The following is a 103,024-nucleotide window of genomic DNA, read 5'->3' as shown; positions in this document are numbered from 1 at the left end:
AAATAGTTTTTTTAGATTCATTGAAAAAGTGATGTATTTAGTCTATATGTGATGTATTTAGTCTATATTTTAGGCTGAATACATTCATTTTCCAATGAATTTAAAAAAAATTAGGCAAAATTACACTACAGGTCCTTTATTTTATTTTTTTGTAATACTTTGGTCCTTTATTTTTTTTTTTGTAACATTTTGGTCCTTTATCTTTTATTTGTAACACTTTGATCTTTTATCTTTTTTATTTGTAACACTTTAGTCCTTTTTTTGTAACACTTTGGTCCTTATCTTATTTATTTATAAAAAATAAAGGACCTAAATGTTACAAATAAAAAATAATAAAGGACCATAGTGTTACAAAAAAAAGATAAAGGACTAAAGTGTTACAAAAAAAAGATAAAGGACCAAAGTGTTACAAAAAAATAAGATAACACCAATAAAAAATATACTAATAAAAAATTAAAACCAAGTTCGTGAAAGAAAAAAAAAGCTTCAATTTGCTTCACACCAATTTAATTAGATGCACACTAAAGACAACTAATCCACTCTGCCAAAAAAAAAAAAAGAGAGGGAGACAACTAATCCAAAAGATTTTTAACAATGTATTGCCAGAGAGCATTGATATTTTTTTTTTCGGAAATGATGCAGAACCAATGATCTCCGTATTATCAATGGTAAATATCCATATAGTAGATATTGATTATTGATAATGTGGATGATCTCCATATTATTTCTTCAAATAATTTTTTCTTCAATAGAGAGTTTTTTTTTTTACTTCCACCACTAATTAAATTTAGTTCGGGGTTCAGTTCTGGAATCAATTGGGAGAGAATCTATTTTTGTTGGTAGCATTTCTCGAGTGTTTGCTTAAAGTTAATGAGATACTTTAAAAAATCTATAAATCTATTGAATCATTTCAAATTCTACAAATTCTTATAATATAAATTCAATCAAATCTATAAAATCGTGATTATAAAAGTATTTTAAAAGAAATCTTTTACGTCATTGCATTTTCACATAATATTTTAAAACCCGTGAGACTTTATTATGTAAGAATCGTCTTTAAAAATTGGGGAAACAATCATTTTAGTTCCTCATTGTACAATTCATTGTCATTCTAGTCGCTGATTGAAGAAAAAAATATAAAATAGTCTTCGGCTCTGCAATTCATAAGTCATTTTAGTTTTTGCCGTTTAAATTGGCCGTTAACTTTTTAAAAAAACTGATGTAGCATTTTTTTGAAGACACGTGGCGCGCTGAGTATGGAGTGATGACATGTCTAGGGACCATAATGACATTTTTTTTCTTTTCCATTTCTCCATCTTCTTCCTCTCATTCTTCATCTTTTTCCATTTTACCAAATCTTTCATTCTATCTCTTCCTCCACTCTTTCCATCTCTTTCAAAATGGCGACGAGTTGCACATTGAGCGCTCCTTAAAAATTCCAATCAAACACACTCCTCGAGTATTGAATCATCTTTAATATATTTTTTTGAAAAAATTTAAATAGCAAATGGCCAATGGAGATCGGGTCTTGCATCCAACATGAGATTGACAAGTTTAAATTATGGCTGAGAAATGTCCATTTTAATGTTCAATGTTAATTCAAGTAATGTAAGATCATCTTGGATGGAGGTATGAAGGAAACTTATGGTAAAAGAAATAGACACGTGGATGTACCCCAAAATAAAATCTCTTTCTAAAGTCTCTAATTTCATCCTGATAAAAGTTGCATAGGGTATATGAATTGATGGTGATACCCAGTTTGTTAAGTGCCACTTGTAGAAAAAGAAAAATCAAAATAATTGACACTCCTAGTTGGGTATGGATCGATCAAACAAGAACGAATAAGCCACATATGACCCCCTTTGAGTTTATGATTTGTTTCTTTTTTACATAATCCCTTTCATATATGTATCGTGTAATAAATGCTTTGTAAAATCATTAACAAACTCTCTCTTATGAAGGGATGGATAAAATTATAAAATTTAATACTAATTATGAAGAAATTTAATATTACAATTATTTTTTTTAATTCCGTGATTTACCTAAAAAGGTCTTATATATACTTATACTTAGGAAAATAGGTATTACAATATTACAACATGGACTCGGACATGGGTCATGAGGCACTGATCAAACTAGTTATAGTATACTATACTGTTGAAATACAAATGAATGGGACGCATGACATCTTACATCTGGGGTCCAAATTAATCATCATAAATAATTGAAAATCCAAGCCACATATTAAGTTGAATGCGTGAAAATTGAATGCACTCAATCCAAATCCGTCATGAGGCACTAATCAAACTAGTTATAGTATACTATACAGTTGAAATACAAATGATGAAATGAATGGGCTCCAAATTAATCATCATGAATACAAATTATAAGGCAACCTTACTGTTTAGTCAAGCTGCACATGATCGATCGGATAGGTGAATATTATTGATCAGGACTCACCGAATAGCCATTAGGCTATTTGGATGTTGACATAAAATAACAAACAATTCTTTGTAAGTATCTCTATGTTTTTATCTCTTTATAGACATAAGCAGCTAGCTTTGTGGAATGTGATCGGTTTTATGAAATTAATTGAGTTATTCCTTCTCCTCTTATATACTTTATCTATATCATCACTAATGTCAGGCGATCAAAAAACAACGTTTTGCGCGTAACACTACCAAAGAATGAAGGTAATTGCTATTTTCATATCGTATAAATGTCTTGCTTTTCCACTTTACACACACACACATAGTCGATCTTCTAAATTGGTTCTTTAATTTTCTGCAGTTACTTGAATGGATGCATAGAAAACTTCGGCAGAACAGCACTGAACCGTTCAAAGACCTGGTCACTGGTAAGTTAATTTTCTATATAAGCTGCATAAAGTATTATACGTGCATTATGCATACATCTTTATATTCCTCCAAAAGTACACGATGAACTAATGCGCAGATTTTATGTCTATTACATGCATGATTTGATCTGTGATATCACTACACAGCTTCAAGTCTTGTCCAATGCATATATCACCGCCCATAAGTATAGCTCATTGTAAACTAGCTAGCTTGAACCAAATTGATAGAAATGGACAAATCTAAAATTCATAACATATATAACTGTTGCTCCAAATGGTGCAAAGGGAAATATGGTCCATAAAATATCTTTTGCTTACTCTATAATGATCAGTGATCACAAGTCTTGGCTAGTGTGACTTGACTTGAGTGCTATTGCGTACCGAATTCCACTTGAATCCACTTTTGGCCTTGGCCAACAATCATAGACATTACCTTTGTTAGTTATAATATATATGTAGTGTTTCAGGGCAGGCAGCAGTTGATGAGGAACACGTGTACCATTATTATCTGAAACCAAGTTTTGGGAGCTGCAAACATGTGAAACAAACTCACAAAGCGCAGTTTAAGCTTAGAAAATCTTTCGAAGCTGTTGGGAGTGGTAGATCAGTAGTAGACGAGGAAGAGGAGCAGGAGGCATGGGGTGGTATTTTCCCTGGCTTCCTAGCAATTGGAACTCTTGGTTTGGAATCGGATCCATCTTCAACACCAACATTTTCTATTTCTGTTGAAAATATAATAACTGAAAAGGAAGACGAAGTGAATGAGACTGAGCTGAAGTTGATCAATGATGAGTTAGAGAAAGTTCTTGTGCTAACCAACAACAATGATGATTCATCTGGAAGAAACAGCCATGTAAGCACCGGGGGGAGAAGTAGTCATGGAAGTAGCAGCATAGAATCAAACACCATTTGTCCACTTCAGGGATATCTCTTTGGATGCGCAGTTGAATTATCAGAAACAACCACAGCTACCGTGTCAGTGTCAAAGAATAAGGAGCAGCAGCAGCATAGCCACAGAACAACACTCGCTGAGCTGTTTCAGAGAAGCAAACTAGCAGATCAGGACAATCTTGTTGGAGCAAAGGATGATACTGACAAAGAAAAGGAGGAGGCCAATAAATCTGCCATGCATCTCATGAGAAAAAAGCTCAAGAAAAAAAGGATGCTTCACGCTTCCTCCCAAACCTTAGTTGATTCCGCTTCAGCAGACCGAAAACTGCATAATAAGGTGCTACAAACATTTTTTTTTTATAGTATACATATAGATCTGTAAGTCTGTAACTCAAGATTCATACTCAATTTGGCAACAGAAAAACTATTCGTATTGGATAGTATTCAAGTATATACTTATTGCCTTAAACTTTATAAGAGTGGTTCTTAATTTTCCTGAACCCATTTACCTTTTTGTTTCCAATTAGTCCCCCTGATGAGTTAATTATATGCTATTTATTTAAGGTCCTATACTAATTAATTGGTGGGTTGTAGATTCTCCAAATGTTTCACAGGAAAGTTCACCCTGAAAATCCAACAGCTGCAGAGAAGTATGAGAAGAAGAAGAAGAAAAGAATGAATGGGGGAGGGCAGAAGAAAAGTGAGAAAGTTGGAGAGGAAGAAATAATGATACAGCCAAAAAGAGCTGTGGCAAAGGAGAGGCAGCTCCAATTTAGCCTCGACAGCGGCGGTGAAGATTCATCTGAGAATAAGGAGCAGTGGATCAAAACAGATGCAGATTGTAAGCAAGCATATCTCACTCATTAATTAGCCCCTACTGCATTGTCATGAAAACTGAACTGCATGGCTTAGATTTTGGAACTTGTTTTAAATTGCAGATTTAGTGTTGGAGCTCTAAAAGGCATGCAAAGGATGAAATTGAGCCGATGTCGATCTCTCTCTCTGCTAGTACCAAACTAATGTCAAAGTAACATATATATATATATATAATATGCAATGCAATACATAATGGTTTTGTTTTTGTGTGTTTAGTTTGGCACCCCATCCAAATCAGAGAGGGTCTCTTTACATTAAATTATATATAAGGTTGTTGTTTATGTTTAAGATCGTTGACACAAGCAAGCTAGGATGAATTACTAGTTTACTACTAAAATCATATTTGTGAGATTCGTATGCTATATATGTTTGTGATAGTCACAAAATTAAATTTCAGTCCTATAATATGCATAGTACGTAATAGAATCAAGTCTCAAAGTATGAATTTTAATGAATCGAATAAAATTCGATACAAATGAGAAACTATGTGAAACTGAAAATAGAATAAGAGTTTTTTGAGATAAGAGATATTTTTTTCGGCACACATTATATTTTTCCAACACCTACACTTTCATAAACACAACACAATAAACACTTTTCATAAGAGTTTTTTGAGAGAAGAGATATTTGTTCATTCATTGATTGTGTTTCAAATGAGACTCATTGCTTTTAAATACAAATCTCAGGGCTAAAAGAGTAAATGACATAAAGTAAACTATTATTTAAAATAAAATAATAATCTAATGATTAATTCATGTATCAATTTTTTATTTTAGAAATATTTTGTTTTATTTTAGGCTCAAAAACATCTTTAGTACTTAACTTATTTTAAGACTTACCAAAAAAAAAACTTAACTTATTTTAAATTGGTTAATTTAGTAAAGGAGGGATCCGTTGACTCCAGGAGTAAGTCTCCATTGACTTACTCCGCTTAATAACTCGATATCGGTATTATATTTCCTCAATCCAACTGTTGAATTTAAAGATCTCATTGAGTAGATCAACTCGACAATTTTTTGTTTCTTGTGAGTGTGCCTAACAAATATTATTTGGGTTTATTCCCATAGAAGAATTACTCGTAAACCATAGCCAAATGCCAGACCGAAGCAATATCAGGAAGTATATTTGAGTATAATTTATTTTGATTCAAGATAGTTGATGAAGATTTAAAGGAAGAAGATGAAGATGATGAATATGTTCATCTTATTCAGAATTTTTCTTTAATTTTAAATAAAAATACATTTTAAAAAATAAAATAGAATTATCTTATATTTTTCAATAAAAAATGAGAAAATGGGTTTATATGTCCGCATTATAAAAGATAAATGGTATAAATGGAAAAAAATAGATAAAAGATTAAAATGTTACAAATAAATAAGGTAAAAGACTTAATTTTTTTGAGAGGAAATAATTAGTATCTATTATTTATATGTTTAAGAGTTTTTTCTCAAGGAAACAAATCTACGTGTCACTTTCTTATGAACTTTAATTTTTATTAATCCAATGTGGCATCCTCTCATTCATCATTCTCTTAGGTGGCGTCCTCTCATTTCTTTTACCGGTCAAAATCTCACGTGACAATCTCTCAATTCATTTTGCTGATATGTCATTCTTCTATGTTTTTTCCTTTAGTCATTAGTGCTCAATTATAAATATAGAAATTGTTCAATCAGGTTTTATGAACAAATGTCTATATATTAATATTTTGATACAATTGAAATTTTACATATGGAAACTTTTGATTATTGACCAACTCATTTTTGGAATATATATTGATTAAATTAAATCAATGCTGAAATGTATGGAAATTTAAAAAATTAAGGACCAAAAATCTACTATAGTTTCTATATATACGGGTCAACATGTAAGTGTGAGAGTCATTTAGTGTCTCAGCGCCCCTTCTCTATTTTCTCTTCTCACCTTCACTACTTTTTTTTTTTGACAGAATCACTACTTTTTTTTCTATCTATTGCTATTGTTGGTTTTTTTTTTTAAATAAAAAATCTATTGCTATTGTTGGTTATTTCTTATTTATTTGTTCAATATAATTTTTGAAATAAACAAATAAAAATTATATAAATTTGGACATTTTTTAAAATTTGCACATTAACAAATGAGATATGCTTAAAAAAATTATATAAATTTTTTTTGTGTCAAGCAAATGACAAACAATTCTACTGTTCATTACTTTTAAATAAATAATATTAAAATTAAAATCGGCCCATTTTGCTTCTCAAATGTGAAATTTTTTCACACGGGGACATGAGATAAAATACTCGTGAAGAAAACAAATGTCTAAAGGAGAGAGATGACGATTAAGAACAAGTATATTAACTGTTAGATTAGTTTTTGCATAATGACTTTTTTTTTATGAAAATAAAAGAATAAATATATGAACATGTGAGTTTGGAACGGGGAGTGGAGTATCACTCTCCATTATGTCATTTCTCTTTAAAATATCCAAAATTTGGATCTTTTATCATATTTAAATAAACTATTACATTAAATATAAAATTAATTTTACAAATAATTAAAAAAATCACAATATTAAAATTTTAATAATCCATATTTTTCATGTGCGAAAAAAAATGATCTATATTTTTCATAGAACATTAACCCGGGCGATAGCACGGGTAAGTTATACTAGTATATTATATATCCAAAATAATTACATATGAATGGAAGGTAAACGGACAACAAGCTGCGCAACATGCTAATTCATTTTGATTGACAAAACCAATTATTTTGAAAATTACATCCATAGACCTAGGAGCCACAACATTGTTATGTATGACCCTTTTAACTATTTTCAAAAGATCAACAACATCTGATGTTAGGAAACAAAAAATGCCAAACACGAATGTTATAAAAGCATGTTGATTGTCAGAACACGCTTTCTCATGTTACAAAAGACTAAAGTGTTACAAATAAATGAGATAAAAGACACTTGTGCATTAAAAAAGTGATTTTTATCATAATAAAAGCCAAATGCATACGTAGGTTCTTTAAATTTTGCGTTTGTATCATATAGGTCTTTTAAGTATTTTTTTTGTTTCAAATAAGTTTTTAAAATGTATCAACTAAGTCCTTCCAGTTATTCTTCGTTAAAATGTGGGGCTGAGATCACACTGGGACACTCGAGATGTCTCCACCGGAGACAATCCACGCTTTCTCGATCACTATTATTATAAAGAATCAACTGTAATTATTTCTATCAAAATTAGTGTCAATCACCACCAAACCAAACCAAATGAGGATTTTCAAGATATCCTTAATTTGTACCACTAATTAAACAACAATTTGATGTCTACCGACATGAATGTAAGGAACTTAGCATCACCGGTGCTTGAAGACGATTAACAAGAAAATTGTTATAAACTATTTCTAAAGAATAACAAGAATATAGAAGGAGAAGAGAATGGGAGAAGAGAAAGGAATAAACCATTGTTATTATTCTATTCACAAGTGTGCTTTACATTGTAACAAAGGGGTCTTATTTATAGGACACAATTAGGGGACAAGAAAACCTACACAATAATGGACATTCATTACATATTATTCATAACACTCCCCCTTGAATGTCCATGAAGGATATTCTTTCTCTAAAAAAAACCTAGTGAAGGAAAAAGAGTACATTATCATTTGTGTGTGAACTGCCTCATTAAAAACCTTACCAGGAAAACCCAATGGGATAAAACCATGGTGAAGGGAAAAAGAGTGCAGTGCATATTTGTGTCTCCCCCTCATAAAGACAATTATATAGAGATGAAAAACCAAATAATCTTCAGTACTAGTTGATCAAAAGTTTTACTTAAAGTTGACTTGTAGAAAGATCTGTCATATCTTCTTTATTATGTTCTTCTCCAAATTAGCAGTGTGTCCGATATTATCTTCATATTGAATTGTTGCATGAACCACCCTTTTGTAATAAAAACAACAAGTTTCTTGTATGTGTTGAATTACAGACCTCGACAAAAATGCCTTCTCAACTTGCTTGATGTAGTACTAAAAACTTCACATGATTGAATGATATTGGTGTTTTTTTAAGGTATAAATATTATGCTTGACTTTGTTCCAATATCTGTGTTAGTTGAATAAAATACCACGACATGTATAACTATATATAGTAAAATATATCAGTGTCCTTAATTGAATTAAGATATGATACTTCAGGACCAATTCAAATTGTTCATCATTTTTCTTAATGCATTACACTATCTTTGCTCAGATCAAATGACATCGCAACCATTTTAGTACACAACAGATTTGTCCATGTCAAACTGTTTTAATACTTTTGCTATATAATTTTATTATAAATTTGCGATTCCAAATAAACTTTGCGCATCCAACATATTTCTTTAATCTACAAATTTCAGAAGCTCTTCAGGAGTTCTGATAATATTTATAGCAAATGATATTTCTCAACAAATATATTAACATTTGATATATGGTACTTCAGGACCAATTAGTAGTTCACTATTGATGAACTTTCAACAATTTCATATAGAATCATGTTTTATATAAGGTTCATGATTCACGAAGCATTCTTCAATTACTTATTTTGTAAGAAAAATAACAATATCTTATAAGCTCTTCAGGAGTCTTAATGATATTTTTATCATCAATATAAGCCTCAGATATAAAAAATTCATCGTCAAATATAACTAAATCCTTCCGGGATCATCATTATCAAGTGAGCCAGTCAAATACGTTAAAACACATATTTCACATGAATTGAGTATTTCATATGCTACTCAACTTAATTAATTTTTGAATTCACTTCAAGTGAATATACTTCTTGAAAATCAATGATAGACATTTATCAATATACTTGAATAAGAACTCAAACTCTAAATATTTTATTGGGTAAATAGTGTTATACCCCCTGCAAAATAGACGAGTTTTGCGTTACCCCCCCTGCAAAATATTTTTTTGAGATTACCCCCCTGCAATGTCAAGATTCTTTGCGTTACCCCCCTGGCTTAACAAGTGGGCATATGACATGGAAGAATCTTGACGTGGCATGACACGTGGAAATTAATTTATTTTTTATTTATTTTTAATTGCCAACTCATTAATTAATGTGGGTTTTTAATTAAAAAAATGAAAAAAAAAACTTAAAAGCTGTTATATATTTATGAACTTACTTAAAAGAAAGTTTTGTTTTTTTTTTTTGACTAAAAGTTGTTATTATATATAAAAAAAATCTTTTATATATATATATATATATATATATATATATATATATATATATATATATATATATATATATATATATATATATATATATATATAACTAAAAATAGAGTAAACAAAAAAAAAATGAAGATGAAAAAAAACTAATAATAATAATAGTAACCAAAAAACTAATAATAATAACAGTAATATATAATAACAGTAATAATAATAATAATATATAATAATAATATATAATAATAATAATAATAGTAACCAAAAAACTAATAATAATAATAATAATAATAGAGTAATCAAAAAAAAAAAAAAACTGCAGTCACATATTTTAACTAATATAACCAAAAAAAAAAATTGCAATCACATATTTTAACTAATAATAATATTAGTTATTATTATTATTATTATTAGTTTTTTGGTTACTATTATTATTATTAGTTTTTTTTCATCTTCGTTTTGTTTTTTTGGTTACTCTATTATTAGTTATTATATATATATATATAGAGCTGGGTATGCGGGTTAGCCCGCCCCGTTTAACCCGCCCCGCATAAACCCGCATATTAAACGGGGCGAACAAGCCCGTCGGCAAATATAAACGAGTTATAATATTAAGTCCAAGTCCGGTCCGCATAAACCCGCGGGTTAAACGGTTAACCCGCGGACTATTACAAAAAAAAATAAAAAATCACTTTTTTTCAAAAAATAAACTAAATTAGTAAAATATTGATATAATGAAAGCTTAAAAAAATATATTATTAATAATTTTATGTTATAACATATAAATTGTAACTAACAAATAAAAACAAATAAAGTTTGTGATATCATTGAGTTTATCTATCTTCTCTTTGTAAGTAATGCAACTAAAATCAAATTCAACTGATTCTTATCGTCATTTTTGTACCGTCCATTTTAGTGAGAAAAACTTTCTACATGTACCCAAAAAAGCATAAAAAGATTAACAGATTCAACTTAACTAAATCACATCAAGGTAACCAAATTATTCAAAACATAATAGCGGAAAATACCCCCAAGAAAAATAACTACTCATTTGGACATGTATCTTTTAAATACTAGCAAATGTATATATAAGACAAAGTAAAAGATAGTGAAAAAGAACAAAAGATTATAAGTAGAAGAACATCCCTGAATCCTCATGTTTTGTGTTGTTGTCTACTTGATTAAAATTGGAGTGTGTTGTTGCTTTTTATAATTAGGATTTAGACTAAGTTTTTTTTTTTTTTGTGGTTAAAAAAGTTGAATTTGGACATGGACCAAGTTACAAGTTATTTATATCCGATAAATTTTGTAATTAATTATATATAAAAAAGGAAGGCGGGCCACGGGCTAACCCGCGAACCCGCGGATTTAACCCGCATAACCCGCGGTTTTAACGGTCCAACCCACACGGGCAAAAATATAAACGGGCCAAAAAAAATTGGTCTTAAGTCCGTTCGGGCTGCGGGTTAAACGGGTCGGCCCGCGGACCTTGGTCCGTATACCCGGCTCTATATATATATATATAAGAATTTTTTTTATATATATAATAACAACTTTTAGTAAAAAAAAAAAAAACAAAACTTTCTTTTAAGTAAGTTTATAAAAATATAACAACTTTTAAGTTTTTTTTTCATTTTTTTAATTAAAACCCCACATTAATTAATGAGTTGGCAATTAAAAATAAATAAAAAATAAATTAATTTCCACGTGTCATGCCACGTCAAGATTCTTCCATGTCATATGCCCACTTGTTAAGCCAGGGGGGTAACGCAAAGAATCTTGACATTGCAGGGGGTAATCTCAAAAAAATATTTTGCAGGGGGGTAACGCAAAACTCGCCTATTTTGCAGGGGGGTATAACACTATTTACCCTATTTTATTTCCATTATTTTTCTCTTGAAAACTTATTCATATCGAATTATTTTCATCTGCAGATGAAATAGACTACGGGTCCAAAAACATTTTGCTTTGCAAAGCTAGTTTAATTTTTTATCAATTGCGTCTATCTATTTAGTCAATCATTTCATTGTCTATAATCCTTAATAGACTTTGATTTATGATCCTCATTATTTCTTATCATATATAGCGCTATATTATATAAATAACATCGTCAACATTGATTTTCTTTCGGTTTCATCGTATTCCTTTCATGACATAATTTATTGAGATCTCTTTATTTTCATAAATTTCAGGTACCTGATAAGTTCTTCTGGAACTGCAAAATCAATTATGTCGAATGTTCTTTTGGAATTTTCATATCCTCACTTGGGTCATCTTTGTTTTTAGCTCCTTATCTTATTTGAGGAATTTATCCTTGAAACCGATTTGCTTACCATGCTTCAAGCGTGGTTAAGAATCATTTGCAATATTAAATTGTCCAACAAGGACATTCATTTTTATTGGAGCATTAGCAGCTATTGATTGAATTCATAAACTTTGCAAATGAGTTATCTTTTTGAACTTCTGGTTCATATTGATTTCTAAAAGGATCAAAATAACAATTAATAATTTATTTCAAACATTTCAATTGAACTTCTAGTTCATATTTTTAGCTGCTTATTATCTCCCCCTAATATTGGGAAAACTAATTCACCAATTGATAACCAGCCTACAGGGCTGTAAAAATATCTCCAATTATTGGCTCAATTTGGAGATTCATATAAAAATTATTTTCCCAATATTCTTTTACTACCCATTTAAATGCATTATATTGGAGCAATTGAGACGTACCCAACACATCCAAAAATGTTTATATGAGAAATTAGGTTTATAAACCAAAATTCAAATAAATTAGGGGAGAGCTTATGTATATAATAATTTGTTGGCATGATGTTATTCAATATCTCAACATACATGTTTGAGTGTTCCCAACTATAACTTAGAAGTTACGATCTCATAAGTATCGGTCGTGTAATTAACTTTAGACGTCTAAAGAATGGATCGTCAATTCCATTTATTATATTGAGCAATCCTTCGAGATGCTTTAGTGTTAAATTCTTCAGGAATTCAACAAGATTAGGTATGATTAAACTGTAAAAATATAAATAAATAAAAAAATGTAATCATGAATTATAGTAATAACAACAAAATAAATAAGATAAGAGTAAATAAGTTGCTAAAACTCTAATAAAAATTATAAATTGTTAGAACTCTACAAAAATTGATGAGATTATCCTTCGGGGATGTATGTATATTGAATTCTTCAGGAATTCATATGAAGTTCTTCATGAACTATATAACATTGTTATAATCTAAAAATAATCATTTATGCAATCCTTCGGGATGCATATAACATTGAATTCATCAAGATTTCATGGAGGACAAAATTTGAATTTTTAAGTTCTTTGAGAACTATATAATAGATCTAATTGTACGATCCTTCATAGATGTATCCGTAACGAATTCTTCAAGAATTCGTCGAGAATAAAAATTGATTCTTAAATTGTTCAAGAACTGTATAACAGATCAAATCAGTTATTTATGCAATCCTTCAGGGATTGATGTTTTTGAATTCTTCTAAAAGATTAACATGATATTGATTTTACTTATATCTATGAATCTTCGGGATTCATATTTTAAAAGATATTTTACGGTACTTTTATAAGCGTATGCTTATGAATCTTCAGGATTCATATTTTAAAATTTGATCATACTATGAATCTTCAGGATTCATATTTTAAAATTTCATCACACTATGAATCTTCAGGATTCATATCAACACGATACTTCTGGATCGTAGTGTTTACGTGGAAATTTGGTAAACAACCGCTAGTTTAAGTATTTAAACTCGCGAGACCAACTAGTAAATCTCAGGACAATTTTGTGTTATATTTATTTAAGAGAAATGTTGAATGTTCGTTTTTAACAAGGAAACAAACACTTAGAGATTGAAATGTTTTCAATTAATACAAGAGAAACTAGTTCGAATCGCCTCGAAGTAGCAGTTTCTCAGGCAAGTATTTCGAATTAAACTAAAGAAAATTGCTGGAAAGTAAATTGCATTGAATGAAAAGCAATTACAAATAAAGATGGTTCACAAAACATACATTTCTCCTCTGAATTCCTTTCGTTCGATCGCTGAGTACTTAGAATTTTAGAGAGAGTGTTTGTATAAAATTTTGTGACCCTTGTTCTGAATGAAAAACTACTATAAATACTACAATAAAGTGGTAACTGCTTCTTGATCATCTGGACGCTCTTCGATCTGCCACGTCGACCCACGTTCTCCACCTTCATCTTTCATTCCTTCAGTGCGCGCCAATGCCTCTTGGGCCGTTGTTGTTTCTTTTTTGGGCCTGGCCCAACTATCCTTCGATTCGATTTTGTACTCTCGACAGCCTCCTGACAAAACCAAAACTGAATATGCCTTCCAAAGCTCTCGAAACGCTTCTTTGCTTCGATATAGTTAGACCTCGACACCACCTTTGAAAGTTTTATTTTGACAATATAACCTTCAAAATAACTGTTGGACCCACCAATTATATTTAATTGATAAATACCAAATTTATGTCCAACACGTAGGTTTGTGAATCAATATAAAAAAAAACGAGAAGAAAAAAAATCTGAAAAAATAGAATAAAAAAAAGCATAGATAAAATAAAATTGTCACTTCCCATTGTTGCTATACCTTTCTTGAAAGGGAGAGACTATCGTGCTGATAACGTGTTATAAACTATTTCTAAAGAATAACAAGAATATAGAAGGAGAAGAGAATGAGAGAAGAGAAAGGAATAAACCATTGTTATTATTTTATTCACAAGTGTGCTTTACATTGTAACAAAGAGGTCTTATTTATAGGACACAATTAGGGGACAAGAAAACCTACACAATAATGGACATTCATTACCTATTATTCATAACAAAAATAAAAAAAATGATTTAGTATTAGATTGAAAGCATGCGGTGAGCCGTTGAAATGCAATCCACGTGTGTGGAAAGAAGACAAAACTGCTATATTTACTCTTTCCCTCGCCGGAGATCCATCAATCACTGAATTGAGTTGAGTAGTGGCGATGATGAGTAGTTATTCTCTGCACTGCCATTTGCTGCACTGTGGTGCTACTCACACCAACATCCATCGGAATAAGCACCGATTAGGATTCCTCCTTCCATCATCATCATCGTCTGCCTCCATCCATCGCCCTCTTCTTCTTCTTCACACTGCTCTTCCGCGAGTATCTGCTGTCTCCTCCACCCAAACCCAACCTACGTACGTACCTCTTCTACTCTCTTGCTTCTCTTTCATCTTTTACTTTTTCTTCCACACTAGTACTAGTAGTATACTCATTTTACTAGATTCATTACACTACTAGTAATCAATCAATCATTGTTTTTCCCTTAATTAATTTCCTATACTTACTGTCTGTAATACTAGTAGTAGTAGTATGATAATTGTATCACTCTATTCATAAATCTTGATTCAATCATGCCTATGTCAGGGAAGGTGGAAAAACGGATGACAATACCAACAACAAAGACACTGTTCATCTGCATCTTCGATTGGATCATCAAGTTCAGTTCGGTGACCATGTTGTCCTTCTAGGATCAACCAAAGAGCTTGGCTCCTGGAAGACCAACGTTCCTTTGAATTGGACACAAAATGGATGGGTACGCGACTTTCATTTCAAAGGGGGCGATCACCTTCAATTCAAATTCATCATTGTCAACCAGGATGGCACTTTACTCTGGGAAGCTGGAGACAACAGAGTCTTGAACTTGCCCGCCACTGGTACTTTTCAGACCGTTGCCACATGGAACACAACACACCAGATTTTGGAACTACTTCCTTTCAATGAACAACAACATTCTTATGACCATGACAGCAACAATTTGGGAGATAATAATCATGACAAGGAGGCTGTTACTCCTCCTCCTCCATCCGAAGCAGGGTCCAGTCCTTTTGTAGGAGAGTGGCAAGGCAAATCTATTTCTTTCATGCGATCCAACGAGCATCAGAGCCATGAAGCACAAAGGACTTGGGACACCTCAGGTCTTCAAGGCTTGCCTCTCAAGTTGGTTCAAGGGGATCAAAGCGCAAGGAATTGGTGGAGAAAGGTACCATTATGTTACCTATAATGTTGGAAAATCTATGTCAATAATGTAAATAGGTTATCTATTATTATCTAGTGATTACATTACAAATTAATATAGGCCATAACAAAATCTTATGTGTCATTGAAACAAATAAATTTCATCACATGCTTCTGTTTCCTCTAAATCTTAACATGATAACCAACATAGTGTGGGACAAGTGGTAGATACTTGGGCCCCTTAACCATTTGGTCCTGGGTTCGATCCCCGGCCGGTGCGTATGGAGAATCATTTGTTGGGAGAGGTCAACCCCTTAAATGGATCTCAGTTACCTCGAGGGGATTAGTCTCTGCAGTTGCGTGCGGAGGATACCTTTGGTTTACCAAAAAAAAATAATCTTAACATGATAATTTTTCTTGATGAGTGATGACCCTAATTTTTGCATATCTAGTGGCCCCACTGCACACCTACCTTATAACGAACCATTTATTAGTTTTTCTTGATTAGATCATCCCATGTTGAGAGGTGCTCTTATGCACTCCCTACACATTGGTTATGCATCTCACCAGGGGCGTCTTCGAGTTTTAGGAGACTCTGTGCAAAATATAAAAGTGACCCCTTAATTAAAATTAAAAAAATTATCGATTTAAAATGCATATAATATAAAAAAAAACATTCTTGTAAACATATAAATTATCAATATTAAATCTTACATTAAATTAAATGGAACAAGAAATACAAAATAATTATCTTTGAATATAACGTCAAAAAGGAACATCATAATTTAAGATTAAATTTTATGCAAAGATTAAAATGGACTAGAACTATATTTACGAGTATAGATAACTAATATATTACTCATGATATTTATGAACATTAACAATATATAACTATTATTTTAGGGCCTAAAAATTAATCTATTAATATACATCTGATATTTTATAGGTATAAATAATATATAAGTAATATTATAGGACCTCAAAATTTTGAGGCCCTATGCCGTCGCACACCTCGCACATGCATGCGAGCCTCCTCTGCATCTCACAGGTCCTAGTCTAGGTTGCAATTATTTTGTCTTACTCAACACTCAAGCCTGTTCCTTGGTTGTTTCCCCTACATCCCGATTTTGTTCCAATTCCACCCACCTTAGTAAATGTTCCTCCAACAAATGTTCAACTATGGATTTTCTTTATGAATGTCATTCAGTAGCCTCCTCCTTGCGCCTTTGGAAGTGCCACCTCTCCAATTGCTAATGAGGGCACTATGAACTTGCCATGAGATCCAATTCCATTACCAGCTCCAACATTGCTAGTTGAGTCTAATCTTGCCATTGCTCTTATAAAAGGTATACATTCAACTTGTGTCTTTCATCTTTGCATTATGATGGTTGTCCACCATCCTTGTAATTTGTAAAAATGTCTTGTCCTCAATCTACAAATGACACATTTTCCCATCATGGGTGGAGACTAGCTTTGATTAGTAGCATGCATGCCTTTTGAGCAGCGGCAGGCAAGAGCTAGTTCTTTTTCCTCGTCGAAGTTTGTTGTTGGTCGACAACTGATTTTTACAGTTAAAGTTGGCCTTGATGGCAAGATTGACTGCCTCAAGGCTTGTCTAGTGGCTAAAAGTTGTATTGAGATTTTTGGCCAGGATACCTTCTCAGTAAAGATGGTTTTTGTTCAATTGTTTCTATCTATAATTGTTGTTAGCCATTTACTCCTTCACCAGTTTGATATAAAAAATGCTTTCTTCCACGGCGATTCTACAAATGTTCACTAGCATGGTTTTTCGTCTTCACAAATTGAAGAAAGTGATGAAAATTTTCATGTTTTATTACTACAGGCTCAGACTGTTTATATAGGAAAAGAAGTTACAATAGTAATAACGACAATTAAAAATAAATAAAATAAAATTATAGAGAATCAAATCTGATTTCTCCTAATTCTTCTACACAAATCCTTGCATATATAATCCATCTCTAGGGCTTGGTTCAGTCAATTAAACAGTGTAGCTCAATGATTTGGTATGATACTGAGTGAAGTTGATCATTCTATCTTTTGCAGCCATTTTTTCTGGAGATGATTTATTTGCTTGTGTATGTTGATGACATTGTAATCACTAGCAATGACATATCAGGAAATTAAGCAACCTGAATAATTTTCTGATTTATTCAACTGATATAGAAATTCTTATAATATAATTTTGCTGATATAGATTTTATAATTCATTCCTTCATACACAATATGTAAAGCTGTCTAATACTAAGTTTTGAACATAGATTTCTAAGGTTATTTCCCGCAGTTTTAAATTTGAATGTCAGCTGCAGCACTGCTGTAAAATGCCTGTTTTTTTGCGGCGACTTTCTTTTTAAATAAAAAACTTGACTTTATCTTGATTTTTCAACTTGAAGCTTGAGATTGTACGTGATATAGTTGAAAGTGTTCATGGGGAAGATCAATTGGAGGCTCTCATATACACTTCTATATATCTGAAGGTCTTTTTCTGGCTTTTCTTTGTTATTTATATTTATTCATCTATGCTCTTCTTATATCATCATGTGAGCCGTTCTTAGATAATCTTATGCAGTGGATAAACACAGGGCAAATACCATGTTTTGAAGATGGAGGTCACCACCGTCCCAATAGGCACGCTGAGATTTCAAGGCTTATATTCCGCGAGTTAGAGCGACATACAAGTCGAAAGGATATATCTCCACAGGTGATTTATTTTTATTTTCAATACCGATGTTGAAGGACAACCTTTTTGGTTCTCTATCCTGGTCCTGATTGAATAATATATATTAGTGAATTAATCATATTTCATACAACTACGTAAGTGTATCTCTGTCATAGATTCAATTGTATTGTAGCCTTATACATGTCTTGTGTCTGTATATACATATGCTACTGCAGAACTGAATTGAGTTATGGCTTTAACAAATTTCGTTCCCTACTTTTTTTTCCTCTTCTACCCATGAATTTTGATAAGGGGATAGCTTGATAGTTAGGCAGAGGACATTATTTTTGTTCACTATTTTTCTTTTATTTTAATGGTTATTTTACTGAACTTTATTTTAATTTTATGTTATTTTAATAAAAGCCTTGTCGTGGATATAGAAGTTCTAGGAAATCATTGATATGTCCAAGTCAGCATGCTAACTCAGCAGATTTGGTAGCCCAGATTCCATGAAGGACTAAAAGCTGAAGTATTTGAAATGATAAGGGTAGAATTTAATTTTTTTTTTTTTGCAAGGACTAAAACTGACATAGAAGTTCTAGGAAATCATTAATATGTCCAAGTCAGCATGCTAACTCAGCAGATTTGGTAGCCCATATTCCATGAAGGACTAAAAGTTGAAGTATTTGAAATGACAAGGGTAGAATTTATTTATTGTTTTGCAAGGACTAAAACTGGATTCGCCCCATATTACAGGGACCGAAAACACTACTGACCCTTAATGTAATATTTGTTTGGCTGCTAACAATTGAAAACATAATTGACTGGTTCACTAGTGTTTTAAAAGAGCACTGTTTAAGGAATAAAAAACCGAATCTTCTATTTGGACAGTATAGTATTTAATGTTGCTAGTGCATTGGATGCTGCACTTTTCAATAAAATTCTTAGAATTTGGGTTGGGCCTAACTCAAGCTTACAAAACCGGCTTGTAATGCGATGGCGGCCCAAGCTTTATAAACACTACACAGACCATATCTCTAGGCAATGTGGGAGTCTGCAATGAAGGCAACCCAAATTGTGCAATTAGGCGGCTAGGGCCTAGGTGTGGACCACAATGAAGGTGGAATTTCCAACAAAAATATTTCCATTTCTTGATTTGTTAACCACTACCCTTAAGTTAGCAGGACTTTGTTTGTTTTCATTTGCTACCTTTTATCCTTAATGTCTCATAAGATTTATGGTTTACTTCCTTCATTTACCATATTTTCATTTATATACAGGAAGTTCTAGTTATTCGTAAGATACATCCATGTTTGCCATCTTTCAAGGCAGAATTCACTGCATCTGTTCCTCTGACTCGAATTAGAGATATTGCTCATCGAAATGACATCCCACACGACCTCAAGGTCATTTTCCCAAAAATACATGAATTATGGAATCTTATTACACTTCATTGTTATTGATAGGTCAACTGATTTTTTTTATATATATATATATATATATAAATTTTCAGACACAAATTAAACATACAATACAAAACAAGCTTCACCGAAATGCTGGTCCCGAAGACTTGGTTGCTACAGAAGCTATGCTTGCTAAAATCACAAAGAACCCTGGAGAATATAGTGAAGCATTTGTGGAGCAGTTCAAGATATTTCATCGAGAACTCAAAGACTTCTTTAATGCTGGCAGGTTTGACATGAATATCACAAAGCTGACTCATAGTTTGTAATCATATGTAAATGCAGATATGCTTTTATGTCGTCTTCCAATTACTCTTTCTTGTTATGATATATGTTATTTTAATTTAATCTTATTTATTGGAAACCCACTTGGGGTTGGTCGAGTGGTGTTGGCTTGGGTCCTTGGAGTATGCTCCTCTCAAGGTCTCAAGTTCGATTCCCACTGGTGCCAATTTCGGTGGGCTAAGTCCATACAGAGCAAAAAAACTCTGGCTTTAAATGGGGCCCCCGCAAGTAGGCGGTGGGATTGGTCCCCTTGGATTAGTCGGTCCTAAGGCCGGATACCAAGTTTTCAAAAAAAATCTTATTTATTGGGATATTGGGTTACAAGACTCCTAATCGTAGATAAATAAGGGATTGTCTTGCATGCAACCTTATTGTGTCAAGGGAGGCTCTTTCCAGGTCTAGAATGTGTATGATCTAACCTCCACAATCTTATTGTTGCACCGAGGCTTTCCAGAGTTTGCGAAGCCTCTAATAGTTAGGGAAATAAAGTAGCCAGCCTTAATCTGTTATGTTATGTAACACTATTGTAGTTCACTTTTGAGTGAAAAAGTATACTAAATATCAAGGAGATATTCAAATGATTTTGACATAGAACTAATTAGCTGCTGGAGTATAATAGTTTTAAAGATTTCACTTATCAATTTGTTGTATTGCAGTCTTGCCGAACAGCTAGAATCAATTTATGAATCTATGGATGAATATGGCATGTCAGCACTTAATTCATTTTTTGAGTGCAAAAAGGTGCATTTTCTTTATCTGATTCTCTTGTTCTTTTATATTGATTGATTTAGGATCCTAACTTACTATCTTCTATCATGCATTATTCTCTCAAGCAGGTTGTTTTCTCTTCCTTTTCTTTGTCTAAGTACTCTTCATTGGCCTGAAAATAACTTCTGAATAGTTTATGCTCATCATATTCAGCATGAAATTGAATTATTATGGTTATCCGTTATTATGCTATTGCATGATAAGGACTAACTCCTAGTTGGTTAAGTAATATTGATCCTTTTTATTTGACTTTGGTACCAAAAGCCGTTCTTATAGTGGCATCTACTGATAAGGGAAAACATTTTGTCCTTCTCCAGAATATGGATGCTGCAGCAGAATCAACAGCTTCAAAAGAAGATGGAACTAAACTTTTATTTAAAACCATGGAGTCTCTGAATGCTTTGCGAGATATTATTGTAAAGGGTCTTGAAAGTGGCCTCAGGAATGATGCTCCAGATTCTGCAATAGCCATGCGCCAAAAGGTGAGGCCAATTTTATTCAGCTATTTAGCAAAAGCTTGAGTACGGATAGTAATTTAAAGAATGTTGGAACATCATTTGATTCTTGTTTCTTTGGAGGAACAGTGGCGCCTCTGTGAGATTGGGCTTGAGGATTACTCATTTGTTCTTTTGAGCAGGTTCTTGGCTTACTTTTTCCTAATTCACACTTTGAACAATCATCAGATATTTGGATGTTGAAAAACTTTTGTAAAATATATGAAGGGCATATAAGTTTGCAATAGGCATGGAGCTCTTGCTAGCTACTTAGATGATAGGTACATGTAGAAATATTAGAGGGATAATTGTATGTTTATTCTAATTAAAAAGGGGCTCCTTTTATAGGAGAGAGTACACGTAATATTCTAAAATTAAGAAGAGATAGAATAAAACAAAATCAATAGATATTAATGATAATACATACTAAAATATTTCAATGGTACAACTAGAATATAATGCATGTTTGCTGTAATTGTACGAAGACAATTGTTTATTAGATGTTGAATTTATTTGAAGAATTATCAATTATATCAATTATCTAATACATTAGAAGGGCATACTATATGATACAATTTGTCAATTTTAAATCGTTAATGATAGGGATGTATTCAAGACAGGCTGCTTAGATGTTACATAGAAAAATGTAGTTGGATTGAATCACGTGGAACTTGATTGATGGAGACATAAAACTTCTCCAGCTTCATGCCACTTGTAATGTAATATCAATCCTTTTCTCTTGGTAGGAATTAACTTGTGAACTCATATGAATAGATTTCTCAACGTGCTTGAAGTTATGGGAGGTGCTGGTTGGCTAGCTGCAAATTTGCAATCAAAAAACGTAAACTCTTGGAATGATCCACTTGGAGCCCTTATTATTGGAGTCCACCAGCTAAAATTATCTAACTGGAAACCAGAAGAATGTGCTGCTATTGAAAATGAGCTTATTGCCTGGAGTACAAGAGGCCTTTCAGAAAGTGAAGGTAACTTTAGAAGGTCGTTGCTTGAATTGTTCTGTCTGTTGTAATGTTGTGTAGACAGTCTTGACTAATTTACTTTTATTTTTAAATGTACTCCCTTTTTTCTCCCAGGAAATGAAGATGGCAAGAAGATTTGGACATTGAGACTGAAAGCTACGCTTGATAGATCAAAGAGACTAACAGAGGAATATACTGAAGAACTTCTTAAGATATTCCCTCAAAAAGTGGAGGTTAAATAGTAATTTATTATTCAGTTAAAACCTGCTATTTATTGTGGAGAGCAAAAATTTATTAGGGAACACAAAAACAAAATAAAAATTCTGGACAAGACAAATTCATTTCAAATTTAGGGAATCTTGATGGTATTGAAAATTTTACAATTGACTTTTTAATCAGAAATAAGCCAGAATATTGTGACAAGACAAATTCATTTCAAATTTAGGGAATCTTGATGGCAGTGCTTCTTTTATTTCAAACCTGAAGATCTTGTGATACTAATACTGTGGGGTTTCTTTAACTAGGTTCCTGAGCCTTCATGTTATGCATATTTCTTGATCTTGAAATAAATGTTGTTACTTTAAATGTTGCAGATGCTAGGAAAAGCTTTAGGAATCCCTGAAAACAGTGTCAAAACATATACAGAAGCGGAGATTCGTGCTGGGTATGATAATGCATTATCATTAAATTTTAATACGAAGAGATTTACAGGAATTATAATATGTAGTAATTTCAACAGTATGGGATTTCTTGTCACATTTATTCCTACACTGAATTTCCTTACCATAAACATAACTTAAATGTTTTCTAACTTCTCTACTGTAATTTTTTAGTGTAATTTTTCAGGTTTCAAAACTATGTACTCTTCTTTTAAAAGCTGTGAGAAGTACGCTTGGTTCCCAAGGTTGGGATGTTATAGTTCCAGGAGCTGTTTTAGGAACATTGGTTCAGGTATTGAGCTGTGTTTAGAGAAATCATGTACAATGTTATTACGATATTTACCCTGCGTGCATGGTGTGTGTGTGTGAGAGCACTTTATATATAAAAAAACCCTTTTCACTATTAAATTTAATGAAGTCAATAACCCCCTTCGGAGGTGTCTTAGAATCATTCTCGTACTAAAATTACCAAGACTGCTGCAAGATGGAGCATAAACGATAATCACGCCTAATTTTTTACAAATATCAATATGTACTGCAACTACAACATTCTTATTTTTACCTTTCCACAATACCAAATTTCCTTTTAAAAAAAACTGTTTTTTTTTTGGATCATCTATCAAGCAGAGATCCTTGTCTGCATCAGAAAAACCTATTTTAAAATGATTATGATCACTATATAGAATTCCGCAACCTGGTGTTCTTAAAAATATTTGAGAATGTAATGCTTCATCAGTAATCAACACCATAGGCATACAGATAGTAGCCTTTAGCAAGCAGCAGTTCAGTTTTCAACTTCAATAATCAATCTATCAATATGTATTTTGAATGCAAAGACTCACTTGTAGTCCATATCAAGTTGTTTGGATAATGGAACCAAATGCCAGGTTTCATTTATCTCCAGACCCACCATCTCCATCTGCACACCCTCTCACCACCCATCATGGGCAAGGGCCTTGAAACTTTATACTTGGCAATCAAGATAAAGTTCATGGATGCAGTAACTACCAATTAATAGGAAGAAGATTAGAAGTGTATGACACAAAATAGCAAAACGCACCTGAGAACAAGTCACAATTTATTATTATCAATTATCAAACAATAGTCACAACTGCCATTCAAAAAAATAAAAATAAAAATAATCACAACTTAATAGGAAGGAGACCAGTGATGTAAGACACAAAATGACAAAACAGAAATTAGAACAAGTTGCAATTTTTCTTTTATCAATAATAATCAAATAGAAGCCCTCAAGTTTGGGAAAAAGGGACACTAGTCCTCTATAACAAACAAAAATGAAAAATAAAGTTATAACCAAATAGCTAAGATACTAGCTAGGGAGGGATTATCCCCATCCAAATGACAAAAAAGAATCTTCCTCACTTCATTATGACTAAACATGAATTTGAACTTTTTGACCTAGGTTGAAAGAATTGTTCCTGGGTTGTTACCATCACCGGTGGAAGGTCCTATTATCCTCATTGTTAACAAAGCTGATGGTGATGAAGAGGTATATTTATATTTCGTTGAGTGTATACAAAAGAAGTCTTAAATATATTAATATTAATAAGTTTGATCGCGCTGACAGGTAACAGCTGCTGGGAGGAACATAGTGGGAGCTATACTTAAGCAAGAGTTGCCTCACTTATCTCATCTAGGTGTTAGGGCCCGGCAGGCAAGTCTTATTTCTAAATATGCAATTCCAATTAATGATTTTGAAGTTTGAACTTATAAATTGTTATTGACATTCATACAGCTATTGCTTATTACAGGAAAAGGTTGTTTTTGTCACTTGTGAAGATGATGAAACAATTTCTGATATTCAAAAACTTATTGGGTCATGTGTGAGGTTATTTCCAAGACAATTTTCTCATCCACAATTGTTTATATTCCTTTCTTCAAACTATTTTGATTATATTGTAAACAGATCTTATGTTTTCCATTTTCTCCTATCCTGCTTTCTAACTTTTCAGGTTGGAAGCATCCGCTGCTGGTGTTAATCTGACATTGTCCTCTTCAGTTGACCTTGATGGAAAGCTTTCTGTTGAGAGTGTTTTTGATGATAATATCTCTGGAGTTGAGGTTCCTGCTTTCTCCGATGCTAGAATCTCCAAATATAGTCAGGTAGATAATGACAAAATTATTCATTTCAATATTTTGGTTATGTTTTGACATATTTTTGAATCTACAAATAAAATTCTAGTTTGTTGAAAGTGGTGAGATTTAGAATTAAACAATTGGACTGCCATTTTAAATTCTAATGATGTTGATTTCTGGGTGGTACTAGAGATAAGATGTTCTATACTGTGATGAGAAGAAAACAAATGAGGGTAGAGATAAATTAAGGGAGATGTAAATATGATTTTGTCATCTATATAGACATGTAGAATAATGAGTTTACCTTCCTGTGAATGTTTTAGGAAGACTGTATGATTTCCTTGATTTTGTCTAAATCCCAACTACATCGTAGCGATAGGTAAACCTCCAAACCAAGCAGAGAGACTGATTCTACTCATATAGGTTTTTCAACATGCCAGACTTTATTCCTTCCATTAGTAAAGTCATATCCAGGAGGAGACTTTATTCCTCCTCCAAGTCTCCATGTAAGAATGTAGTTCCGATTTAAAGTGATCTGCAGCTGAGAGACAGAGAGAACCCTAACAGTATTTATTTTAGCCACTAGAGAAAATCATTCCTCATAATTAATCCCATATGTCTACGGTATCATTTAGCAACAATCTTACCTTGTACTGATCTAGTGTGCCATCAGTCTGATTCCTTACCATTTATATCCATCTGTATTCAACTACCTTATTAACATTTGGTTTTCTATTCTCTACCATGTCTTGTTCTTCTCTGATGCATTCATTTCTTCGTTCATGGCTCAATTCCAGTTCCCTTCCTTGAAGGATTCTTATACTGACGTTAGCATTCTGATAGCATCAATTGAATAGTTTAGAATGATCAACTTGTATTTCACAATGAGTTTGTGCAGATTTATATACAAGAGAATAACTCAAGAAAGGAAAAACATAAAATTAAGGAAATTATATCAAAACTAATAAATAGGGAATATTCAACGCTAATAAATAGGGAATATTCAACACTCTTTCCTGAAGCTGGAGCATATATATATCATATGCATCCAGCTGATTACATATACAATCAATCCGAGGTTCCCATAGAGGTTTGTTGATGATATTATCTAATTGATTATTTGAGCTCAACAAAGAATATTCAAGGTCTTAAGAGTTATGAATACTGACTTCTGGTACAAATGCAGTTGTACAAATAGTAGGAATAAAAGGAATTAACAGAAGTTTCTATAATACATTAGCAGTCTTTTGAGACGACAGAAAATTCTCATCCTTTACCTAGAAATTTGAGCTTTTTAAGTTGTCCTCAACTTTACAGTCTTAGATTTGCACAGTCTCTGAATCCCTCCTATATAGTCTCATACCTATATTTTGTCAGGATACCACTCATTTCTATGTGAATTTAGTTCATTCATGCTCGAAATCTGCCGGAAGTCAACTCCCCGATGTTACGTCGATCGATGTTTTTCTCGTTCATACTGGGAAAAAGCCGGCTCTAATACCACATGTGCTGAATGGGCTGCTTTTTGAACTAATGATTGTCCTTACAGACCAATAAGGGTCTTCTCGACATGTTTTGTCCTCATTCACATGCTTTAGGAAAACTTTTCAGAAGGTTATTTAGCAAATAATTGCTCCAAGTCAGGCATGCTTAAATTTAGAGTTCTTAACTTGTGTTGCTGAAAAGAAAATGCATCTTGTTAGTAGAGGTAGAATTAATTTATTTGTTTAAGCTTTCTTCTTGAACTGTACAATCTGATACTGCACCATCTCAAAATCCCTCGACTAAACAATCTCACACCGAGCCTTGTTCATGCCTCATCATTTGCCCCAGTAATCATTCCCAGTACTCGTTACTTCCCAGGTTTCAACATTAGGAGTGTTGTTAGGTTAGTGCTTTTATTGGTCTGGGCTTGCACAAATAGTACTGCACTAGTAATTGACCTAATTATTAATTATTAATATATATATATATATATATATATAGATACAGATGATAAGCTTTGTATTATAACATGTCATTCAATCTAATCTCATAATATACAGAGTAATGATTTTTGTATTCAGATTATTTATTCAATTACTATTATTTTAGTTCTTCATACTAAGGGATTCAACTTAACTCTTTTTGTATCAAGGGTGCTTCTTCTGCTGGAGTTATCTTGCTTCCTGATGCTGAGACACAGACTTCCGGTGCAAAGGCTGCTGCATGTGGTCACTTGTCATCATTGTCTTCAGTTTCTGATAAAGGTAATAAAAGCAATATTTGCTTAATACCTATGTCATAATATCAATCTTACAGACTTAGTGAGTGTCCTCAACTCAATCTAATGATACACCGTGTATTACTATTATTTCAAACATTCTTTCAGTTATTTTGGTTAACAACACTCATAAGGAAAGAGATTCCAGCTGAAGAATTCTTTTTAAAAATTATCCATATCAAGACTTTATTTTCAGAGAATTATACTGAAATAATGTCTGATATCTTTTTATTCATTATTGGCTGTATGCTCCCTTTTCTTCAACTGAAACAATGTTTTCAACATCTTATGTTTTTGTCACAAGGAGGATGTCCTGTGATTTGAACACTTCATTCTCTTTTCCTCTTGAAGAAATATCAATGTTGTCTGTCATGTCATTGTTGGAAACATAAATGCGTATGCATATGGATATGCGGTTCTGCATAAAGATATTCTTTGGGGTTCTATTATAGGAAGTCATATCTTTTTGCATTTTCAAGAGGTTGATTGCATAACTCAAACCTGTGGCCTCTTGTCATATGGTAGCAACTCCAACCATTGTGCCAAGCTATGTTTCTTCCCTTTCACTGGACCTCTTGTCATACTATTTTATGTTGAGATCTTTCAATTAAGCCGGAAGACGCCCAAAAATAAATAATAATAATAATAATAATAATAATAATAATAATAATAATAATAATAATAATAAGCTGGAAGACAGCCATGCAATGTTGATTGTCGGTGATCGATCAGAGTCAAAGATGTGATTGAATGAAAATATGTATTCTTGCGAACTACATTTCTAAAATCTAATTTTTTGAATGGCAGTTTACAGCGACCAGGGAGTGCCTGCTTCGTTTCAAGTTCCTTCTGGGGCAGTTTTACCATTTGGATCCATGGAATTGGAGGTAGAGAAGAGCAACTCCACCGAAATATTCAGGTCTTTACTGGATAAGATAGAAACAGCAAAACTGGAGGGTGGTGAACTTGACGGTCTATGCCATCAACTCCAGGAATTGATTTCTTCCCTGAAGCTATCAAAAGACATCATTGAAAGCATAGGAAGATTGTTTCCAAGCAATACACGTTTGATTGTTCGATCCAGTGCCAATGTAGAGGACTTGGCTGGAATGTCAGCAGCTGGACTTTACGAATCAATACCCAATGTGAGTCCTGCCAATCCATCAGTCTTTGCAGATGCCATTGGCCAAGTATGGGCTTCACTGTACACGAGGAGGGCAGTGTTGAGCCGCCGAGCTGCTGGCGTGCCTCAGAAGGAAGCTTCAATGGCAGTTCTGATCCAAGAAATGCTTTCACCAGATTTATCATTTGTACTACATACTATGAGCCCAACAGACCAGGATAACAATTCTGTGGAGGCTGAGATTGCTTCTGGCCTTGGTGAAACTCTGGCTTCTGGAACCCGGGGTACACCATGGCGTATATCATGTGGAAAATTTGACGGGCTTGTGCAAACACTGGCTTTTGCAAACTTCAGCGAGGAATTGCTTGTACGTGGTGCAGGACCTGCAGATGGGGAGGTTATCCATTTGACTGTGGATTACAGCAAGAAACCATTGACAGTTGACCCAGTTTTCCGTCGACAACTTGGTCAACGCCTTTGTGCAGTTGGATTTTTCCTTGAGAGAAAGTTTGGATCCCCACAGGATGTGGAAGGATGTCTTGTTGGAAAAGACATCTATATTGTTCAGACAAGGCCCCAACCCCAGTAGAAATATGAATGTATGAACTTAGTTGCAGGAAATTTCTAAGAGTGGACACCGTTGGATATGGGTAGAGGAAACACTATGACACCAGTATTACTGAATGTATGTGGTGGAAATGGAGCGAAGACATATCAAGAAATCAAGTTGGACACAATTTTGAATATGCCTTGTGGCTTCTCTTTCAGTCGAGATAAGCTGCCAGTCACGTACTGTACTGTATACACTTAAACCTTGCTGTTTAAAAATAAACCCTTTAAGAACAATCACAAAAACGTAATGCTAGTGTTAAGATATAACATATGTGAATTGTTCCTGCAATAAAGGGAAGGAAGTTATTGGTGTTTGAAAAGACTTGAAACATAACCACAAATTGAGACCTCACAGCGGTCGCTGTGGATTGTGTTTTTATTTATTTTTCAACTCTGTTATATTTGCCTGTCTTTTTATTTTTATTACTGTTGTTTTTCGATTTTAAAAATCGGTTTTGAAAAATGTCACTAATAAAACGTTGGTTTTTTAAGAATATTTCGAAAGACAGCAATTAACTTTGTAATTGAATTTCATCTTAAAAAACTGTATAAATTAAGACTTGTGTTTTTGTATTTTGTTTTTCATTTACAATGTTGCCAATGAAGATCGAACCTAAAACCTCATAGATATTACCTAAATCATTCACCATTAGATCAAATCTAATAGTTTTACGTTTTTGTTTTTTAGTTGTGCATAAGTGTTTGATAAAAATGAGTGATAAAAGTAAAAAATAAAATAAATAAAGGACTTAGAAACATACGTGGAGTATAAATCAAAGACTTAAGAAATGATACATTAGTTGAAGAAATGGTACGTTGATAGAACTAGAAGCAATATAGTCCCATTGTCTAACATGCACAAAAGTGAGGTGTGACGAATATAAATTTTATAAAATTCACTATTTGATCGAAAGTTTATATCATATAGATTATTCATATTTTTTTTAAAGAAATTAAAAATAATTTGATATTTTATTGAGATCCGTAAAGATTAACAATTTGTGGGTTTTATTAAATACTTTTAATTTTGACGAGTCTTAATAACATATCAAATGATTTTCAACTTTTTTTTAAAAAATTATGATGATCTATATAATATAAACTTTCAATCCAACAATGAATTTTGTAAAATTCATATTCTTTATAATATCCATACATAATTTTTTATTTATTTATATTTTAGTTCTTTAAGTTAACAACAATGCCTTAAAAAAAAAGAAAAAAGCAAACAGATAAGCCGCTTAATTACTGAAGTGCTTACTGTTAGGGGTGATCGTATCCGAACCAATCCAAAAGTAAAACCGCAAATCGAACCAAACCAAACCGAAAACCGCAAAAACCGCATTTGGTTTGGATGTATTTGGATGGCTTTCTTACTGAACCGCAAACCGCAAAACCGTAAACCGCAAAAACCGCAAAAACCGCGGATAACCGCAAAAACCGCATTAAGTTACTATTATATATTTATATTCCAATATCGTAAAAGAAAATATAATTATATTCCAATATACATGCCCAATTACCAAGTCAGTCGACCAAATTAATCGAACTTCAAGTTGTTTTTATTTTTTGTACTGAAATTTTATTTTGGTGTTGTAATGTTATTTTAAATAAACAAATTTTATCGGTACCGTGATGTTATTTTGAAAATTCAATTTTTTTATATATTTAAAATTGTAAGTTACTATAATGTTATTTTGGATAAATAATTTTTGTTGGTACTACAATGTTATTTTGGAACTTCAATTTTTTATTTTTTTTTATGCTTAAAATTGTTCGTTATGTTTTAAACCGCACCAACCGAACCGATCCAAACCGCATTGGTTTGGTTTGGTTTGGATGACTTTTTAAAAATCAACCGAACCAAACCGAACCGCATGCATTTTTATCTCACGGTTAGAATGACTTTTATGCTCAAAACCGAACCAAACCGCACCGCGATCACCCCTACTTACTGTAGTGAAGTATTTCTCTCTCCTAATAGCTAAGTAGTAATGGGTAATGAGTGATACTAGTACTAGTAGTAATGAATGTTTAATGAGAGATTACTAAGTAGACATTTTAGAAAGAAAGGGTAAAGTGAAGAAGATGGAGCAGAGAGGAACAGAAAGTCCGGTTTCTATCCGGCAGTGGAGTAGTGAATCTGGGAATGTGATGTCACGCAATGGACATGCTCGATCTTCTTCACTCACCGGAATTTCAACAATTAAAAGGACTCAGAATGTTGCTGCCAAAGCCGCTGCTCAACGACTCGCCCAAGTCATGGCTTCTCAGGCTGCTGCCGACAACGACGAGGATGACGACGAGGAGGAGGACGATCTAGGATTTCGCTACAGTGCTCCTCCTCCTCCTCTTCCTCTCACTCTCTCCAGTAGGAAGTCCTCCAACAATATTAGATCTCCTCCATCTCATGCGGTGGGCGATTCTTTCACTTCACATTTATCACTAACCAACTTACTTAGTATTAACTAACTTACTTTTTTTTCCTGCTCTGCTGCTTCTGCTAATAACTTAATTAGTTAGCTCGAAACCTTGTAGTAGAAGAAGAACCAATGTATGTTCGTCCAGTAGCAGTAGTACCTAATAATAGTGATAGACCACCGCTGAGCCAGAGGACTCCACCTCCTGTTCTGCCAATAGACCCTCCCATTCATAATCATAATCATAATAGTAAGCCCAAAGTTAAAAGGTGAACTCTCTCTCTCTGTCATACCCACTCATTCATAATATCATTATGCTTTGTGCGTATCTACTTCTTGTTGGTGGCGTGCTGGTTTTTTTTTATGCATATTCACTGCCATCCCTTAGAATTAATTAAGAATACACTCACTCACTCACTCACGCCCCATTCATTTATCGTCTTCCTTTTTTCTTCTTTATTTATGTAACAAGTTGGATGGAAAACTTACAGATTTCCGTTTCATACCGGACTCCTTCAACCAAAAGATTTAGTAGACAACCGTGAGGCTTCTAGTCTTCGTGATGAGGTTAATTAATTACTTTGTTCTGCCAAATATTGTTTTCACGTTTCTATATATATATTTATTATATTTTTTTATTATTTCTCCGGTTCTCCCTTCTAAATCAACCAAAAACAAATCCCCGCTGTCTGCAGGTCGATATGCTTAGGGAAGAGAATGAAAGTATTTTTGACAAGGTAATGCCATCTTATGTTAATGTTCTCTCTCACGTTTGTGAATGAACTAACATAAGTTATAAGTACTCAACTGTTTCTGTTTCTAAAAATGTACAGCTTAGACTTGAGGAAGAGAGATGCAAGGAAGCAGAGGCCAGAGTTAGGGAGCTTGAGAAGCAGGTGCTGCTTTCGTTTCTTTATCATTAGCTGTGGGAATTGATTAGACAGACCAACACTTACTATGGACAAGTTTACGCCAGGCCCAAACCAGACCAATTTTTTTTTTTTATGTAGACAAAGCTAAAGCTTTATTTATAAGGATATTTAGCTAAATATGTCAGGTTTCAGATACCAAAAAAACCTTTTTGTTCTAAAAGGTTTTAAATAGGATGCCATATAAAGTCAATTTTTCTAAAAGATCATGTTAAATCTCAAAATAGAACTTAGCATTATTGACCTTTTAGCTCATTAGTCTATTTAAAGATAAGTCAGATTACTTATTTAAAGATGTTAGGCCTTTAAAGTTTAAATAGTCTAACAGACCATACCGAACTTCCAAAAACAGACTAGGCTTAGACTTTGACTTTTTTGAACATGCCAGACGTATTTTTGGAAAACTTAGCTTGGCCCATCCTATTCCTACCCCTATTGATCGGTATACAATATTGCAGTTTTTAGCGTTGACTTATGGTCTTCTGAATGATTGTCTGCTTGTTATTGTTTGACACAATAACAGTCTTTAATTCAACTTCTTGCTGCATTGTTTGTGATTTTGCTTTTAATTTGAGAGGCTAAATATCTTTTGAGCCTTGTAGTTTTATTTTACTTGGATAGAATAGGTTGTATTTAGGCTCTGTTCAGCTATTCAAATATACAATGGTATGCTACGAGAATGTGGCTTCTGGCTCAATGGTCACCGGCTTATGCCATTTGGCAACGAGTTTGGGTCTTGTCCCACTGTCCCTTAATTAACTAGAAAACAAAGAATCATGTTTGAATAGTTTCTCTCTCTATTCAATAAATCTTTTCTTTCTACTGATTTACTTCTAAAACTTCAATACTTGAGTTAGATATTTGTGTTTGTATATTGTGCACTGGTGAACTTTCTGTCAAGTCTGCATATGCCATTTTTAATCTTTGCTTTTTTATCTGAGTTTGTAGGTTGCTTCCCTTGGAGAAGGAGTATCTTTGGAAGCTAAACTCTTGAGCAGGTGAGTAAATTAAAGCTAAATTTTCAAATGGGTGTTCCTTGACTTGTAGAATTTATGAACCCAATCTTATTACATTACAGAAAGGATGCAGCATTGCGTCAAAGAGAGGTAAATGGAAATAACTTTGCAGGATATCGTACAAGCTATGGTGTAGTTAATATACACTATTCAGTAAATGGAGATGGAGCTATTTTTCAGCAAAATAGAAGCATATGCTACTATTTCTTATTTAGTCACTTATTATGACAGTTTTATATTTCATAGGCCGCACTTAAAAGTTCCAGAGATTCAAAGGATGGAGTTGATAAGGAAGTCACATCTTTACAGGCTGAAGTTGAGGTGATTATTTCAATTTTTTTAAAAAATATTCTCAATGAAGGCTACCATTTATGTTTTAACAATTTCCTCTCAAATAGAATGCAAAAGCAGAGACTGAAGCCACAGTGAGACAGCTGAATGGAGCTGAATCTGAAGTGAAAGCTCTTCGATCAATGACACAGAGAATGATATTAACTCAGAAAGAAATGGTAGGTATTTCTGGAGTCCAATGGTATTTGTAAGTTATTTGGAATTCTCATTATATAAATTATCTTCTTTTCAGGAGGAAGTTGTTCTTAAGAGGTGTTGGCTAGCTCGTTATTGGGGTTTAGCCACAAAATATGGTAAGCTACTGTACTTTTTTCTTCTTCTTTTGGTGGTGGGATTATGGCATCTCTTCCTGACAATGACAAACCAGTCATTTTGATATCAATTGGTTCCACATGTTAATGCCTTTTAATAGACCCCGAGTAATTCTTTGGCATAGCAAAGTATATGGTGCCAAAAATAAAAAATGCAGGGGATATTTTTTGGACTGTAGAAAGATATTTTATTGAACCTGGAGCATCTTAATTTATGTTAGAATGTAAGAAAGTATTTTATAATATAAAAATGTTCTATTTGAGTATCTTGGTTTGTTTCTAGGATCATGTTATAATCTTAGAGTGTCTTACATTATCTCTCTATGTTTGGATGCCAAAGAGATAGGGAAGAGAGAAACAGTGAAGAGAGAAATAAGAGAGAAGAGAGTTAGAAGAGAAATTGGATAAAAAATTTATATGGTTTGGATGAATAGAAAAGTGAGAAGAGAATGTACCAAAAAAAAAAAAAAAGAGAAAAGTGAGAAGAGAGAAATTAATAAAAATGAGAAAATAACAAATTTACCCTTTTCTACAAAAAAATAAATTAGTTGAATGAGGGTATTGTTGTAAAATTGTTTATTTCACTTCTTGTCACACAAATCTCTCCTAATATGGAGAGATTTATTTTTGGCAGTTACTAACCCTTATATTTCTCTCTTTCCTTATTTCTCTCCTCATCCAAACCATAGAAATAGTTAATTTCTTTGCTATCTCTCTCTTTCTTGTTTCTCTCTTTTATAAATCTACCTAAACAAACATAGTGTTAGGATTGGTTTTTATATTACCTATTATAATAAGAATTAAGAACTTGAATATCATTGGTAGTAAATTGACAAAGGCTTGTTACTAAATTAATACAAAAGACTAAGCACTAATCATTAGTTTATAGGGCTACATAGACAAAATCCCAAATAAATAGAGAAATCAGAAAACAAATAATAATAATAATAATAATAATAATAATAATAATAATAATAATAATAATAATAATAATTAATCATAATAATAATAATAAGTAATCATAAAGGATAATGTAAGATACCACAAGATTATAAATTGATCCTAGAGATAAGATAAGAAGCTGGATAAGGATAGGATAAGTGACATGATAAACACAGATGATAAGAAAGAGGAAAACATTATTTTATCATATTCTGTCATGTGTTTGGTGCACAAATGATAAAAAAGAGGATATCATTATTTTATCATATCCTGTGTTTGGTGCACACCTGATATTGACATGATAAGATACATGTTATATTTAAATGACAAAATTATTCTTGTGACCAAATACATTTTTTTATAAAAACAAATAATTTTATATTTTTGATTAACAATAAATAAAATAAGTAATGACAAAATTATCCTTGTGAAATGATTTCACATCATTGTAAAAAAATACATTGATAAAATTAAAATTGTTATACATGAAATTCTGGTATAGCAGAACCAGATGTTGGTAGAATGTCGAGACATCTGGTCTGACATGAATAACACGGCAAGGCATATAACATTAAAAAAACGGATACTGAGGAATAATGTTCGATCAGATGTTCCAACATTTAATTTAAAGAGAATGTCGTACTTAATGTTGGAACATCTTACGCAACATAATAAAATCAACAAGTAAATAAACTGCACAGGAAATTGTTAACCCAGTTCAGCCAACCTGCCTACTCTGGGGGATACCAATCCAGGAAGGAAATCCACTAATAGCTCTAGTCACTAAGACCTCCAGCAAACCCTTTGAATTTACGTCTTACACTAAGACCTCCAACAAACCCTCGGTTTACGTCTTACACTAAGACCTCCAGCAAATCCTAGGTTTACGCCTTATGACCTCGACACTACTCATGTAACTTCTGCCTAGGAACTCCTAGACATGAGATCCCATCTCACTTCCACACAACCAACACAACCTGTGTTGTTCATATAATGTTGAATAAAATGTGGTGACAATCACCGTGACAAACTTTACTCTTGCTTAAAAGCTTCGAGTAAATCACACACAGTTAACTCCGTACTTCAAAGCTTAGGAGTAACCTTACACAATAACAAACTCAGTTCTTAACTCGTGTTATAGAATCCACAAGTAAGAATCACAATTAAAAAATACAAACACTATCTCCTTGCTTAAAAGCTTCAGAGATATTACAATACTCAACTCATTACCTAAAGGTTTCTGAGTGAGGACATAGTGACCATCTCACAACCCGAGTGGTTCACTTACACCAACTCTCCTAGAGAGTGGCTCAAAAACACGAAACCCTAAAGACTATATCTTTGATGAACAATGGTTTTGGTTCGATAAAATCTTGGTCTTGAGTCTTCTTTATATAGACAGAGCTAGCACGCTCCTGATCTTCCAAGATAAGCTTCAGAACACAGCTGGTCTTTGAGTCACGTCCAGCTAAGCAAATCAGACCTTAATAAAACTTTCCTAAAATAGTTTATCCTCTTTAGGAAATAAACAATGTGTTGAATCATTCTATTAAGTCTTGATAAGAACATATCTGCACTAATAACGTCTTGATCAGATCAAATCTTGATATACACGTTTGTAGAGTGGATTTCCATATATAGCAGATACGTGTAATAAATGCGCGAGATTTGGGCAATCTGACTGTCATACCCAAACATGTTACAACATTTGGTCCAACATCTTTTGTACCTAACATGTTGAAACATTTGGTCCAACATCTTGCTTGTATATTTGTTTTAGCAAAATGACGCAAACACACAAATATCCAACAATACATATAAGTAGCACTAAAATAAATAAACATAAAGAAATATATTGTCAATTTAAATTGTATCTAATTAAAATTGTCATACACATAAGTAGCTACAAAAAATGACAAAGCGACAATATATTGTTGACCAAAAAAAAAAGCAACAATATATTGTCAAATATTTTTATCAAACCGTACTTAAATTACTCTATCAAAGACTTAAGAAATGCAAGATGAGTAGCATCGCGACAACCCATAAACATGTGCAAACGATGTGGCATAGATAATTTGCAGCTTCACACAATCTTTCTGAGCTTTTATCAATTATAGTCCCGAAACTCTTTCCTAACTCAAATATACTCTGAGCAATTATACTTGCTCCTTTGTTTCTTTTCCTAAATTGAATTTCCATGTGGTCAAGCTTTCTCTTAGATTGATTAATAGACGGCGACTGAGTCATTCCTATTTCATTCTCCTCGTCATTACATTGCTCTTCATCTTCTTTATCTATCTCCTTAACATTATCAGCAGGGGGAACAACACTTTTGGCACAATCTTTTCCAAAAGCAAGAGCAAGTTTGTCAAAGAGTGCAATTAGAGCATACCAATAATCTTTTGCATTTGGATGACTCTGCACAAGAATAATAAATATAATATGTTCGAGTAATCATAAGAAGCAAACACAAAAATAGTAAAATAATAAACACTACATACTCCTTCCACACTTCATCACTGTCCACCATAATCATCTTTTTCTCTACATCCCAACCAAATCCACTTTGATTTAACATATCATAAATTATTCCATAAATTGTCCTTAGCCTCTTAATAGCAGATTCAATATGTGGCTTTACCTTAATTCCACATCCAGGAATTTTTTCTTCCAATTTTGTCTCAGCCGTTCTTAAAGTGTGTGCTTTGAATTGTCCATTCTCACATCTTTGACCTTTGTTCACAGCTTCAATGAGTATATCAAAACAGGCTTCAGCTTCCATGTCAGACTATGGTCTATGATCTTTATTTCGCTTGTTGCTTTGTTGCATGTTGATATCAGATTCCATATATAAGCCGATGTGGCACTCGCAACACACCCCTTGGACCAGACATTTGGTGTGTGACCCAACTGATCCGATAGCGGATGGTGCAACAAATCTTTGGTAGGCTTTTGACCATCTTAAAATTTGGGTTGGACTTCAGTCCAAATTCAACATTACAAAACCAACTTGTAAGGTGAGGGATGGTTTCCACTCTTGAACATACTTTTAGGCCATATCTCATCCGATGCCGGACTCTCAACAAAGCTCGCTCATTAAAATTTCTCTATATTTAATGAGCTAGCATTTAAACTAAAGTGGTCAAACTCAATTCAAATTGTTGAATTTGCATGTTTAAATCATTCCATAGTCCACACTCAACTCTATTTATAATAGCCTATAGAATAAATATAATCAATCCTAATTGACATGATTTGCTAATTCAAACCTTTATTTAAAGAAATTAGCTCATAATGAGCTTAACGCAAAAGCATAAAATGAAGGATAAGTTTAGTTCTGTTACAAACTCAATACATGTTTAAATGAGCAGAAAAATGGCACAACACACTACAAAGAGAGTGCTCATGAGCTTTGTAAGGTGAGGAACGCTCCTCTTAGTATTTGAGTTGAGCCTAAACTATAAACCCACATGTTCAAATCATATCTCATCTAATATGAGATTCTTAACAATTTAAAATGACCAAAATGAGGTAAGGGACCACGTCTTCCATCAATAATACCACAGGGAACTTAACAAAATACTTCTTTCTGCCACGTCAGCATGGAAGGAAACCTTGATCGTTCTTTAGCTCACGCAAAGATGTTGCAGCATTACTACCTGCACCGTGCACACTAATAGAGGTACAATTCCAAAGCATGGCACTTTACTGTGCCAAACACAGATATTTACAGATACAGACTTAATCAACACTAATTCAAATAAAACACTTCCTTCTATACTTATTATAAAGTTAGACTTAATAAATTCAAGCTTAAAAGGATTAGATAACTCTTATTTCCGAGTTATCATCACTAATATTGTAAAACTGATGAGTGTGTGAGTACATACTGGGATTGCTTGCATATTGGGTTTTAGCTGTCAATAAACTAAGCTACAATAAATGGTAATGTATCTTCCTTTTTGCTCTTTCGGTGGTGGGGCTAAATGCATGCATCTATTGGCAGCACTGGAATACATTGTAAAAGCTTTTAAGTATCAACTTTCCTTAAAATCAAATGTATTATTATATGTATTTAAATTATATTTTGGTTGTATATCTAGTTTGAATTTGGCGGAGTTGCACAACTGAATAATTTCACAGTTCACTTCCTTCCTGATATATTTTATTTTGTGTTAATATTATTTTCCATTGTTTACAGGTATTTGTGCAGATGTTGCAGTTTCAAAGTATGAGCTTTGGTCATCCTTAGCCCCTCTTCCATTTGAGATTGTTGTTTCTGCAGGACAAAAAGCCAAGGAGGAATGCTTGGAAAAAGGCATGAAATAAAGATTTGGACTCTACAGTTCATATTAGTTTGCCTACATAGTAGAACAAATCTATGCTGTTATATTTTTTCCTATGATGATTTTCGTTATAATATTACACGAGCCTGTGAATTTTCAATGCATAATTGTTATTATTTTTAAGCAGGTGATGATGCAACAGAGAAGAGGAGCAATCTTGTTCCAGACTTGAATGATCTTACCGGAGAAGGAAACATTGAGAGTATGCTGTCGGTTGAAATGGGAATGAAGGAGCTTGCTTCTTTAAAGGTGTTCTGCAAATGCATTGGTGATCTTGGTTTTCCTCATGTTCATATATAGCGGAAAATTTTGCCTCCAGTTTTGTGTGATCTTGTTTAGATTTCATTGTATTTGCTATATAATTTTTCAGCATAGCAAGGTCGCTATACATAAGCAACACTAATCTCTGTGTGTGTGTGTGTGTTGATTGTTTTCAAAGGTTGAGGATGCTATTGTGCAAGCATTAGCCCAACAACGACGTCCAAATTCTGCTCGACAGCTAGTTTCAGGTATGCATCCCTGCTATGTCACTACTCTTTTTATCTTCATTGTTCGTGAGTATATTAAACACAAATCATGCACTTCAGGCGGAGAGAGATGCATATGCTGAAAATTGCGCCAATTAATATCTCAAACCATTATATATGTATATTGTTGTAAATAATGTGTTTTTTATAATTATCAGTAGTAATTTGTGTATTGGCCCATTAGTCAGTCCCATTATATTAGAGTAGCCTATATAAACAGATTAGTACTTGTACATTATTCATAAATTGAAATATATATTCAGTTTTTGCATGGTATCAAAGCTTATCTAAGATTTGTCGGGCCACCTATAATTAGGTTACCATTATTGGGCCACTCGTGTCACGCCCCAGATCTTCAGTTCCGTGTGAGGAGTGTGTGTTAAGACTTAAGAATGCCACATTGGATGGGATGAGACCTGAACATGAGTTTATAATTAGAGGCAGTCCTCACCATACAAGTCGATTTAGGGATTGAAGTTGGTCAATCCAAGACTGGTTACTCAGTGAAAATATGCTCTAGATATACTCGAGGAAACCGGCTTGTTTGATTGCCGACCTAGTGAGACTCCTATGGATCCCAAAGCTACTGGGGCGGGGGCAGCCACTGAAGACCTTAGTAGATATCGACGTCTGGTTGGCAAACTTAATTACCTCTTGGTGACTAGACTGGGCATTACTTTTACTCTCAGTGTGGTTTGCCAATTTCTAAATACTCCATGTGATGACCATTGGAACACTATGGAATGCCTACATTGGACATTGTGTTGGTTGTGGTGGATGGATTACAAAACTTCTTACTGCAACTACAAGCAACATGTTCAAATTGTTTGCAAGAGAAGCATTGAACAGGTCACATGTCGCATATCACAACCTTCACCTCTACTCTGAGCAGCTTATGCAACTGTTCAAATTGACAACATCATGAGACATGGTTCCTTGAGTAAGGAGACATAGTTCCTCCCTGAGAACTTCACCAACACATGTATCCAAAGAAGGAACAAGATTCCTATTTTGTAAAGCACATCTAACAACCTCAAATTTTGGGAGAAGCTTCATGAGAAATTGATCCCGCCTACTGGTGTTGTAGACCTCTTGGACAGCTGCAAGAGAAGTTTTGGGGACATTAACATGTATAATAGTAGAGTGTTCTATCCACAAATTTTAAAAACCAGAATAATATTCTTGAACGGACAAATTACCTTATTTGTAATTGTCTATCTCTAGCTCCGACTAAAAACGTTTGGCCGCATTGTCCTGGTTGTAGATACGCTTCAAATAGTTCCACATTTCTTGAGCAGTGGAAAAAGATCACAAATTATTGATCATTTGAGGATCAATAGTACCGAAAGGTGAGAGTCCAAGTTATAATTTGAGCCTCTTTGGTTTCCCACACATATAAAGCACCTTTCTCTCTCGGAGTCTCAAAAACATCGTCCAAGTGACTCCATGCACTTTTTCCCTTTAACATCCTGAACTGAAATTCCCAAGCAGGATCATTTTTACCGGTAAACCGGATACAAATTTTTTCTATCTTTGGAATGGTCATGATGGCCCAATAAATAGTTGTTGGATATTGCGCCTTCATTGCGGTCCACCCCCATCTGCCTAATTGCGGCATTTGGGTTGCCTTCATTGCAGCCTCCAACACCTTCATTGTGTTGGGTGTGAAGGGGTGGATTTAGTCCCACATTGCTAAGAGATATGGCCTGTGTAACGTTTATATAGTTTGGGCAACCCTCACCTTACAAGCCGGTTTTGTGAGGATGAGTTAGGCCCAATATAAAATTTGACAATAGTGAATAGTGTCAACAATACACACCCAATAAAACAAAGGTCATACTAATGTTGTTGCATATACACATGCATATTGGGCTGGATGTCCTAGTGATCAATGTTCAACTTTTGGTTACTGTGTCATTATTGGAGGAACTTTTTTTGAAACGGTTAAAGTCGGTAATTAGTTGTTAATGTTAGTATTTTTTCTTCACCGGGACTTGAACCGGGGTCCTTTTACACCTTAACACCTTTAACCCTTGGAGGGAATCTTATTTCTTTGAAATGCAAAAGGCAAAGTGTTGTTGCTAAGCCTAGTGCAGAGGCTGAATACTGAGTTATGGCCATCACTACTTGTGAACTTATTTGGTTTGTAACAACTCCTTGATGAGTTGAAGTTTTGTAAGTTCGAGTTAATGAGTCTCATTTGTAATAACCAAACAACTTTACATATTGCGTCTAATCCTATCTCCCATGAGCAAAACTATGCACATAGAGATTGATTGCCACTTCACATAGAGACTGATTGCCACTTCATCCGCGACTTCTTTCTGGGAAGATAGTTGCATCATTTGTGGACTCTAATGATCAATTGACTGATATCTTTACCAAATCTTTCAGAGGCCTGGGGATATCTTATATATGTAACAAGCTTGATGAATATGATATATATGCACCAACTTGAGGGGGAGAGTTAAGATATGCATATGATTTTAATTATATTCCATTGAATAAATATCTTATGATTAGGTTTTTTTATTCTTATCACTATAATCAAGGGATTTGATTGTAATCATTTGGTTATATATAGCAAGATTGAGAGTAATTTCTCTCAAGAAATTCAAATCAATTTATACAAATACAACTACTAAGCAAACTAGCTAAGCAATCTGTAAGTGTTGAGAGTACACTAATATGTTCTTTGGGGAATCTAGGTATATCAACGTGAGCCATAATTCAGATCACAAAGGGCCAAAAACAAAACCACAAGATACTGAATAGTTCCTAGCAAATGTACTTGTCAACATTATACATAATGGGAGAAAGTTGGGTCAGATATAATAAGAGAAAGTCGTGACCATACAAGTAATTTTAACTAGGAGTAACACATGGTTGGAAGTAGGTCCATTAAGCATGCATGGATTGGAGTTGCCTCTCTACTGGCTTGTTTTTTATATGCTTTAAAACATGTCGGACTAAAATCTTTTTTATATGTATTAGTAACATTCTGATTCTATACACTTTTGGACGTTGCCAGATATTAAATCACCAGGGGATCCTAAATTTATGGAAGCCTTTGGTATGTTCTCCCCCACCTATTGTATCTTTTGTGCAAATGATAATTTAAACGGTGTGCTAAATATCATTGTATTTTTGTAGAATTGAGTCCAGAGGAATCTGAGGATGTTCTTTTCAAGGAGGTATTCCGTTCTCTTTTATGAATCATTCCGTGCTCTTTCTCATTGAGAAGTATATTTGTATTACTGAAACATGCCTTCTGAGTGGATTTACTCTTCTTGTCAGGCTTGGCTGACTTATTTTTGGAGAAGAGCCAAGGCTCATGGTATAGAGGAGGACATTGCCAAAGAACGTCTTCAGTTTTGGATTGGTCGGAGTGGGCATTCACCTACTTCACACGATGCTGTTGATGGTAGTCTATTAACATTTTTATTTTAAAAAATTACTTTGTATCTCAGATGGATATATCAACCCCATATTATGCTAATTGGTTGGGAAGAAAAATGTTCAACTTAGGTGTTTCCATTAACATATTGCTTGGGTGGATGTTTCACTACTAATCACCTTTAATCATGGAAGATAGTTGAATAACATAAATATGAAACATAAACATTGCACTGTATTATGGAGAGTCTTTTTTGTTGATATTAAAATGCAAAGACACCTTCAGGAGTGTGTTTACGTCAGACTTGTATTGCACTTTAAAAATATAAATACCAGATGTCTAACTTTTATTCAAATGTGCTGGTGTTATCATGTAGAAAATTGTGGATTATGCTTTAATTTTACCTACATTGGTGATGACTTCAATTATGCCAAGGAATGAATTCTTGTTAAATATTCTTGAGAATTTTTTTCATCCAATTAATTATACAGATTTTCAAATTTCAGTTGAACAAGGGCTTTCGGAGCTGAGGAAATTGGGGATTGAACACAGGCTTTGGGAAGGATCCAGAAAAGAAGTTGATCAAGATTTCACTAGTGCATCAAAATTGACTACAAAACCTGAAATTTGTGCTTGAGACATTTTCCTTGTATGCATATTTAAATTATGAATTTCATCTTTCTTCCGGAGATGGTTGTATTGAATTTAGACTCTGATCAAACTCTAGCTCTCGATTCTCTAGCTACTTTAGATTACATTTGTCTGCTTTGAATGACATAGAACCTCTATAAAAAATCATGAGTATTAATTTTATTTTGACAAATAGTATTAATCAAAGTTATTGGAGTAATAAACTTGTCTGAAATGTTTGTGATTATTCCTAAATTATATTTTGTGTTAAATTTATTAATCAAAGTTATTGGTTTTGTTAGATCAAGATAGGCTCAGGAACACACACATGAATGAGTGCAGAATGAGTTCAAAGCAGTGTGCCAGCGTATAATACTGGGCTTGAGCTTATCAATAGGCACAACAAAGCAAGATGAACATACACTGATGAATAATGGTTGCGAAGTTTATTTTATTTTTTCATTGAGTGCAAAGTTTTTTTTCATTAGCTATGATTATGAACATCCAAAGTGTTTTTCATATAGTGGTTGCTTGTTAGACAAGTAATTACACAAATCACTTGTAACTAACAAACACACCCTCTAACCACTTAACTAACTATTGTTATGCAATTGAGAATTAGTTTTACAACACCGTCCCTTAATTCTCAACTGCTATACATGAATTAAGCCTAATTGACTTCTTAAGTACACAAATCTGTCAATGCCTTAGTAAAACCATCTACTAATTGCAGTTATGTTGGACAATACACTACCTCAATCATTCCATACATAACTTGCTCTCTTATGAAATTAAAATGAATTTCTATTTGTTTGCTCGTGCCATGTGAGATTGTAGTTGGCAAGGCTTGTGGCTGACTTGTTGTCATTCATAAGCCTCGGAGGCTCCTGAACTTCACACTTTAGCTCCTTCATAACTGAACTTGGCCAAATGACTTTGCAAGTTGCAAAAGTTCTTGCTATGTACTTTGTTTCTTAGTACACCACACCAAGAGATTGATGAATAGCAGGAAATAGTAAATCAAGTTTCACTGTACCTTTGACATACCTAAAAATTCTTTAGCAGTACATATACGAGTTTTTCTAGGATCATTCATGAATGTACTAATCACACTTACTAAATATGCCAGGTCTACTATTACATAAATATCTTAATGATCCTACCATTTGCTTAAACAAAGTAAAATCAACTTTTTCTTCTTCATTGCACTCATCAAGCTCTGCATTTCTCTCAGATGGATTTGAATCTGATTTGCAGTTAGCCATTTCAAATCTATCTAGTAATTCACTTCTATACTTTGATGCATCACTATGCCATCTTTTACCTTCACAAATTCCATACCCTAAAAGAATGAAACTTCACCCAAATCAATCATTTCAAATTATGCTTTCAACTTGCACTTTAATTTTTCAATCTTAGTTGCTTTACTGTTTACTCCCAGTGATGAGTAAATCATCCACATATACAAACTAATTATCATGATACCGTCACTGTCAAAGCTCCGAATATATACACCATACTCTTATATATATTGAAAATAAATAAATATTGTAAAAAAATGACTAAAAATTGCAATAAGAACTTACATATAATAGTATATAAAAGAAGCACAAAAGACTGAAAGAATAGATCACAGTAAAGCTTGGGGCATTTTGTTTCAAGAACAGACATCAAAAACTTATTGTGTAGTTATATGATCCAGAACTGCAGGTGTACTATTGCTAACAAAGCGCATAAATCAGCTTCACAAATAGTTTGACCCAAAAACACTTTTACTTACTGCATTAACAGTAATAGATTCAAGCAATTCCTGCATTATAGTTGATAAGCTAGCTAACAAGAGCATGTATCTTAACCAAAGCATAAATGCACCAAGAGCCTTCTGCGCCCGAATGAAACAAATTATAGTAAAATGATAGGTAGAAAATGAGCTGAAAAGTGCACTGTTTCGTTAAGAATCTAAAGCAATTTTTCCAACTTTAGAGAGCAGACCTAAGAGTAAGAAACAAGCATGGCACCATAATTTATCGTAGAGACAAAGCAACAAGCACCATAATTAACAAAACAATGCAATTCATCAAATGGCATTATTTAGCAAAAACAGAGAAAACAGAAATTTCCATGCGATGAAAACCAGTATGAAAACCAATTTGATTTTTAAACTCATAAAAAATAAAAAAGACAGTGACATACTACCAGTTAATAGTTATGCATAGCCAACTTAGACAGAATTCAATATAAATAATATTTAAAAAATAAAAAATAAAAATGTAACCATTTCATCAGACTCCTAACCATTTTTTCCTAATACTTTCTCAACTCAAATATTTTTGCATTGAAATTCTAACTTCCTCTAGCTGCTCTTCTGACATTTCCTCTAGCCGCTCTTCTACCATTTGCTTATCCATAGTGGCCATTGTATGTAGCTCATCTTCTACCATTTCCCTATCCATAGGCTCCATTTCCTCTAGCTGCTCTATTGCCAATTTCCACTCCATATCCATCAAGCAAAAAGAGTGGATCAACTTGTGATATTCATCAAGATTAGTGTACAAGACACCAAAATCCTTCATTTCAGTCAATAACTTGAGAGCACGGTCAAATTGCTGTAGCTTGCAATATCCAACAATGAGTGCATGGTACAGCAGAGCAACGGTTAACTTAGAATCCTTCTTTTTGGCTTCTTCCAAGATCTTCCTAATATGTAGCATATCATTTGAATACCAAAAACGAAACATATGATGATTACAAAAGTATAAACCTTTACTTTCCACTAGCATCAGCATCTCCAAAGCCTGTATGATTTCCCCAGCGTTAACAAGGGCAGGAATAAGTGTACTGATAGCAGATATTAAAAGATGTTCTTGACTTGTGTCTACAACGATTTTAAGGATCAACTGCTTGACTGCATCGAATTCTTTAAACCCACACAAGGCTCGGACAACAAGCCTAAACATTTCATTTTTAAAACGTAAGTCCCGATCCTCCACCAACTCAGGGATATCATTGAACATCTCGAAAGCCAGATATACAGTTTCTTTTTTTGAACAAAGTACTGTGATAGTTAAAAGTAGAAACGATCTATCTATCCATAGCGGCCAGTTAGGGTTTGTTTTAGGTTTCTCTTTTGCAGCCAGGTAGAGAGCATAGGCTTCTTTAGTCATATTGTTTTGAGCAAACCAAGATATCAAGGCAATAAGAACCGGAGCGTCATCAAGAAGGAGGGTTTCTGGATGAAGCAGCATCTTTTGACAGATAGAAGCGGCTTGGTGGGACATAATAAGCCTTGTGGCCAAAAGAGCTTCCAGTGTAAGAGTATACGTATCTCGACTCGGCACACATTGAAATACCTCAAATTTATGAAAAATTTCGAGTGCGGTCTTTCCATGGTCAAATTTCAATTGATTGTCATATAGGAGTTGATTGAGAATTTGGGTGTTAAGAAGGCCAGTCTGACAGTGGCCAATATGCTTAAGCAAGTCCCACAGAAAAAGTATGTCGTTCTTCCTTAGATGAACATTTCCACGTACTACTGCCGAAACAAGAGATTCCAGAACATGGGTAGTGATGAGATCTTTATTATTGTTACTCCTCCTCCTCCAAGCCCACTTTACAAAGTGGATAAGATTATGAGGCGAAACCTTTCGGGTTTCAATTAATTTAGTTTGAGAAGAGGTTTCAATAGTTTTGAGTACAAAGTGGTGCAGCTGTTGACGCAGAGGGTTAAAATCTATTAAATTAAGATTTGCACACACACGGTCTTTGAGATATGGTCTAGGAATACCACCGAGAAATGTCAGCGCAGTCTGGAAGTCAATGTCGTTGTCATCATCATCAGGACTAGGAGGAGGAGGAGGAGGAGAAGGTTGGGTGTATTCTTGATCATGAGAAGAGCCACCATGATGATGATCATGAGGAGGAAGGAGCAGCATCATGTTTTGACAGATAGAAGCAGCTTGGTGGATCATATCAGGACTACAAGTACTAGTATTCAAAAGAGCTTGCAGTGTAAAGTAATATGTATCATGATTTGGAACACAATGAAAGACCTGAAATTTATTGAAAACGTCAAGTGCAGCCTTTCCTTCTCCTCCGAGGGATTGTATGAGTGTATTGAGAATCGGAGCATTAAGAAGACCGGGTGGGTGATAGCGGGCAATATGGTTGAGAAAGTCCCAGAGAAAAAGTAGATCATTCTTTGTTGGACGTTGTGTGGGAGAGGTAGAGCAGCATATTGATGAAACAAGGGATTGAACAACAGAGGTAGTGATGAGGTCCTTGTTATTCTTCCAAACTAACTTTAAATAGCGGATAAGATCAGAAGGTGGAACCCTTGGGGTATGAAGTAATTTAGTTTGACAAGAGGTTTCAATAACTTTGAGTACAAAGTGTTTATCTAAATTGGTGACGTCGTCAAGGGCAGCATCAAGAGCTGAATAAATTTGGTGGCCACCCCTACTGGGAGCAGAATTACTAAGAATATTCATCACTATATGGAAATCATCTTTGGAATCTGAATTACATGATGATAACTGACATGGTATTAAATTAAAGTTAGAGAAAAAGACCTTTTTTTGTGAAGAGGAGGATGATGATAAAGAAGAACCGCTGATGTAGTTCCTGCCATGTCTTGTTCCAAACGCTATCAACCTCTGCATCGTGAAAGAAATTGTCGGATCAGAGAGTGAATGAGACCTTTAGTTTAGGATTTCAGTTTCAATCACCAGTTTAGTACTTTGCTTTTTTCCAAGTACAATTGAGGTCACACAAAATCTAACCAGAACTGAAGACCAAAAAAAAAAGTTGTCAGATCAGAGAGTGTGAGAATGGAACCAAACCAAACCAGAGACAGAGCTGCGCGGCTTGGCTTGGCTAGGTTTTCAGTTTAGGGTTATCACCAGTTTGGTGTATGTACTTACCTTTCTCTTTCCGTACGTGTGAAAAGTAAAAAATCCAACCAAATAGGGAAATTTTTTTCCCTACCCCAACATTTAGTCCTTTACCCCTACAAACAAACCAATATTTCCATTTTACCCTTTTGGAAAATAAGAAAAATGGGTTTTGAACCTCAACACTTTTTCTGTAACAAGTGTAAACCGGAGCAGTTGGGAAAAAGAGTGCCGGTAAGAGTTAGAGAAGCGGCACGAGTGTAATCCGGCCAACCAACGGCGTGAGAGAGAAATAGAGAAGCGGCGGCAGCAGTGGTTGGCCGGATTCTCGACGGCGGCGGTGGTTCTTCGCTTCTCCTTCTTCTTTCTTCGATCTAATTTTTCCATTTGTTTCCTTCTATCCCCTTCTTATTCAGTTGTTATTGTTTATGTTTGTGTTTGTTGATGAGTTATGGTGGTTTTGGATGATGACGGTAATCAATGAATTGAAGGAGGTGAAATTGGAGAAGGGTGGTGGTTCTGATTATTCCATAGTCACATAATTCGTGCATCTGATGGGGAACCGCGAATTGGTTCGCGCGAACCGGTTCGCAGTTCTTTCACGAATTGGTTCCCCTAAATTCGCAGCAGAATTCGTCAAAAACAGAGTACCGAGCGAACCATGGCAAACTCGCATTTCCACACAGCAAACTCTTGTTTTCACCAGTTAACACGATTCTTATCTTCTTGGAGTATGTTTGGTTTTCTTTACAAGAATCGATTTTGTCTTCTAAAATCAACTGCAGCCATTGCATGCTGTCTTCCCATCTGAAACTTTCAGCGACAGATTCATATCCCCGCCGTGGAGACCGTCAGTGATGATTGGGTTTATGGGTTGAGGGAAATAGAAGATGAGATATTGACAATAAATGTTTATGGATCACGGAGAAGAAGATTTATGTGATGAGAGTTGGGGGTAGGAGTAACGGTAGAATGGGAGATGTAAATTTGATGTATGAAACTATTTTGAAGTTTCTGGAGAAATTGTGTGAGTTAGTGGTGTTCGGTGCCATTGAGACAGAGGGTCACGTGATTTTTTTTTTTTTTAAGGTAAGAGAGGGTCACATGATTGGAGCTATATATTTTATATTTTGTTAATTAATATATATTTTTTGTTCGTAACGTAGCGAAAGTGTACCGACTCTGTATACCCCGACGTACCTAATTCTTTGAGAGTTGCGAACCGCGTACCAGAACCCGTACCGCGTACCGAAACGAATTACGAACCGTGTGACTATGGATTATTCTCTATTCTAACTCTTGATTAGATGAAATTGGAGAAGGGTGGTGGTTCTGATTTTTCTCTATTCTAACTCTTGATTTTTTGTTTTGTTTGCCATTTTTTTGTGCTTTTTTGGTTTATTGATGGTTTGAAAGTGGTGGTTAATGGGTGGTGGTGAGATTTGTAGAGGTTGATGGTGGTTGTGAAAGATGAAAGGTAAGGGATGATGAGTGGTGAGGTGCTTGCCTCTAATGAAATTTAAGATAGGATTCTGGATATCATGCTTAAAAATATTAGATGTCCTATTACTCCTACTGTTGTTGACTCAAGAATTAATCTCAGAGCAAGCTTAAAGGGCGGGCCTAAGTCGTGTGATATATACTTTGGAGTTTGGAGTGCCTACTTGAGATCAAATATCTAATTATGGAGGGTTAACAAATAAAAACTCTTTTAGCTTAGTTTATAATCTTTTCTCATCTCAGATCCTACTCTCATGCAGTCTCTCTTCCATGCATTCCTTGAACACTAGTGGCCACTCGATCAAGATCAGACGATTCAAATTGAATCTCGTATATAGAATTATAACATTAAAATCTGCTTGTTTTAGATCGTCTAATCTTGATTGAACGATAATGTTCCGAATGCGTGATCCCATAATTGTGACTTGAAGTGTGGTGGCACCAAATAGGAAAAAAGATTTGTACTCCCTCCGTCCCATAAAGAGTGAGCCAGTTCACTGGTGCACATATGTCAATACATAACTTTGACGATTAATATTTTAAATTGTATAATAGTAAAAATTATTTTTTTTTTTAAATACTCATCGAGATGAATCCAACAACATCTTATATGCTAATATTTGTTTTTATTTATGGAAAATGCTAAACAGTGCCCCCGGTGCACTTGTTAAGCACACTAATATAGAAAGTTTGTCTCGGGAATTGTGCATTCAACACTTTGAAAGTGTAAAAAAATTCTCTCACCACAATTAATTTTACATTTTATTTCCTTTTTTGCCATGCTTAACAAGTGCCCCGGAAGCACTGTTTAGCATGACCCTTTATTTATTAGTAGAAAAATAGGGTCAAAGTAAAATATGTGAATAGTATATGTGGTCAAATTGGCTCACTCGTTTTGGACGGAGGGAGTAACAAATCTCACTATTTTGTGCACAATATTATCATTTTGCTTCTTTTCACATTGGATACTAATCAACACATTCTTCTCTGAGACTCTTGCTGTGACTTCAGGTATTGATAAATGATAAAAGCCCTCAATATCCCATCCCATATAACTCACAAATTATCTTGTCCCCAAATTGTTAACTTCTGAAAATATTTGGTTGTGTTATCCCAGCACTATGCTTTTACTTACATTCTAATTTAGCAATTTAGCAAATAAAGTCTCTTGCAGTTGTTGCAATTGCAAAGACATGAAGGAAATAAAATCTTAATAAAAAATAATAACCTACAATAATACCTTAGGAACAGGAGCAATTTTGCTTCCATGCCAAATAGAATAGCCACGCGTTGCAACCTTTAATTCGACAGGATTTCCATCCTGAGGATGCTTACCCTAATCCAGAAGAGAACATTTAAAAGCTAGCAATAACTAAAGAACACAAGACACACACACAGACATACACAGAGAGAGAGAGAGAGAGAGAGAGAGAGAGAGAGAGAGAGGATTAATTGACTTCAGTGTACAATAATTATACTAATCATTAACATCTTGCAAGCTGAATATTTAAAAATAAAAAAATTGTTCATTTGATTGAAAGTTTGCCTTCCACTATCATGTTCATAAAATATTATTACCACGCCAAGATTGTCTTACACATCACAACCATATATATAAAACTCAACAATTTCATCATAAACTCAGTTGTCAAAAACTGACATGCAAAATCAACATGACAAGTAGCTCAACTAGAATTGGGAAACATACCAATGTCAATGGATATTGTAGCAACACAAGTGCGTCTTCAAGGGTGATAGAGTCCACATCCTTTACCTGAAACAACCAAAATTCTGAGTTCTTTCCTTTTATTGGAAGATATAATAATTGGCCAGACTTGCACAATTAGCTTGTAAACCCATGATTCATGAAAAACAGAGAAGTGTCACCAGACCAGTAGTTGCACAGCAAACATACACTCAAGTCAAACTCAAAAGGCAGAGAGAGAACTTCGAGCAAAATTGAAATAACAGCCACATTTTTCAACAATCAAAAGGGAATTTAATTTCAACAATCAAGATCAAGAAAAGAGAATTTTAGACAAAAATGATAGTGCCTGCCCCTTGAATAAAAAAAAATTGAGTTTACTATCAAGTTGTATTCAGCAGACTGCATTACCATTTTTTAAGTCTTAATATTCATATTGCTTGTTTTATCAAATAAGACTATATACTTGCTGTTGTGAATTCGTAGTAAATCACACCAATAATACTTTATGTGTGGAGCAAAATTAATTGGCAACCAATATCAAACGGGAACAACAATTATAATCACAAGCAAAAGATAAAACAGAGAAAGAGACAAGCACGCGCAATATTGTTTATTGGTGTGATTTACTACGACACTTGCATCGCAAGTAATTTGTACCTAGATAATGACCTTTCTAATTTCCAAGTCTTACAAATTCCTTCGTTTAAGAAAATGTAAACTTCTTGTAATACTATTAGAAATTAGAATAATGCACAATATTCAGGCAAATCGGAGACACAAACTATTATGGCATGCCTCACATTCATGGCCTATAAAATTAAATTAAACTGTCTCAAAGAGTTGAAAATTCTAGTATGACATACATGAGGAACAGAGACTCTTTTAGGTGGGTGTCCCTTCCTGTCTTCTCCAAGCTGAATATAGATTCCATAAGGACCGCTTTTCAGAAGAATCTGAGGGAAAACAAATGCCAATTATACAAATATTTAGCAGTTCAAACAAGCCAAATTACACCAGTTCATTAAAACATACAACAGACAAGAGGTTAAGCAAACCTTTTCATTTGCACTATTAAAACCTAGGAGTTTTGGTTCCTCTATCATAGTGTTTTGCTTAGGTGTATCTTCCTCATCATCATCATCACCATCATCATCATTACCATATAATGTTTTAGCAATATACCTGTATTCAGCAATCACAAGTACCACTCATAAATTTGTAATTTCCAACAATAAAGTGTTTCACAAGGCAAAAATGCAGTAATAAGGACAAGAAAAATAGAAGTTTGAAAATTTATGCAAGACCCCATGAGTTATGCATATCCTCAATTTCAAGAGACTGTAAACTATTACACACATAGCATAAATAATGGCTCTACAGTTTTTGGAGTAACTGAGTATACTAAATGCATGCTATGAATCACCAAAAAATATTAGGGACGGAGGAATCATAAATGCATGTTGAAAAGGGTCTTATATTAAGGGATAAACAAAAATTTAAAAAGGGTCTTATAATTAGGGACGGAGGAGTACCATGTAGAATCACAGTGATGCTTACAGTACATGACTGCAAATAAGTAAAGCATAGCAGTAACAACAAAAACACTTCCCAGAGATCCATTATATGAATCAAATGATACTATAATGTCTTTTTGTGGATCATGTCTAATGGAAACCCATTTAAGACTAAAGCCTTTTAAATAGCTTGGCTAGGCCTATAGTTTTCTTGGCCTCTACTGCAAACTGACAATTCTCCATCTACCTTCTATATTGATTGGCCTGACCAGTAGTTGTATTGGCCTCTATTTCTATTGGAGAATTCTCCATCTAATCCACACTATTTATCAGGGACTCAAGAGGTCTTCACCCTTCTTAACATAACCCCAAACCACAGGCATAATTCTTTTTTTTTTACAAAAGGTATTATTTTTTTCATATACTCTTTTACTTCTACTTAGATGAAAAGCTCGAGCTACTGGACCCTTTGATTAAGTCAAATGTTTGTTTGCTCATCAGACCTAATTATTGTATATGATTTATTTGCATTAAGGAAAAAACATAATTAACCACCATTCTTCCAAATGTGTAAACTGTGAAGTAGAATACAAGCTCGCCATTGTGAAAATCACACAACAGTTACGCTATAACTTCGAACCAACAGGCCAAATATATAGTATAAATTATAATACTCACTTGCACCTCGGATGTTGATCACAGCCTATAAAGTAGCCAGCACCAAATCTACTTACTTTAAATATAAGTGTGCCTTCGTTACAACTGAAACAAGTCAAAGCAAAACAGGCAACATGTAATGAATGCAATCAACAAATCACTTTCTATAAATAAAATCAGAAAAATCACATTCACAAGACAAAAAAGTTAGCCCAATAAAATCAGAAAAATCACATTCACAAGACAAAAAAGTTGGCCCAATATAACTAGAACATTACAAGATGAGTTTATAGTCTATATTCCTCAGGTTTTGGTCTCTGCATGTACAAACCAATTTTACATTGAGCTTTAAGTCAACTTTATTTTCAAGACTGCAAGTGACGACTGACGAGGATCAAACTCTTCTTACCCAAAAGGAGCACTTACTCCCCTGAAAGATACAAGAAATATGCTCCAACCATATACACCAAAGTGGAAAAGATTCCACATTTCCACAAAGATTGTTACTTCTTTCCTTCTCCCTAAACTAGTAATCTAGAGGTAAAACCGAACACTCCAAAAATTCTAAACAAGAAATTCCAGAAAGAAATAATTACATAACAGTGTAAGAAACCTTATGTGGCACAAACATCCAGCATGTATTTGATATTAAACAATTTCCACCCATAATGTGGCATAACTTACCTTGGACACACCCGGCTCTTATCTGGGAGAGAACCAAATAAGTAATCCGCAAATTTTTTTTCTAACATCTTCTCAACCTGCGCAAGTATAAAAATCATTCGTAAGTAGATAAGATGGAAAAATATGCTGCACATTTTGCTTTCAGACTATCATAGTCACTAATAGCATTTGCAAACATACAAAGTGCATTGAAAACAATGCGAAGAAAGCATATCAAGAAATCATAATTTGAGACCCCAACAAAATGGCAAGCCTTGAGCAAAGAAGACAGAGCCACACCTGGTGAATATGAACATTAGAAGTACGTTCACAATATGATTTAAACCGTGTCCAATAATCTCCAAGGAGGCCTTTCCATTTGGTTATTCCAGCAGAAACATTATCAAGCTGAATAAAAAATAAGACACATTTTTATTGACAAATGATAGGAAAATGAATAATGACCAACTAGCTCAGACAGTAAATAAATAAATAATATACAATATTTATTCGATACTAATTGATAGGTTGACGAAGAGTTGCACCACTCTTCACTGTATGGCTCGCACTCTAGATACTAGGTAAAATTAGTCTATTCAATTTTTCAGCTATTTATATATTTATTACAGTGACGAATGGCATCTGGAGGATCGAAATACAGTTTTCCCACATGAGGATAAAGAAATATCTACCGTGAGTAATGAGTGTTTGAAGAAGTTTTTCACAACTGCTGAAGATAGAAGAAAGGTTGCACTTAAATATGCTGATTTTTCAAAAAAGCAAATAATTATGATTCTTTTGATTCCATTGAAGATAGGTGAACATTAGATCCTGAATATTCTTTTGCAGCCTACCTCCTCTTTTTTTTTTTTTTTTGAGGACAGCCTACCTCCTCTTCTTGTTGCGAAAGGAATTGGTGTTTTTGTCAGTCTTTGAAAAGAAACAAATAAAATACAAAAAGACCAAAAGACTTGGTTTGTGTGCATATGAATTTGATGTTTTTGTCTAGGAAAAGTGATTAATACAAGGGGGTACTAAGATGTGGGACATCTGTGGACGTACATGGGATCACCTCGGAGGCTCTTTACTACTGTTTTGCTGGCTTTTTTTGTTTTATTGAGCAAGACACGGTCACATGACATCAAATCAATATGTCAGAAGGATTGGTACAACTCAACCAATATGAAGTAGAAAGGGTGAGATCCTTCCTTAGTAAATTAGAGAAACCAACAATTGTTGTTGCCAAGTAGATTTGGAGGAAGGAAATAATTATAGTTGGTGAATTTTAAAATAATTTCTATTGCCATCAAGATTCCCACCCTTCACGCGAATGAAAAAGGAGGGAAAGCACGAGTAAAATATATTCCCAGGAATTGATGCGACCGAGGAATATTTTTCCAAAACATTTAAAAATTATAAATAATATTCCCAAGTCTGCTTTCCTGGGAATGTTTTTGCATTCGAAAGAAATATGATCTAAAATACATTGCATAGATCAAGTTAAAAGGGGACACAATTATAGTATATACCTCAGTTTCCATATCGGCAGTGAAACTGTAGTCTGTGACCTCTGAAAAATGATGTGACAGAAAAGCTGAAACCTAAATATCACCCAAAATCACATCATAAAATAATAGAACTGGTATTTTCATCCCACCAAACAATAAATTCAAAACTTCAAGCTCAAAGCTTACCATACGACCACGAAATTCTGGAGACAGAACACGACTTTTTACTGTCACGTATTTTCTATCCTGAAGCAACAAACAAGTGAGGGCTCAGAATTCTTTCAAACTGATATTTAAAATTTGACATATGTAATGCTATAAAATTTCCGTATTAGATGCAGTAAACATGTTGAAAATGCCATAAAATTTCCGTGCAAGATGCAGTGAACATGTTGAAATAAAGAGTGAGAGACAGCAGTTTCAAGTGAATTCCACAAGAAGACATAAAGTTAGTTACAGGAGGGAGAATATAAAAAGGTAAAGTTTTTGGATATACAGAGTCAGTTTCTCAATTCTACTCAGAAAATCATCGCTCCAATGGATAACTATTACTGTGTTACACCTCAAGAAAGACCAAATCAATGGATAACTATTACTGTGTCACACCTTAATAAAAACCAAATCGTCACAAATTAAGACATGTATGAGTTGATAAGTTGTTATTTGATACTTTATTATGATTCCTGAGAGAACAACATAACGTCATATGATTCATATATCCAACTTCAGATGGTGGGTATACGCTGTAATTGTACCCAGTAATATATCCAACTTCAGCTGGTGGGTATACGCTTTAATTGTATCCAGTAATATATCCAAATTCAGCTGGTGGGTATACGCTTTAATTGTATCCAGTAATATATCCAACTTCAGCTGGTGGGTATACACTTTAATTGTATCCAGTAATACATCCAACTTCAGCTGGTGGGTATACGCTTTAAGGGTCATCCACTCCACTATGCTAGATTGATATATGGCAGAGAAGCCAAAATAATAAAGAGATGGGTAACGAACCCAACCTGTTTTCTAAGAATCGGGGGGGGCACATCCTGATCCAGGTAGATATACAAGGTTAGTTGGAAAACTAAACCATCTCACCGTGACAAGACCAGATATTTTGTTTGCTGTTAGTGTTGTGAGTCAATTCCTAAATTCACCTTGTGATAGTCATTGGAATGCTGTAGTTCAAATCTTGAGGTATATTAAAGGGTCACCTGGAAAAGGACTTGTTTATTCAGACAGAGGTCATACATTACTGATACTGTTGGATATTATTCAGACGCAGATTGGGCCGGTGATGTGAATGATAGAAGGTCTACTTCAGGTTATTGTGTTTTAATCATGGAAAAGTAAAAAGCAAACTGTTCTTGCAAGGTCAAGCACAGAGACAGAGTACCCTGCTATGGCCCACACTACTTGTGAGCTCTTATGGTTGAAGCATTTGTTACAAGAGCTAAAGTTTTGTGAACTAGGTCCTATGGAAATTATGTGTGATAATCAGTCTGCGTTGTATCTTTCTTCAAATCAAGTTTTTCATGAGAGGACTAAACATATAGAAGTTGATTGTCACTTTATTAGAGAAAAGATTCTTTCTGGCATCATTAAAACCTCTTCAGTGAGCTCAAATGATCAGTTAGCTTATATTCTCACTAAATCTCTACGGGGGCCTCGTATTGATTATATATGTAACAAGCTGGATGCATACGATATATATGCTCCAGCTTGAGGTGGAGTGTTGATTTTTATTTATTATGATAGATTTAGTTTCCTTATTTTAGGATTCTCTCTTGTATATAAGTTTGAACCTCATTGTGAAATATAAGTAACTCATTTGAGCAACATCGCACTCCACTTTCTCTTAATTCTCTCCCCTTCCATCCATGCAACTTCTATCTCCAAAAACCTTGTCTCTAGTGACGTTCCTTTTCCAATGAACAACAAAAAATTTCGATCTTATTTATTAATTATCCGGTTCAACCAACAACAGTTCAACCGGGTGAACCATGACCCGGAGCTCTTACTGGTTTTTAAAACATTGATAATTATTGATGATCGCAACTTGTAACTTAATGTCCCCAAGTCAAATACCTGTAAAACTCTTAATGTGCTTGCATATGTTGAAGGTCTTCCAATCCCAAGCTCTTCAAGCTTCTTAACCTGTGACATGCAAATATCATAAGGGAAATGCTAAAAAGATACAACAAAAAAGACAAGGTGTAAAAGAAATTAGATATCTCTATCTCCTCCTTGCCAAACAAAGCATATATATTTCAAAGAGCTCCAATTCATGTTGAACTCAATATGTGCCAATAGATCTATTTATTTCACATAACGTAGAAGATAATATGAAATTATAAATCATAAATATTTACATGATAAAGAATTCAATATATGCATATCTGTGCACAAGTTCATTGTAACAAAACACACAACGTAGCCTCTCTGTGCACAAGCCGATGGCATGAGGGACTGTCACTAGTTAACAGCCAACCACAAGATAAATATGTTTAAAACAGTATCTCATTATGCACAATTTTCTATCTTCAGATGAATTAACAGATGCAAGTTACTGAAAGTTTCAATGAGTAATCATAAAAGTACACTGTTAGAAGGAAAAGAAAATCCAATAAACAAAAAGCAAGCATCAATTAAGACCAACTATTACGATTAAACTACAAATAAATTGAAATCTTATAGACTTGCACATCTTTCGGAACTGGCTCAAGACATTACGATATATGGGAACATAAAAACCAACATTTTGAAGCTTAACAATAGCATTGCTCAAAGTATGTATATAACATAATTCCAGGCATGTTAAAATGCAATCTCTATCTATTCAAAATATACAACCCATAGTTAGGATTCCAATATCAATCATATATTACATACTCCCTCCGTCCCATATTATAAGCAAAAATAATCACTTTTTAATGTCCCAAATTATAAGCGAAAAAAACAACTTTTATCATTTTCAAGATTTACTTTTTACTTATTCTCATGAAATTAAATACAAATTGCATTTAATTTACTCTCTTTCTTCTTTTCCCTATACTGTAATCAATAAGCAATAGAAATTCTTTTTACATCTTCCTATGAAACTTATTCCAAGGAAAACACAAAAAGTCATACTTCAAATTACCATATTTTACTTTTCTTAAGAAGTGTGAAAATATTTTTTTTGCTTATAATATGGCACGGAGGGAGTACAACAAAAGAGTAGTAACAGCTGAAATCAGCACATTCATGGTCAATAATACTCCTGAAGCATAAAAAATGACTTACTAATGATGCTTCGGAGTAACGTGGTGGTGGTTGTGTATGGTGCTGACTCCCCTCAGTTTCAACAAGATGTAACAGATCCTCTGTCTATATAAAAAAAGTCAATGAAGAGAAAGGTGTTGCATAATTTATGGCATCAATAAATATTGGAGCGTAAATGAGGAGTAATTATGTCCAAAAAACAATGCAATCAGGAAATAGTTTTAATCTGTCAATGGTGCAAGTCCAATTTCGGATTGATATGTACAACTTTCTGCACCATAAATGGGAATTCATAGATTGGAAACACAAAATAGATACATAAAAACCTAGCATAAGGCAAGGTATCAACAATTAGCAAAATGAATAGCAAATTTTCAGCGACATAAACACATTATTGAGCCTCCACTAAAGTTGATCCTTGACATGCAACTAATTCCCCCTATAACCTATTGACTAAGTGATCAAAGTTCAATAGTTGCTACCCCATTCTTTCTCATAGAATTGGAGTTGGGCCTAATTCATCCCTACAAAACCGGCTTGTAAGATGAGGATTGCCTCTACTTATAAACCCATGCTCGGGCCATCTCATATCCGATGTGAGACTCTTAACACTTTCAAATCAAGCTTAGTTTCTACACAAGGTAAAATGGACATCTACATAGACAAACTTTAAATCCAAAGGGCTATTGCACAAGGAATATTTGAAGAAAAATTTTACCATCCAGCAAAAGCTTTTAGAAGAGTTGGCTTGCCCAAATAGGAAAATAATAAAATAGAATGTGGAAGACAAGAAACTGCTACAATTTACATTTTACAAGGAGCCTTGCTGTCTTGTCTGTATGCCAAGACTGTCCTTTTAAAACCTAATGAGCAGCATAAGGAAGCCAAGAAAAGCAGTGTATAAAATGAACTTACAAGGCACAAACTGGCACGTAAATGGAGAGGCGTGAAATTATTTTCAATAGCATAAACAACAATAAATTTCAAGAAATATTACCTTCAAGGAATTTAGAACCTCAAAAGCTAGATCATGATTGGATCCATCACTGTCTCTATCTTGTCCAGCTTCAGTGACAATGTCCTAGGAGTGAAAAAGAACCATACATAAGTCGGGAACATTGGTTTTACTGTCCTACTCTTTCACAGGTACATGTGGGCATTCTCAACTTTAGCTTAAATTGATGGAGATACAAAACCATTCAAAGACCTAGAGGTTAAACATTTTAAAGCACTGGTATTTAACAGGAACATAAAAAAAACTATCAAGTAATACACACGACACAATATAGAACCACATGCATCTCTACACTTCAATATATAAAAATTTAAAATTGGGTGTGGAGACTTGGTAGAAATATAGCAAAACAGCACAGAAAATCTTTGCAAAACATTTTAATATTCAATATTAGATATAATGTTCAAGGTCAAAACATGATTTTGGATAGCTAATGTATGCTTTGAAGCATGTAGCAGAACTTCAAAATTTATTTCTACACAACCTTTAAATTTAAAATCTACCGATAATAGACATTTGCCCCGTTGCAGCTAACTGGTACATGAATTGAAAATAATACTATAGTCCATTGTTGATAACAATAAAAATTATGAGAACAAATTAACAACAATAATTAATTTGATGGAAATTAACAATTATCATAATTAATAAATAACTAAATAAAACCCATTACTTGTGAAGCACAATTTACTGGTAAATGAATGATTACAAACCATCACAAGACTAAATAACATCACCTCACAATATAACGTATATGCAAGAACTAACTATACCGTGAAAACTGCCTGGTATCCAGGAAACTCAACCCTTGAGCTAGCAGACCGTAACATGATAGACTTATCAGCATTTCCAATATCGACTTGTATCTGGAACCATAAATACATTAGGAAATATATCGGATCAAGAATAATAATATCAGATTGAAGCACGTGGATGAACACAGAGTATATTTCAAGATCATATATTATTTTAATGATCTTTATTTAGGACAGACACAATCTAACACAAAGTAATATCAGACTTTTTTTAGAGAGGTTTCTTTTTGTAGCCACCCATACATGTTCTGTTCGTGGTCTATTAGCGCTACTAGTGATTTCATACATTTACAGAAAGCTATGTTGTCAATAGCGTAGCAATGGTAGGTTTGGCGCGACGCCATCTCCCTGCACGCCTCCTTCAGCAATGGTGGTTGTAGCAGCCACAAATTGCGGAAAATTATTTTTCAATGAACCCAAAGTGGTTTTTTACTTATAATAGTGACCAGAGGGATTTTGGGGTTCAGCGCTGCGCGCTGCTATCTCAGATTAACAACATAGATAAAAAGGTTTTGTTACATGTTCCAATTTCCTAGATTCCAGTCTGGCTTCCTTTTCTGGCGAAGATGTCTTATCCCCTTTCGTTATACTTTTTTCTTCCTTAATAAAAGTATTTGTTTTGGCGGTTCTTTAATAAAATAAAAATTTGTGGTACCTTAATAAAAATATTTTACCATTTAAAAAGCAGAAGAAAAGAAAGTCCCATCACTTCGAAAGTGTGACTTCTAAATAAATCTACACCCAATCATCCAAGCAAAAATTATAAAAAGCAGCTAGTTAAAAAAACGACTTCAAACATTTTATACTTTATCCCGATGGATATTTTGTATTCTAACCTTCTCAAGAATAGCTGGTTCCATCTGACATGAAACTGTTCTTGACCAAATAAGTGTGTAAAGCTTCAAGGATTCTTCATCTAACACCCCAGCCAGCATTGCTTACAAGTCATCAAAAATTAATGTTGTTAGCTGTAGCCCTTGGTTAATCAATAAGTTAAAATATTTATGAAAGAAGCACATCTCATATTACATGGTAAATAACGTATGTCAGTTGGTCTAATGGCTTCATGGGCTTCTTGTGCATTTTTCACCTTTTTAAAATACTTAGGTGGACTTTGTGCAACAAAATTTTGTCCATACCTGCACCCAGTAAATTTAAACCGCACAAAAAATATTAAAACTTGCTTAAACACAAAATAAGCATTCGAATTTAAATAAAAATAACAATAAATGACTTAAATGTAGATAGAACAGAACTGCACTTTTCATCCCCGGGCCACTTTCTTACGCATGAAATGCATGAAAAATCCGTATAAGAAAATAAGCTTCTAGTAAGGTGCATGCTAATAAACTCATTTTATATTCAGTAGTATTGAAGCTCCGTTCGCAACATTAAGCAGAATTAAGTATGGAGATGCACACATCACCTTTCAATTATCAGGGAGCGAATATTGGCAACAGCTTCATCAGAAATCTAAGAAAGAAAAATCCAACTGTTAAAAATAGAAACGATTACCCACAAACAAAATTATTGGATTGACAGAAAGACTTCTAAATAAATATAAATGACAACCACATGTGTGAACCCACTAGTAAAAATCAAAATTGCAGTCTCATGTGGAAGATAACAGGAGATTAGTTTACATATTTAATTAGCCACAATTCATGACATAATTATTATAGAGACGCAATGTTAAATACGGTAAGCCGATGACATCGAAGCTGATGACATTGAAGCCGACGACATCAAAGCCGATGACATAATTACTATACAACACAAGGAGGGGGATATATTTTGAGATGACATCGGCTTCGGTGGACAATTAATAATAAATAAATATAATATTTATATACAATGCACAATGAGTAGTTCACAATGTTTCACCATATATTCATGCAACCAAAGCGATACCTACATGGAATCCATCAGTTCTCATGTATGTTATCAACCCCACTGCTTTACCATTAGACAATTCAACTCCCTCGTAGAGTTTCTGAGCAATCTGCATTCATAATTCAATAGAGATTAACGATAAAAGTAATTCTAAAAAATCTAAAATGTAAACATAATCAAATCATAATTCCAGAGGAAAACCAAATATTGTTTATTACAGGCATGGTTAATACTTAATTGTTATGTCAATGTCAAGTAGGAAAATAGGATAGGAATAAATTAAAATTAGTACCTTCATTGTCTGACTTGCTGAGAATTTCAATTTATTTCCAGCATCTTGCTGAAGTGTTGATGTTATATAAGGTGTTGGAGGATTTCTTCGAACTTTGTTTTTTTTCATGCTAATAACCTGAAACTCTGCAGAGTTTACCTTGCCTTCAATATCCCTTGCCTGCCCATCAGAGGTAATTGAAAATTGAGTCAACTTGTTAGAATCAAAATGGGTCAAGCGACCACGAAATGTTACGTCCTTGTTTGATATCCGCTCTTTCCTATCAAACTTGGCCTCCATAGTCCAATACTCCTTGGGTTTAAATTGATCAATTTCCATTTCTCTATCACATATAAGAGAAAGTGCAGCAGATTGAACTCTTCCTGCTGATTGGCAACCCGGTAACTTCCTCCATAGTAATGGTGAAATATTAAACCCAATCAAATAATCGAGGGCCCTCCGTGCAAGGTAAGCATGAACCAAATTCACATCAATCTCTCGCGGTGCTTGCAAAGCAGTTTTTATAGATTGCTCGGTTATTTCATGAAAGACAACTCTAGCCAGAAAAACATTATCGCGCAGAGCTCCTTGTTGGTGTAACATCTCAATTATGTGCCAAGCGATAGCCTCTCCCTCGCGATCAGGATCTGATGCAATAATAAGATTTTCTGCTCTGTGAAACAACATAAAATGAATTAAGCAAGAGACAGGTTGTCAGACCCTTGTGCATAAAAGCATGCAAGTGAACAATCCATTGCAATTAATCATAAGTAATTTGTTTAATAACATAACAAATATTGAACATCAACCATGATTAGTGCACCCACGGAGAATTGTACTAATATAATGAACCGGTGCTGCTGGAAAACTAGAGTAAGTAGATGTGAGAATGTACCCGCTCAAGGCAAGATTGATGCTCTTCAGCTGAGTCCAGGCAGATGATGGAACTTCCCACACCATACTAAAGTCATCATCGGGCCGCACAGATCCAGACCTTGCAGCCAAGTCTCTTACATGACCATAGCTTGGCAATACTTCATACATATCACCAAGGTATCTCTGAATAACCTTTGCCTTCGTAGCAGACTCCACGACCATCACAGACTTTCCCGTAGGTGGATACAGTGGTTTTCCCGTAAAATTTCCTAGCGGCTTCTCAAGATCAACCTGGCTAGAGTTTACGTCCTTTTTCTTTGACCTTGTAGAAGCAGAACCATCCTGTATTTCTTTTGAAGTGCTAACGGCCGAACTCTCCTGAACAAACCCATGTTAGCATCTACGCTTAAAATTAAAACAACACTGAGCACTATACCGGTGTTTCAAATTGCAAACCGGATTACAAGAGCCCTTTTCCCCTGGGAATCAAAGGGTTAAGACCCAAAAAATGGTGCCTCACAAATTTGGCCACAATACTAAGGCTATGTTTTTGATTGACAAATGGGACGAAATTAAATCATTAAAAGCATATTTTATTTTAATGCTTTAAAATTTGATATATTTTATTTTAATGCTTTAAAATTTGATATAATGGGACGAACCCCATCCCATCTAATACCTTGTTTTTTCTCCCCATCTAATTAGGGAAATAATAAAATTGAGCATTTTGTTGTTCTCCGTTCAATCATTAAAATATCCAAACAATAAAAATACATGTTTATTACATGAATACCACACCACTCTATATGCAAAGTGGCAATTACCACCAGAAATTCACACACACAACTGCAAGGTCCCAAGTTCGAACCCGGGTGAAAGTGTACAACCTAGCAATATCAATATGTATCGGTTGAGCTAAGACTTACTGACATTCCACTCCACTCCCTATTAAATATCCAAACATAATAAACGTTTTACGAAACTTGTTATCACTACACCAGCATTGGAGCCACAACAATTATTTTTTCATGTTTCAGTGATTGTATGGTAACTACTATACTAAGCAGCCATAATCTAAAACCTTGTACTAACAATACATAAATTTTCTAGTGTCTGACACATTCATTCAATCACTTCTATTTTCTTAAATTACTACATTATCTACCGTCTGTGTCGTGTCAGGTGCCATGTATCGGTGTCAATGCTTCATAGAATCGTAGTCAATTACTAACCTTTACATTAGTCTTCTTCTTCCCTTTGGAAGGTGATTTTTTAGAAACTTCTTCACCAACAGCTTTCGATGAATCGGTTGAATCAGTTGCAGCAGAAGTCTTAACATCTTTCTTCTTACTCGGTGGCTTCTTCTTCTTCGTCTTCTTAACATTATTAATTTTGGAATCCTGTTTATCACTCTTGATCTCTTCACTTAAACTACTTTTCTCTAACTCCACATTTTTAACATTTTTATCCACAGATTCACCAGAACTAGCATCCTTCTTATCCTTACCGCGAACGGCAACAGCTTTTACCGGTTTCTTCCATTTACTCTTCTTCTCCGGCACAGCAGACAAATACCGTAAACTCCTTCCAACGCCATTCACCCGAAACGGTAAACCGAAACCGCTAATGGACGTAACAGATTTCAAAGTATTGAAGTTAGTTACACTAAAAGAGCGAAACGAGAAACAGTTACGGTGTTGAACGGCGTTGGTAGTTAAATTCACGAGCGAGGGTAAGTGCGGCGAGATTAAGGGATTGTGTAACGACCTGAGTTGAAACTGCGAGACAGTTTAATAATGAATTAAGACATAATGATGAAGTAATTAAATTGAAATGAAAATTAAGAAGAGATTAAGGGGAATTAGAGTGTGATTAATAGTTATTAGGGTAAATGATCATTTACCCCCCTGCAAAATAAGCAAATTTTCGTTTACCCCCCTGTGCATATTTTTTTTCTGTTTACCCCCCTGCAAAAAATAAATTCTCTCATTTTGCCCCCTGGCTGTACAGCAGGACATGTGACTGTGCAAATCTGCTGACGTGGCTTGTACACATGGAAAAAATCATTTATATTTTTTTTAAAAATTCCACGTCAGATATTTTTTTTTATAAAAAATAATTTTTTTTTCCTACAAAATAAAAAAACCAATTTTCTTATTTTCTTTTCCCAAAATTAAAAAAAAATTCCTACAAATAATTTTTTTTCCTACAAAATTTTAAAAATTATATTTGTTTTCCTACAAACGAATTTAAAAAAAAAAAATTCCTCCCAAAATAAAAAAACAAATTTTCTTATTTTACTCCCAAAATAAAGATTTACTCCGAAATAAAGTTAATTTCCAAATTAAATATTTTAAAGATTTATTTTCAAATCTCTTTAAATTAAAAAAAACATAATCTTTAATTTTTAAAAACAAAACTTTATTTTTTTTGTTAATCTCTTTGAATTAAAAAAAAAATAGAAAAAGAAGTTTTATTTGTGTTTTCCTCTTCTACCAAAATTATATGTGATATTAAATTATGCAGCAAAAAAAATTAAGCAAAATTATGCTTCAATTCTTATGTGATATTAAATTGTGCAGCAACCTTAGCTTGTACTATATCTGCAGCACTAAATTACGCAGACAAAAATAAAGATTCTATTTTTTTTAATTAAAAGATATTTGAAAATAAATCGTTAAATTCTTTATTTTGGGGACAAAATAAGAAAATTTAATTTTTTATTTATGCAAAAAAAGTTATTTTTGTACGAAATCTTTTATTTTTTTTTTATTTTGTAGGAAAAAAATTATTTGTAGGAAATTTTATTTTAAATTTTGGGAAAAAAAATTCATTTTTTTTTTGTAGGATTTTTTTTAAAAAAAAAAATTATGTGACATGGAATTTAAAAAATAAATATAAATGATTTTTTCCACGTGTACAAGCCACGTCAGCAGATTTGCACAGTCACATGTCCTGCTGTACACCTAGGGGGCAAAATGAGGGAATCTATTTTTTGCAGGGGGGTAAACAGAAAAAAAATCTGCATAGGGGGGTAAACGAAAATTTGCTTATTTTGCAGGGGGGTAAATGATCATTTACCCTAGTTATTATTACCATGCAGTTGCGAAGAGTGGGAGAAGAAGTGGTGTTGGTGAAGAAGAAGGTTCTTTGGAATTGAATCATTGTTGTTTTGATTGAAATTTGATTTTCATGGTTTTTGAAGGTTTTGTTTTTGCGTGAAAAAACAATGCATAAAAAATTTAACAATAACCTAATAAGAAACTGAACCTAGATTTTGTATGTTGAACGAAGCTGGAGGTTGAACGAATCTGGATGTTGAACCTGCGGCTTGAAGGTTGAACAAAAATTGAGAGGTTGAAGCTTGAATAACGAGATTTAGGGATTGAAGGTTGAAGAATCTGAATGTTGAATGAAGCTTGAACAAGATTGACACTGCAAATTTTAGGGATTGAAGCTTAAACGAAGAAAGGACACGAAATTTAGGGATTGAAGCTTGAATCTGAATGTTGAAGGAAGCTTGAAATTGAATCTGAAACGAATCTGAAGGGATTGAAGGCAAACGAAACAAATCTGAAATAAAAATAAGAGGGAATGAAGCTTGGAAATTTGACGCGGGTTATTATACTCCACGACGGTTTCTCGTAAACAGTCGCAAAGTCTTCTAGACCATATAGCGCCGGCGGTTGGCTTGAACTGCCGGTAGAGTTCTGTCGCTATTCAGCAATTTTTTGTAGTGTTATAACAAATACACTTCGAGCATAAACAAACAAATCAAGTTCTACCCCAATAGTTAGGGGTGTAAGCGGATCAGAAAAATCCAATTGAACCCATGATCCAATCCAATCCGAAAAAAACCGATTTATTAGGTTCGGATCAAAAACCGAACCGAACCAATTGAAAATCGATGTGGTTTGGTTCGGTTCTCGGTTCCGTTTTCAGATCCATTGGATCGAATCGAACCAAACCGATATATATCATAGATGTTAATTTGTTTTTTTAGGCAGCTCAACCCAACTACATTTGACCCAACTACCTTTAAAAAAAAAAACTCACCTCACAACTATATCTGCCTTCACTAAAACCTTAAATTAGAAACACACATACTCACATCACAGTCGCGTACGAGAGAAACGAACAAACTGTTCTCATCTATGATCTATCTCACCTCACCACTTAGTGCTTTGTATTGTTTTTCCTTAGTTTGCTTTTGCTTCTCTTGTACTTGTTTGGAGATAGCTTGAATACATTTTGTCATTAAAAAAAAAATAGCATGGAATACATCGGAAAAAAATACGATGTAAAACCGATCAAAGTATCCGAACCAAACCGAACCAAACCGACGAGTTTGGTTCAGATTCATTTTTGAAAAACAGTGAAAACCGAACCAAACCGAACCAATCGATGGTTCATTGGTTCGGACATCAGATTCACTCAAAACCGAACCAAACCGGTCCAATTACACCCCTACCAATAGTGTTACAAATATCAGAGCGACTCTTATTCTAACCAAAACACTAAAGGGATAAAAGGAGTAGCATAGTGCTAAGCTCCTCACCACTACTCCAAAGCTATCCAACTCCAAGCACTAGTCCTGAGAAGCTAATCCTCAACCTGAGGGTCTGAACACCCATAGTTCGCAAACACACAAAACGGAGAGTTGGATATACATAATCCAAAATAAAACAATAAAGAGTAAAAGGTACTCAAGCATTATACATATCTATAGTCGACAATATATTTCATACACAAATATATTCACAATCATGCTATCGCAATTCATAAATTAAATAAGTATCTCATACTTCCAAATAAAAACACATATATGAACTATTCAACAATAATCACATCGTACATATTAATTCATCGAATCAATTATTAGGGATTAACACATAAATGCCACTTATCAAACATCACAAATAGTTCACATATCCTAATGCAACTAATGTCATCTTGTCATGTCGCCTAGACACAACTAATGCATGTGGTACCAATTCCATTCATTCATTCATTCCCATTATAGTTCAGTTTTTTGTCGTGAAAGGACCAATTCATTCCCAATATAGTTCATTTTATAGTCATGACGAACTCCTCATCTCAATTTCATGATGCATGAATGTTCAAGTAACACATAACTCGATCACTTAACATTCTTACTCTTCTTTATTAAGATAAATCACACACATTCATCTTAATACATTCATTCATTCTTCACAACATTCATTCATCACATTCATTCATCAACATTCATTCATTCCATATACAATGATACAATCATTCAATCCTATCACATATATTCATAACATCAATATTAAATCATGTTATAACCCTCCAAACCAATTAAACAACAAGAAAAATAAAATTATGTATTGTCATGGTCGCTGCAGCGACCACCAGCGACCATTGGCAGAAATAAATCTGCCAGCCAGTGACCATCACCGACCATCAGCGACCAGCTCGCTGCAGCGAACATCTGTTCGCGCAGCGAAGCCTGCAGGCGTCGCTCCAACGACCGACGCAGTTCCTGCAAACTCAGCTCGCGGGTTTTACATCAAAACCACTCAAAAATCATGTTTCAACATATATAAATCCATAAAGATGCAAACTTCAAGCATGTACAAGTATATTACACATAGAAACACTATTATTAACATCATCAAACACCAATTCATACTCAATTCATAGATTCAAACCCTATTTCACAAAAATTCGGATTTTCATACAAACTACACAAACATCTACAAATTCCCATTTCTTTTCCTAAAGATTCATAATTTCATGCTTAATCAAGTTTAATAAACATCAAAGCATATCAAGATTCAATTATTATTCATAAAAATTCCCACCCAAAGAAAAAAAGTGTAAAGAGTTTGTATTTGGAGAAGATAAGACTTCTCCCCTCTTTAGAATCACTCCTAGATTATGTAATCTAACTCTCTTACCTCTAATTCTTGAAATCTCTAGCCTTCATCTCCTCTTGTTCTAGCAATCTCTAGCTCTTCCTTCTCTTGTTCTTCCTTTTCTCTACTTTCTCCACTCTTTCTCTTTCCATCTCTTTCTAATTTTCTTAAAAATGAATTCTCTCTCCCTATTCTATCCTTTTATACCAACCCTCATTCTCTAACCCTAGGCCCATTTAACAAAAGCACAACTCTCAACTTACTAACTTATCCTATTTTATTACTATCTTACTAACTTATTCCAATAAACCACATAAACCACATACACTTGTCACACACACACACTACTCTAAACCCTAAACCCTAAACCCTAAACCTTAAACCCTAAACTCCAAACCCTAAACCCTAAATCCTCAACCCTAAACCCTAAACCCTAAACCCTCAACCCTCAACCCTCAACCCTAAACCCTCAACCCTAAACCCTCAACCCTCAACCCTAAACCCTAAACCCTAAACCCCAAACCCCAAACCCCAAACCCTAAACCCTAAACCTAAACCCTAAACCTAAACCCTAAACCCTAAACCCTAAAACCCTAAACCCTAAACCCTAAACCCTAAACACTAACCCTAACCCCTAACCCTAAACCCTAAATGATACATGTGCTACTCCAAACCCTAAACCCAAACCCTAAACCCCAAACCCTAAACCCTAAAACCCTAAACCATAAACCCTAAACTCCAACCTTAAAAATGAGGTCGTTTTGATTTCAAAACTCCAACACAAAAATCTTATTAGGATCTTAGGTTGTTGCGTTCAAGGAGACGAGAAGATGTTAATCTATGAGTATTTGCCTAACAAAAGCTTAAACTTTTCATTTTTGGTATGTCTTGTTTTCTTCGCCTTTGCTGTATTTGTTATATCATATTGTCATAAAGTACTTAATTCACTCATTATACTGAATTTTTGGTTAGATAAATCTAAAAATTCTGAACTAGACTGGAGAAAGCGGTTTGATATTATCTGTGGCGTTGCTAGAGGGATCTTATATCTTCACCATGACTCACGATTAAGAATTATTCATAGAGACCTAAAGGCTAGCAATGTCTTGTTGGACATGGAATTGAACCCAAAAATTGCAGATTTTGGTATGGCTAGAATGTTTGGTGGAGATCAAATTGTAGCAACTACAAAACGTGTCGTTGGAACCTCTAGTATGTATTCAGTGTAAAAACCTATTCCTTTCCTTGCATTATTTTTCTCGGATCTCTATCATAATTTTAGTAATCTCATTACATATATTTTTGTTTTACAGCGGTTATATGTCTCTAGAGTATGCGATGGAAGGACAACTTTCAGTGAAGTCTGATGTATACAGCTTTGGAGTTTTGCTGCTAGAGATTATTACAGGCAAAAAGAACAGCGTTCAATATGAAGACTATGAATCCACAACTTTAGTTGGACAGGTTAGTATTTGCTACAAACTATACTCCAATTAATTCAAATTCACATTATAATATGTAGTCTAAATAATGTAGTAAGTTCAATTTATGTAGATATGGAATCTATGGAGAGAAGGCAAAGCCATGGAGATTATTGATGAATCATTAGGAGAGTCATTCTCTGAGCATGAAGTTGAAAGATGCATCCAAATAGGACTTTTATGTGTACAAGATTTTGCTATTGACAGACCATCTATGTCAGCTGTTGTTTCTATGTTGGGAAATGACTCAACTCTTCCTACTCCAAAACAACCAGCATTTATTTTCAAGAAAGGTAATTATGACGGTTCAAATCCATCAACCAGTGAAGGAATTCACTCACTAAATGATGCAAGTATGACTATGATTGAAGCTCGCTAAAGGCCATGCTTATCGTATGACACTAATGTGTTGTATATGGATTAACGACGCTAAGGTTTGGTATGTTATTATCAATTATATTTCCAAAGATTATCCAATTTAAAATGATAATGTAATTTTTTCAAGGAGTCCTATGACATCATTTCCAAAGATTTTCTTGCACACACAACAATCCTATGACATCAGATTTTCTTATTCCTATGACATCAATATCTTGTCATCATGATCATTGCATTCTATTCCCAAATCATCAATATCAATAATAATAAATATCAACAAATACCATATATTTTGCTAATATATTTTATTTCATTTTTTATTACTAATTACTGTATTTTTTCATATACTTGATTAAAGTACAATTTAATTTTATTATAATTAAGCCATTAGGTGTGGTCTAGTGATGAGAAATTTTGATAGTATGCTAGAGGTCATAAGTTCAATCTTCAGTTTTATCGTAAACCAAAAAAATTATTATAATTTTTTTTGATTAATTAATTTTTTATATAAAAAATAATTACACGGGAACAAAAAGTAGACGATCAACAAACTACGCCGCTAATCCTTTTTGAATAGCAAAACTCAATATTTGAAAAACTACATCTCTAGACATATGTGTCACGACATTACAATGCATGACCTTTTGAACTATTTTCAAAAGGTTTATAGCCACTGGTTCTAGAAACCCAAAAGTGTCGAAAGCAAACGGTATAAAAACGTGTTTATCGTCAAAACATGCTTTCTCATGTTGGCCATTTTGCTTGGTTAATTTGCTAACACAGTTTGTTACTTAACTAGCGAGCATCTCATGTATATAAAAATTTAGGATTTTACATTGTTCGCTACTTAAGTAGAGAACAACATTCGCTACTTACTTAACAAACATTCTGATTTTACACGATTGCTTACTTGAGAAGCGAATTGTGTTCGGTTCTTTACATTTCATGCAAACACCCTCTTTACATTTTGCTTGAAACATCCGTCCCACGGTAAAATCACCAACCCCTAATCTTACAAGTGGAGAAACTCCAGTCAGTGGCGGAGCCAGAAATTTTATGGAGCCTGGGCAAAATTTAAGTCTAACAAGTTTTGTCCTAAATTAACCCCTAAAATTTTCAATTTATCTTAATTTTAAATAAAAAATCTCAATTTTACCCTAAACTAACTCCTAAAATCTTAATTTTACCCTAAACTAACTGTTAAAAATACCACAATTTTTTGTGAGATCCTGGGCACTTGCATAGGCTTGCCCTAATGTGGCTCCGCCCATGACTCCAGTCAAATCTACACAAGCATGTTTCCAAAAAAAAAATTATTTAAAAAAAGAAATTTTCATTTTCTATTATAAAAAAATCATTTTTTAAAATATCAATATTTGTGTCGCTTTCACATTTATTCTTAATATTTTTTATTTTCTATTTTTTAAAAATATTTGTTTTACAAAAAAATTGAAAAATAAAAAATATTAAGACTAAAGGTGAAACCAAATTATTTTAATTTATCATAAATATACCAACATCCATTTTATTTTTGTTTTTTTAATATTTTTTAATTAAATCTTATCATAATTTATTTCAATAAATTTATTATTTTCTAATATTTTTTAAATGTTTGATATATTTTATTCATTACTTTTTAGGTAACATAAATATAATTAACTTCAATAAATATATTATATCTTTTTATTTTTTTTTATATCTTATCTTAAAATCAAATGTTTAAAATTGTTTAAATTATTTGTTAATTCTTTATATTTTGGCGTTATATTCAAACAAAACAAAAAAAATTCAATTATTACTTAAGTTAGTGATCAAACTTGAATACTTTTTATTGATAATTTAATTTGAACTTAATCTAAAATTGAGAATCTTACTTTAATTTACAAATTTAATTGTTGAAAACTTTAATTAAAGAAATTATGAAAATCACAAATTTCAATATTATAAATAATTCACATTTTTTTAAGTAAATAATACACATTTTATTTTCCCTCGTTTTCATGTGTTACATATGACTCTAGAAATCATATATATCAATCACACCACCGGCCAATTACATTTAGCTCACCGCCAACGAATTATGAAGTTTAAATTAAAAAATTAAAATTTTAATATTAATAAAGCATACACAATTTTCTTGTTCCCGTGTATTTAATATGACTTTTTGAGTCATGCCATATAAATCACCAAAAACACCTACGACCAATTATTAAATGCATAAAACTATCAATATTATAATTCATTCTCCTTATTTTTATTTTTCCTGTACTACCACTTGTATAATTATTTTTCTGATTTTTTATTTCTTTTCATATTTTCTTTTGTATTTTTCTCTTTTGTTTCCTTTCATCTTTTTTGCAAACATCTATAAAATAAAAAACAATTATGCAAACTTATGGAGTACATTACTACTATAAAAATAAAATTATATATCCTATAATTTTTTGCAATACTATTAAAATAAATTTATGTTAAAACAAACAAGACCTTAGTCTCTCACACACACCTGAGAAGTGATCCAACATTAGAAAGCGAGAAATGGAATAACAGAAAAAATTGATAGAAAGCGAGAAACGGAATTGAAACGATAAAAGAGATGGAAAGGTGAAACCCTAGGATGAGAAATGCACTAACAGATAGCGAGAAGAGGACATGATCCATTGTCGTTTTGAAGAACGATCGGAACGGTGCGGTCAAGAAAGCGAATCGATTTGGTTTTGTAGAAAACGTCTTTGAGTGGAGGAGGTTGTTGTTGAAGATCTTGATCTTGAGAATCGTACCTAGGGGAAGAAGACGAAGATGCCATGTCCGTGTGTGTGTACGTTCGTTCGTTCTTGACACGCCAGAGAGATTGAACTTTGAAGGAGGTGTGTATCAGTAAGACGAAATATATGAATGAATGTTAGGAGTGGAAAATGGAAATTAATAAGACAAAGCGGGCCAATTAGGAAATGGAAAATCCAATATTATTATTGAAAATTGTTTTTCACGCATGTTTCCCCTGAAATTACATAAATATCATCCTCGCTATCTAGGTGGCGAATCCAAATTCGCTATTAAGCAGCAAGTTTTGAATTGACCTCAGGTTCTGCACACTTCACACCGGGGGCGGATCTGTGTGAGGCTTAGCCACACTAGCCTAGCCCAAATATTTTTTAAAAATAATAATTATAATTTTATAAATAATTTTAAATTATTCTGTACACATATTCGTACAAATATTGATGTAAATATTAGTTTAGAGTTTATTATTAATGACTGTAAGTCTCTCGATACATATTAGTTTAAATATTAATTTAAATATTAGTTTATAGTCCACTATTAATGATTTCAATTCTTTATACATAGTGTATTATTTTAAGTTATATACTTTAATTGTATATAATAATCAACTTTAGCCTTGTTTGTCAAAAATACTTGAATTCGTAATATTGAGTAAAATTAACGATTGTGACATATAAATATTTAATGACATAAAACAATAGGTTTAATTTTTTCAAGTAAGAAGATATGGGTAAACTTGGAATAAAAATTAATAAGTTATAAGCTAATTGAATTAGTTTATCAAAATAAACTATAAGCTAGTAAAATTTTGGGTCTATATATTTTGGTCCAAGTAGAATCTTGAGATGTATCAAACAATAGTAATATGTATGATTTCACATATATTCAATAATTTATAGTCGTTTCTTTTTTTCGAATAGAAATTTTGTGTTTTTCTAGATATAATATGTTAGTTTGTTAAATTTTTTTTCGATAGAAATTTTCTGAGAATTGTTGGTTTGTTGGTATTCTTTTTCTAGATACACATGTTGTATTAATAATAATTTTATATGTTGTTCTTTGTTTAACTGAGTTATTAAGATAACGATGAATTTTTTTCCAGTAATGACTAAAAATTTTAGCCACATTGGCAATTAATGTCAGGGTCCGCCCCGCTTCACACACACACCCCCCCCAAACGAAACAACATCTTTCACTCTCTAACCGCATAAAACGAGTTCACCGTCTAAATAGCAAACATGCGTCCTATATGACCTAAACCCACATTCTTTCCCCCATTTCAATGGTTAACAAAAAAAATTCCATTTTTTTTCCCTAAAACCCCCCAAACTCAAAATCTTACTAAATCGCCAATTTTCTTCGCATTTGAGGTCAAAAATGGGGGATATGAATCTGTCGCTGAAAGTTTCAGATGGGAAGACAGCATGCAATGGCTGCAGTTGATTTTAGAAGACAAAATCGATTCTTGTAAAGAAAACCAAACATACTCCAAGAAGATAAGAATCGTGTTAACTGGTGAAAACAAGAGTTTGCTGTGTGGAAATGCGAGTTTGCCATGGTTCGCTCGGTACTCTGTTTTTGACGAATTCTGCTGCGAATTTAGGGGAACCAATTCGTGAAAGAACTGCGAACCGGTTCGCGCGAACCAATTCGCGGTTCCCCATCAGATGCACGAATTATGTGACTATGGAATAATCAGAACCACCACCCTTCTCCAATTTCACCTCCTTCAATTCATTGATTACCGTCATCATCCAAAACCACCATAACTCATCAACAAACACAAACATAAACAATAACAACTGAATAAGAAGGGGATAGAAGGAAACAAATGGAAAAATTAGATCGAAGAAAGAAGAAGGAGAAGCGAAGAACCACCGCCGCCGTCGAGAATCCGGCCAACCACTGCTGCCGCCGCTTCTCTATTTCTCTCTCACGCCGTTGGTTGGCCGGATTACACTCGTGCCGCTTCTCTAACTCTTACCGGCACTCTTTTTCCCAACTGCTCCGGTTTACACTTGTTACAGGTAAACATAGAAAAAGTGTTGAGGTTCAAAACCCATTTTTCTTATTTTCCAAAAGGGTAAAATGGAAATATTGGTTTGTTTGTAGGGGTAAAGGACTAAATGTTGGGGTAGGGAAAAAAATTTCCCTATTTGGTTGGATTTTTTACTTTTCACACGTACGGAAAGAGAAAGGTAAGTACATACACCAAACTGGTGATAACCCTAAACTGAAAACCTAGCCAAGCCGCGCAGCTCTGTCTCTGGTTTGGTTTGGTTCCATTCTCACACTCTCTGATCTGACAACTTTTTTTTTTGGTCTTCAGTTCTGGTTAGATTTTGTGTGACCTCAATTGTACTTGGAAAAAAGCAAAGTACTAAACTGGTGATTGAAACTGAAATCCTAAACTAAAGGTCTCATTCACTCTCTGATCCGACAATTTCTTTCACGATGCAGAGGTTGATAGCGTTTGGAACAAGACATGGCAGGAACTACATCAGCGGTTCTTCTTTATCATCATCCTCCTCTTCACAAAAAAAGGTCTTTTTCTCTAACTTTAATTTAATACCATGTCAGTTATCATCATGTAATTCAGATTCCAAAGATGATTTCCATATAGTGATGAATATTCTTAGTAATTCTGCTCCCAGTAGGGGTGGCCACCAAATTTATTCAGCTCTTGATGCTGCCCTTGACGACGTCACCAATTTAGATAAACACTTTGTACTCAAAGTTATTGAAACCTCTTGTCAAACTAAATTACTTCATACCCCAAGGGTTCCACCTTCTGATCTTATCCGCTATTTAAAGTTAGTTTGGAAGAATAACAAGGACCTCATCACTACCTCTGTTGTTCAATCCCTTGTTTCATCAATATGCTGCTCTACCTCTCCCACACAACGTCCAACAAAGAATGATCTACTTTTTCTCTGGGACTTTCTCAACCATATTGCCCGCTATCACCCACCCGGTCTTCTTAATGCTCCGATTCTCAATACACTCATACAATCCCTCGGAGGAGAAGGAAAGGCTGCACTTGACGTTTTCAATAAATTTCAGGTCTTTCATTGTGTTCCAAATCATGATACATATTACTTTACACTGCAAGCTCTTTTGAATACTAGTACTTGTAGTCCTGATATGATCCACCAAGCTGCTTCTATCTGTCAAAACATGATGCTGCTCCTTCCTCCTCATGATCATCATCATGGTGGCTCTTCTCATGATCAAGAATACACCCAACCTTCTCCTCCTCCTCCTCCTCCTCCTAGTCCTGATGATGATGACAACGACATTGACTTCCAGACTGCGCTGACATTTCTCGGTGGTATTCCTAGACCATATCTCAAAGACCGTGTGTGTGCAAATCTTAATTTAATAGATTTTAACCCTCTGCGTCAACAGCTGCACCACTTTGTACTCAAAACTATTGAAACCTCTTCTCAAACTAAATTAATTGAAACCCGAAAGGTTTCGCCTCATAATCTTATCCACTTTGTAAAGTGGGCTTGGAGGAGGAGGAGTAACAATAATAAAGATCTCATCACTACCCATGTTCTGGAATCTCTTGTTTCGGCAGTAGTACGTGGAAATGTTCATCTAAGGAAGAACGACATACTTTTTCTGTGGGACTTGCTTAAGCATATTGGCCACTGTCAGACTGGCCTTCTTAACACCCAAATTCTCAATCAACTCCTATATGACAATCAATTGAAATTTGACCATGGAAAGACCGCACTCGAAATTTTTCATAAATTTGAGGTATTTCAATGTGTGCCGAGTCGAGATACGTATACTCTTACACTGGAAGCTCTTTTGGCCACAAGGCTTATTATGTCCCACCAAGCCGCTTCTATCTGTCAAAAGATGCTGCTTCATCCAGAAACCCTCCTTCTTGATGACGCTCCGGTTCTTATTGCCTTGATATCTTGGTTTGCTCAAAACAATATGACTAAAGAAGCCTATGCTCTCTACCTGGCTGCAAAAGAGAAACCTAAAACAAACCCTAACTGGCCGCTATGGATAGATAGATCGTTTCTACTTTTAACTATCACAGTACTTTGTTCAAAAAAAGAAACTGTATATCTGGCTTTCGAGATGTTCAATGATATCCCTGAGTTGGTGGAGGATCGGGACTTACGTTTTAAAAATGAAATGTTTAGGCTTGTTGTCCGAGCCTTGTGTGGGTTTAAAGAATTCGATGCAGTCAAGCAGTTGATCCTTAAAATCGTTGTAGACACAAGTCAAGAACATCTTTTAATATCTGCTATCAGTACACTTATTCCTGCCCTTGTTAACGCTGGGGAAATCATACAGGCTTTGGAGATGCTGATGCTAGTGGAAAGTAAAGGTTTATACTTTTGTAATCATCATATGTTTCGTTTTTGGTATTCAAATGATATGCTACATATTAGGAAGATCTTGGAAGAAGCCAAAAAGAAGGATTCTAAGTTAACCGTTGCTCTGCTGTACCATGCACTCATTGTTGGATATTGCAAGCTACAGCAATTTGACCGTGCTCTCAAGTTATTGACTGAAATGAAGGATTTTGGTGTCTTGTACACTAATCTTGATGAATATCACAAGTTGATCCACTCTTTTTGCTTGATGGATATGGAGTGGAAATTGGCAATAGAGCAGCTAGAGGAAATGGAGCCTATGGATAGGGAAATGGTAGAAGATGAGCTACATACAATGGCCACTATGGATAGGCAAATGGTAGAAGAGCGGCTAGAGGAAATGTCAGAAGAGCAGCTAGAGGAAGTTAGAATTTCAATGCAAAAATATTTGAGTTGAGAAAGTATTAGGAAAAAATGGTTAGGAGTCTGATGAAATGGTTACATTTTTATTTTTTATTTTTTAAATATTATTTATATTGAATTCTGTCTAAGTTGGCTATGCATAACTATTAACTGGTAGTATGTCACTGTCTTTTTTATTTTTTATGAGTTTAAAAATCAAATTGGTTTTCATACTGGTTTTCATCGCATGGAAATTTCTGTTTTCTCTGTTTTTGCTAAATAATGCCATTTGATGAATTGCATTGTTTTGTTAATTATGGTGCTTGTTGCTTTGTCTCTACGATAAATTATGGTGCCATGCTTGTTTCTTACTCTTAGGTCTGCTCTCTAAAGTTGGAAAAATTGCTTTAGATTCTTAACGAAACAGTGCACTTTTCAGCTCATTTTCTACCTATCATTTTACTATAATTTGTTTCATTCGGGCGCAGAAGGCTCTTGGTGCATTTATGCTTTGGTTAAGATACATGCTCTTGTTAGCTAGCTTATCAACTATAATGCAGGAATTGCTTGAATCTATTACTGTTAATGCAGTAAGTAAAAGTGTTTTTGGGTCAAACTATTTGTGAAGCTGATTTATGCGCTTTGTTAGCAATAGTACACCTGCAGTTCTGGATCATATAACTACACAATAAGTTTTTGATGTCTGTTCTTGAAACAAAATGCCCCAAGCTTTACTGTGATCTATTCTTTCAGTCTTTTGTGCTTCTTTTATATACTATTATATGTAAGTTCTTATTGCAATTTTTAGTCATTTTTTTACAATATTTATTTATTTTCAATATATATAAGAGTATGGTGTATATATTCGGAGCTTTGACAGTGACGGTATCATGATAATTAGTTTGTATATGTGGATGATTTACTCATCACTGGGAGTAAACAGTAAAGCAACTAAGATTGAAAAATTAAAGTGCAAGTTGAAAGCATAATTTGAAATGATTGATTTGGGTGAAGTTTCATTCTTTTAGGGTATGGAATTTGTGAAGGTAAAAGATGGCATAGTGATGCATCAAAGTATAGAAGTGAATTACTAGATAGATTTGAAATGGCTAACTGCAAATCAGATTCAAATCCATCTGAGAGAAATGCAGAGCTTGATGAGTGCAATGAAGAAGAAAAAGTTGATTTTACTTTGTTTAAGCAAATGGTAGGATCATTAAGATATTTATGTAATAGTAGACCTGGCATATTTAGTAAGTGTGATTAGTACATTCATGAATGATCCTAGAAAAACTCGTATATGTACTGCTAAAGAATTTTTAGGTATGTCAAAGGTACAGTGAAACTTGATTTACTATTTCCTGCTATTCATCAATCTCTTGGTGTGGTGTACTAAGAAACAAAGTACATAGCAAGAACTTTTGCAACTTGCAAAGTCATTTGGCCAAGTTCAGTTATGAAGGAGCTAAAGTGTGAAGTTCAGGAGCCTCCGAGGCTTATGAATGACAACAAGTCAGCCACAAGCCTTGCCAACTACAATCTCACATGGCACGAGCAAACAAATAGAAATTCATTTTCATTTCATAAGAGAGCAAGTTATGTATGGAATGATTGAGGTAGTGTATTGTCCAACATAACTGCAATTAGTAGATGGTTTTACTAAGGCATTGACAGATTTGTGTACTTAAGAAGTCAATTAGGCTTAATTCATGTATAGCAGTTGAGAATTAAGGGACGGTGTTGTAAAACTAATTCTCAATTGCATAACAATAGTTAGTTAAGTGGTTAGAGGGTGTGTTTGTTAGTTACAAGTGATTTGTGTAATTACTTGTCTAACAAGCAACCACTATATGAAAAACACTTTGGATGTTCATAATCATAGCTAATGAAAAAAAACTTTGCACTCAATGAAAAAATAAAATAAACTTCGCAACCATTATTCATCAGTGTATGTTCATCTTGCTTTGTTGTGCCTATTGATAAGCTCAAGCCCAGTATTATACGCTGGCACACTGCTTTGAACTCATTCTGCACTCATTCATGTGTGTGTTCCTGAGCCTATCTTGATCTAACAAAACCAATAACTTTGATTAATAAATTTAACACAAAATATAATTTAGGAATAATCACAAACATTTCAGACAAGTTTATTACTCCAATAACTTTGATTAATACTATTTGTCAAAATAAAATTAATACTCATGATTTTTTATAGAGGTTCTATGTCATTCAAAGCAGACAAATGTAATCTAAAGTAGCTAGAGAATCGAGAGCTAGAGTTTGATCAGAGTCTAAATTCAATACAACCATCTCCGGAAGAAAGATGAAATTCATAATTTAAATATGCATACAAGGAAAATGTCTCAAGCACAAATTTCAGGTTTTGTAGTCAATTTTGATGCACTAGTGAAATCTTGATCAACTTCTTTTCTGGATCCTTCCCAAAGCCTGTGTTCAATCCCCAATTTCCTCAGCTCCGAAAGCCCTTGTTCAACTGAAATTTGAAAATCTGTATAATTAATTGGATGAAAAAAATTCTCAAGAATATTTAACAAGAATTCATTCCTTGGCATAATTGAAGTCATCACCAATGTAGGTAAAATTAAAGCATAATCCACAATTTTCTACATGATAACACCAGCACATTTGAATAAAAGTTAGACATCTGGTATTTATATTTTTAAAGTGCAATACAAGTCTGACGTAAACACACTCCTGAAGGTGTCTTTGCATTTTAATATCAACAAAAAAGACTCTCCATAATACAGTGCAATGTTTATGTTTCATATTTATGTTATTCAACTATCTTCCATGATTAAAGGTGATTAGTAGTGAAACATCCACCCAAGCAATATGTTAATGGAAACACCTAAGTTGAACATTTTTCTTCCCAACCAATTAGCATAATATGGGGTTGATATATCCATCTGAGATACAAAGTAATTTTTTAAAATAAAAATGTTAATAGACTACCATCAACAGCATCGTGTGAAGTAGGTGAATGCCCACTCCGACCAATCCAAAACTGAAGACGTTCTTTGGCAATGTCCTCCTCTATACCATGAGCCTTGGCTCTTCTCCAAAAATAAGTCAGCCAAGCCTGACAAGAAGAGTAAATCCACTCAGAAGGCATGTTTCAGTAATACAAATATACTTCTCAATGAGAAAGAGCACGGAATGATTCATAAAAGAGAACGGAATACCTCCTTGAAAAGAACATCCTCAGATTCCTCTGGACTCAATTCTACAAAAATACAATGATATTTAGCACACCGTTTAAATTATCATTTGCACAAAAGATACAATAGGTGGGGGAGAACATACCAAAGGCTTCCATAAATTTAGGATCCCCTGGTGATTTAATATCTGGCAACGTCCAAAAGTGTATAGAATCAGAATGTTACTAATACATATAAAAAAGATTTTAGTCCGACATGTTTTAAAGCATATAAAAAACAAGCCAGTAGAGAGGCAACTCCAATCCATGCATGCTTAATGGACCTACTTCCAACCATGTGTTACTCCTAGTTAAAATTACTTGTATGGTCACGACTTTCTCTTTTTATATCTGACCCAACTTTCTCCCATTATGTATAATGTTGACAAGTACATTTGCTAGGAACTATTCAGTATCTTGTGGTTTTGTTTTTGGCCCTTTGTGATCTGAATTATGGCTCACGTTGATATACCTAGATTCCCCAAAGAACATATTAGTGTACTCTCAACACTTACAGATTGCTTAGCTAGTTTGCTTAGTAGTTGTATTTGTATAAATTGATTTGAATTTCTTGAGAGAAATTACTCTCAATCTTGCTATATATAACCAAATGATTACAATCAAATCCCTTGATTATAGTGATAAGAATAAAAAAACCTAATCATAAGATATTTATTCAATGGAATATAATTAAAATCATATGCATATCTTAACTCTCCCCCTCAAGTTGGTGCATATATATCATATTCATCAAGCTTGTTACATATATAAGATATCCCCAGGCCTCTGAAAGATTTGGTAAAGATATCAGTCAATTGATCATTAGAGTCCACAAATGATGCAACTATCTTCCCAGAAAGAAGTCGCTGATGAAGTGGCAATCAGTCTCTATGTGAAGTGGCAATCAATCTCTATGTGCATAGTTTTGCTCATGGGAGATAGGATTAGACGCAATATGTAAAGTTGTTTGGTTATTACAAATGAGACTCATTAACTCGAACTTACAAAACTTCAACTCATCAAGGAGTTGTTACAAACCAAATAAGTTCACAAGTAGTGATGGCCATAACTCAGTATTCAGCCTCTGCACTAGGCTTAGCAACAACACTTTGCCTTTTGCATTTCAAAGAAATAAGATTCCCTCCAAGGGTTAAAGGTGTTAAGGTGTAAAAGGACTCCGGTTCAAGTCCCGGTGAAGAAAAAATACTAACATTAACAACTAATTACCGACTTTAACCGTTTCAAAAAAAAAAAAAAAAGTTCCTCCAATAATGACACAGTAACCAAAAGTTGAACATTGATCACTAGGACATCCAGCCCAATATGCATGTGTATATGCAACAACATTAGTATGACCTTTGTTTTATTGGGTGTGTATTGTTGACACTATTCACTATTGTCAAATTTTATATTGGGCCTAACTCATCCTCACAAAACCGGCTTGTAAGGTGAGGGTTGCCCAAACTATATAAACGTTACACAGGCCATATCTCTTAGCAATGTGGGACTAAATCCACCCCTTCACACCCAACACAATGAAGGTGTTGGAGGCTGCAATGAAGGCAACCCAAATGCCGCAATTAGGCAGATGGGGGTGGACCGCAATGAAGGCGCAATATCCAACAACTATTTATTGGGCCATCATGACCATTCCAAAGATAGAAAAAATTTGTATCCGGTTTACCGGTAAAAATGATCCTGCTTGGGAATTTCAGTTCAGGATGTTAAAGGGAAAAAGTGCATGGAGTCACTTGGACGATGTTTTTGAGACTCCGAGAGAGAAAGGTGCTTTATATGTGTGGGAAACCAAAGAGGCTCAAATTATAACTTGGACTCTCACCTTTCGGTACTATTGATCCTCAAATGATCAATAATTTGTGATCTTTTTCCACTGCTCAAGAAATGTGGAACTATTTGAAGCGTATCTACAACCAGGACAATGCGGCCAAACGTTTTTAGTCGGAGCTAGAGATAGACAATTACAAATAAGGTAATTTGTCCGTTCAAGAATATTATTCTGGTTTTTAAAATTTGTGGATAGAACACTCTACTATTATACATGTTAATGTCCCCAAAACTTCTCTTGCAGCTGTCCAAGAGGTCTACAACACCAGTAGGCGGGATCAATTTCTCATGAAGCTTCTCCCAAAATTTGAGGTTGTTAGATGTGCTTTACAAAATAGGAATCTTGTTCCTTCTTTGGATACATGTGTTGGTGAAGTTCTCAGGGAGGAACTATGTCTCCTTACTCAAGGAACCATGTCTCATGATGTTGTCAATTTGAACAGTTGCATAAGCTGCTCAGAGTAGAGGTGAAGGTTGTGATATGCGACATGTGACCTGTTCAATGCTTCTCTTGCAAACAATTTGAACATGTTGCTTGTAGTTGCAGTAAGAAGTTTTGTAATCCATCCACCACAACCAACACAATGTCCAATGTAGGCATTCCATAGTGTTCCAATGGTCATCACATGGAGTATTTAGAAATTGGCAAACCACACTGAGAGTAAAAGTAATGCCCAGTCTAGTCACCAAGAGGTAATTAAGTTTGCCAACCAGACGTCGATATCTACTAAGGTCTTCAGTGGCTGCCCCCGCCCCAGTAGCTTTGGGATCCATAGGAGTCTCACTAGGTCGGCAATCAAACAAGCCGGTTTCCTCGAGTATATCTAGAGCATATTTTCACTGAGTAACCAGTCTTGGATTGACCAACTTCAATCCCTAAATCGACTTGTATGGTGAGGACTGCCTCTAATTATAAACTCATGTTCAGGTCTCATCCCATCCAATGTGGCATTCTTAAGTCTTAACACACACTCCTCACACGGAACTGAAGATCTGGGGCGTGACACGAGTGGCCCAATAATGGTAACCTAATTATAGGTGGCCCGACAAATCTTAGATAAGCTTTGATACCATGCAAAAACTGAATATATATTTCAATTTATGAATAATGTACAAGTACTAATCTGTTTATATAGGCTACTCTAATATAATGGGACTGACTAATGGGCCAATACACAAATTACTACTGATAATTATAAAAAACACATTATTTACAACAATATACATATATAATGGTTTGAGATATTAATTGGCGCAATTTTCAGCATATGCATCTCTCTCCGCCTGAAGTGCATGATTTGTGTTTAATATACTCACGAACAATGAAGATAAAAAGAGTAGTGACATAGCAGGGATGCATACCTGAAACTAGCTGTCGAGCAGAATTTGGACGTCGTTGTTGGGCTAATGCTTGCACAATAGCATCCTCAACCTTTGAAAACAATCAACACACACACACACACAGAGATTAGTGTTGCTTATGTATAGCGACCTTGCTATGCTGAAAAATTATATAGCAAATACAATGAAATCTAAACAAGATCACACAAAACTGGAGGCAAAATTTTCCGCTATATATGAACATGAGGAAAACCAAGATCACCAATGCATTTGCAGAACACCTTTAAAGAAGCAAGCTCCTTCATTCCCATTTCAACCGACAGCATACTCTCAATGTTTCCTTCTCCGGTAAGATCATTCAAGTCTGGAACAAGATTGCTCCTCTTCTCTGTTGCATCATCACCTGCTTAAAAATAATAACAATTATGCATTGAAAATTCACAGGCTCGTGTAATATTATAACGAAAATCATCATAGGAAAAAATATAACAGCATAGATTTGTTCTACTATGTAGGCAAACTAATATGAACTGTAGAGTCCAAATCTTTATTTCATGCCTTTTTCCAAGCATTCCTCCTTGGCTTTTTGTCCTGCAGAAACAACAATCTCAAATGGAAGAGGGGCTAAGGATGACCAAAGCTCATACTTTGAAACTGCAACATCTGCACAAATACCTGTAAACAATGGAAAATAATATTAACACAAAATAAAATATATCAGGAAGGAAGTGAACTGTGAAATTATTCAGTTGTGCAACTCCGCCAAATTCAAACTAGATATACAACCAAAATATAATTTAAATACATATAATAATACATTTGATTTTAAGGAAAGTTGATACTTAAAAGCTTTTACAATGTATTCCAGTGCTGCCAATAGATGCATGCATTTAGCCCCACCACCGAAAGAGCAAAAAGGAAGATACATTACCATTTATTGTAGCTTAGTTTATTGACAGCTAAAACCCAATATGCAAGCAATCCCAGTATGTACTCACACACTCATCAGTTTTACAATATTAGTGATGATAACTCGGAAATAAGAGTTATCTAATCCTTTTAAGCTTGAATTTATTAAGTCTAACTTTATAATAAGTATAGAAGGAAGTGTTTTATTTGAATTAGTGTTGATTAAGTCTGTATCTGTAAATATCTGTGTTTGGCACAGTAAAGTGCCATGCTTTGGAATTGTACCTCTATTAGTGTGCACGGTGCAGGTAGTAATGCTGCAACATCTTTGCGTGAGCTAAAGAACGATCAAGGTTTCCTTCCATGCTGACGTGGCAGAAAGAAGTATTTTGTTAAGTTCCCTGTGGTATTATTGATGGAAGACGTGGTCCCTTACCTCATTTTGGTCATTTTAAATTGTTAAGAATCTCATATTAGATGAGATATGATTTGAACATGTGGGTTTATAGTTTAGGCTCAACTCAAATACTAAGAGGAGCGTTCCTCACCTTACAAAGCTCATGAGCACTCTCTTTGTAGTGTGTTGTGCCATTTTTCTGCTCATTTAAACATGTATTGAGTTTGTAACAGAACTAAACTTATCCTTCATTTTATGCTTTTGCGTTAAGCTCATTATGAGCTAATTTCTTTAAATAAAGGTTTGAATTAGCAAATCATGTCAATTAGGATTGATTATATTTATTCTATAGGCTATTATAAATAGAGTTGAGTGTGGACTATGGAATGATTTAAACATGCAAATTCAACAATTTGAATTGAGTTTGACCACTTTAGTTTAAATGCTAGCTCATTAAATATAGAGAAATTTTAATGAGCGAGCTTTGTTGAGAGTCCGGCATCGGATGAGATATGGCCTAAAAGTATGTTCAAGAGTGGAAAGCATCCCTCACCTTACAAGTTGGTTTTGTAATGTTGAATTTGGACTGAAGTCCAACCCAAATTTTAAGATGGTCAAAAGCCTACCAAAGATTTGTTGCACCATCCGCTATCGGATCAGTTGGGTCACACACCAAATGTCTGGTCCAAGGGGTGTGTTGCGAGTGCCACATCGGCTTATATATGGAATCTGATATCAACATGCAACAAAGCAACAAGCGAAATAAAGATCATAGACCATAGTCTGACATGGAAGCTGAAGCCTGTTTTGATATACTCATTGAAGCTGTGAACAAAGGTCAAAGATGTGAGAATGGACAATTCAAAGCACACACTTTAAGAACGGCTGAGACAAAATTGGAAGAAAAAATTCCTGGATGTGGAATTAAGGTAAAGCCACATATTGAATCTGCTATTAAGAGGCTAAGGACAATTTATGGAATAATTTATGATATGTTAAATCAAAGTGGATTTGGTTGGGATGTAGAGAAAAAGATGATTATGGTGGACAGTGATGAAGTGTGGAAGGAGTATGTAGTGTTTATTATTTTACTATTTTTGTGTTTGCTTCTTATGATTACTCGAACATATTATATTTATTATTCTTGTGCAGAGTCATCCAAATGCAAAAGATTATTGGTATGCTCTAATTGCACTCTTTGACAAACTTGCTCTTGCTTTTGGAAAAGATTGTGCCAAAAGTGTTGTTCCCCCTGCTGATAATGTTAAGGAGATAGATAAAGAAGATGAAGAGCAATGTAATGACGAGGAGAATGAAATAGGAATGACTCAGTCGCCGTCTATTAATCAATCTAAGAGAAAGCTTGACCACATGGAAATTCAATTTAGGAAAAGAAACAAAGGAGCAAGTATAATTGCTCAGAGTATATTTGAGTTAGGAAAGAGTTTCGGGACTATAATTGATAAAAGCTCAGAAAGATTGTGTGAAGCTGCAAATTATCTATGCCACATCGTTTGCACATGTTTATGGGTTGTCGCGATGCTACTCATCTTGCATTTCTTAAGTCTTTGATAGAGTAATTTAAGTACGGTTTGATAAAAATATTTGACAATATATTGTTGCTTTTTTTTTTTGGTCAACAATATATTGTCGCTTTGTCATTTTTTGTAGCTACTTATGTGTATGACAATTTTAATTAGATACAATTTAAATTGACAATATATTTCTTTATGTTTATTTATTTTAGTGCTACTTATATGTATTGTTGGATATTTGTGTGTTTGCGTCATTTTGCTAAAACAAATATACAAGCAAGATGTTGGACCAAATGTTTCAACATGTTAGGTACAAAAGATGTTGGACCAAATGTTGTAACATGTTTGGGTATGACAGTCAGATTGCCCAAATCTCGCGCATTTATTACACGTATCTGCTATATATGGAAATCCACTCTACAAACGTGTATATCAAGATTTGATCTGATCAAGACGTTATTAGTGCAGATATGTTCTTATCAAGACTTAATAGAATGATTCAACACATTGTTTATTTCCTAAAGAGGATAAACTATTTTAGGAAAGTTTTATTAAGGTCTGATTTGCTTAGCTGGACGTGACTCAAAGACCAGCTGTGTTCTGAAGCTTATCTTGGAAGATCAGGAGCGTGCTAGCTCTGTCTATATAAAGAAGACTCAAGACCAAGATTTTATCGAACCAAAACCATTGTTCATCAAAGATATAGTCTTTAGGGTTTCGTGTTTTTGAGCCACTCTCTAGGAGAGTTGGTGTAAGTGAACCACTCGGGTTGTGAGATGGTCACTATGTCCTCACTCAGAAACCTTTAGGTAATGAGTTGAGTATTGTAATATCTCTGAAGCTTTTAAGCAAGGAGATAGTGTTTGTATTTTTTAATTGTGATTCTTACTTGTGGATTCTATAACACGAGTTAAGAACTGAGTTTGTTATTGTGTAAGGTTACTCCTAAGCTTTGAAGTACGGAGTTAACTGTGTGTGATTTACTCGAAGCTTTTAAGCAAGAGTAAAGTTTGTCACGGTGATTGTCACCACATTTTATTCAACATTATATGAACAACACAGGTTGTGTTGGTTGTGTGGAAGTGAGATGGGATCTCATGTCTAGGAGTTCCTAGGCAGAAGTTACATGAGTAGTGTCGAGGTCATAAGGCGTAAACCTAGGATTTGCTGGAGGTCTTAGTGTAAGACGTAAACCGAGGGTTTGTTGGAGGTCTTAGTGTAAGACGTAAATTCAAAGGGTTTGCTGGAGGTCTTAGTGACTAGAGCTATTAGTGGATTTCCTTCCTGGATTGGTATCCCCCAGAGTAGGCAGGTTGGCTGAACTGGGTTAACAATTTCCTGTGCAGTTTATTTACTTGTTGATTTTATTATGTTGCGTAAGATGTTCCAACATTAAGTACGACATTCTCTTTAAATTAAATGTTGGAACATCTGATCGAACATTATTCCTCAGTATCCGTTTTTTTAATGTTATATGCCTTGCCGTGTTATTCATGTCAGACCAGATGTCTCGACATTCTACCAACATCTGGTTCTGCTATACCAGAATTTCATGTATAATAATTTTAATTTTATCAATGTATTTTTTTACAATGATGTGAAATCATTTCACAAGGATAATTTTGTCATTACTTATTTTATTTATTGTTAATCAAAAATATAAAATTATTTGTTTTTATAAAAAAATGTATTTGGTCACAAGAATAATTTTGTCATTTAAATATAACATGTATCTTATCATGTCAATATCAGGTGTGCACCAAACACAGGATATGATAAAATAATGATATCCTCTTTTTTATCATTTGTGCACCAAACACATGACATAATATGATAAAATAATGTTTTCCTCTTTCTTATCATCTGTGTTTATCATGTCACTTATCCTATCCTTATCCAGCTTCTTATCTTATCTCTAGGATCAATTTATAATCTTGTGGTATCTTACATTATCCTTTATGATTACTTATTATTATTATTATGATTAATTATTATTATTATTATTATTATTATTATTATTATTATTATTATTATTATTATTATTATTTGTTTTCTGATTTCTCTATTTATTTGGGATTTTGTCTATGTAGCCCTATAAACTAATGATTAGTGCTTAGTCTTTTGTATTAATTTAGTAACAAGTCTTTGTCAATTTACTACCAATGATATTCAAGTTCTTAATTCTTATTATAATAGGTAATATAAAAACCAATCCTAACACTATGTTTGTTTAGGTAGATTTATAAAAGAGAGAAACAAGAAAGAGAGAGATAGCAAAGAAATTAACTATTTCTATGGTTTGGATGAGGAGAGAAATAAGGAAAGAGAGAAATATAAGGGTTAGTAACTGCCAAAAATAAATCTCTCCATATTAGGAGAGATTTGTGTGACAAGAAGTGAAATAAACAATTTTACAACAATACCCTCATTCAACTAATTTATTTTTTTGTAGAAAAGGGTAAATTTGTTATTTTCTCATTTTTATTAATTTCTCTCTTCTCACTTTTCTCTTTTTTTTTTTTTTGGTACATTCTCTTCTCACTTTTCTATTCATCCAAACCATATAAATTTTTTATCCAATTTCTCTTCTAACTCTCTTCTCTCTTATTTCTCTCTTCACTGTTTCTCTCTTCCCTATCTCTTTGGCATCCAAACATAGAGAGATAATGTAAGACACTCTAAGATTATAACATGATCCTAGAAACAAACCAAGATACTCAAATAGAACATTTTTATATTATAAAATACTTTCTTACATTCTAACATAAATTAAGATGCTCCAGGTTCAATAAAATATCTTTCTACAGTCCAAAAAATATCCCCTGCATTTTTTATTTTTGGCACCATATACTTTGCTATGCCAAAGAATTACTCGGGGTCTATTAAAAGGCATTAACATGTGGAACCAATTGATATCAAAATGACTGGTTTGTCATTGTCAGGAAGAGATGCCATAATCCCACCACCAAAAGAAGAAGAAAAAAGTACAGTAGCTTACCATATTTTGTGGCTAAACCCCAATAACGAGCTAGCCAACACCTCTTAAGAACAACTTCCTCCTGAAAAGAAGATAATTTATATAATGAGAATTCCAAATAACTTACAAATACCATTGGACTCCAGAAATACCTACCATTTCTTTCTGAGTTAATATCATTCTCTGTGTCATTGATCGAAGAGCTTTCACTTCAGATTCAGCTCCATTCAGCTGTCTCACTGTGGCTTCAGTCTCTGCTTTTGCATTCTATTTGAGAGGAAATTGTTAAAACATAAATGGTAGCCTTCATTGAGAATATTTTTTAAAAAAATTGAAATAATCACCTCAACTTCAGCCTGTAAAGATGTGACTTCCTTATCAACTCCATCCTTTGAATCTCTGGAACTTTTAAGTGCGGCCTATGAAATATAAAACTGTCATAATAAGTGACTAAATAAGAAATAGTAGCATATGCTTCTATTTTGCTGAAAAATAGCTCCATCTCCATTTACTGAATAGTGTATATTAACTGTTGGAACAAAATTGATTTAAAAATGTTTGCCCCTAAATCTATAAAGGTTTTGATGATAACAAAGTATTAATTAACAATTGGAAGGACTAAAAATTTATTTTGAGTGCGCAGATATAAGCATCATTTAAGTCCTGAGTGGAGTTCAGAGGATGTGAACTCAGAAGTTCACAAGCGCTCAGAAGATGTTGGACTTCAGAGGTTACAACGTTCAGAGGATGAAGACTTCAGTACTTCTGTCTGTCTACGAGCTTCATCAAACTCTGAAGATCTCTTTGAAAGCTGTGAAGATTCCTTTCACCAGTCAACTCTTCTACCAATGGAGAAAAGGACCTTTCAAGCCTGATCAGTTCAGCTACCTCTGTTTTGTCTGTCCTGTCTTGAGAACGTGGGTCTTCAGTTTTGTTAGCTGAATAAGGAAAGTCCACTCTGCAGTAGTCAAAGTACCTGAAACTCTTTCTTAGTTTTGGATACAACCAACTGCATCAAGACAGACTGCTTGAAGACAAAAGTTTATCAACTCCAACGGTTCTCTTGCAACGACTCTTTTCTAGTGGTATATATACTAGAAGATTCAGCTACAACAAATATACAATTATCAAGAATTGAACGTGCGCTGAACAAACTCTGAACTCTCTGATATACAAGCTCTGAACCTCTCTCAAGTGTTTTTGCACTTTAGCCAAATACTCTGTAATACTTGTATTTGCTCTCTTTAGGTTCATCTAAGAGCACTTGTATATTTTTATATACTTTATTGTTACGTGTGTAACTTAAGCTTGTGTGCTTAAGTGTGAGACTTAAACTTGTGTGTTTAAGTGTGAAGTCTTAAGCTTGTGTGCTTGAGCATAGTTGTGAAGTCTCTTGCTTGTGTGCTTGAGCAGGTGTAATCTTGTGTGATTATAGTGAACTCCCTTGGAAGTGCAAGGGGACTGGACTACTCTCGTTTTGTGAGAGGAACCAGTATAAACTGCTTGTGTGCTTTTCTCTCTCTCTCTTATTATTATTTGTGTTATTTATCCGCTGCGAATATAGTTGAGTTAAGAACTTGAAAAAGTTTTAACTTAGCTAAAACACAATTCAACCCCCCCCCTTCTTGTGTTTTCACACCTTCAATTGGCATCAGAGCACCTGGTCTGTTACTTTCACTTAACAGTGAGACAGTAAAGATCTTGTGAGAACACTATGTCTGGAGGAGATGATAGTAGTACTAGAACTACGGGTGAAGGTGAGGCCAGTGGTGCTGGTGGTGGTCCCAGAAATGCTTTTGGTTATGACTACTTAAGTAATGAATCACATGAACATAGTGGCAATAGAAAAGCCCCTATATTCAATGGTGATGCTTCATTATTTGAATGGTGGAAAGAGAGACTGTATAGCAATATTACTGCTATTGATCATGAGTTGTGGGATTTGGTTGAGTTGGGAGTAACTTTTGAAAACTTGAATGAACATGGTAGGTTGTCCATGGAGAATAGAAAGTTACTCACACCAGCTAACCTAAAAATCTACACAAAACATCATAGAGTAAAGGATATTGTTGTTGGAGCTATTAGACATGAGGATTATGTCAGAATAGAGAACAAGTCTACTGCTAAATCTATCTTTGATTCTATGTGTGCTACCTATGATGGTAATGAAAAAGTTCAAGAGGCTAAAGCTAGTCTTTTGATAAGGCAATATGAACTTTTCACTATGCAACAAGATGAAAACATTGAGACTATGTTTACAAGGTTTCAAATCCTTGTATCTGGGCTTAAAGCTCTTAAGAGAAGTTATTCAACCTATGACCATGTTCAGAAGATTCTGAGAAGTCTTCCTATTGCTTGGAGACCTAAGGTCACTGCAATAGAGGAAGCTCAAAATCTCAAGACTCTGAGTCTTGAAGCTCTGATAAGCAATCTCAGAAGCCATGAGATGGTTCTGGATGCTGACTCAGAAACTAAGAAGAAGTCTAAGTCAGTGGCTTTACAGTCAACTAAGACTACTTCTAAGGCTCTTAAGACTCAGCTTCTTGATATTGAAGAAGAATCTTCTGCTGATGGTCAAGAGGATGAGATGAATGAGGATGAGTTTGCTTTATTCACCAAGTTTCAGCAATGGAACAGATTTAACAAAAGAAATTTCAGAGGAGGTAACAGCTCCAGAAATTTTGTCAGCAAAAAGGATGATCAGAAGAATTGCTTCAACTGTAAGAAGCCTGGACACTTTATTGCTGATTGTCCAGAAATGTCTGCTAAAGACAAAAGCAAAAGATACAGCTCAAAGAAGCAACAATTCAAGAGCAAATTGAAAAAGAGTCTGATGGCTACTTTTGAAGAGCTATCATCTGAGGAAGAAGTTGAGGAAGAAGAAGAGGCAAATCTAGCCCTGATGGCTTCAGCTGACTCAGATGTAGACTCAGACGATGAATCAGAATCAGATTCAGAAGTAACTGATGAGGTATTTTCTGACTGCTCTAAATCTCAACTTATAACTGCACTTAACAAGGTCATTGAGAAACATCTCAGAGTGTTAAGTAAACAAAAAGTTTTACAAGAAAAGCTTAACACTCTGACTGAGCAAGCAGAACATTTTCAAGGTCTATATCAAGAAACTCTGAATAGAGTAGATGACTTTGAAAAGGGTTGTGCTGTTTGTCACAAACCTATTGATGAGCAGGAAATAGCTCTTCAACAGTTTGTGCATCTCAACCTTGGGAAGAGCAAAGCTGCTAATAGAATTTATAATGTCTTGAGACATAGAGGAGAAGGACTTGGCTATGAATATGGTAGAACATATTCAAAGCTGAAGACCTTTGCCAAAAAGGTTGGAAAATCTTGGGTTTATTATGTTGTTCCACCAAGTGAAGAGGGAAAGAATCCTGGCATTTGTGAAAATGACAATGATGATCTGAGTGATTTAGAAGCTGACAGCTCAGAGGAACCTAGTCCCTCAGGATCTGGAAAGAAAAGTTCAGAAGATAGAAGTTGTTCAGAACCTGAGAACATTAGTTCAGAAGTTCTGAAAGCTTCAACATCTGAGACTTCAAATTCTGGATTCAAAGGAACTTCAGTACCTGAAGTTAGTCAACCTAAAACATCAGAAGTTTTTAAAAAGAAAAATTCTAAATCTCAGATGAAGTACAAGACTCAGATTATTTATGATTCTAGAGTCAGTAGATATAATCAATCAGAAAATAGGATTGATAATAGATACAAACCCTGGAATCATAAACAATCCAAATCTTGGAACAATAACAGATTTCAAACAAAGAAAAGATTTCAAAAAGGTTATTATTCCAAACCAAGGTCTTTCTCTAACACTAGACAACATAATAAGCATGTTTGGACTAACAAGCGTGGACCCAGAAGATGGGTACCAAAAGCTGAAATTATGTATCATTCAGATTTACCAACTAGGAAAGGATATGTCCTACCTAGAGTTTGGAAACAAGTTCTATGCAAAGGAAGAAGGGCTTATGTCCTTGACCAATGGCTGACAAGTTCTCAAGATAACAATCAGAACTTGATAAATGAAGAGGAAGAATACTGGGATGACCTTATCATTAACTGTGATAAAGAGTTCCACCGTAGTGATTAAAGTTGTTTCTCATACAGCCTGTCACTCAAAGAAGTATCATGAATCATTCATGGTATCTGGATAGTGGGTGTTCAAGGCACATGACTGGTGATAAACAACTATTCTCTAAGCTGACTATGAAAGAAGGAGGTTCTGTTGGTTTTGGAGGAAATCAGAAAGGAAAGATAATAGGTACAGGTACAGTAGGTAATTCCTCCCTATCTATTAATGATGTTTGGTTAGTTGATGGACTTAAGCATAATTTATTGAGCATAAGTCAATTTTGCGACAATGGTTATGTAGTTGTCTTTAATAAGGAATCATGTACTGTGTCTAAACAATCTGATAACACCATGATTTTCAAAGGTCTGAGAAAGAACAATGTTTATAAAATTAATCTTTCTGATTTGAATGAACAAAAAGTGATGTGTCTTTTGACCTTGAGTGAAGAAAAATGGATCTGGCATAAGAGGTTAGGCCATGCTAACTGGAGGTTAATCTCCAAGCTTAGCAAGCTTGACCTTGTCAGAGGTTTACCTAAAATCAAATATCACTCAAACACACTTTGTGGTTCATGTCAAAAAGGAAAGATTACAAAATCTTCTTTTAAACCTAAGAACATTGTCTCTACCTCAAGACCATTGGAACTTCTTCACATTGATCTTTTTGGACCAGTTAATACTGCTTCAATCAATGGAAAGAAGTATGGATTAGTGATTGTTGATGACTACAGTAGATGGACTTGGGTAAAATTCCTAAGAACAAAAGATGAAGCTTATGATGAGTTTAGCATCTTCTGCAAACAAATTCAAAATGAAAAAGGCTACACTATTTTAAAAGTTAGAAGTGATCATGGTGGAGAATTTGAAAATGAACCTTTTGAAAACTTTTGTGAAAAATTTGGCATTCTGCATGAATTCTCTTCTCCTAGAACTCCTCAACAAAATGGGGTTGTAGAAAGGAAGAATAGAACTCTGCAAGAAATGGCCAGAACCATGATGCATGAAACAAATGTAGCAAAGTTTTTATGGGCAGAAGCTGTAAACACAGCATGTTATGTTCAAAATAGAATCTATATCAGATCTAAGTTGAACAAAACTGCTTATGAATTGTTCAAAGGAAGAAAACCTGATATTTCTTATTTTCATCAGTTTGGATGTACATGTTACATCTTAAACAACAAAGTCCATCTAAAGAAATTTGATGCTAGAGGTTATAAGGGTATCTTTATAGGATACTCTGAACGCTCAAAAGCATACAGACTGTATATTTCTGAAACACATACTGTGGAAGAAAGTATGCATGTCAAATTTGATGACAAAGAGCCTGACCAAGTGTCAGAGCTTGTGGAAGGTTTGTCTAGATTTCAGGTATCAGAGGATCAATATTCAGATATTCCAAACTACTCAGAACATCCATTCTCTGAAGTACCTCTGAACACAATAGTTCCTACAGACTCTGAACAACCAAGAACTGAAGCATCTGCTGAACCTGAAGTTGATGAGTCTGAAGATGATGAGCCCCCAAGAAATACTTTCAAATACAAGTCATCACATCCAGAGGAACTGATCTTAGGCAACAAAGATAGTCCAAGAAAGACAAGATCTCAACTGAGAAATGAGGAATCATTAGTTGGTCTTATCTCAATGATGGAACCTTCAAAGATTGATGAAGCTCTGAAGGATGATGCTTGGATTGTAGCAATGCAAGAAGAGCTGAATCAATTCCAAAGGAATGATGTATGGACTCTAGTGCCTAAACCTTCACACAAGAACATTATTGGAACAAAATGGGTATTCAGAAACAAGCTGAATGAACAAGGTGAAGTGGTAAGGAACAAGGCTAGATTGGTTGCACAAGGTTATAGTCAACAAGAGGGGATTGACTATACTGAAACCTTTGCACCAGTTGCTAGACTTGAAGCAATCAGGTTACTTCTATCTTATGCTGTTAATCATGGAATAACCTTATATCAGATGGATGTTAAAAGTGCCTTCTTAAATGGTTTTATTTCTGAAGAAGTGTATGTTAAGCAACCTCCTGGTTTTGAAGATATCTCAAACCCTGAACATGTTTTTAAACTGAAGAAATCACTGTATGGTCTGAAACAAGCTCCAAGAGCTTGGTATGATAGACTCAGTAATTTCCTTCTTGAAAAGGGTTTTGAAAAAGGAAAGGTTGACTGCACACTCTTTAGAAAAACAACCAAAGAAGACATTTTAATTATTCAAATTTATGTTGATGATATTATTTTTGGTTCTACTAATGCTGCTTTGTGCAAGAATTTTTCTAAGATAATGCAGGATGAATTTGAAATGAGCATGATGGGAGAGTTGAAGTTCTTTCTTGGAATTCAAATCAATCAGAAGAAGGAAGGAACTTATGTTCATCAATCAAAATACACTAAAGAACTTCTGAAGAAATTCAATCTAGATGACTGCAAGATAATGAACACTCCTATGCATCCAACTACCAACATGGGCAAGTCAGATGATGAAGGAAAGGTAGATCAAAAGGTCTACAGAGGTATGATTGGCTCCTTACTCTATCTGACAGCCTCTAGACCAGATATTTTATTCAGTGTTTGCTTATGTGCAAGATTCCAGTCAGATCCTAGAGAATCTCATCTTACAGCTGTAAAGAGAATCTTTAGGTATCTGAAAGGAACAACTAATCTTGGACTTCTCTATAAGAAATCCAATGATTATGTGCTAAATGGATTCTGTGATGCTGACTATGCTGGAGATAAAATTGAAAGAAAATCCACAAGTGGCAATTGTCAATTTGTTGGTGAAAACCTTATCTCCTGGGCTAGTAAAAGACAAACTACTATAGCTTTGTCTACAGCAGAAGCAGAATACATTTCAGCAGCTAAGTGTTGCACACAACTACTCTGGTTAAAATATCAGTTAGAAGATTATCAGGTAAGCAGTAACAATATTCCTTTATATTGTGATAATACTGCAGCCATTCATTTATCTAAAAATCCTATCCTACACTCTAGAGCCAAACATATTGAAATTAAACACCATTTTATCAGAGATTATGTTCAGAGAGGCATTATTGATATTAAGTTTGTTGATACTGAAAATCAATGGGCTGACATATTTACTAAAGCCTTATCTGTTGAAAGATTTGATTTTATAAAGAAACATCTGAACATGTTTTCAATCTCTGAATGAAAATTGTTTTTGGCAATTAAAGTGTAAGAGGTTATGTATATCAGAACTTATGATTCAGAACATCTGAAACACAAGCTCTGAAGTACTTGACTCTGATAGAGAATTTTAAATAACTCAGAGGCTCTGAACTATTTAAGTGGGAAACGTTCAGTATTCACTGCTGAACAGTTGTCCATTAAAATAGCAGTTACCGAGTAAATTTCTGCACGTGGTCTACGTGTGTCAGGTAGTGGGTGGTTAATGATGATTTTTGGTATTCAACTTTCTGTCAATTAGCGTAACTTCCCAAATTTGCTATTTTCGTGTTAACTGTGTGCATTTAAATAAAACTTACACAATACACTTGCACACTATTCACTTTCACAACCTACACTTTCATATTCTCTCTAAACCTCCAACACAAACTTTCTTTCTCTCTCGTTAGTCTTCCAAACCTTACCCTAATCTCCAACAATGGCTGGTACTTCGTCTTCTTCGTCAAAAAGGATTCCACCGTTCATATTCAAGAACCTTCAGATCGTTGGGAACGAGATGGAGTTTCCAGAATCTGAACTTACTTTTCTCTCAGAGAAGATGGTTGATTTTGATGGTCTACAAGCTAATGGGTTTGATGTTAAAAAGTACTTTATCGCTCAGGGATGGGATAAGTACTTCGACATGCTTAATGGTCCCATTTATCCAGATTTGTTGAAGAAATTTTGGATGAAAGCAAAGGTTTTTGATAAGCATGAAGCTAAGAAGGAAGAGCTTGCTGCTATTGAGAGGAATCCTAGTCTGAAGGGTAAAACTAGGAAGGAAATGGGTTTGCTGGATTATACAGGTGTACAGATTAGGTCAAATATCTGTGGGATGAACATGGCAATCTCGCCTATCCATCTCAATGCTCTTCTTGGTCTACCTAACTCTGGGATAGAGTTAGATGTGTTTGAAAAGGATACAAGATACAGGGATGATCTTCTGCATCTCATCTGCACAGATTTCTCTTTGAAAGGGAAGGTCAAGGGTTTGACTGATGAATGTAGAGTTCTCTTCAAGATCATCCTAGCTGCTATCAGTCCAAGGGTTGGTGGGACTGATACAATCTCCTGGACGCATCGTCATCTGCTGTACTTTCTTCTGACTGAAAAGAAGGTTAATCTTGGAGATTATTTCTTTGAACGTATCTGTGAAGCCATTTTTGCCAGTAAATCTCAGAGGAAAACTACTATAGTTTATCCTAGGCTGTTGTCTGACCTTCTGCATCAAGGTCATGTTGTTCAGAACTTGAGGAAGTTCCACCCTGAATTGGTTGAGAAGAGGTTCTATCCAGAAATTCTGAATGCTAACTTTCTGTCCAAGATGCGTTTGATTGGATCTAAGCCTGTTGCTCCCCCACAAGAGTTCACTGTTAGGCTTGAGGATCGTCTGTATGTCGCAGGCTATCCACTTATATCTGAAGCTGATGCTGAGCACATTATTCAGGACTATTTGGAGGTGCTCAGACAAGAAGGATTTGTTGTTGATAGAAGTATGATTCCTCCTGCTCCTGTAAGTCAGTATAATCCTAAGAGGAAACCTAAAAGAAAGGCTGAAGCTCAAGATGATCTACCAAAGCCAGATCTTCTGGCTCAGAAGAAAGTTAAAGTTGAGCAATCTATGGCTGAGCAAAGAACTAAGAGGAAGCATGAAGAATCTGCTGTCAAGGCTGCTGAAGGATCTTCTAAAAAGCCTATGGTTGTTGAAGTTGACAGTTCATCTGAAGGATCTACATCAGAAGATGAGACTGACTCTGATCAGGAGACTATTGCTGCTAGTTTGAGGAAAAGACCTGCTCCTACTCCTAAAGATAAAGGTAAATCTTCTACGTATGTCTTTAATGAAAATGAGATTGGATTAGGTTACACCAAACCTCTCAACACCATCTTACCAACCTCTGATATTCCAACCTCTGATAACCCCCTATCTGAACTTGAAAAACATCTGAGCCCTGACCCTCTAAACAATCATCCTCCTTCTCATGAAACTCAACACAAATCTAGCTCACCTCCTAAACCTTCATCACCTCAACCTGAACCTCAACCTGACATTCCACAATCTGAACCTCAACCAGATATTTCTGTCATTAAACCAACCTCTCCCACAAAACAACCTTCTCCACACAAATCTCCTGAACCAACCCCTGAACAAACTGCTCCTGAACCATCTCCTGAACATAAATCCCCTGAACCATCTCCTGAACATATTCACCCTGAATCAACTTCTGACATCTCATCATCTGAACCAACCCCTGAACCCCATCCTAACCCAAGTGCTGAACATGCTTCTCCTGAGCGTATTCACACTTGTGCTCCCAAGCCAGCTACTGAAATACCTACTCTCTCTACCATTCCCAATCCTTCACCCTCATCATCCAACACTTTTAGAAATCTATCCACTCAATTTCATGAAGACTTGCTTAGATTATCTACAATAAAGGACAGGTTCTTAGTTTGTCCTTCTGATGTGGATCTTGAAGTATCAAGCATTAAGGCAAGGCTTTGCAATGCTTTGGATGTTGCTGCTGCAAAGGTTAAGGCTGTTATTGGTAAACGGGATCTGGAAGGTATAAGCTTCATGAGGAACAATCTAGCTAGGGCTGAGTTGAAAAGGTTAACGCCATTCAATCATGAAGAGCATGAGCGTGCTAAGCTTGTTGCTATAGCTGCTGCTGTGAGGCGTTTGTCTGAATTTCAAGATTGCTGGGTTGATTCTACTCTTCTGCAACGTCTTGAGGATCAAAGGATTGAGACTGAACGTCTGGAAGAAGCTGCTGCTAGAGTTGCTGAGTTGGCAAATGAGCTACCTACTGAGGATGCCACAGAAGAGGATGTACTGGATGTGCTTGCCTCTCAGAATCAAGAGGATGTGCTGATGATAGACTATCCAGAGGAAGAAGAACCCTCTGATAAAGGCAAGGCACCTATGATTGAAGAACCAGAACCTGTGATTGAAGATCAAGCTCCTGCTATGGCTGATCAGTTGCAGATTTTTCAAGAAGCACTGAGGGAACAGCAAGAAGGTCTAGAACGTCAAAGAGCTGCTCAAGAGACATTGGAAACCAAGGTGGATGGTTTAGTTTCCAATGTGGGATCCTTGAATGACAAATTTGACCAACTCTTAGCCCTTCTTAAGAAACCCTAGGATTCTCTGCACATTTTCTTCATATGTTTTGCTTACTTATTTTGTCATGTTTATTTCCTTGTTTACCTTCTGAACACTTTTTCTGGTTTATCTATTTCAAGATTTTGTTTATGTTTTGATTGATTAATTATTTTATGTCCACTTGATATTTTTTTTGATAAATAAGAACACAAGAACACAAGATGCTTTTTAAAACGAAATTTTTATTAATGATCTGATAATGTAGAGTACATTGGTAAAAAGAAAAAGAAAAAGACAACCTAATCCTAATCAGATGGATAAAACTCAGAAGAAATCTCTGATTTCTCCTCAGCATCCTCTGATGAAATTTCAATGGGATCTGGGTTTTGCTCTTGTTCTTCTTCTTCCTGTTCCTCT

The 103,024-nt window shown here is 34.3% G+C and overlaps 7 protein-coding genes across 22 annotated transcripts in view; 5 read left to right on the top strand and 2 right to left on the bottom strand.

The window, feature by feature from the left end:
* The first annotated feature begins 2,378 nt into the window (after positions 1-2,378).
* Positions 2,379-4,961, top strand: LOC123884155 (protein LAZY 1-like). The gene is made up of 5 exons (XM_045933180.1): positions 2,379-2,693; positions 2,791-2,857; positions 3,325-4,085; positions 4,343-4,589; positions 4,687-4,961. The coding sequence occupies exons 1-5, from the start codon at positions 2,688-2,690 to the stop codon at positions 4,704-4,706; spliced, it is 1,101 nt and encodes a 366-aa protein (XP_045789136.1). The 5' UTR covers positions 2,379-2,687; the 3' UTR covers positions 4,707-4,961.
* A 9,676-nt stretch (positions 4,962-14,637) lies between these two features.
* On the top strand, positions 14,638-29,660 carry LOC123908983 (phosphoglucan, water dikinase, chloroplastic). Its single transcript, XM_045959750.1, has 19 exons — positions 14,638-15,023; positions 15,253-15,868; positions 18,255-18,338; positions 18,431-18,562; positions 19,801-19,926; positions 20,034-20,212; positions 20,925-21,009; positions 21,354-21,518; positions 21,621-21,673; positions 22,305-22,513; positions 22,622-22,740; positions 23,101-23,171; positions 23,341-23,458; positions 24,590-24,676; positions 24,755-24,841; positions 24,939-25,015; positions 25,140-25,290; positions 27,401-27,512; positions 28,334-29,660. Exons 1-19 carry the CDS (start codon positions 14,827-14,829, stop codon positions 29,236-29,238), a joined length of 3,573 nt encoding a protein of 1,190 aa, XP_045815706.1. The 5' UTR covers positions 14,638-14,826; the 3' UTR covers positions 29,239-29,660.
* A 66-nt stretch (positions 29,661-29,726) lies between these two features.
* On the top strand, positions 29,727-44,326 carry LOC123908990 (coiled-coil domain-containing protein SCD2-like). 2 transcript variants are annotated; one of them, XM_045959767.1, is made up of 18 exons: positions 29,727-29,857; positions 31,388-31,676; positions 31,781-31,950; positions 32,173-32,248; positions 32,377-32,418; positions 32,515-32,577; positions 33,559-33,608; positions 33,689-33,716; positions 33,873-33,947; positions 34,025-34,135; positions 34,210-34,270; positions 39,435-39,551; positions 39,707-39,828; positions 40,019-40,088; positions 43,138-43,179; positions 43,260-43,300; positions 43,404-43,530; positions 44,010-44,326. In XM_045959767.1, the coding sequence occupies exons 1-18, from the start codon at positions 29,853-29,855 to the stop codon at positions 44,138-44,140; spliced, it is 1,620 nt and encodes a 539-aa protein (XP_045815723.1). In that variant the 5' UTR covers positions 29,727-29,852; the 3' UTR covers positions 44,141-44,326. The 2 variants fall into 2 exon arrangements, with proteins under 2 accessions (XP_045815723.1, XP_045815717.1); XM_045959761.1 differs by lacking the exon at positions 29,727-29,857 and having other exon boundaries at positions 31,249-31,676.
* An 827-nt stretch (positions 44,327-45,153) lies between these two features.
* On the bottom strand, positions 45,154-68,495 carry LOC123908901 (DNA topoisomerase 1-like). Of its 15 annotated transcripts, none has more exons than XM_045959709.1 (23): positions 67,803-68,477; positions 65,939-66,484; positions 64,726-65,084; positions 63,852-64,503; positions 63,582-63,668; positions 63,093-63,139; positions 62,696-62,805; positions 62,503-62,603; positions 61,625-61,717; positions 60,834-60,917; positions 59,858-59,941; positions 58,661-58,729; positions 56,759-56,818; positions 56,594-56,665; positions 55,365-55,472; positions 55,086-55,162; positions 54,423-54,506; positions 53,286-53,412; positions 53,094-53,183; positions 52,231-52,296; positions 51,763-51,858; positions 48,702-48,785; positions 45,154-45,475 (listed from the first exon to the last, which is right to left on the bottom strand). In XM_045959709.1, exons 1-23 carry the CDS (start codon positions 67,869-67,871, stop codon positions 45,410-45,412), a joined length of 3,231 nt encoding a protein of 1,076 aa, XP_045815665.1. In that variant the 5' UTR covers positions 67,872-68,477; the 3' UTR covers positions 45,154-45,409. The 15 variants fall into 15 exon arrangements, with proteins under 15 accessions (XP_045815665.1, XP_045815685.1, XP_045815671.1 ...); XM_045959681.1 differs by lacking the exon at positions 45,154-45,475 and adding an exon at positions 46,273-46,928 and having other exon boundaries at positions 67,803-68,475; XM_045959721.1 differs by lacking the exon at positions 45,154-45,475 and adding an exon at positions 46,273-47,082 and having other exon boundaries at positions 67,803-68,472.
* Positions 68,496-71,590: 3,095 nt separating this feature from the next.
* On the top strand, positions 71,591-72,591 carry LOC123902688 (G-type lectin S-receptor-like serine/threonine-protein kinase RKS1). The gene is made up of 3 exons (XM_045952472.1): positions 71,591-71,818; positions 71,920-72,070; positions 72,161-72,591. Exons 2-3 carry the CDS (start codon positions 71,927-71,929, stop codon positions 72,464-72,466), a joined length of 450 nt encoding a protein of 149 aa, XP_045808428.1. The 5' UTR covers positions 71,591-71,818; positions 71,920-71,926; the 3' UTR covers positions 72,467-72,591.
* A 4,862-nt stretch (positions 72,592-77,453) lies between these two features.
* LOC123910909 lies at positions 77,454-80,225 on the top strand. Its single transcript, XM_045962204.1, has one exon. The coding sequence runs from the start codon at positions 77,704-77,706 to the stop codon at positions 80,047-80,049; it is 2,346 nt and encodes a 781-aa protein (XP_045818160.1). The 5' UTR covers positions 77,454-77,703; the 3' UTR covers positions 80,050-80,225.
* Positions 80,226-82,171: 1,946 nt separating this feature from the next.
* LOC123910518 (coiled-coil domain-containing protein SCD2-like) overlaps positions 82,172-103,024 on the bottom strand; it is a gene marked incomplete at its 5' end in the record, with an annotated part of 23,008 nt that continues 2,155 nt past the window's right edge. The window contains 10 exons of the mRNA XM_045961654.1: positions 82,172-82,488; positions 82,968-83,094; positions 83,198-83,238; positions 83,319-83,360; positions 86,419-86,488; positions 86,679-86,800; positions 86,956-87,072; positions 92,237-92,297; positions 92,372-92,482; positions 92,560-92,634. Coding sequence (XP_045817610.1) covers positions 82,358-82,488; positions 82,968-83,094; positions 83,198-83,238; positions 83,319-83,360; positions 86,419-86,488; positions 86,679-86,800; positions 86,956-87,072; positions 92,237-92,297; positions 92,372-92,482; positions 92,560-92,634 — 897 coding nt within the window. The remainder of the gene's footprint in view (positions 82,489-82,967; positions 83,095-83,197; positions 83,239-83,318; positions 83,361-86,418; positions 86,489-86,678; positions 86,801-86,955; positions 87,073-92,236; positions 92,298-92,371; positions 92,483-92,559; positions 92,635-103,024) is intronic.

Source organism: Trifolium pratense, linkage group LG1 (assembly GCF_020283565.1).
Source record: "Trifolium pratense cultivar HEN17-A07 linkage group LG1, ARS_RC_1.1, whole genome shotgun sequence".
Classification (NCBI taxonomy): domain Eukaryota; kingdom Viridiplantae; phylum Streptophyta; class Magnoliopsida; order Fabales; family Fabaceae; genus Trifolium; species Trifolium pratense.
This window is presented reverse-complemented; position numbering and strand designations above follow the sequence as displayed.

Excerpts from the sequence above, each read along its gene's own strand:
- LOC123908983 (XM_045959750.1), top strand. The coding sequence starts at position 14,827 with ATGATGAGTAGTTATTCTCTGCACTGCCATTTGCTGCACTGTGGTGCT. Across the intron at positions 23,459-24,589 it reads TTTTAGGAACATTGGTTCAG|GTTGAAAGAATTGTTCCTGG; the intron begins GTATTGAGCTGT and ends TTTTTGACCTAG. Across the intron at positions 27,513-28,333 it reads GTCTTCAGTTTCTGATAAAG|TTTACAGCGACCAGGGAGTG; the intron begins GTAATAAAAGCA and ends TTTGAATGGCAG.
- LOC123902688 (XM_045952472.1), top strand. The coding sequence starts at position 71,927 with ATGTCTCTAGAGTATGCGATGGAAGGACAACTTTCAGTGAAGTCTGAT. Across the intron at positions 72,071-72,160 it reads CCACAACTTTAGTTGGACAG|ATATGGAATCTATGGAGAGA; the intron begins GTTAGTATTTGC and ends CAATTTATGTAG.
- LOC123908990 (XM_045959761.1), top strand. The coding sequence starts at position 31,350 with ATGGAGCAGAGAGGAACAGAAAGTCCGGTTTCTATCCGGCAGTGGAGT. Across the intron at positions 33,717-33,872 it reads CAGCATTGCGTCAAAGAGAG|GCCGCACTTAAAAGTTCCAG; the intron begins GTAAATGGAAAT and ends TATATTTCATAG. Across the intron at positions 39,552-39,706 it reads GGAGGAATGCTTGGAAAAAG|GTGATGATGCAACAGAGAAG; the intron begins GCATGAAATAAA and ends ATTTTTAAGCAG.
- LOC123884155 (XM_045933180.1), top strand. Across the intron at positions 2,858-3,324 it reads GTTCAAAGACCTGGTCACTG|GGCAGGCAGCAGTTGATGAG; the intron begins GTAAGTTAATTT and ends GTAGTGTTTCAG. Across the intron at positions 4,590-4,686 it reads GATCAAAACAGATGCAGATT|ATTTAGTGTTGGAGCTCTAA; the intron begins GTAAGCAAGCAT and ends TTTAAATTGCAG.
- LOC123908901 (XM_045959632.1), bottom strand. The coding sequence starts at position 67,871 with ATGATTCAATTCCAAAGAACCTTCTTCTTCACCAACACCACTTCTTCT. Across the intron at positions 56,819-58,660 it reads GCACATTAAGAGTTTTACAG|GATAGAAAATACGTGACAGT; the intron begins GTATTTGACTTG and ends TTGTTGCTTCAG. Across the intron at positions 56,666-56,758 it reads CAGAATTTCGTGGTCGTATG|GTTTCAGCTTTTCTGTCACA; the intron begins GTAAGCTTTGAG and ends GGTGATATTTAG.
- LOC123910909 (XM_045962204.1), top strand. The coding sequence starts at position 77,704 with ATGCAGAGGTTGATAGCGTTTGGAACAAGACATGGCAGGAACTACATC.